Source organism: Pogoniulus pusillus, chromosome 40 (genome assembly GCF_015220805.1).
Source record: "Pogoniulus pusillus isolate bPogPus1 chromosome 40, bPogPus1.pri, whole genome shotgun sequence".
In the NCBI taxonomy this organism is placed as follows: domain Eukaryota; kingdom Metazoa; phylum Chordata; class Aves; order Piciformes; family Lybiidae; genus Pogoniulus; species Pogoniulus pusillus.
This window is the reverse complement of record NC_087303.1, coordinates 7,395,208-7,511,823: the sequence shown is the minus strand read 5'-3', so window position 1 is coordinate 7,511,823 and position 116,616 is coordinate 7,395,208. Positions and strand designations below refer to the sequence as shown.

Below are 116,616 nucleotides of genomic sequence, written 5' to 3'. Positions count from 1 at the left end.
CTTCTCCTGAGGTGTGTTCCACAGAGGAATGGGGCATCTGCTTCCTGTTCTGGAGCTCCTGTTACAAGAGGGCTACGATGTGCTGGAAGATGTCCACAGAAGGGTCACGAGGATGATCAGAGGGCTGGAGCAGCTCTCCTAGGAGGGAGTCTGAGGGAGATGGGGCTGTTCAGTCTGGAGAGGAGGAAGCCCATCCTAAGTGACCTTATTTAAGGGGGCTACGAGAAAGCTGGGGAGGACTTTTTAGGCTGTCAGGTAGTGATGGGGACTGGGAGGAATGGAACAAAGCTGGAATGGGGAGATTCAGGACTGGATGTTAGGAAGAAGTTCTTCAGCATGAGGGTGGTGAGAGCCTGGAATGGGTTGCCCAGGGAGTTGGTGGGAGCCTCATCCCTGGAGGTGTTTAAGGCCACACCGGATGAGGCTCTGCACAGCCTGATCTGGTGCGAAGTGTCCCTGCCCATGGCAGGGGCTTTGGAATTTAGATGATCCTTGTGGTCCCTTCCAATCCTGACTGATTCCACGATTCCACGACTCTGTCTCAACCCTAAACCACATTGCACTGTTGCTGCTGCCGAGGTCAGCCGAGCCCATTCCCCCACCCCCGCCCGTCTTTTTCTGTTTTTGTTTCCTTACCGCTGCTGCGGAGAGAAGTGTTCTGTTCTTAAAGAGACAGGACTGGGGTTTGGGGAGAGCTATTCCATGAACTGAAATCCTGATAATGGTTCCAGTTTTGATTGTAACAGGTCCTTAGAGTTAAGAGTTTACTGGATAAGAAGTTAATTGTAATAAGATAAGTTTTGGAATTCCCATTTTGGGCAGAGTAATTGTGATAAGACTTATGTAATTAAAATAAAGTAAGCAATTAAAATAGAGTACATTAAGGTACTTGATAGCTGAGCATGCTCAATAGTTAATATAATGGAATATTATGGGTAAGAGTAGTCTGTAAGTGTGTAAGTTGTGATTTAATTTTTTTTTTTTTTTTTTTTTTTTTTTTTTTTTTGGATATCAGAGTATTTTCCAAGGAGCTCCATGGATGTAGATATTTCTTGATTTTCTTTGGTTTTCCTCAGTAATAATTTCAATGGTTTCACTTCACAGTAATCACAGTATCAGAGGCATCACACAAGTATCACCAAGGTTGGAAGAGACTCACAGATCATCAAGTCCAACCCTTTACCACAGAGCTCAAGGCCAGACCATGGCACCAAGTGCCACGTCCAATCCTGCCTTGAACTGCCCCAAGGGACGGCGACTCCACCACCTCCCCGGCAGCCCATTCCAGTGTCCAATGGGGGGAACTCGCTCAGGGAAGAACTTTCTCCTCACCTCAAGCCTAAATCTCCCCTGGCACAGCCGAGGCTGTGTCCTCTCGTTTCTGGTGCTGGCCACCTGAGAGAGAGAGCAACCTCCCCCTGGCCACAACCACCTTTCAGGTAGTTGTAGACAGCAATAAGGTCACCCCTGAGCCTCCCTCTTCTCCAGGCTTAACCAATCCCAGCTCCCTCAGCCCTCGCCTCGTAGGGGGGCTGTGCTCAAGACCTCGCACCAGCCTCATCGCCCTTCACTGGGCACGCTCAAACATCTCAATGTTAAGTTGATAGATAATATAGTCAAGGCTAAGGGTTTGGTAATATGACAATTGTAGGATTTTAGATATTAGGGATATTGGTAGGATATTTTTTCTTGGGTTTTTCTGTATATTGAGATAGCACTAGATCATGTAAAAAAAAACAAAACAAAAAGGGGGGAAAAGAGAAGGGGCAGACAGGAAAGAAGAAGAGAAGAGAAACGAATTGACATTTCCTGTAGTCACATCCATACAGACAAGGTCAATGGAAGTGTCCTGAGGTCCTGCTTCCCAGCAGGGGCTGCACATCACCTGCTAAGGAGCGGCAGAGAAGAAATCTTCTCAAATTCCACTCTGATAGAGTCTTGTGTTGGGCTCCCAGGTCACCAGGCAAGGCAAAGACTTGCCCAGACTCAGCTTGACAACAGGCTGACAGAGCCAGAGGGTTTGCCCTGGACTTGAGGCTCTGCGTGCTGTTGGGAGCTGTGGAGTGACAGGAGAAGAGAAGATTCCCTCCCTGTTCCCTTCTGGGTCTGCTGTTGAACAGGCTCCCGAGGTTCTTGGTCTCCCCTGAATGAACAGTTCACTGCTGTAAATCAACATTCTTGGGCTGTTAGGAGTTTGTGGAATCCAGAGTCGTGCTGGGTCTGGGGCAAGAGTGAAAGATGCCCTGAGGTGTGCAGTCCCTGGGTGGCTGCTTCCAGCATGGTCCTGGGGCTTGCGCTGTGTCTCTGGAGCCACATTTCAGTACTGGCAGAGGATCTGTTTAAAACAGGGAGCCCTAAACCACCCTCTGAATGCCAGGATTGATCCAGGGATCCGGCCAGGACTGGAGAACGTGTAGTTGAGGCAGAGGCCCAAACCCGTCAGAAGGCACCACGGGTCAGCTGGGCACCCAAACACCACCTGCAGGAATGGGCCCCATAGTGAAAAGGAAGTGAGGGACAAGAGGCAAGAGGCAGCTCTGACTCAGCTTGCAGGGCACAGGGCTGATGGCAGCATCTGAAAACCTGCTGTAGCCACCAAACCTTCCCAAAGCAGCAAAACCACAGCCAAAGAGTGGAGGCAAAATGTCCAGAGAGAGAGAGGGTGTCCCAGCCCTCACTTGGAGCTGGCAGCGTCAGAGCTCCTGGCAAGAGGCTGCTCTGGCTCAGCATATCTGGGGGCAAGGGTGTGTCCTGGATACCCCAAATTCCTCTCACTCCATGGTTTGAACAGGAAAGTGCAAAAAACCTGTTTCCTGCCCCTCGCCCTGCAGGCTTGAAGGGCAGGGAGCAGAGGGTCCTTCCGGCACAGGGGGTGACCCGTGCAGACGCCCGTGCTGAAATCGGGCTGGTGGTTGGCTGTGTTTTTGCACCTGGGAAAGGGTAAATTGACACTTTGTCCAGAGGAGGTATAAATATAGGGGGGGGCTTCCCGCCTTGGGGGGCTTCCCGCCTTGATAGCTCCGGCAGAGAGAGTCCCCTGGCACTGCAAAGGACAAGCTCCTGCCGTGACTGGACAGTCCCTGCTTTGGCCAGCTCCCCCACTTATCACTCTTTTGTGCAAGCTTAACAGGCGTAACAGCCTCGGATATCCTTTTGAAAGAGAGAGAGCCGGCAGCACCTGGGCCGCCTCTCTCAGAACCCTATTCAGTCACTAATTGCTGACCACCTGCCGACGGGGGGACCCAAGAAATTTTGGCTCTCCCCTACCATTGTGAGAGGCAGCCTCATCCCGTGACCATCCCCCTCGGGAAGAGTGCTTGAGACACTCTCAGTTTGGGCAGCTCTGTGAGTCGTCTTGACTTCTGTGGCACTGATCTCTGTGATGGATGTCACCGGTAGCGTCACAGGCTGCTGCTGCAGAGAGAATCCAGCCTAGGTCACAGCCATGAGTAAGCTTTTCTTTTAATCTTCTGCTCAGCTGATTGATAGTGGGGGGAAAGCTGTGTTTATGGCTTAGGCTTTTCCATTTCCTGACTTCCTAAATAGCCAAATTTGTCTGTTAGGAACCTTTGTAAGATGTTCTCAATCAAGCTCAATCTGCCAATTAAACTAAATTAATTTCTGTATTAAGTTTTGGGGGCAGGGTTTCAGGAAAATAAAACAATCCTATTTTTATGTATTTCCTGACTTGGGCCACATTAATTCCCTGCCTCCACAACAGGGTGACAGTGGCCAGAAGCCTCATACAAGAGCAGCACCCCGAGAGGGGCAGTGAATGGGAAAGAAGGTGTGGTACATAGAAAGGTGTGGCAGGTAGAAGGTGTGGCAGATTGAAGGGCAAGGATGTGGCAGCTGGTGCTCCAGAAGGCCATTTGGACTTCCAGGTTTGCACCACAGGTGTCTGGGCTAGCATCTTTGCTCCTGGACACTGAGACCTTCAAGGTTCCTGAGTCACACTGTGTTGGAGAATTTCTTGCTAGCAGAGGATATGAAATGATAAACATGAGCAACCCATGATGGAAAGGGTCCTTGGGCCCATCTTAGGAGTTAAGCTACCAGGTGCTGGGTAGCACCCCCCACTGTAGCTGGGCAGGGGGGGGGGGTGGAGTGCCAGCGGCATGTGGGCAGAGCTAGCCAGCCCCAGAGACTGACCCTAAGATTGTTATGGTATATTACCCTATCCATGCTCACATGTTACCCTGTGGCCTCTCTCTGTACCAGTCTTAGTTGTGCACGCTCTTGCAAGAAAGCATCTAAGTCTCTGTAACACCGGAAATAAACGGACTATGACCATCTAACCACATTGGTGGACAAAGAGTCAATTTACCCAGGTGCTCCACCGGCAACACTGCTAAGGTTGCTCCTCATGCAGGACAAGGGATTTGGGGTACAGGGCCAAGCCTGCAGCAGGGGCACAGAGCAGCAGGGGCAGGCTGGATCGCGTATTCCACACCACACTGAGCCAATGCTTACTGCATGTACAGGAAAGAGGTGCCCAAGGTTTGTGGGACTTGTAATGCACTCCAGAGTTTCAAAGTTTCCTGTTCCAGGTTCTTTTCTGTTTCTTTCCCCAGTTCTGGCTGGAGTGGGTTCCTTGCTTCCAGTTTTGATTTCTGGGTTCACAGTTTTGAGGGTGGGATTCTATCATGCAAGTTCCTCTTTTTCTTTCGTGTCTTCTTTGATATCCCTGCAATAGAGTTAGGAAACTGTCTTTATCTCAGCAGACAACTCTTCCGCCTTGCCCCTTTCCTACCCCATCCATGAGGGCAGAGAGCTATCCATGGGGGTGTGAGAGCAGTCTGTGTCAACCCGCGCAGGATGGCAACTCTTTGACATCCGCTTTTGGGACATCGGGAAGAAAATCTCTCTCTGGCCTTGTCCCCACAGCCCAGCTCCTCAGCTGTAGGGACGCACCCCATGCAGCCAGCCCCCTTCTGCTCTGGTAGGAAGACCCAGGAGCATCCTGCATGGCCCTTTCTGGCTCTTCTTTCTGACCATGAGAAGCAGGATGGGGAGCTGCAACATGAACTCGGAAGCTGTGTAGGTGAACGGAGTGAGGACGGCAGCCGCTGAGGAGGGGCTGAGCAAGATGGTTTTGGCTGCATTGTGTGGGGCAAGCAAGCAGGAGGATGCTTGAGGAGGGCAAGGAGGAATTGCAGTTTGTGTGAAAGTGATTAGACATAAATGAAACAAGGTCAAAGGACCTGCCCAGGAGATGCATTTTTCTGAAAGCAAAATGACAGAGAGGGACATTGTCAGATCCTGACTCACACCCCTGAGTAAGGTAGGTCTCTTGCAGGTCTTGGAGAGCATCTCCAGCTGAAAGGATGAGGACAGAAATACGGGATGGGATGCAGCAGAACTTTAATGAGTCAAATGCTAGAAGTAGGCTGGATAAGGGCGGAGGTCACAAAGCAGGAGCAGGGAAGGACTCTGTGTTCCATGGCTGTGGTGGACATGCCAGCAGGAGTCCATGTGCCTGATCCATGGAGGGAGCAGGGTCAGCAGGTCCTCCCTAGGCTGGCTTGGTGGTGCTGCCAGGCCTCGGGAGCAGGAGAGAAGGAGGCCACGGGAGGGCCATCAGAGAGAGGCAGAGGGCAGAGGCAGGCATGGGCTGTGCTGTGCCAGAGCCCAGGCTGGCCCTGTCCTTTGGCAAGGGGCGCTGGGGGTGCTCAGCCCCTCTGAAAGTAGCAAGCGGACGCTGCGTGCCCAGGGCAGAAGCATCTGGTGGGTGCCTGGGGGCCTTGCCCAGGGCCAGGGCCAGCAGCTCTAGCAGGGGAAGCAGCTCCTGCCGCAGGAGCCACGGCCCAAGCTGGAGAGGCCAGAGAGGCCAAAGCCCCCGGAGCTGATGGGCACCCCCTGGTTGCTGAGGATGCTGCCAACGGCAGCAGAGGTGGCGTTGCCCACGGCGGTGTTCTGTGGGAAGGAGCTGAGGATGGGTCCGGGCAGGGTCACCACCACAGCAGAGGGCTGGATGGCAACGACGGAGTCCTGGCACCTCACACAGCAGGGCTCAGTGCAGCTGTTGGCCAGCGGGGTTGGGCCGCAGGGCTGGCAGGGCTGGCACGGGCTGTAGCAGGACATGGTTGGCGATGGAGCTGAGCCTGGCAGAGGCACAAGGAGAAAATAGAACAGAAGGAGGAGGTGAGCAGCAATTTCCCCCTCACCATGATGCAGACGAGTCAGGAGATGTAGACAAGAGTTGAGGGAATTGGAAGGAGGCCCTTGAATTACTCCCTCCCCTCAGCCCAAAACAGCCCTGCCAGGAATGCCCAATTCCAGCACCTTCCCACCTAGCCCTTGGCTCACCTCAGCCAATCCTCTGCCTCTCTGTGACACAGCTTCTGCACCATTCCCTCACCCACAGGTACAGCCCCACAAGCCAGCCTAGTACTGGATCTGTGCATCGAAACCCAGGAGGACAAGGAGGAGGGCAAAGGGTTCCAGACTCACCTTGCTGCAAGGAGACGCAGGCAGAGGAGTGGATGAGAGAGGGAGCAGAAGGAGTCCCTTTTCTCTGCTCCTGCACCGCCCGGCCCACAGGCACTGCACGTGGGCAGTAATTGCCCTGCAGACTCAGCCCAAAGGCCAAGCATCTGAGCCCATGGCACAGGCTGGCCCTTGGCTTCCTCCACGCTGCCATTTCACTTCTCATTTCCCAGATGGCTGCTCGGCTGCAGAGGTCAAGGGATTGGCGGTGCCAATGGTTTCAGGTCTGCCTCTCCTTGCTCTGGGGCAGAACTCTGCCAGGCTGTCTGAGTGTGCAGGGGCTGGGATTAGGGAAAGGCAGAGCCAACCTGGTCTTTGTCTCTGCTTACATGGATGAGAAGAAGCTCTTCTTCCTTGCAGGCTGACAGCAAAAGCAAGGCTTGGGCAAAGGGCTGTATGGGGGAGAGGTGTGGGAAAGGGTGGAGATACTCAAGGGGTTTGTCTGTACTGGCTCTATGTGATGTCAGGAGATCAGACTCCTGACATTGTCTGTGAACTTTAGAGTAGGGAAGTCTGAGGAGGGTTTAGCACTTTGTAGGTTTTCTGTGCTGGTTGTGTGGTTGTGAATAGTACCTCCATTGACATTGCTAGTTCTTTCCAATCCTGTGTGGAGCATTTGCTCTTAGCCTTTTGGGAGGCATGAAAGAGCAAGATCTCTGCTCCCTGAACTATCACACCACTTTCAACTGCTTTGGAAGTTATCACAGTCAGGGAATGCATAGCAGAAGTGCTGCAGCTCTCGATCAGCCTTGTTGCCCTTCTCCGAACACACGCTCCAGTATTTCCACTTCCCTCTTGTAATAAGGGCACCAGAGCTGGATTCAGTCCTCCAGGTCGGGTCTCAGCAGAGCAGAGCAGAGCAGAGAGGGAGAGTCACCTCCCTTGGACCTGCTGGCCACACTTCTCCTGATGCAGCCCAGCTCTGCTTGGCTTCCTGGGCTGCAAGTGCACACTGCTGGCTCCTGTTGAGCTTTTCTTCCAGCAACACCCCAGGTCCCTCTCCTCAGGGCTGCTCTCCAGCCACTCACTGCCCAGCCTGCAATTGTGGCTTGGGATTGCCTCAACCCAGATTGCAGGACCTTGCCCTTGGTCTTGTGGAACCTCTGAGCTTGGCTTGTGCCCACCTCTGCAGTGCCTGTCTGGGTCCCTCTGGCTGGCATCCCTGCCCTCCACCATGGTCTGCTGCACCACACAGCTTGGTGTGGTCAGCAAACTTGCTGAGGCTGCACTCAGTGCCTCTGTCCATGGCACCCACAAAGATGTTGAACAAGACGGGTCTCAGGACTGATCTCTGAGGGACTCCACTTGTCACTGGCCTCCACTTGGCCATGGAGCCATTGACAGCCACTCTTTGGGTGCAGCCATCAAGCCAGTTCTGTATCTACCCAGTGATCCACCCTCAAACCCACGTGTCACCAGCTTGGGAGATACTCCAGGATGTGGTTCAGGACAGTGTCAAAGGCCTTGAAATAGATTACAGAACATGTACAGTGCACAGGGCAGTAGCAATCTTTTCATACTATTTATCAAAACTAGCAAAACACAAATAGTAAGGCTTTGGCAAGAGACTTTTGCACTGCAATATGCGGCTTGCCCTCTGGCGGGGAGGGGGATCGAGAGATGCCTTCCTGCCAAAGCAGAAGGTACAGTTATAGTCACAGGGAAACAGAACCAAAGCAAAGAGCTTGAGTTACGCAGAGGCTTTCTAGGCTATCTACTCACAAATCAGTATCTGCATTTCCAGGGCTGCATTACAGTACCCAAAACGCTTAGAGGGAGCTGCCAGTGGTGTGGTACCTGTTGGAAGCTTTTGCAGTTTGCCCAGGACATGTGGACTGTCTGGGAGTCACACAGGGCCCTCTAACCGGGTCTTGACATGAAGGCTGGTAGGTGTGCAGGCAAGGACGGTGCGCGGCAGCTCGGCAGCAATCTGCTCACTCTCAGCACGCTGCGGCGGTGAGGCCTCTGTGTCAGGGGCTCAGGCTGGGAGCAACTTACTCACTTTCGGTAGCTGCAGCTGCTGCTGGCAGTGATGCAGCATGCTCACAGCACTCGGCCCTCCTGGTCTTACTCTTCTGCAGGGCCTAGGCTGTCACTCCCTGCTGGCAGGGTTGTTCAGGATAAGGCTTGACTGTGGATTTTGGGCAGGCTTTTGGCAATGTCTAAGGGCACTAAGCATCTCCCTGGTGAACTGAGGCATGGCAAAACTTCTAGGTAGAGAAGCATGAGGCATCAAAGCTGTTGTTAAGCAGCAAAGCTGGTTGAATCAAGAAGGCTTCCGGTCCCAAGGCCAAAAGGCCAAGGCTTGGCTAGGCAAAGTAAGGTGAGGCAGAGCATGGCAAAGCAAGGTGAGGCACAGCATGGCATAGCAAGGCACGCATGGCAGAGCAAACTGAGGCAAGGGAAGTTGCTTACAACTTCCGGCCATATTATCAGTTGTCTGAGACCTGATTGCTCCATTGGGCTACAGAGATTAACGAACCAGAATGGCACTTTGCCAAAACTAACTGTGTTGAGGTGAAGCCAGGGGCGTGCTTCACCCCAAGCTGGGAAAACACAGACCTATGCATGAGACAAGGCCAAGCCAAGTGTATGCATTCTGTTTACCAAGGGATGTAAAAAGGAGCAAAACAAGTCTGGGCAAGCCAGGGGCCTTAGACTCAGTGGCTCCAGGTGCCTTGGTCCCTTTCCCTGCATCTCTCCCCACTCCAGAATGGGGGAACATGCCTGGAGAGGCCAGCAAACACGTATTAGGAATATTGTCTGGCTTACCACAGGGGATACTGGAAGGGCAGAGCTGCAGAGGGCTCTTCTTCCTAGCCCGAGGGAGCAGGCTGTGCTGAGCAGCTCTCCTGCATGCTCCACGGAGAGACAGGGAAAGGCTGCAAAATCATTGGCTGGGACTCCTCCTGGGCCTCCTGCGGGAGGCATCCTGCTGCCATTAGGGCTCCATCAGGCCTCCTTTTGCAGGCCACAAAGCCCTGCTCAGCCTGCGGGCACAGAGCAGGAAGCAGTGGGGAAGCAAGGAACTGCCCAGGGGAGTGAGAGAGGTCAGGATCTTGGAGTTCCACAGGCCTGGGGACGCTGAGGGAGGAGACATGCTCAGGAGCGCCCTTGGCACAAGAAGAAGCTCAGGGCACACCAAGGTGGTGATGCACTGCCCTGCCCTGCAGACATGCAGGCACCTGGGACAGTCCCAGCAGGCCAGAGGGAAAGCCTTTGGCAGCCAAGCTTCAGGGACAGCCTCTCCCTGCCCACTCCCACTCCCCACTCCCACTCCCACTCCCACTCCCAGCTTGGCCTGGCCGTGTGGCAGCCTTTTGGCTGAGCGTGCCAGCCAGCAGACCCTGTCTGCAGGCTCCTGTGCCATGCAGGGCTGGGATCCCCTGTGGTCAGGGTCCATCTGCATCCCAGCCTGAGGAGAAGGAGCCCTGAGCTCGGGGCTGTGCCTGGAGCAAGAGCTGCAGGGAGCCCAACAGCCTCTGTCTGCAGCCAGCAGCTCCTTGTCACCCCTCCAGCTGCTGCAGGGGCATTCAGCTCAGGCAGCGTGTGTTGGAAAAGTGTCTGCGTGCTGCTCAGGGGCCAAAAGTGTCTGCTGCTGTGTCCAGTCTACATGGTGGCTTGAGAAGTATGGGAGGAGCAAGTTAAGATTCCAAAGCCCTCCATAAGCCCTCCGGGAAGCAGAGGCCAGTTGAACCCCCCCCCCCAGGAGCTACTGAGGAACCCCAGGGTCTGGAGGGCAGCATTCTGCCATGAGGCTGCTAGGGGCATTGTTTGGGAGCCACCAGACACAGCCAAAGAAATTGAAGAGGCAGGATGGACAGGGTTGGTGGGGGAGGATGTGAGCAGCCTTCTGCAGAAGGGGTGGAAAACAACCTCCCCACATTTCCCCACTCCCATGTCCCCTGCCTGCAGAGAGCCCTCTGGCCCTTGGAGTGGATCCTGCCTGTAGTGATGTGTTCCTGCATGGGAAATCCCAGGCCCTTTCATGTTCACACTTGAAAGGATCTTTGTGGCCCAGTGGTCAGCTCAGCAATGAGGAAGTGAAATGGCAGCGTGGAGGAAGCCAAGGGCCAGCCTATGCCATGGGCTGAGATGCTTGGCTTTGGGGCTGAGTCTGCAGGGTAATTACTGCCCATGTGCAGTGCCTGTGGGCCTGGGGGCGGTGGCAGGAGCAGGATTAATAGGGACTCCTTCTGCTCCCCCTCTCTCATCCACTGCTCTGCCAGCATCTCCCTGCACCGAGGTGAGTCTCGTGCGTTCACTTCACCCCTCATCTCCCTTCTCTTCCTCCACTGGGATTTCCCAGCCCAAACCTCCTCCCTTGTTCCTGTGAATTTTGGTAGTCGCTTTGCATGGGAGGGGCAAAGGTGGTAAAATTTGTGCCATGGGCTGGGTCATGGTGACATCTGCAGAGTTAAAGGCTGGGCGCCATCTCCCTTGGTTGGTCACTCTTGGCAGGGGTCCTTCAGGGAGAGGGAGTTAGGCCGGTGGGACTCCCTAGACAGCCTCCAGCACTTTTCTCCCCGCTTTTGACTTCCATGCCTTGGTCAGCATACAGGGATGCTCAGCAAGGCCTCATTCTCTGCTTCCCCTGTCCTCTGCCAGGCTCAGTCCCATCGCCAGCCATGTCCTGCTACAGCCCGTGCCAGCCCTGCCAGCCCTGCGGCCCAACCCCGCGGGCCAACAGCTGCCTGACCCTGCTGTGTGAGGTGCCAGGACTCCGTCGTTGCCATCCAGCCCTCTGCTGTGGTGGTGACCCTGCCGGACCCATCCCTCAGCTCCTTCCCACAGAACACCGGCCGTGGGCAATGCCACCTCTGCTCGCCGTTGGCAGCATCCGCAGCAACCAGGGGGTGCCATCAGCTCCGGGGGCTTTGGCCTCTCTGGCCTTCTCCAGCTTGGGCCGTGGCTCCTGTGGCAGGAGCTGCTTCGCCCTGCTAGAGCTGCTGGCCCTGGCCTGGGCAAGGCCCCCAGGCACCCACCAGATGCTTCTGCCCTGGGCCACACAGCAGCTGCTTGCTGCTTTCAGAGGGGCTGAGCGCTCCCAGCTCCCCTTGCCAAAGGACAGGGCGCAGCCTGGGCTCTGGCACAGCACAGGCCCTTGCCTGCCTCTGCCCTCTGCCACTCTCTGATGGCCCTGCTCCCTCCATGGATCAGGCACATGGACTCCTGCTGGCATCTCCACCACAGGCCATGGAACACAGAGTCCTTCCTGCTCCTGCTTTGTGACCCCTCCCTTATCCAGCCTACTTCCAGTGTTGGACTCATTAAAGTTCTGCTGCATCCCATCCCATATTTCTGTCTCATCCTTTCGTCTGAGATGCTCTCCAAGACCTGCAGGAGAACCTACCTACTCTTGGGGGTTTCTGGAATAAGTTCTACAGCAGAGTTGGCAGTGACCAAGGGCTGCACTGGAGTATTTGGAGTCATGCCGCAGTTCCCCTGCCCTGCCTTTGTCGTGGCAAAGCCTCTCCATGCTCCCACTCACTCCCAGCTTCTCCAGGGAAACATCCTCCTCTCTGTTGCTGTGCTGTGTCTGCAGAGGGCAGGCCAATGCAGGGGTGGTTTATGGTGGGTGTAGCACCGTCCTGCTGCCACAGGGCTGAGGGACAGGCCTTGTTACCTTATTGATCACGTTCCAGAGGCATCTCACAGTGTCCTCTCTCTCTGGTCTTTTTGCCTCCAAGAAATACATCTCCGGTGCAAGAGCTTTGACCTTGCTCCATTTCTGTCCAATTCACCGTTCAGAAGAACTGGAATTATTCTGTTGCCCTCCTCAAACACCTCTCCTGATGGTTTGTCAGCGAGGTTGTGGCAACTCCGCTGAGAATGTCCCTCCTCTGCATTATGCTAGTAATGCTGCCTTCCCCTTCCGTTCACTTCCACAGGCTTCCAGGTTCAAGGCAGGCTCACAATTGCACTTCCCACGGTCAGAGGGAATGACCAGAGAGGGCCATGGAGGATGATCCTGCATCTTACTTTCTTTCTGACTGTAATGGAAAGGTAATTAATTAATGCAAGATTATTTTTCCCAACATTAATATTGTTTATTAATGTTGCTGTTCAGAACTCTCACCGCCCCACCACCGATTGTAATAATAATCAGCTCTTCTCACGGTCATGGAAACATTGCACAAAGGAATAATCAGACCCAGAAACAACTTGCAAAAGTATACAAACCTCAGCTGAACTAAAGAGAAGCTTCCTGTGGTCAGTACACTGCTTGCCCATTAGATGGACTCAAAGAGCCTCTTTCTGCCTATGGCAAAAGGCAATGATGAATGAGAAGGGGCTTTAAGTGCGCACAAAATGTTACCTCCCGACTTGCAGGGCTGGCTACAGCTTCAGACAGTACCCAAACACTTTCAGGGAATTCTGTTGTTCTTGTCAGCCACTGAGGCCTCTGATTCTTCAGGCTTCACAAAGTGCTGGGGAAAGGAGACAGACAATCTCTGGCCTTCTCTGGATGATCTCTGTATCTCCAGGACCCCTCGTCTTGTCAGGTGCATGCTGGCTATGCAGGCTGATGGCGTGCAGGCATTTGGAACCTGTTCCTGGTAAACTCAGGGCAGGCAGTTTCCAGGCAATTCAGCAGAGCTAGCTTATAGCTTAGCATAATGCTGCAGAAGGCAATGGCAGAATCACCGCCAGAGGCAAAGAGCAGTTGCAGCAGGCAAGAGCAGGCAGCAAGCAAGCACGAATACAATGGCAGAGCACACTGTGTTACCTGCTCATCTCTTTTTATCAGTACAGCCTGAGACTAATGGGCCTTTGGACACAGAATAATCAATCAGAATGGCACTTAGCCAAACTTGAACATATTAGCTGAAGCCATAGGCTTGCTTTACCCAAATTTAGGAAAAACAGAGGCCTTGCACAAGGCAGGCACAAGCTGAGCATGCGTATCCTGTTTACCACAGTGTGTAAACAAGTCTGGGCAGGCCAGAGTCCTTAGAATCTGTAGCTCCAGGTTCCTTGTCCTCTTTCCCACAGCTGCTTGTCCCAATAGCAGAAGGAGGGAGAGCAGAAAAGCATGCTGGGCAAGCCAGGACATGTGTAAGCCTGTTTTGGCCTATACAGGCCTACCATGACACTGACCGCTGCAGGATGGGAGTGGCTCCATGGGGTGCTCCCCACAGCTAAGCAGCTGAGCTGTTGGACAAGGACAGAGAGAGATTTTCTTCCAAGCGTCTGAAAGAGGAGGCTGTTCTCTGCACTGCTGCTGTGCCAAGAGCTGCTGCCAAGCTGTTAGACCCTGACACTGATGCGTTTGGGGCAGCCTCTTTTACAGGCCCTGTGCACACAGGGCACTGTCTAGACCTCTGAAGGCTCATTGTCATCGAGGTCAGTCTTCTCCTCATCTGCCATTGCCAGTTCTCCACTCTTGCTCATCAACTGTACATTTTCTTTACCTTCCCTTTGCTGTCAACACAGCTCTAGAGCCCTTCTTGGTATTCTTCACGTCTCTTGCCAAGTTCATCTCCAGCTCCAGCCACAGACAGGCCTTTCATCACCCTGGCCCTATGCAGTCCTGCAGCATCCCTGTGCTCTTCCCACCATTCCTGCCCCTGCTTGAGCTGTCTGTGCAGTTCCTTCTTGGCTTTTTGGCTTGACCAATGCCCCTGGGCCCTGGGGACTTTCTGATGAGTGCTGCCATTTCTGTCTTGCACAGGGCAGAGCCTTGCTCCACAACTCTACCTCTTGCTGTGTCTGCTGGCTTCTAGGACTATTGACAGGCACAGGCCCTGCCTGCAGCCCAAGAGCTGGGCAGCTGTGTGCTTGTGTGGGAGCTCCGGCTGGGCTCCCACATTCCTTCTGGAGGTGTGCCTTGAACAAGTGGAAACCACAGCTGGGTCCTCTTCTGGGAGGATGATGCTCACTGGTAGAGCAGCCTGCCCTGCACATCCTGCCCTGCGCATCCTGCCTGCCCCAACAGCCACACCTGCCACACTGAAGGGACGGGGCAACGACTTGATGCAAGCCAAAATTCCACTTTATTAGAAAAACAGGCAGGTATATATTGTCTCAGAAAGGCTGGCATGTTCATCACTGATTGGCTAGAATTACAGTAAGAAAGTTAGTATCTACTACACGATTGGCTAACACTCTGCTCAGGCGAAAGACGCTAGTTCTACTTTCTTCGTTACTTTCTCTGCTCCTTGATATATGTTGCTATGCAACTATCTGAGCAGTCCTGACCGCAGGATCCTACTTATCTTTCTCTTCTGAGGTCTGTCTGTCCCACACATTGCATGCCCAAGGTCTATGCTGTATTTGCTTTGTCTCGGGCAACTGTTCCTTGCTAGCAAGCCATTCCCCTATTCCTGCACACACCTGCCCCTGTCCAGTGTCTGGAGAGGCTTTGCTATGATCTCCAGAGTGAGACTAAGACACAAGAGAGGTGGAATTTTAGGTGGCTTCATTGCCACAAGTGAAAAGAGAAAGTAGGAGCAACAGGACAGCACGGGCTAAAAAGGCGAAAATGCAGCAAGCAGTCAGCAGAGTTGCACAGGTCACCACCAGCAACCCTTGGCTACCCAAAGCACCCTGGCCCTGCGGCTGTCTGCAGCGTCCCTGTCCTAGTCTCCAGCTCTGCCGCTCTGGAGGCGTTCAGGTGCTGGCAGCGGCTGTTGTGTCACTGGAGACCTGCAGCTGCGTGAGACCTCCTCCTGTTCTTCAGGCGTCTGTGGCCATCACTCACTGCCTCAGCAGACCACACATTGCCCTGTTCTCTCCCCTCCTGCACCCTTCAGGGGCTGGCACACGAAGATGCGCAGCATGCAGCACTGTGTGGACACTCATTTGTGGGGAGGGACCTCTCAGCTTCTGCTGCTTGGCAGTGGGGGGAGTTCCTCCTCCACTGTTGCTGGTGCTGGGGAGAGAGCTCTGTGGACAGGATTCTTCTCCTTTTCAGCTCCCAATGGAACCAGTTTTAAACTGTCTGAGGCCCAAAATGTCCTCCCAGTTCCATGTGCACGGTGGGAGTGGTGCCAGGTGTTGGTTGGCACAGTCCAGTTTGGCAGAGGCTCAGTGTGTCCAGGGGGCCTTTTTGGGAGTCACATCACACAGACACCCCCCCCCCCCCCGAAGGTCAATGATCTTGCACCCTTACACCTCTTCAGAAGGCCTGAATGCCACAGGGCCTGTCTTAGCCAGACCCTTGGTCGCAAGGCATCGCTCAGCAGCGCTCTGGGATGATCTCTACAGCAAAGCAGGAAGCCTCCCCAGCACTCTTTGGCACATAGGTCCTTTTGTAGCTGGATCACCTTCTCTGTGTCCAGAGCAAAGTAAATGGACAGAGAGGAAGGCAGGAAAGAATGCTTGGAGAGCTGCCTGGGTGAGTAAGGAGCTCCTTACAGTGGCACACAAAAGGAAACTCTTCAGAGACACGAAGGAAGGACAGCTGCAATAGTGCATGTAAGGGAGTTGCCCTCCTCAAGGTCCCTTTGTAGCTGGTTGCCCACATGTCTGATGCAAAATTGGAAGTCCAAATGGCCTTCCAAAGCACCAGCTGCCATGTCCTCCCCTTCTATCTGCCACACCCTTTTATGTGTCACACCCATCTGTATGCCACCCCCGTCTGTGTGCCACACCCAGGTTCTCCCTTGGTGCTGCTCTTCTACCCACCACTGTGTGTCTCCACACACCACTGAGCCAGAGCAGCCTTTTGCCAGGAGCTCAGACACTGCCTTCTGAGGGAGGGCTGGGGACACCCTCTCTCTCCTGGGACTTTGCCTTCACTCTTTTGGCTGTGGCTCTGATGCTTTTGGAGGGTTTCTCCAATGCAGTGCTCCATGCCATAGCCCTTTCCCTTGGTGACATCACTGAAATGGTCTCTACGGCAGGTCTTCATCTGCTGCCTTCTTCCCTCTGCCCTGCAGGCTGAGTCAGAGCTGCCTCTTATCCCTTGTTTCTTTTCCACTGCTGGGCGGTTCCTGTAGGTTGTGTTTGGGTGCCCAACTGAACGATGGTGCTCTCAGATGCCTTTGGGGACACAGACCTCAGGGTATCTTCTAGTCTTGCCCCACCCAGCAGTCCTCTCTTCTCAGCCAGCATGACTCTGGATTCCACAAACCTCCTAGCAGCCCAAGAATGTTCGTTAACAGCAGTGAACAGCTCATGCAAGGGAGTGCAAGGACCTTGGGAGGCTGCTCAACGGAACCACTCACAGCAGGCCCAGAAGGGAACAGGGAGGAGTCTTCCCTCCTCCTCTCCTCTCTGCAGCTCCCCCAGTACAAGAGAGCCTTGGTGGAGAGCCCTGTACAGAAAATGCCTTGGTGAACCTGGGCCAACTCTAACTGCTATCTTCTCTCCCAGCCTTCTGGGCTTTTGGAGATGGAGTTGGAGGGACAGCCTGGCTACTCCACAAGCACTGCCCATCCAAATCCACAACTTTCCTTTGTTCTCAAAGCCATTATAGACACAAAGACAAAGAAGCAGGAGCTCAGCTCCATCCCAGGAGGAGCCTGCAGAGAGTTTTTTTTAGTCATTGCAAATCCCACCTCTGGAACACTCCCCCACAATCTGCTCTGAGCAAAATGTTTCTGCCCAATTATCTTGGAAGAGGATCTCCATGGAAAAAGATCGCGGAGTGGTTGGGAATGGGTTGCAGCAAAATTTTATTGAGTTGAAAAAGAGAGAGTAGGTCACTTTGAGAGGAAAAACAGAGCAGGAAGCACAAAAAAAAACAGGCAATAAATTGAGCTCCATGTCTGTGGTGGAGATGCCAGCAGGTGTCCATGTGCCTGACCCACAGAAGTCCCCTGGAGCCTAAATGGGTGGTGCTACCAGGCCTCGGGAGCAGGAGAGAAGGAGGCCACGGGAGGGCCAGCAGAGAGTGGCAGAGGGCAGAGGGCAGCCTGGGCTGTGCTGTGCCAGAGCCCAGGCTGGCCCTGTCCTTTGGCAAGGGGCGCTGGGGGTGTTCAGCCCCTCTGAAAGCAGAAAGCGGACGCTGCGTGCCCAGGGCAGAAGCATCTGGTGGGTGCCTGGGGGCCTTGCCCAGGGCCAGGGCCAGCAGCTCTAGCAGGGGAAGCAGCTCCTGCCGCAGGAGCCACGGCCCAAGCTGGAGAGGCCAGAGAGGCCAAAGCCCCCGGAGCTGATGGGCACCCCCTGGTTGCTGAGGATGCTGCCAACGGCAGCAGAGGTGGCGTTGCCCACGGCGGTGTTCTGTGGGAAGGAGCTGAGGATGGGTCCGGGCAGGGTCACCACCACAGCAGAGGGCTGGATGGCAACGACGGAGTCCTGGCACCTCACACAGCAGGGCTCAGTGCAGCTGTTGGCCAGCGGGGTTGGGCCGCAGGGCTGGCAGGGCTGGCACGGGCTGTAGCAGGACATGGTTGGCGATGGAGCTGAGCCTGGCAGAGGCACAAGGAGAAAATAGAACAGAAGGAGGAGGTGAGCAGCAATTTCCCCCTCACCATGATGCAGACGAGTCAGGAGATGTAGACAAGAGTTGAGGGAATTGGAAGGAGGCCCTTGAATTACTCCCTCCCCTCAGCCCAAAACAGCCCTGCCAGGAATGCCCAATTCCAGCACCTTCCCACCTAGCCCTTGGCTCACCTCAGCCAATCCTCTGCCTCTCTGTGACACAGCTTCTGCACCATTCCCTCACCCACAGGTACAGCCCCACAAGCCAGCCTAGTACTGGATCTGTGCATCGAAACCCAGGAGGACAAGGAGGAGGGCAAAGGGTTCCAGACTCACCTTGCTGCAAGGAGACGCAGGCAGAGGAGTGGATGAGAGAGGGAGCAGAAGGAGTCCCTTTTATCCTGCTCCTGCACCGCCCCAGGCCCACAGGCACTGCACGTGGGCAGTAATTGCCCTGCAGACTCAGCCCCAAAGCCAAGCATCTCAGCCCATGGCACAGGCTGGCCCTTGGCTTCCTCCACGCTGCCATTTCACTTCCTCATTGCTGAGCTGACCACTGGGCCACAGAGGATCCTTTGAAGTACCAGGATGAGGCGTCCAAGGATTTACACTGCAGGAATGCACCACTGCAGGCAGAAGGTGCTGCAAGTGCTGGAGGGCTGAGTGCAGGCAGGGCACATGGCCGTGGGGAAGTGTGGGGAGGTTGTTTTCCATCACTGTTGAGGTCGCAGCTGTGGCCTGTCACCGCGCAGCGCCCTGGGCACACAAATGCTCCCGTGCCCAATGGCACCATGCGTCCTTCCCCCTTTGTCCTTTCCTGCTTGATTGGACAAAGTCACCCCCACTCGTGGCAGTCCTGGGGGTCTGCAACGGATGCCTTCAGGAGGCTTGAGAAAGGAGAACATCTCAGGTACTCAACCAGCCGGGGAGCATCAAATCCCTCCCTCCTGCAGGAGAGCTGTGCTGGGGCTCGGGTCACCTCCTCACACCCCCATGCACTTTGGCCACACACTTTGGCCCCTGACCAGCAGCAGAGACTTTTCCCACACAGGAGATCCCTCCTGCACGGCCACTGTGCTGTGTGGACACTTGCGTGGAGGTCAGGCCAAGGGCAAAGGCCTCGAGTGGTGCTCTCGGGTACAGCCCAGTGCTTGGACCAGTTTTCCTGGATGGTGGATGCAGCTGCCCTGGCCACAGGGGATCCAGCCCTGCATGGCACAGGAGCCTGCAGACAGGGCCCTGCTGGCTGCACCAAAAGGCTGCCACATGGCCAGGCCAAGCTGGGAGTGGGAGTGGGAGTGGGAGTGGGAGTGGGAGTGGGAGTGGGCAGGGAGAGGCTGTCCCTGAAGCTTGGCTGCCAAAGGCTTTCCCTTGGCCTGCATGTCTGCAGGGCAGGTGCCTGCATGTCTGCAGGGCAGGGCAGTGCATCACCTCCTTGGTGTGCCCTGAGCTTCTTCTTGTGCCAAGGGCGCTCCTGAGCATGTCTCCTCCCTCAGCGTCCCCAGGCCTGTGGAACTCCAAGATCCTGACCTCTCTCACTCCCTGGGCAGTTCCTTGCTTCCCCACTGCTTCTGCTCTGTGCCGCAGGCTGAGCAGGGCTTTGTGGCCTGCAAAAGGAGGCCTGATGGAGCCCTAATGGCAGCAGGATGCCTCCTGCAGGAGGCCCAGGGAGGAGTCCCAGCCAATGATTTTGCAGCCTTTCCTGTCTCTCCGTGGAGCATGCAGGAGAGCTGCTCAGCACAGCCTGCTCCCTCGGGCTAGGAAGAAGAGCCCTCTGCAGCTCTGCCCTTCCAGTATCCCCTGTGGTATGCCAGAAATAGTCCTAATACGTGTGCTGGCCTCTCCAGGCATGTTCCCCCATTCTGGAGTGGGGAGAGATGCAGGGAAAGGGACCAAGGCGCTGGAGCCACTGAGTCTAAGGCCCCTGGCTTGCCCAGACTTGTTTTGCTCCTTTTTACATCCCTTGGTAAACAGAATGCATACACTTGGCTTGGCCTTGTCTCATGCATAGGTCTGTGTTTTCCCAGCTTGGGGTGAAGCACGCCCCTGGCTTCACCTAACACAGTTAGTTTTGGCAAAGTGCCATTCTGGTTCGTTAATCTCTGTAGCCCAATGGAGCAATCAGGTCTCAGACAACTGATAAATATGGCCGGAAGTTGTAAGCAACTTCCCTTGCCTCAGTTTGCTCTGCCATGCTGCCTTGCTATGCCATGCTGTGCCTCACCTTGCTTTCCCATGCTCCGCCTCACCTTACTTTGCCTAGCCAAGCCTTGGCCTTTTGGCCTTGGGGACCAGGAAGCCTTCTTGATTCAAACCAGCTTTGCTGCTTAACAACAAGCTTTGATGCCTCATGCTTCTCTACCTAGAAGTTTTGCCATGCCTCAGTTCACCAGGGAGATGCTTAAGTGCCCTTAGTCATTGCCAAAAGCTGCCCAAAATCCACAGTCAGCCTTATCATGAACAACCCTGCCAGCAGGGAGTGACAGCCTAGGCCATGCAGAAGAGGTAAGACCAGGAGGGCCGAGTGCTGTGAGCATGCTGCATCACTGCCAGCAGCAGCTGCAGCTACCGAAAGTGAGTAAGTTGCTCCCAGCCTGAGCCCCTGACACAGAGGCCTCACCGCCGCAGCGTGCTGAGAGTGAGCAGATTGCTGCCGAGCTGCCGCGCACCGTCCTTGCCTGCACACCTACCAGCCTTCATGTCAAGACCCGGTTAGAGGGCCCTGTGTGACTCCCAGACAGTCCACATGTCCTGGGCAAACTGCAAAAGCTTCCAACAGGTACCACACCACTGGCAGCTCCCTCTAAGCGTTTTGGGTACTGTAATGCAGCCCTGGAAATGCAGATACTGATTTGTGAGTAGATAGCCTAGAAAGCCTCTGCGTAACTCAAGCTCTTTGCTTTGGTTCTGTTTCCCTGTGACTATAACTGTACCTTCTGCTTTGGCAGGAAGGCATCTCTCGATCCCCCTCCCCGCCAGAGGGCAAGCCGCATATTGCAGTGCAAAAGTCTCTTGCCAAAGCCTTACTATTTGTGTTTTGCTAGTTTTGATAAATTGTATGAAATGATTTGCTACTGCCCTGTGCACTGTACATGTTCTGTAATCTATTTCAAGGCCTTTGACACTGTCCTGTACCACATCCTGGAGTATCTCCAAGCTGGTGACACGTGGGTTTGAGGGGTGGATCACTGGGTAGATACAGAACTGGCTTGATGGCTGCACCCAAAGAGTGGCTGTCAATGGCTCCATGGCCAAGTGGAGGCCAGTGACAAGTGGAGTCCCTCAGAGATCAGTCCTGAGACCAGTCTTGTTCAACATCTTTGTGGGTGCCATGGACAGAGGCACTGAGTGCAGCCTCAGCAAGTTTGCTGACCACACCAAGCTGTGTGGTGCAGCAGACATGGTGGAGGGCAGGGATGCCAGCCAGAGGGACCCAGACAGGCTGCAGAGGTGGGCACAAGCCAAGCTCAGGAGGTTCAACAAGACCAAGGGCAAGGTCCTGCATCTGGGTTGAGGCAATCCCAAGCACAAATGCAGGCTGGGCAGTGAGTGGCTGGAGAGCAGCCCTGAGGAGAGGGACCTGGGGGTGTTGCTGGAAGAAAAGCTCAACAGGAGCCAGCAGTGTGCACTTGCAGCCCAGGAAGCCAAGCAGAGCCTGGGCTGCATCAGGAGAAGTGTGGCCAGCAGGTCAAGGGAGGTGACTCTCCCTCTCTGCTCTGCTCTGCTCTGCTGAGACCCGACCTGGAGGACTGAATCCAGCTCTGGTGCCCTTATTACAAGAGGGATGTGGAAATACTGGAGCGTGTTCGGAGAAGGGCAACAAGGATGATCAGAGAGCTGCAGCACTTCTGCTATGCATTCCCTGACTGTGATAACTTCCAAAGGCAGTTGAAAGTGGTGTGATAGTTCAGGGAGCAGAGATCTGCTCTTTCATGCCTCCCAAAAGGGCTAAGAGCAAATGCTCCACACAGGATTGGAAAGAACTAGCAATGTCAATGGAGGTACTATTCACAACCACACAAACCAGCACAGAAACCTACAAAGTGCTAAAACCCCTCCTCAGACTTCCCTACTCTAAAGTTCACAGACAATGTCAGGAGTCTGATCTCCTGACATCACATTGAGCCAGTACAGACAAACCCCTTGGAGTATCTCCACCTTTCCCACACCCTCTCCCCAGTACAGCCTTTGCCCAAGCCTTGCTTTTGCTGTCAGCCTGCAAGGAAGAAGAGCTTCTTCTCATCCATGTAAGCAGAGCAAAGACCAGGTTGGCTCTGCCTTTCCTAATCCCAGCCCTGCACACTCAGACAGCCTGGCAGAGGTTCTGCCCAGAGCAAGGGAGGGACAGACCTGAAACCATTGGCACAGCCAATCCCTTGACCTCTGCAGCCGAGCAGGCATCTGGGAAATGAGGAAGTGAAATGGCAGCGTGGAGGAAGCCAAGGGCCAGCCTGTGCCATGGGCTCAGATGCTTGGCTTTGGGGCTGAGTCTGCAGGGCAATTACTGCCCACGTGCAGTGCCTGTGGGCCTGGGGCGGTGCAGGAGCAGGATAAAAGGGACTCCTTCTGCTCCCTCTCTCATCCACTCCTCTGCCTGCGTCTCCTTGCAGCAAGGTGAGTCTGGAACCCTTTGCCCTCCTCCTTGTCCTCCTGGGTTTCGATGCACAGATCCAGTACTAGGCTGGCTTGTGGGGCTGTACCTGTGGGTGAGGGAATGGTGCAGAAGCTGTGTCACAGAGAGGCAGAGGATTGGCTGAGGTGAGCCAAGGGCTAGGTGGGAAGGTGCTGGAATTGGGCATTCCTGGCAGGGCTGTTTTGGGCTGAGGGGAGGGAGTAATTCAAGGGCCTCCTTCCAATTCCCTCAACTCTTGTCTACATCTCCTGACTCGTCTGCATCATGGTGAGGGGGAAATTGCTGCTCACCTCCTCCTTCTGTTCTATTTTCTCCTTGTGCCTCTGCCAGGCTCAGCTCCATCGCCAACCATGTCCTGCTACAGCCCGTGCCAGCCCTGCCAGCCCTGCGGCCCAACCCCGCTGGCCAACAGCTGCACTGAGCCCTGCTGTGTGAGGTGCCAGGACTCCGTCGTTGCCATCCAGCCCTCTGCTGTGGTGGTGACCCTGCCCGGACCCATCCTCAGCTCCTTCCCACAGAACACCGCCGTGGGCAACGCCACCTCTGCTGCCGTTGGCAGCATCCTCAGCAACCAGGGGGTGCCCATCAGCTCCGGGGGCTTTGGCCTCTCTGGCCTCTCCAGCTTGGGCCGTGGCTCCTGCGGCAGGAGCTGCTTCCCCTGCTAGAGCTGCTGGCCCTGGCCCTGGGCAAGGCCCCCAGGCACCCACCAGATGCTTCTGCCCTGGGCACGCAGCGTCCGCTTGCTACTTTCAGAGGGGCTGAGCACCCCCAGCACCCCTTGCCAAAGGACAGGGCCAGCCTGGGCTCTGGCACAGCACAGCCCATGCCTGCCTCTGCCCTCTGCCTCTCTCTGATGGCCCTCCCGTGGCCTCCTTCTCTCCTGCTCCCGAGGCCTGGCAGCACCACCAAGCCAGCCTAGGGAGGACCTGCTGACCCTGCTCCCTCCATGGATCAGGCACATGGACTCCTGCTGGCATGTCCACCACAGCCATGGAACACAGAGTCCTTCCTGCTCCTGCTTTGTGACCTCCGCCCTTATCCAGCCTACTTCTAGCATTTGACTCATTAAAGTTCTGCTGCATCCCATCCCGTATTTCTGTCTCATCCTTTCAGCTGGAGATGCTCTCCAAGACCTGCAAGAGAACCTACCTTACTCAGGGGTGTGAGTCAGGATCTGACAATGTCCTCTCTGTCATTTTGCTTCCAGAAAAATGCATCTCCTGGGCAGGTCCTTTGACCTTGTTTCATTTATGTCTAATCCACCTTTCACACAAACTGCAATTCCTCTTGCCCTCCTCAAGCACTCCTCCTGCTTGCTTGCCCCACACAATGCAGCCAAAACCATCTTGCTCAGCCCCTCCTCAGCGGCTGCCGTCCTCACTCCGTTCACCTACACAGCTTCCGAGTTCATGTTGAGCTCCCCATCCTGCTTCTCATGGTCAGAAAGAAGAGCCAGAAAGGGCCATGCAGGATGCTCCTGGGTCTTCCTACCAGAGCAGAAGGGGGCTGGCTGCATGGGGTGCTCCCTACAGCTGAGGAGCTGGGCTGTGGGGACAAGGCCAGAGAGAGATTTTCTTCCAGATGTCCCAAAGAGGATGTCAAAGAGTTGCCATCTGCGCTGGGTTGACACAGACTGCTCTCACACCCCATGGATAGCTCTCTGCCCTCATGGATGGGGTAGGAAAGGGGCAAGGAGGAAGAGTTGTCTGCTGAGATAAAGACAGTTTCCTACTCTATTGCAGGGATATCAAAGAAGACAGAAGAAAAAGAGGAACTTGCATGATAGAATCCCACCCTCAAAACTGTGAACCCCAGAAATCAAAACTGGAAGCCAAGGAACCAACTCCAGCCCAGAACTGGGGAAGAAACAGAAAAGAACCTGGAACAGGAAACTTTGAAACTCTGGAGTGCATTACAAGTCCCACAAACCTTGGGCAACCTCTTTCCTGTCATGCAGTAAGCATGGCTCAGTGTGGTGTGGAATACGCGATCCAGCCTGCCCTGCTGCTCTGTGCCCCTGCTGCAGGCTTGGCCCTGTACCCCACATCCCTTGTCCTGCATGAGGAGCAACCTTAGCAGTGTTGCCGGTGGAGCACCTGGGTAAATTGACTCTTTGTCCACCAATGTGGTTAGATGGTCATAGTCCGTTTATTTCCGGTGTTACAGAGACTTAGATGCTTTCTTGCAAGAGGCGTGCACAACTAAGACTGGTTACAGAGAGAGGCCACAGGGTAACATGTGAGGCATGGATAGGGTAATATACCATAACAATCTTAGGGTCAGTCTCTGGGGCTGGCTAGCTCTGCCCACATGCAGCTGGCACTCCACCCCCTGCAGCTACACGTGGGGGGTGCTACCCAGCACCTGGTAGCTTAACTCCTAAGATGGGCCCAAGGACACTTTCCATCATGGGTTGCTCATGTTTATCATTTCATATCCTCTGCTAGCAAGAAATTCTCCAACACAGTGTGACTCAGGAACCTTGAAGGTTCTCTGTGTCCAGGAGCAAAGATGCTAGCCCAGACACCTGTGGTGCAAACCTGGAAGTCCAAATGGCCTTCTGGAGCACCAGCTGCCACATCCTGCCCTTCAATCTGCCACACCCTTCTACCTGCCACACCTTTCTATGTACCACACCTTCTTTCCCATTCACTGCCCTCTCGGGGTGCTGCTCTTGTATGAGAGGCTTCTGGCCACTGTCACCCTGTTGTGGAGGCAGGGAATTAATGTGGCCAAGTCAGGAAATACATAAAAATAGGATTGTTTTATTTTCCTGAAACCCTGCCCCCAAAACTACATACAGAAATTAATTTAGTTTAATTGGCAGATTGAGCTTGATTGAGAACATCTTACAAAGGTTACTACAGACAAATTTGGCTATTTAGGAAGTCAGGAAATGGAAAAGCCTAAGCCATAAACACAGCTTTCCCCCACTATCAATCAGGCTGAGCAGAAGATTAAAAGAAAAGCTTACTCATGGCTGTGACCTAGGCTGGATTCTCTCTGCAGCAGCAGCCTGTGACGCTACCGGTGACATCCAATCACAGAGATCAGTGCCACAGAAGTCCAAGACGACTCACAGAGCTGCCAAACTGAGAAGTGTCTCAAGCACTTCTTCCCGAGGGGGATGGTCACGGGATGAGGCTGCTCTCACAATGGTAGGGGGAGAGCCAAAATTTCTTGGGTCCCCCCGTCCGGCAGGTGGTCAGCAATTAGTGACTGAATAGGGTCTGAGAGAGGCGGCCCAGGTGCTGCCGGCTCTCTCTCTTTCAAAAGGATATCCGAGGCTGTTAAGCCTGTTAAGCTTGCACAAAAGAGTGATAAGTGGGGGAGCTGGCCAAAGCAGGGACTGTCCAGTCACGGCAGGAGCTTGTCCTTTGCAGTGCCAGGGGACTCTCTCTGCCGGAGCTATCAAGGCGGGAAGCCCCCCAAGGCAGGAAGCCCCCCCCTATATTTATACCTCCTCTGGACAAAGTGTCAATTTACCCTTTCCCAGGTGCAAAAACACAGCCAACCACCAGCCCGATTTCAGCACGGGCGTCTGCACGGGTCACCCCCTGTGCCGGAAGGACCCTCTGCTCCCTGCCCTTCAAGCCTGCAGGGCGAGGGGCAGGAAACAGGTTTTTTGCACTTTCCTGTTCAAACCATGGAGTGAGAGGAATTTGGGGTATCCAGGACACACCCTTGCCCCCAGATATGCTGAGCCAGAGCAGCCTCTTGCCAGGAGCTCTGACGCTGCCAGCTCCAAGTGAGGGCTGGGACACCCTCTCTCTCTCTGGACATTTTGCCTCCACTCTTTGGCTGTGGTTTTGCTGCTTTGGGAAGGTTTGGTGGCTACAGCAGGTTTTCAGATGCTGCCATCAGCCCTGTGCCCTGCAAGCTGAGTCAGAGCTGCCTCTTGCCTCTTGTCCCTCACTTCCTTTTCACTATGGGGCCATTCCTGCAGGTGGTGTTTGGGTGCCCAGCTGAACCGTGGTGCTTTCTGACGGGTTTGGGCCTCTGCCTCAACTACCACGTTCTCCAGTCCTGGCCGGATCCCTGGATCAATCCTGGCATTCAGAGTGGTGGTTTAGGTCCCTGTTTTAAACAGATTCCTCTGCCAGTACTGAAATGTGGCTCCAGAGACACAGCGCAAGCCCCAGGACCATGCTGGAAGCAGCCACCCAGGGACTGCACACCTCAGGGCATCTTTCACTCTTGCCCCAGCCAGCACGACTCTGGATTCCACAAACCTCCTAACAGCCCAAGAATGTTGATTTACAGCAGTGAACTGTTCATTCAGGGGAGACCAAGAACCTCGGGAGCCTGTTCAACAGCAGACCCAGAAGGGAACAGGGAGGAATCTTCTCTTCTCCTGTCACTCCACAGCTCCCACAGCACAGCAGAGCCTCAAGTCCAGGGCAAAGCCTCTGGCTCTGTCAGCCTGTTGTCAAGCTGAGTCTGGAGCAAGTCTTTGCCTTGCCTGGTGACCTGGAGCCCAACACAAGACTCTATCAGAGTGGAATTTGAGAAGATTTCTTCTCTGCCGCTCCTTAGCAGGTGATGTGCAGCCCCTGCTGGGAAGCAGGACCTCAGGACACTTCCATTGACCTTGTCTGTATGATGTGACTACAGAAATGTCAATTCGTTTCTTCTTCTCTTCTTCTTTCCTGTCTGCCCCTTCTCTTTTCCCCCCTTTTTTTTGTTTTGTTTTTACATGATCCTAGTGCTATCTCAATATACAGAAAAACCCAAGAAAAAATATCCTACAATATCCCTATATCCTAAAATCCTACAATTGTCATATTACAAACCCTTAGCCTTGACTATATTATCTATCAACTTAACATTGAGATGTTTGAGCGTGCCCAGTGAAGGGCGATGAGGCTGGTGAGAGGTCTTGAGCACAGCCCTACGAGGAGAGGCTGAGGGAGCTGGGATTGGTTAGCCTGGAGAAGAGGAGGCTCAGGGGTGACCTTATTGCTGTCTACAACTACCTGAAAGGTGGTTGTGGCCAGGGGGAGGTTGCTCTCTTCTCTCAGGTGGCCAGCACCAGAACGAGAGGACACAGCCTCAGGCTGTGCCAGGGGAGATTTAGGCTTGAGGTGAGGAGAAAGTTCTTCCCTGAGAGAGTCATTGGACACTGGAATGGGCTGCCCGGGGAGGTGGTGGAGTCGCCGTCCTTGGGGCAGTTCAAGGCAGGATTGGACGTGGCACTTGGTGCCATGGTCTGGCCTTGAGCTCTGTGGTAAAGGGTTGGACTTGATGATCTGTGAGGTCTCTTCCAACCTTGGTGATACTGTGTGATGCTCTGATACTGTGATACTGTGAAGTGAAACCATTAAATTATTACTGAGGAAAACCAAAGAAAATCAAGAAAATATCACATCCATGGAGCTCCTTGGAAAATACTCTGATATCCAAAAAAAAAAAAAAAAAAAAAAAAAAAAAAAAAATTAAATCACAACTTACACACTTACAGACTACTCTTACCATAATATTCCATTATATTAACTATTGAGCATGCTCAGCTATCAAGTACTTAATGTACTCTATTTTAATTGCTTACTTTATTTTAATTACATAAGTCTTATCACAATTACTCTGCCAAAATGGGAATTCCAAAACTTATCTTATTACAATTAACTTCTTATCCAGTAAACTCTTAAACTCTAAGACCTGTTACAATCAAAACTGGAACCATTATCAGGATTTCAGTTCATGGAATAGCTCTCCCAAACCCAGTCTGTCTCTTTAAGAACAGAACACTTCTCTCCGCAGCAGCGGTAAGGAAAAAAACAGAAAAAAGACGGGCGGGGGTGGGGGGAATGGGCTCGGCTGACCTCCGGCAGCAGCAACAGTGCAATGTGGTTTAGGGTTGAGACAGAGTCGTGGAATCGTGGAATCAGTCAGGATTGGAAGGGACCACAAGGATCATCTAATTCCAAAGCCCCTGCCATGGGCAGGGACACTTCGCACCAGATCAGGCTGTGCAGAGCCTCATCCGGTGTGGCCTTAAACACCTCCAGGGATGAGGCTTCCACCAACTCCCTGGGCAACCCATTCCAGGCTCTCACCACCCTCATGCTGAAGAACTTCTTCCTAACATCCAGTCTGAATCTCCCCATTTCCAGCTTTGTTCCATTCCTCCCAGTCCCATCACTACCTGACAGCCTAAAAAGTCCCTCCCCAGCTTTCTCGTAGCCCCCTTAAATAAGGTCACTTTGGAGGCTTCTCCTCTCCAGACTGAACAGCCCCATCTCCCTCAGACTCCTCCTAGGAGAGCTGCTCCAGCCCTCTGATCATCCTCGTGACCCTTCTGTGGACATCTTCCAGCACATTCGTAGCCCTCTTGTAACAGGAGCTCCAGAACAGGAAGCAGATGCCCATTCCTCTGTGACAAACCATCAGGAGAAGTATTTGAGGAGGGCAACAGAATAATTCCAGTTCTTCTGAACGGTGAATTGGACAGAAATGGAGCAAGGTCAAAGCTCTTGCACCGGAGATGTATTTCTTGGAGGCAAAAAGACAGAGAGAGAGGACACTGTCAGATGCCTCTGGAAGTGATCAATAAGGTAACAAGGACTGTCCTCAGCCCTGTGTGTCCTGGAGTCCTGTACCCCTAAATTCCTCTCCTGCCCAGACTTTGGAGGGAAAGGGGAAAAGCCGCCTGGTTTCCCCCCACCTCGCCTGCCCTGCAGCCGTGAAGGGGGGGAGGACTGCCCCATGAGTTCCCGTGCTGGAGCCAGGCTGGGATTGGCCGTGCGCTTTCGCGCCTAAGGTGTGGTAACTCTGCCCTTTGTCTAGCGAAGGTTATAAATATTGGGGGTCTTCCCACCTTTGGGGTTCCCACTTTGGAGTTTGCCTGTGCCTAGACGTATGTGTCTGCCTGAGCTCACACACTCCCCTGTGCCTGGACTGCAGAGAGACCAAGCATTCGCCTTCCTATTAACACCTTTGTGTGCCTACCGACCCTTAATGACCGTTAACGATTCCTGCAGCCGCTGGAGGAGGAAGGCAGACCGCACGAGCCAGCCTGAGTGAGTTATTTGGCTTAGCTTAATTTAGTAAGAAACAGCTACAAATTAATAGCTAATGCCTTTTCCAACTTCTGACTTCCAAAAATAGTCAGATTATTGATGGTATCCTTGTAGGTTAATTCTCATGCAACTGAATCTGCTTATTAAACTAAATTAATCTTTGTATATATAGTTGTGGGGGCGGGTTTTTGGGAAAATAAAAATAACTATTTTTGATAAATTCCCAACTCGGCCACGTATTAATTCCTGCTCTCTGCAACACTGTGGCAGCAGGACGGTGCTAACCCACCATAAACCACCCCTGCATTGGCCTGCCCTCTGCAGACACAGCAGCAGCAACAGAGAGGAGGATGTTGCCCTGGAGAAGCTGGGAGTGAGTGGGAGCCACGGAGAGGCTTCACCACGGACAAAGGCAGGGCAGGGAGAACTGCAGCATGACTCCAAATACTCAGTGCAGCCTTGGTCACTGCACAGCTCTGCTGAAGAACTTAGAAACATAGAATCATAGAATGAGTCAGGGTTGGAAGGGACCATAAGGATCATCTATTTCCAACCCACCTGCCATGGACAGGGACACCCTACCCTAGATCAGGCTGGCCAGAGACCCCTCCAGCCTGGCTTTAAACATCACCACAGATGGGGCCTCTACCACCCCCCTGGGTAACCCATTCCAGGGTCTCACCATTCACATGATTAAGAACTTCCTCCTCACTTATTACAGAAACCGCCCTGAGTAAGGTAGGTTCTCTTGCAGGTCTTGGAGAGCATCTCCAGCCGAAAGGATGAGACAGAAATATGGGATGGGATGCAGCAGAACTTTAATGAGTCAAACGCTGGAAGTAGGCTGGATAAGGGTGGAGGTCACAAAGCAGGAGCAGGAAGGACTCTGTGTTCCATGGCTGTGGTGGAGATGCCAGCAGGAGTCCATGTGCCTGATCCATGGAGGGAGCAGGGCCATCAGAGAGTGGCAGAGGGCAGAGGCAGGCATGGGCTGTGCTGTGCCAGAGCCCAGGCTGGCCCTGTCCTTTGGCAAGGGGTGCTGGGGGTGCTCAGCCCCTCTGAAAGCAGCAAGCAGCTGCTGTGTGCCCAGGGCAGAAGCATCTGGTGGGTACCTGGGGGCCTTGCCCAGGGCCAGGGCCAGCAGCTCTAGCAGGGGAAGCAGCTCCTGCCGCAGGAGCCACGGCCCAAGCTGGAGAGGCCAGAGAGGCCAAAGCCCCCAGAGCTGATGGGCACCCCCTGGTTGCTGAGGATGCTGCCAACAGCAGCGGAGGTGGCGTTGCCCACGGCGGTGTTCTGTGGGAAGGAGCTGAGGATGGGTCCGGGCAGGGTCACCACCACAGCAGAGGGCTGGATGGCAACGACGGAGTCCTGGCACCTCACACAGCAGGGCTCATTGCAGCTGTTGGCCAGTGGGGTTGGGCCGCAGGGCTGGCAGGGCTGGCACGGGCTGTAGCAGGACATGGCTGGCGATGGAGCTGAGCCTGGCAGAGGACAGGGGAAGCAGAGTGAGGAGTGGTTGAGGAGAACCCTGAATGCTCAGCAAAGCACAGAGAAGTCAGAAGCTGGGGCACAGTGCTGCAGGCTGTGCAGGCAGCCCCACCAGTCTCACCTTCTCCCAGCCCTGTGGGAGCCCTGCCCAGAGCGACCAAGCACAGGAAGCAGACCCAGCCCTGTGGGAGCTTCACCACCGTTCCCCTGGCACACAAAGTGGCTACAAGAACTCGCAGGAGGCAGAGGGGCAGGCATGGGCAGGGAAATCCCCAAGGAGGTAGAGAAGAGGGAGCAGATGGAGAAAGGTCTTGAGACTCACCTTGTTGCAAGGAGACGCAGGCAGAGGAGTGGATGAGAGAGGGAGCAGAAGGAGTCCCTTTTATCCTGCTCCTGCACCGCCCCAGGCCCACAGGCATTGCACGTGGGCAGTAATTGCCCTGCAGACTCAGCCCCAAAGCCAAGCATCTCAGCCCATGGCACAGGCTGGCCCTTGGCTTCCTCCACGCTGCCATTTCACTTCCTCATTTCCCAGATGCCTGCTCGGCTGCAGAGGTCAAGGGATTGGCTGTGCCAATGGTTTCAGGTCTGTCCCTCCCTTGCTCTGGGCAGAACCTCTGCCAGGCTGTCTGAGTGTGCAGGGCTGGGATTAGGAAAGGCAGAGCCAACCTGGTCTTTGCTCTGCTTACATGGATGAGAAGAAGCTCTTCTTCCTTGCAGGCTGACAGCAAAAGCAAGGCTTGGGCAAAGGCTGCACTGGGGAGAGGGTGTGGGAAAGGTGGAGATACTCCAGGATGTGGTACAGGACAGTGTCAAAGGCCTTGAAATAGATTACAGAACATGTACAGTGCACAGGGCAGTAGCAAATCATTTCATACAATTTATCAAAACTAGCAAAACACAAATAGTAAGGCTTTGGCAAGAGACTTTTGCACTGCAATATGCGGCTTGCCCTCTGGCGGGGAGGGGGATCGAGAGATGCCTTCCTGCCAAAGCAGAAGGTACAGTTATAGTCACAGGGAAACAGAACCAAAGCAAAGAGCTTGAGTTACGCAGAGGCTTTCTAGGCTATCTACTCACAAATCAGTATCTGCATTTCCAGGGCTGCATTACAGTACCCAAAACGCTTAGAGGGAGCTGCCAGTGGTGTGGTACCTGTTGGAAGCTTTTGCAGTTTGCCCAGGACATGTGGACTGTCTGGGAGTCACACAGGGCCCTCTAACCGGGTCTTGACATGAAGGCTGGTAGGTGTGCAGGCAAAGACGGTGCGCGGCAGCTCGGCAGCAATCTGCTCACTCTCAGCACGCTGCGGCGGTGAGGCCTCTGTGTCAGGGGCTCAGGCTGGGAGCAACTTACTCACTTTCGGTAGCTGCAGCTGCTGCTGGCAGTGATGCAGCATGCTCACAGCACTCGGCCCTCCTGGTCTTACCTCTTCTGCATGGCCTAGGCTGTCACTCCCTGCTGGCAGGGTTGTTCATGATAAGGCTGACTGTGGATTTTGGGCAGCTTTTGGCAATGACTAAGGGCACTTAAGCATCTCCCTGGTGAACTGAGGCATGGCAAAACTTCTAGGTAGAGAAGCATGAGGCATCAAAGCTTGTTGTTAAGCAGCAAAGCTGGTTTGAATCAAGAAGGCTTCCTGGTCCCCAAGGCCAAAAGGCCAAGGCTTGGCTAGGCAAAGTAAGGTGAGGCGGAGCATGGCAAAGCAAGGTGAGGCACAGCATGGCATAGCAAGGCAGCATGGCAGAGCAAACTGAGGCAAGGGAAGTTGCTTACAACTTCCGGCCATATTTATCAGTTGTCTGAGACCTGATTGCTCCATTGGGCTACAGAGATTAACGAACCAGAATGGCACTTTGCCAAAACTAACTGTGTTAGGTGAAGCCAGGGGCGTGCTTCACCCCAAGCTGGGAAAACACAGACCTATGCATGAGACAAGGCCAAGCCAAGTGTATGCATTCTGTTTACCAAGGGATGTAAAAAGGAGCAAAACAAGTCTGGGCAAGCCAGGGGCCTTAGACTCAGTGGCTCCAGCGCCTTGGTCCCTTTCCCTGCATCTCTCCCCACTCCAGAATGGGGGAACATGCCTGGAGAGGCCAGCACACGTATTAGGACTATTTCTGGCATACCACAGGGGATACTGGAAGGGCAGAGCTGCAGAGGGCTCTTCTTCCTAGCCCGAGGGAGCAGGCTGTGCTGAGCAGCTCTCCTGCATGCTCCACGGAGAGACAGGAAAGGCTGCAAAATCATTGGCTGGGACTCCTCCCTGGGCCTCCTGCGGGAGGCATCCTGCTGCCATTAGGGCTCCATCAGGCCTCCTTTTGCAGGCCACAAAGCCCTGCTCAGCCTGCGGCACAGAGCAGAAGCAGTGGGGAAGCAAGGAACTGCCCAGGGAGTGAGAGAGGTCAGGATCTTGGAGTTCCACAGGCCTGGGGACGCTGAGGGAGGAGACATGCTCAGGAGCGCCCTTGGCACAAGAAGAAGCTCAGGGCACACCAAGGAGGTGATGCACTGCCCTGCCCTGCAGACATGCAGGCACCTGCCCTGCAGACATGCAGGCCAAGGGAAAGCCTTTGGCAGCCAAGCTTCAGGGACAGCCTCTCCCTGCCCACTCCCACTCCCACTCCCACTCCCACTCCCACTCCCACTCCCACTCCCAGCTTGGCCTGGCCATGTGGCAGCCTTTTGGTGCAGCCAGCAGGGCCCTGTCTGCAGGCTCCTGTGCCATGCAGGGCTGGATCCCCTGTGGCCAGGGCAGCTGCATCCACCATCCAGGAAAACTGGTCCAAGCACTGGGCTGTACCCGAGAGCACCACTCGAGGCCTTTGCCCTTGGCCTGACCTCCACGCAAGTGTCCACACAGCACAGTGGCCGTGCAGGAGGGATCTCCTGTGTGGGAAAAGTCTCTGCTGCTGGTCAGGGGCCAAAGTGTGTGGCCAAAGTGCATGGGGGTGTGAGGAGGTGACCCGAGCCCCAGCACAGCTCTCCTGCAGGAGGGAGGGATTTGATGCTCCCCGGCTGGTTGAGTACCTGAGATGTTCTCCTTTCTCAAGCCTCCTGAAGGCATCCGTTGCAGACCCCCAGGACTGCCACGAGTGGGGGTGACTTTGTCCAATCAAGCAGGAAAGGACAAAGGGGGAAGGACGCATGGTGCCATTGGGCACGGGAGCATTTGTGTGCCCAGGGCGCTGCGCGGTGACAGGCCACAGCTGCGACCTCAACAGTGATGGAAAACAACCTCCCCACACTTCCCCACGGCCATGTGCCCTGCCTGCACTCAGCCCTCCAGCACTTGCAGCACCTTCTGCCTGCAGTGGTGCATTCCTGCAGTGTAAATCCTTGGACGCCTCATCCTGGTACTTCAAAGGATCCTCTGTGGCCCAGTGGTCAGCTCAGCAATGAGGAAGTGAAATGGCAGCGTGGAGGAAGCCAAGGGCCAGCCTGTGCCATGGGCTGAGATGCTTGGCTTTGGGGCTGAGTCTGCAGGGCAATTACTGCCCACGTGCAGTGCCTGTGGGCCTGGGGCGGTGCAGGAGCAGGATAAAAGGGACTCCTTCTGCTCCCTCTCTCATCCACTCCTCTGCCTGCGTCTCCTTGCAGCAAGGTGAGTCTGGAACCCTTTGCCCTCCTCCTTGTCCTCCTGGGTTTCGATGCACAGATCCAGTACTAGGCTGGCTTGTGGGGCTGTACCTGTGGGTGAGGGAATGGTGCAGAAGCTGTGTCACAGAGAGGCAGAGGATTGGCTGAGGTGAGCCAAGGGCTAGGTGGGAAGGTGCTGGAATTGGGCATTCCTGGCAGGGCTGTTTTGGGCTGAGGGGAGGGAGTAATTCAAGGGCCTCCTTCCAATTCCCTCAACTCTTGTCTACATCTCCTGACTCGTCTGCATCATGGTGAGGGGGAAATTGCTGCTCACCTCCTCCTTCTGTTCTATTTTCTCCTTGTGCCTCTGCCAGGCTCAGCTCCATCGCCAACCATGTCCTGCTACAGCCCGTGCCAGCCCTGCCAGCCCTGCGGCCCAACCCCGCTGGCCAACAGCTGCACTGAGCCCTGCTGTGTGAGGTGCCAGGACTCCGTCGTTGCCATCCAGCCCTCTGCTGTGGTGGTGACCCTGCCCGGACCCATCCTCAGCTCCTTCCCACAGAACACCGCCGTGGGCAACGCCACCTCTGCTGCCGTTGGCAGCATCCTCAGCAACCAGGGGGTGCCCATCAGCTCCGGGGGCTTTGGCCTCTCTGGCCTCTCCAGCTTGGGCCGTGGCTCCTGCGGCAGGAGCTGCTTCCCCTGCTAGAGCTGCTGGCCCTGGCCCTGGGCAAGGCCCCCAGGCACCCACCAGATGCTTCTGCCCTGGGCACGCAGCGTCCGCTTTCTGCTTTCAGAGGGGCTGAACACCCCCAGCGCCCCTTGCCAAAGGACAGGGCCAGCCTGGGCTCTGGCACAGCACAGCCCAGGCTGCCCTCTGCCCTCTGCCACTCTCTGCTGGCCCTCCCGTGGCCTCCTTCTCTCCTGCTCCCGAGGCCTGGTAGCACCACCCATTTAGGCTCCAGGGGACTTCTGTGGGTCAGGCACATGGACACCTGCTGGCATCTCCACCACAGACATGGAGCTCAATTTATTGCCTGTTTTTTTTTGTGCTTCCTGCTCTGTTTTTCCTCTCAAAGTGACCTACTCTCTCTTTTTCAACTCAATAAAATTTTGCTGCAACCCATTCCCAACCACTCCGCGATCTTTTTCCATGGAGATCCTCTTCCAAGATAATTGGGCAGAAACATTTTGCTCAGAGCAGATTGTGGGGGAGTGTTCCAGAGGTGGGATTTGCAATGACTAAAAAAAACTCTCTGCAGGCTCCTCCTGGGATGGAGCTGAGCTCCTGCTTCTTTGTCTTTGTGTCTATAATGGCTTTGAGAACAAAGGAAAGTTGTGGATTTGGATGGGCAGTGCTTGTGGAGTAGCCAGGCTGTCCCTCCAACTCCATCTCCAAAAGCCCAGAAGGCTGGGAGAGAAGATAGCAGTTAGAGTTGGCCCAGGTTCACCAAGGCATTTTCTGTACAGGGCTCTCCACCAAGGCTCTCTTGTACTGGGGGAGCTGCAGAGAGGAGAGGAGGAGGGAAGACTCCTCCCTGTTCCCTTCTGGGCCTGCTGTGAGTGGTTCCGTTGAGCAGCCTCCCAAGGTCCTTGCACTCCCTTGCATGAGCTGTTCACTGCTGTTAACGAACATTCTTGGGCTGCTAGGAGGTTTGTGGAATCCAGAGTCATGCTGGCTGAGAAGAGAGGACTGCTGGGTGGGGCAAGACTAGAAGATACCCTGAGGTCTGTGTCCCCAAAGGCATCTGAGAGCACCATCGTTCAGTTGGGCACCCAAACACAACCTACAGGAACCGCCCAGCAGTGGAAAAGAAACAAGGGATAAGAGGCAGCTCTGACTCAGCCTGCAGGGCAGAGGGAAGAAGGCAGCAGATGAAGACCTGCCGTAGAGACCATTTCAGTGATGTCACCAAGGGAAAGGGCTATGGCATGGAGCACTGCATTGGAGAAACCCTCCAAAAGCATCAGAGCCACAGCCAAAAGAGTGAAGGCAAAGTCCCAGGAGAGAGAGGGTGTCCCCAGCCCTCCCTCAGAAGGCAGTGTCTGAGCTCCTGGCAAAAGGCTGCTCTGGCTCAGTGGTGTGTGGAGACACACAGTGGTGGGTAGAAGAGCAGCACCAAGGGAGAACCTGGGTGTGGCACACAGACGGGGGTGGCATACAGATGGGTGTGACACATAAAAGGGTGTGGCAGATAGAAGGGGAGGACATGGCAGCTGGTGCTTTGGAAGGCCATTTGGACTTCCAATTTTGCATCAGACATGTGGGCAACCAGCTACAAAGGGACCTTGAGGAGGGCAACTCCCTTACATGCACTATTGCAGCTGTCCTTCCTTCGTGTCTCTGAAGAGTTTCCTTTTGTGTGCCACTGTAAGGAGCTCCTTACTCACCCAGGCAGCTCTCCAAGCATTCTTTCCTGCCTTCCTCTCTGTCCATTTACTTTGCTCTGGACACAGAGAAGGTGATCCAGCTACAAAAGGACCTATGTGCCAAAGAGTGCTGGGGAGGCTTCCTGCTTTGCTGTAGAGATCATCCCAGAGCGCTGCTGAGCGATGCCTTGCGACCAAGGGTCTGGCTAAGACAGGCCCTGTGGCATTCAGGCCTTCTGAAGAGGTGTAAGGGTGCAAGATCATTGACCTTCGGGGGGGGGGGGGGGTGTCTGTGTGATGTGACTCCCAAAAAGGCCCCCTGGACACACTGAGCCTCTGCCAAACTGGACTGTGCCAACCAACACCTGGCACCACTCCCACCGTGCACATGGAACTGGGAGGACATTTTGGGCCTCAGACAGTTTAAAACTGGTTCCATTGGGAGCTGAAAAGGAGAAGAATCCTGTCCACAGAGCTCTCTCCCCAGCACCAGCAACAGTGGAGGAGGAACTCCCCCCACTGCCAAGCAGCAGAAGCTGAGAGGTCCCTCCCCACAAATGAGTGTCCACACAGTGCTGCATGCTGCGCATCTTCGTGTGCCAGCCCCTGAAGGGTGCAGGAGGGGAGAGAACAGGGCAATGTGTGGTCTGCTGAGGCAGTGAGTGATGGCCACAGACGCCTGAAGAACAGGAGGAGGTCTCACGCAGCTGCAGGTCTCCAGTGACACAACAGCCGCTGCCAGCACCTGAACGCCTCCAGAGCGGCAGAGCTGGAGACTAGGACAGGGACGCTGCAGACAGCCGCAGGGCCAGGGTGCTTTGGGTAGCCAAGGGTTGCTGGTGGTGACCTGTGCAACTCTGCTGACTGCTTGCTGCATTTTCGCCTTTTTAGCCCGTGCTGTCCTGTTGCTCCTACTTTCTCTTTTCACTTGTGGCAATGAAGCCACCTAAAATTCCACCTCTCTTGTGTCTTAGTCTCACTCTGGAGATCATAGCAAAGCCTCTCCAGACACTGGACAGGGGCAGGTGTGTGCAGGAATAGGGGAATGGCTTGCTAGCAAGGAACAGTTGCCCGAGACAAAGCAAATACAGCATAGACCTTGGGCATGCAATGTGTGGGACAGACAGACCTCAGAAGAGAAAGATAAGTAGGATCCTGCGGTCAGGACTGCTCAGATAGTTGCATAGCAACATATATCAAGGAGCAGAGAAAGTAACGAAGAAAGTAGAACTAGCGTCTTTCGCCTGAGCAGAGTGTTAGCCAATCGTGTAGTAGATACTAACTTTCTTACTGTAATTCTAGCCAATCAGTGATGAACATGCCAGCCTTTCTGAGACAATATATACCTGCCTGTTTTTCTAATAAAGTGGAATTTTGGCTTGCATCAAGTCGTTGCCCCGTCCCTTCAGTGTGGCAGGTGTGGCTGTTGGGGCAGGCAGGATGCGCAGGGCAGGATGTGCAGGGCAGGCTGCTCTACCAGTGAGCATCATCCTCCCAGAAGAGGACCCAGCTGTGGTTTCCACTTGTTCAAGGCACACCTCCAGAAGGAATGTGGGAGCCCAGCCGGAGCTCCCACACAAGCACACAGCTGCCCAGCTCTTGGGCTGCAGGCAGGGCCTGTGCCTGTCAATAGTCCTAGAAGCCAGCAGACACAGCAAGAGGTAGAGTTGTGGAGCAAGGCTCTGCCCTGTGCAAGACAGAAATGGCAGCACTCATCAGAAAGTCCCCAGGGCCCAGGGGCATTGGTCAAGCCAAAAAGCCAAGAAGGAACTGCACAGACAGCTCAAGCAGGGGCAGGAATGGTGGGAAGAGCACAGGGATGCTGCAGGACTGCATAGGGCCAGGGTGATGAAAGGCCTGTCTGTGGCTGGAGCTGGAGATGAACTTGGCAAGAGACGTGAAGAATACCAAGAAGGGCTCTAGAGCTGTGTTGACAGCAAAGGGAAGGTAAAGAAAATGTACAGTTGATGAGCAAGAGTGGAGAACTGGCAATGGCAGATGAGGAGAAGACTGACCTCGATGACAATGAGCCTTCAGAGGTCTAGACAGTGCCCTGTGTGCACAGGGCCTGTAAAAGAGGCTGCCCCAAACGCATCAGTGTCAGGGTCTAACAGCTTGGCAGCAGCTCTTGGCACAGCAGCAGTGCAGAGAACAGCCTCCTCTTTCAGACGCTTGGAAGAAAATCTCTCTCTGTCCTTGTCCAACAGCTCAGCTGCTTAGCTGTGGGGAGCACCCCATGGAGCCACTCCCATCCTGCAGCGGTCAGTGTCATGGTAGGCCTGTATAGGCCAAAACAGGCTTACACATGTCCTGGCTTGCCCAGCATGCTTTTCTGCTCTCCCTCCTTCTGCTATTGGGACAAGCAGCTGTGGGAAAGAGGACAAGGAACCTGGAGCTACAGATTCTAAGGACTCTGGCCTGCCCAGACTTGTTTACACACTGTGGTAAACAGGATACGCATGCTCAGCTTGTGCCTGCCTTGTGCAAGGCCTCTGTTTTTCCTAAATTTGGGTAAAGCAAGCCTATGGCTTCAGCTAATATGTTCAAGTTTGGCTAAGTGCCATTCTGATTGATTATTCTGTGTCCAAAGGCCATTAGTCTCAGGCTGTACTGATAAAAAGAGATGAGCAGGTAACACAGTGTGCTCTGCCATTGTATTCGTGCTTGCTTGCTGCCTGCTCTTGCCTGCTGCAACTGCTCTTTGCCTCTGGCGGTGATATCTGCCATTGCCCTTCCTGCAGCATTATGCTAAGCTATAAGCTAGCTCTGCTGAATTGCCTGGAAAACTGCCTGCCCTGAGTTTCTACCAGGAACAGGTTCCAAATGCCTGCACGCCATCAGCCTGCATAGCCAGCATGCACCTGACAAGACGAGGGGTCCTGGAGATACAGAGATCATCCAGAGAAGGCCAGAGATTGTCTGTCTCCTTTTCCCAGCACTTTGTGAAGCCTGAAGAATCAGAGGCCTCAGTGGCTGACAAGAACAAACAGAATTCCCTGAAAGTGTTTGGGTTACTGTCCTGAAGCTGTAGGCCAGCCCCTGCAAGTCGGGAAGGTAACATTTTGTGCGCACTTAAAGCCCCTTCTCATTCTTCATTGCCTTTTGCCATAGGCAGAAAGAGGCTCTTTTGAGTCCATCTAATGGGCAAGCAGTGTACTGACCACAGGAAGCTTCTCTTTAGTTCAGCTGAGGTTTGTATACTTTTGCAAGTTGTTTCTGGGTCTGATTATTCCTTTGATGCAATGTTTCCATGACCGTGAGAAGAGCTGATTATTATTACAATCGGTGGTGGGGCGGTGAGAGTCCTGAACAGCAACATTAATAAACAATATTAATGTTGGGAAAAATAATCTTGCATTAATTAATTACCTTTCATACAGTCAGAAAGAAAGTAAGATGCAGGATCATCCTCCATGGCCCTCTCTGGTCATTCCCTCTGACGTGGGAAGTGCAATTGTGAGCCTGCCTTGAAACCTGGAAGCCTGTGGAAGTGAACGGAAGGGGAAGGCAGCATTACTAGCATAATGCAGAGGAGGGACATTCTCAGCGGAGTTGCCAAAACCTCGCTGGACAAAACCATCTCAGGAGAGGTGTTGAGGAGGGCAACAGATAAATTCCAGTTCTTCTGAACGGTGAATTGGACAGCAAATGGAGCAAGGTCAAAGCTCTTGCACCGGAGATGTATTTCTTGGAGGCAAAAAGACAGAGAGAGAGGACACTGTGAGATGCCTCTGGAAGTGATCAATTAAGGTAACAAGGACTGTCCTCAGCCCTGTGGCAGCAGGACGGTGCTAACCCACCATAAAACCACCCCTGCATTGGCCTGCCCTCTGCAGACACAGCAGCAGCAACAGAGAGGAGGATGTTGCCCTGAGAAGCTGGGAGTGAGTGGGAGCCATGGAGAGGCTTTGCACGGACAAAGGCAGGGGCAGGAGAACTGCGGCATGACTCCAAATACTCAGTGCAGCCTTGGTCACTGCACAACTCTGCTGAAGAACTTATTCCAGAATCCCCCCAAGAGTAAGGTAGGTTCTCTTGCAGGTTCCTGGGAAGAGCATTCAGACGAAAGGATGAGACAGAAATATGGGATGGGATGCAGCAGAACCTTTAATGAGTCAAACGCTGGAAGTAGGCTGGATAAGGGTGGAGGGTCACCAAAGCAGGAGCAGGAAGGACTCTGTGTTCCATGGTAGTGGTGGAGATGCCAGCAGGAGTCCATGTGCCCTGATCCATGGAGGGAGCAGGGTCATCAGAGAAGTGGCAGAGGGCAGAGGCAGGCATGGGCTGTGCTGTGCCCAGAGCCCAGGCTGGCCCTGTCCTTTGGCAAGGGGTGTACTGCGGGTGCTCAGCCCCTGTGAAGCAGCAAGCAGCTGCTGTGTGCCCAGGGCCGAAGGCATCTGGTGGGTACCTGGGGGCCTTGCCCAGGGCCAGGGCAGCAGCTCTTGAGGGGAAGCAGCTACCTGCCGCAGGAGCCACGGCCCAGCTGGAGAGGCCAGAGAGGCCCAAAGCCCCCGGAGCTGATGGGCACCCCCCTGGTTGCTGAGGATGCTGCCAACAGCAGCAGAGGTGGAGTGCCCACGGCGGTGTTCTGTGGGAAGGAGCTGAGGATGGGTCCGGGCAGGGTCACCACCACAGCAGAGGGCTGGATGGGCAAACGACGGAGTCACTGGCACCTCACACAGCAGGGCTCAGTGCAGCTGTTGGCCAGCGGGGTTGGGCCGCAGGGCTGGCAGGGCTGGCACGGGCTGTTGCAGGACATGGCTGGCGATGGAGCTGAGCCTGGCAGAGGACAGGGGAAGCAGAGAATGAGGCCTTGCTGAGCATCCTGTATGCTGACCCAAGGCATGGAAGTCAAAAGCGGGAGAAAAGTGCTGGAGGCTGTCTAGGGAGTCCCACAGGCCCCTAACTCCTCTCCCTGAAGGCCCCCCTGCCAAGAGTGACCAAACCAAGGGAGATGGCAGCCCAGCCTTTAACCTCTGCAGATTGTCAACAAGACCAGCCATGGCCACAACTTTTACACCTTTGCCCCTCCCATGCAAAGCGACTACAAATTCTCAGGGAACAAGGGAGGAGGTTTGGGCTGGGAAATCCCAAGTGGAGAAGAGAAGGGAGATGAGGGTGAAGTGAAGAACGAGACTCACCTTGTTGCAGGGAGATGCTGGCAGAGCAGTGGATGAGAGAGGGAGCAGAAGGAGTCCCTTTTATCCTGCTCCTGCACCGCCCCCAGGCCCCACAGGCACTAGCACATGGGCAGTACTTACCCTGCAGACTCAGCCCCAAGCCAGCATCTCAGCCCATGGCATAGGCTGGCCCTTGGCTCTCCTCCAACGCTGCCATTTCACTTCCTCATTGCTGAGCTGAACACTGGGCACAAAAAGATCCTTTCAAGTGTGACACTGAAAGGGCCTGGGATTTCCCATGCAGGAAACCATCACTACAGGCAGGGATCCACTCCAAGGCTCTCTGCAGGCAGGGGGAATGGGAGAGGGGGAAATGTGGGGAGGTTGTGTTCCACCCCTTCTGCAGACGGCTGCTCACATCCTCCCACCAACACTGTCCTTTCCTTCCTCTTCAATTTCTTTGGCTGTGTCTGGTTGCTCCCAAACATGCCCCCTAGCAGCCTCATGGCAGAATGCTGCCCTCCAAAACCATGGGTTCTTCAGTAGCTCTTGGGGGGGTCAAACTGCCTCTGCTTCCCGGAGGGCTATGGAGGGCTTGGAATCTTAACATGCTCCTCCCACACTTTCTCAAGCCCACCATGTAGAATGGAACAGCAGCAGACACTTTTGGCCCCCTGAGCAGCAGCAGACACTTTTTCCAACACACGCTGCCTGAGCTGATTGCCCTGCAGCAGCTGGAGGGGTGACAAGGAGCTTGCTGGCCTGCAGACAGAGGACTGTTGGGCTCCCTGCAGCTCTTGCTCAGGCACAGCCCCGAGCTCAGGGCTCCTTCTCCTCAGGCTGGAATGCAGTTGCCCTGGCCACAGGGGATCCAGCCTGCGTGGCACAGGAGCCTGCAGACAGAGGCCCTGCTGGCTGCAGCTCAGCCAAAAGGCTAGCCACACGGCCAGGCAAGCTGGGAGTGGGAGTGGGAGTGGGAGTGGGAGTGGGAGTGGGAGTGGGCAGGGAGAGGCTGTCCCCTGAAGCTTGGCCTGCACGAAAGCTTTCCCTTGGCCCTGCTGGGACCTGTCCCAGGTGCCTGCACGTCTGCAGGGCAGGGCAGTGCATCACCTCCTTGGTGTGCCCTGAGCTTCTTCTTGTGCCAAGGGCGCTCCTGAGCATTGTCTCCCTCCCTCAGCGTCCCCAGGCCTGTGGAACTCCTAGATCCTGACCTCTCTCACTCCCTGGGCAGTTCCTTGCTTCCCTACTGCTTCGCTCTTGTGCTGCAGGCTGAGCAGGGCTTTGTGGCCTGTATGGAGGACGGAGACCGGTGCGGCAGCGTGAGATCGGGGCACTGAGAGTCGACTCTGTGGCTTCTGCGCAGCAGTGCAATTTAATTAGGGCGATGCAGCGACCTTTATAGCCCCCAAAGGGGGTGTAGACAAAGACTTAGTTCAAGATTGGTACAAGTGGAGGGTACAGATTGGCTCCCAGGTTAAGTGTAAGGCAGAGATAGGTAAACTCTACAGTAAACACCTTAAGGATCCCACCCCTGGGGGGGTGGCCAGAGTCAGGCCCCCTGGGCCGTGCCCACCCCAGAGGGGGAGATTCCACCCCCTGACAGCTGTGCGTGGGTTGCTCACTTGTCTACAGGCTCAGGCCCCTGGGAGCCTCAAGGCTCCAAGGACACTTCTCATCACAGGGTTCTGATGTTTACCTTTCTTGCTCCGCTGCAGGAGGAAGCTTCCCACAGTGGCCTGCAAAAGGAGGCCTGATGGAGCCCTAATGGCAGCAGGACTGCCTCCTGCAGGAGGCCCAGGGAGGGTCCCAGCCAATGATTTTGCAGCCTTTCCTGTCTCTCCGTGGAGCATGCAGGAGAGCTGCTCAGCACAGCCTGCTCCCTCGGGCTAGGAAGAAGAGCCTCTGCAGCTCTGCCCTTCCAGTATCCCCTGTGGTATGCCAGAAAATAGTCCTAATAGTGTGCTGGCCTCTCAGGATGTTCCCATTCTGGAGTGGGGAGAGAATGCAGGGAAAGGGACCCAAGGCGCTGGAGCCACTGAGTCTAAGGCCCCTGGCTTGCCCAGACTTGTTTTGCTCCTTTTTACATCCCTTGGTAAACAGAATGCATACACTTGGCTTGGCCTTGTCTCATGCATAGGTCTGTGTTTTCCCAGCTTGGGGTGAAGCACGCCCCTGGCTTCACCTAACACAGTTAGTTTTGGCAAAGTGCCATTCTGGTTCGTTAATCTCTGTAGCCCAATGGAGCAATCAGGTCTCAGACAACTGATAAATATGGCCGGAAGTTGTAAGCAACTTCCCTTGCCTCAGTTTGCTCTGCCATGCTGCCTTGCTATGCCATGCTGTGCCTCACCTTGCTTTGCCATGCTCCGCCTCACCTTACTTTGCCTAGCCAAGCCTTGGCCTTTTGGCCTTGGGGACCAGGAAGCCTTCTTGATTCAAACCAGCTTTGCTGCTTAACAACAAGCTTTGATGCCTCATGCTTCTCTACCTAGAAGTTTTGCCATGCCTCAGTTCACCAGGGAGATGCTTAAGTGCCCTTAGTCATTGCCAAAAGCTGCCCCAAAATCCACAGTCAGCCTTATCATGAACAAACCCTGCCAGCAGGGAGTGACAGCCTAGGCCCATGCAGAAGAGGTAAGACCAGGAGGGCCCGAGTGCTGTGAGCATGCTGCATCACTGCCAGCAGCAGCTGCAGCTACCGAAAGTGAGTAAGTTGCTCCAGCCTGAGCCCTGACACAGAGGCCTCACCGCCGCAGGTGCTGAGAGTGAGCAGATTGCTGCCGAGCTGCCGCGCCACCGTCCTTGCCTGCACACCTACAGCCTTCATGTCAAGACCCGGTTAGAGGGCCCTGTGTGACTCCCAGACAGTCAACATGTCCTGGGCAAACTGCAAAAGCTTCCCAACAGGTACCACACCACTGGCAGCTCCCTCTAAGCGTTTTGGGTACACTGTAATGCAGCCCTGGAAATGCAGATACTGATTTGTGAGTAGATAGCATAGAAAGCCTCTGCGTAACTCAAGCTCTTTGCTTTGGTTCTGTTTTCCCTGTGACTATAAACTGTACCTTCTGCTTTGGCAGGAAGGCATCTCTCGATCCCCCTCCCCGCCAGAGGGCAAGCCCGACTATTGCAGTGCAAAAGTCTCTTGCCCAAAGCCTTACTATTTGTGTTTTGCTGATTTGCTAAATTGTATGAAATGATTTGCTACTGCCCTGTGCACTGTACATGTTCTGTAATCTATTTCAAGGCCTTTGACCACTGTCCTGTACCACATCCTGGGAGTATCTCCAAGCTGGTGACACGTGGGTTTGAGGGGTTGGATCACTGGGTAGATACAGAAACTGGCTTGATGGCTGCACCCAAAGAGTGGCTGGTCAATGGCTCCATGGCCAAGTGGAGGCCAGTGACAAGTGGAGTCCCTCAGGATCAGTCCTGAGACCAGTCTTGTTCAACATCTTTGTGGGTCGCCATGGACAGAGGCACTGAGTGCAGCCTCAGCAAGTTTGCCTGACCACACCAAGCTGTGTGGTGCAGCAGACATGGTGGAGGGCAGGGATGCCAGCCAGAGGGACCCAGACAGGCTGCAGAGGTGGGCACAAGCCAAGCTCAGGAGGTTCAACAAGACCAAGGGCAAGGTCCTGCATCTGGGTTGAGGCAATCCCAAGCACAAATGCAGGCTGGGCAGTGAGTGGCTGGAGAGCAGCCCTGAGGAGAGGGACCTGGGGATGTTGCTGGAAGAAAAAGCTCAACAGGAGCCAGCCAGTGTGCACTTGCAGCCCAGAAAGCCAAGCAGAGCCTGGGCTGCATCGGAGAAGTGTGGCCAGCAGGTCAAGGGAGGTGACTCTCCCTCTCTGCTCTGCTCTGCTCTGCTGAGACACCGACCTGGCGGACTGAATCCAGCTCTGGTGCCCTTATTACAAGAGGGATGTGGAAATACTGGAGCGTGTTCGGAGATAGGGCAACAAGGATGATCAGGAGAGCTGCAGCCTTCTGCTATGCATTCCCTGACTGTGATACTTCCAAAGGCAGTTGAAAGTGGTGTGATAGTTCAGGGAGCAGAGATATGCTCTTTCATGCCTCCCAAAAAGGGCTAAGAGCAAATGCCTCCACACAGGATTGGAAAGAACTAGCAAATGTCAATGGAGGTACTATTCAACAACCACACAAACCAGCACAGAAACCTACAAAGTGCTAAAACCCCTCCTCAGACTTCCTACTCTAAAGTTCACAGACAATGTCAGGAGTCTGATCTCCCTGATCATCACATTGAGCCAGTACAGACAAACCCCTTGGAGTATCTCCACCTTTCCCACACCCTCTCCCCAGTACAGACTTTGCCCAAGCCTTGCTTTTGCTGTCAGCCTGCAAGGAAGAAGAGCTTCTTCTCATCCATGTAAGCAGAGCAAAGACCAGGTTGGCTCTGCCTTTCCTAATCCAAGCCCTGCACACTCAGACAGCCTGGCAAAGGTTCTGCCCAGAGCAAGGGAGGGACAGACCTGAAACCAATTGGCACAGCCAATCCCTTGACCTCTGCAGCCGAGCAGGCATCTGGGAAATGAGAGAAGTGAAATGGCAGCGTGGAGGAAGCCAAGGGCCAGCCTGTGCCATGGGCTGAGATGCTTGGCTTTGGGGCTGAGTCTGCAGGGCAATTACTGCCCACGTGCAATGCCTGTGGGCCTGGGGCGGTGCAGGAGCAGGATAAAAGGGACTCCTTCTGCTCCCTCTCTCATCCATCCTCTGCCTGGTCTCCTTGCAACAAGGTGAGTCTCAAGACCTTTCTCCATCTGCTCCCTCTTCTCTACCTCCTTGGGGATTTCCCTGCCCATGCCTGCCCCTCTGCCTCTGCGAGTTCTTGTAGCCACTTTGCTGTGCCAGGGGGAAGGTGGTGAAGCTCCACAGGGCTGGGTCTGCTTCCTGTGCTTGGTCGCTCTGGGCAGGGCTCCCACAGGGCTGGGAGAAGATGAGACTGGTGGGGCTGCCTGCACAGCCTGCCAGCACTGAGCCCCAGCTTCTGACTTCTCTGTGCTTTGCTGAGCATTCAGGGTTCTCCTCAACCACTCCTCACACTCTGCTTCCCCTGTGCCTCTGCCAGGCTCAGCTCCATCGCCAGCCATGTCCTGCTACAGCCCATGCCAGCCCTGCCAGCCCTGCGGCCCAACCCCGCTGGCCAACAGCTGCAATGAGCCCTGCTGTGTGAGGTGCCAGGACTCCATCGTTGCCATCCAGCCCTCCCCCGTGGTGGTGACCCTGCCCGGACCCCATCCTCAGCTCCTTCCCACAGAACCACGCACGTGGGCAATGCCACCTCCGATGCTGTTGGCAGGCATCCTCAGCAACCAGGGGGTGCCCATCAGCTCTGGGGGCTTTGGCCTCTCTGGCCTCTCCAGCTTGGGCCGTGGCTCCTGCGGCAGGAGCTGCTTCCCCTGCTAGAGCTGCTGGCCCTGGCCCTGGGCAAGGCCCCCAGGCACCCACCAGATGCTTCTGCCCTGGGCACACAGCAGCCACTTGCTACTTTCACAGGGGCTGAGCACCCCCCAGCACCCCCTTGCCAAAGGACAGGGCCAGACTGGGCTCTGGCCTCAGCACCAGCCCATGCCTGCCTCTGCCCTCTGCCTCTCTCTGATGGCCCTCCGTGGCCTCCTTCTCTCCTGCTCCCGAGGCCTGGCAGCACCACCAAGCCAAGCCTAGGGAGGACCTGCTGACCCTGCTCCCTCCATGGATCAGGCACATGGACTCCTGCTGGCATGTCCACCACAGCCATGGAACACAGAGTCCTTCCTGCTCCTGCTTTGTGACCTCCGCCCTTATCCAGCCTACTTCTAGCATTTGACTCATTAAAGTTCTGCTGCATCCCATCCCGTATTTCTGTCTCATCCTTTCAGCTGGAGATGCTCTCCAAGACCTGCAAGAGGAACCTACCTTACTCAGGGCGGTTTCTGTAATAAGTGAGGAGGAAGTTCTTTATCATGTGAATGGTGAGACCCTGAATGGGTTACCCAGGGGGGTGGTAGAGGCCCCATCTGTGGTGATGTTTAAAGCCAGGCTGGAGGAGTCTCTGGCCAGCCTGATCTACGGGTTAGGATGTCCCTGTCCATGGCAGGCGGGTTGGAAATAGATGATCCTTATGGTCCCCTTCCAACCCTGACTCATTCTATGATTCTATGTTTCTAAGTTCTTCAGCAGAGTTGTGCAGTGACCAAGGCTGCACTGAGTATTTGGAGTCATGCCACAGTTCTCCCTGCCCTGCCTTTGTCCGTGGCAAAGCCTCTCCATGGCTCCCACTCACTCCCAGCTTCTCCAAGGCAACATCCTCTCTCTGTTGCTGCTGCTGTGTCTGCCAGAGCGGTAGGCCAATGCAGGGGTGGTTTATGGTGGCGGTTAGCACCGTCCCTGCTGCCACAGGGCTGAGGACAGTCCTTGTTACCTTATTGATCACTTCCAGAGGCATCTGACAGTGTCCTCTCTCTCTGTCTTTTTGCCTCCAAGAAATACATCTCCGGTGCAAGAGCTTTGACCTTGCTCCATTTCTGTCCAATTCACCGTTCAAGAACGAACTGGAATTATTCTGTTGCCCTCCTCAAATACTTCTCCTGATGGTTTGTCACAGAGGAATGGGCATCTGCTTCCTGTTCTGGAGCTCCTGTTACAAGAGGGCTACGAATGTGCTGGAAGATGTCCACAGAAGGGTCACGAGGATGATCAGAGGGCTGGAGCAGCTCTCCTAGGAGGAGTCTGAGGGAGATGGGGCTGTTCAGTCTGGAGAGGAGAAGCCTCCAAAGTGACCTTATTTAAGGGGGCTACGAGAAAGCTGGGGAGGGACTTTTTAGGCTGTCAGGTAGTGATGGGACTGGGAGGAATGGAACAAAGCTGGAAATGGGGAGATTCAGACTGGATGTTAGGAAGAAGTTCTTCAGCATGAGGGTGGTGAGAGCCTGGAATGGGTTGCCCAGGGAGTTGGTGGAAGCCTCATCCCTGGAGGTGTTTAAGGCCACACCGGATGAGGCTCTGCACAGCCTGATCTGGTGCGAAGTGTCCCTGCCCATGGCAGGGGCTTTGGAATTAGATGATCATTGTGGTCCCTTCCAATCCTGACTGATTCCACGATTCCACGACTCTGTCTCAACCCTAAACCACATTGCACTGTGCTGCTGCCGGAGGTCAGCCGAGCCCATTCCCCCCCACCCCCGCCCGTCTTTTTTCTGTTTTTTTCCTTACCGCTGGCGCGGAGAGAATGTGTTCTGTTCTTAAAGAGACAGGACTGGGTTTGGGAGAGCTATTCCATGAACTGAAATCCTGATAATGGTTCTAGTTGCAGACTGCTCCCCCACCTGACTAAATCACATGTGACTTGTGGTTGAACAATACCTGTTACCCAGCAGCAGCCAGGCAAGGGCATTTCAGAGGTGAGTGCTGACCTGGAGAAAAGGTAAATTATGACAAGAACTCACTCTCCATGCAGTTCACCAGTCTGGCCAGTTCGTAAGCCAGACTGAAGGTGGAGGCTTAACCATAGACTTCAGAAACTTAACAGCAGTACACTTCCTCTCACTGCTGCAGTTCCTAGTTTGACTTACCACTGTGACAGCCATTCAAGCAGCATCCCACAACCCTGGATGGGCGCCATGGCATGTGAAGGACATGTTCTTACTGCCTACCACTGAGTGAGGAGACCGAAGGCGCAGTTTGCCTTTCACCTGGCAAGGTATTCAGTACACCTTTAGTAGCCCTTCCACAAGGTGACAAACAAGCCCCACTAATTTGCACATAACACATTAGCTGCACTGCTAAATACAATCCAGGTCCCTAAAAGATGTTAACTCTTGACATTGTTAACATGTTAACATTAATGTTAACATTGATGACATCTTCGTGGGGAGCAATGACATGGAACAGGTGGGCTCGGTAGCCGGAGATAATTGGGAATTGTTGACCAGCCAAGGCTAATCATCCAACAAGCCAAGTGTCAGTGCCCAAGCCAAGAGGTCAAATTTCTGGGATCATAGCGGATAGCGGTGCAATGTCAGTGCCAGCAGATGGCTTAGACAGCCATTGAAAAGGGCCCAATACCTAACAACAAAAAGGAGCTTCAACAGCTACTTGGTACATTGAGTAACTGAAGGAAGCATATTCCAGGCTTCCCTGTAATTGCCTGTCCCCTTTATGACTAGCTTAAAAAGCAAGATCTGGAACTGGACCCCAAGACACACTGAGAGCTTAAAGATCCTAAAGGATGAGTTAAAAGCCTATCAAAAACTGGGAACTTTGCACCCACAAGATGCCTTAAGGGCTGAATGGGGCTTTTCAGAGCACACCTCATACTGTGGGAAATTCCAGAGGGGACCCAAAGTCCCTAATGGAGCTCTGCTATTTTCATCAATGGCATTTAAAGAGACTGAAACAAGGTACTCTGAATGGTAGAAGGGACTCCTCTCCCTAACTCGAGTTGTCAAAGGGGCAGAAAAGCTTCACACTACCGAAGATATTGTAGTGCAAGGCCCTTTCCCTCTGCTGAAAGTGATCCTTAAAGGATCTCCCCCACCAGAAGGGATTGCCCAGAAGGCCACTGTATGAAAATGGTATGCTATCTGGAAGGGATCACACCAGTTCACATACTGTTGAGAGAAGGGGCCCACAAAGCTGTCCAAGCTACAGCAGCCATAAACCAGACACCGCTCACTTTTTTATTACTATGCCAGCCCTCTACAAGCCAGCTCCTATTCAGGTAGCTACTGATTTGACCACAGATTCCGATATAACAGGAGTGTGGCTCACAGATGCATCCTCCCAAAGGGTAGGATCTAGTGGCATTATAAAGCCACAGCCCTGGAGATCAGCACAGCAAGACTGTCACTGAGGAGGGTGATGGCAGTGCATAAGTGGGGGGAACTGAGAGCCTCTTATGCTGGCAGTAGTGAATGGGCAGAAACCCTATTACACAGACCTCACATTCACATTCAAAGGTGCCACTGAATGGATTTGCCAGTGGGAAGCGAACCAATGGAGAGTTTCCAATACTGAAGTGTGGAGAGCTTCTGATTGGCAAAGGCTGTTAGAAATAAGCCACTCCAGACCCTTAAGGTGGGCTGGGTAAAAGCACATTCCAGAGGGCAAACACCTGCAGCAATCTGGAATGAAAAGGTAGATTGCCTGGCAAAGATCAATGTGGTTAATGAAGAAAGGGATGACTGGCAACGACTGGCTGAGTGGTTGCACATCAAAAGAGGCCACTCAGGAAAATCAGACCTGTATTATGAATGCAGGCCCAGGGGATGGCCAGTTTCTGCAACTGTTTGTGAGAGAATTTTCTCAGCCTGTCCGCAGTGCAGAACCACGCTTAGGGCTAATCATCCCAACTTAGCTCCGGCCCAGCATATCACAGAGGACAAAAGGCTGTGGAACACATGGCAAATTGATTATGTTGGTCCTCTCAAACCCTCACATGGGAAAAGATACATACTGGTGGGGGTGGAGGTGGTTTCAGGTTTAGTGATGGCCACAGCCACCAGTGCTGCTGATGGAGGTCAAACCACTGAAGCTCTGAAACAACAGTTTAGTATTCTACCCATGCCTGAGTGTATCCAGAGTGACAATGGATCACACTTCACTGCCACATCAGTACAAGACTGGGCCAGAGGTGAAGGAATTAAATGGATGTTTCATACTCTGTATTACCCCCAGGCTAATGGCATTGTGGAAAGGACAAACGGACTGATTAACAAACATGGCAACGTCTCAAAAGGTGACTGGGATAGACGTTTACTTCACTCAGTTTTCACTGTGAATAACAGGTGGGGAAACTATGGCAGTCCCAAAGTTGAGACGTTCTGTCCTACTCAGCCAGTGAGGGATATTAACCACATGCCACCTGGGCCAAAACAAAGATCTTTGCACTCGCTGACACAGCTGCAAGTAGACCAACCAGTCTTGCTAAATCTACCTTCCATAGGGATTGTGCCCACGACCCTAGCAAAACCAAGGGGATTGTATGCATGGGAGGCCACAGATGTAAGTGGGTGTTATGGAGGGAGGAATTCTCAGTACCTGCGCCAGTTTTGGCAGAGGGGAGAAATTAATTGGGGCGAGATATTTTTAATAAAAATATATATTTATTAATCTCAGTATTCTGAACTCTGCCACCCAAAACTACTGTATATTAATATTCGGTACAACAGCTATGAAAACAATCTGGACAAATTATGTACGAAACTTGTTATTTAACTAGCAAACATTCAAACTATAAACAGAGAGAGGATTTCTCCCACGCCTCAATGCCGTTTGGGGTCATATGCTATTTGCCCAGCAGAGAGGGATGGAACTGATTCTGCTCTATGGCAGCGGCTGCAGATATTTACAGAGGTATTAAAGCTTTTACTCACAACTCTTATTAATTGTTAATCACCCTCTGGGACACACAGAGGTCTGTTAATCAACCCTATAGGACACACAGCCTATATGAACGTCCAATTCTCCAGGGTCTCTGCCTGTGGACTCTGAGGCTGGAATCCTCCTGGCTTGAGGGAAAGGATAAATCTTCCCAGCTTCTGGGGAAATGGTGGTCTCTAACCTCATTCTCCTTGGCGAAGGATGTAATCTCTGCCTGGTGCTGCTCGCTTCCTCTGGATGTCCTGTCCAGGGATTCTCAGCTGATAGGATCTCAGGTATAGGAGAGAGAATATCGTGCTGTCTCTAGCACGGTTCTTCACGGTTAGCAGGCCATGTGTGTGCAGACAAACAGAGTCTGCTTCCTGGTTATCTCAGCGGCAGTGGCGCTTACCAGGCCATAATAGGCAGCAGGTTTGCAGGTGTGCACGGCTGCTGGGAGTCTGAGCTCTGTAGGTAAAGGCAATACAGAATCTGATCCTGATAACACGATGGCATGCAGATGTGCACAGCTGCTTAGGAGACTATAGGCTCCTCATATATATATATGTGTGCAGGCTTAAATGAGCTCTGCAAGAAGATACACAGGCAGGTGAGCTGCGAGTGCGGTCAGAGCAAGAGGTCTGGGCCTCTGAGCATCTGAGCTGTACAATGGCGTCCGAGCAGCCTGAGCGGCTGAGCTGCAAGTGAGGGTCAGAGCACTCTGTTTCCTGTGCACCCCTATTGTTGAATGTGGGCCGAGATTAATGGCCTCTTTGGCCACTAGAATGGACCAATCAGGTTGGCAGTCAGCCAAACCTTACCATAATAGGCAAAAGTGGCTTGCCTGGACTTTCCCAAATATAGTTTACCTCAGGGAGGCACGAGCTGGGTGTTTGGGGGCTTACACAACCTGTTTACAACCAGGGGTCCTGGCAGAAAAACATGTCCAAGGCAGGAGAGGCATAAGCAATCCTCTTTTCGGGCTTACAGGCCCTCCACAGCAGTGGGAAAACACACCGCATAAGTGCACGGTGGATAACCCCAGACTTGTGATTGTTCCAGGAAGCAATACTCCTCCTTCCATAAATGTAGCTCTGGTTTAATATAATAAAGGCCATCTTATAGTCAGGGGGTGGACACTGTCAGGTCTACTCTACCTCATCTTTTGTTTAGGATATGGTTATATATATCTATTGTTCATGCACAATTTGCATGTTCCTATGTTCATGATGGTTACACTGTATGGTTCTACGGTTTGTATGATGCATATGATTCACTGTACACATATATGTAACCCACTATGTTTATAAACCTAATCAATATATAATAATCACAGTGTCCTCAGATAATGGCCCATTGGCACGGGGGTGGTATTGTGGTGGAGAGTCCCAAGGGTCACAAAATGGGCTTGAGCGTATCCTGTCTTGTCCAGACATATTTACCTGCCTGTCAGCATTGCACCCAGAGGCAGGGAAAACAGGACAAAAGAAACCCAGACAGCTGGTCTGGTTTAATCCGGTCGCATGAGAGGGGTTTTATAAGGCCCACGCCCCTCTTGCGTGCAAAGGCGCATGTGCCCCCCATTTTGGACGAGAACGGCCTGTGGGTTCTTCATTTTTGGGTCTATTTGGGTGATTGCCAGAGGTGACTGGGTGATTGTGTGGCCAATGAGACCGTTAGCCTCGGCCATTGTCCTATACAAGGGGGTGACAGAGGTGAATAAGGAGCTTGTGTGCTTGTCTGTTCCTCGCTCACCTGCCGCTTGCCCACCACCTCAGACAGCAGCTGATTCACATCACAGCCCACGTGGAATTCCACACAGGACTTCTACTGATTATTTTCCTGCATATATTTTGGGCCACAGACATTAAGACTGAGGACTAGTGAGTATTCTGAATTCTTTGTTCAAGTTGCTAAAAGAATTTAATTAACCTCACCAGCGGTGAATGAAGCAGCCAGACTCTCTTTCAAAGACATTCCTAAACCTTTCAAAATTCCATTCTACAGAGACATTCTGTAAAATAGTTCTGCTAACAGCATCCAAGAACTTGTGTGGAGAGTTGTAAATAAGTTCCAGGGTAATTACCTTTGCATATATTAATAAATTATTTAATAACTTTTGAATTGGCCTCACTGCATTTCACCGCAGACTCAGATTTCAACTAGCCCCTCCATAACAGCTCCAAGTGAGGGCTGGGACACCCTCTCTCTCTCTGAACATTTTTGCCTCCACTCTTTGGCTGTGGTTTTGCTGCTTTGGGAAGGTTTGGTGGCCTACAGCAGGTTTTTCAGATGCTGCCATCAGCCTGTGCCCTGCAAGCTGAGTCAGAGCTGCCTCTTGCCTCTTGTCCCTCACTTCCTTTTCACTATGGGGCCATTCCTGCAGGTGGTGTTTGGGTGCCCAGCTGAACCGTGGTGCTTTCTGATGGGTTGGGCCTCTGCCTCAAATACCACGTTCTCAGTCCTGGCCGGATCCCTGGATCAATCCTGGCATCAGAGTGGTGGTTTAGGTCCCTGTTTAAACAGATTCCTCTGCCAGTACTGAAATGTGGCTCCGAGAGACACAGCGCAAGCCCCAGGACCATGCTGGAAGCAGCCACCCAGGGAGCTGCAACCTCAGGGCAATCTTTCACTCTTGCCCCAGCCAGCACGACTCTGGATTCCACAAACTCCTAACAGCCCAAGAACGTTCATGTTGGGGAAGGCTGTGGATGGAGTCTACCTGGACTTCAGCAAAGCCTTTGACACCGTCTGCCACAACAAGCTCCTAGCCAAGCTGGCAGCTCATGGCTTGGACAGATTCACTCTGTGCTGGGTCAGGAATTGGCTGAAAGCCTGGCCCAGAGAGTGGTGGTGAATGGTGCCACATGCAGTTGCAGCCAGTCACTAGTGGTGTTCCCCAAGGATCAGTGCTGAGCCCAGTCTGTTCAACATCTTTATTGATGATCTGGATGAGTGGATTGAGTCCCAGCATCAGTAAGTTTGCAGATGACACCAAGCTAGGAGCAGGTGTTGATCTGTTGGAAGGTAGGAGAGCCCTGCAGAGGGACCTGGACAGGCTGGATGAGGGGGCAGAGGCCAAGGGGATGAGACTGAACAAGGGCTCTGCACTTTGGCCACAACAAGCCCAAGCAGCACTACAGGCTGGGGACAGAGTGGCTGGAGAGCAGCCAGGCCAGGCAGGGAGCTGGGGGTACTGGTGGACAGTAGGCTGAAGATGAGCCAGCAGTGTGCCCAGGTGGCCAAGAGAGCCAATGGCACCGTGGCCTGTATCAAGAACAGTGTGGCCAGCAGGCTGACGGGAGGTTATTCTCCCCTGTACTCAACACTTGTCAGGCCACAACTTGAGTGCTGTGTCCAGTTCTGGGCCCCTCAATTCAAGAGAGATGTTGAGGTGCTGGAACATGTCCAGAGAAGGGTGATAAAGCTGGTGAGGGGCCTGGAACACAAAGCCTATGAGGGAGATATTGGCGCATAAACGGGTACAATGACTCTGTTCACCAGTGTGGTTAGATGGAATAATCCACTTTATTCCGTGATACAGTGACTTATATGCATTCTAGCAAGAGGCTGACTCCACCAAGATTGGTTACAATCAGAGGGTACAGGGTTACTTGTTAGGCATGGATAGGGCTGTATACCATAACAATCTGAGGGTCAGCCTCTGGGGCAGGCATAAACTCTGCCCACCTGCAGCTGCACTCCACTCCCTACATCTTCATGTTGGGGGAAGCCACCCTGTGCCTGGTATCTAACTCCCAGGATGGATTCAAGGTCTTCCCAGTACAGGTTGCTCATTGTGATGGTTGGGCATTAACCCGCCCCCCCCACACTTTTGGAATTGCCCCAGCTAACTCAGACGGCCTCTGGGAATATAAATGAAGCTATTTATTTTTCAGCAGCAAATATACAAGCAGCTATTTACAATATATATAGTTATATACAGAAATATACAAAGGATAAACATTACAAAAGCACAACTCCCCCTCCCAGAAACCTGAGTCCCAGGAGGGGCTCTCAAACCACCCCAACACCTCCCCTTGCCCTCTCAACCTTACCCCAGTTCTCAGGAAGAAGAGAGGTGCAGCCAAGAGGTTAGGGAGCAGGTTAGTGGGAGCAGGGTTAATGAGATGTGACCAGGTCTGAAGGCAAAGGCAGAATGAAAGACAAAATGAGAATGTATTTACTTATTCTTCCCAGAGTTCTCAGCGTGACTGGGAGAGAAGGAGACACAATTGTTTTTCATTCACGTGCCCGTTATCTAGTTCTTTTACCAAACATTCTAGCTTGCTTCAAACTAGCACACTCATGTTTGTCATTTCTGTGTCCTCAGCTAGCAAGAATTTCTCCAACACGTCCCTCTCTTTCTTTTGAGCAACCTGGGCTGATCTTTTGACTTATATAGCTTTTCAACACAGGGGTAATGATGCACCTACAAATCAACAGTGCTAAAACCAGAAAGCATTAGTAGCATTAGTCTGGCAAGCTAACAACCCAAGCTTAGCTAACAATCCCAAATCTATTCTGCAAGAGACAGTAAGTAATTTGTTCAAAAACCCAAAAGTCCAGATGAACATCACAGTCAGGAGAGTGCAGGTGTGCCATGTCTTTGTTGGCTCTGTGTGGCAGATGTAGATTCGCAGATGTATCAGCTGTCCATTATTTTCCTCAGACTCCCATAGTTCTGGATTCACTCTGTAGTTCTCAGAAATCTTGATGTTCTCATCACACTCCTTAGCTATGAGCTGCGTCTGACTATTGTGCTGAAGAACTACTAATTTCTAAATACTAATGCAAAGATATGCCCTAGATGTTGCTTTCTGGTTATTCTATTAGGCCTTTTCCCACAGTTCTTCATTTGCTTTTAGATTTTAGGGCAGTGTTTTTTATCTTTTGCAGGGCCCTTGCAAAGAGATAAAAGCCACATTGCCATCTTGTGCCAATTTGAGTGGGCTTTGTCCTTTACAAAAGCTGCTAAACTGAATGTATTCCATTAAACCACAATCACTGAAAACTCATGAAAGTACCCAAATTCTTTAGCCGTGATCCAAACCTTATGATCCATACACACACAATCATCATGTCAGTGCTCCTGTCAAGTCCTTTCCACAATTCTGCCATCTGAGCAAGGCTTCTGCTCACTTTAGAAAAAAACAGGTTAGTCATAATCAGGTTGGTCTTCATCAAGGCCTGTGAAGATAAATGATCAAACACAAGCAAATACAAGAACAAATGCAGACATATTCATTGCTCAGGCTAACAGATCCACTGGCCTGGTCTGTATAATGTGATTACAGAAATCTCGAAAAGGAAAAAAATTCTTCTGCTATCCTACTTTCCTCTAAACCCATTTTCCCCCTCTTTTTTTTTTCTTCAATGATACCCAGATATACCCAAGAAAAAACATCCCATAATCTCCTTATATCCTAAATTCCCCAAATTGTCATAATACAAACCCTTAGCCTTAACTTATCTTAAAAATCTATCAGCTGAAGGAAATTCAATAAAAGGCAAAGAAAATTCCAGAAGATAATAACACCATGGCATTCTTCAGAGAAAGAAAAATCAGAATTGTCGCAAAGCTCATTCCATTGCAATTAGCAGCTGCTCCAGTAAACTCCTAGGCTCCAAAATATGGTACCATCAAAAAAAAAGGCCTTCAAAAATAGTCCTGTCATTATCTGTTTGAACATATTTATCGGGGGAAGGAGCTGACTGGCGCTAGCTACCTTATCAGCTTTATCGTTCCTTGTCCTAGTCCAGAATCTGGTTAGTGACTTGTAATGTGGACTTCAGTGGTCATGCTCCTGCTGAGAGGGGCCATGCATCTGAGTTCTAGTAATAAGTGTGCTTGTCTGTTCTGGTTGGTGCTTTTAGTGTCTGTATGAATTTCCACTCATTGTCAGTGGGACTGGCATCTCTGCTATTTCCTAGCAATCTCACTTTCTTTCTTTGCCACTGAGCAATGGATGCAAAAGGTGTTGCTACCTAGTCTGTAGAAGGAATTAATCAGTAAGGCAACAGGTAAATACCCCAGTCAGGAATTATTTGCTATCGTCTTGAGTGCAAACTGTCATTATCTGGTGGCTAAGAAGACGCACCTGTGTGCATCCATGCCTGTAACAGGGGCCGAAATGGTCCTAAATCCTCATCAGTTATTCTCACTATCTGTTCTATAAACTTTTTGACATCTGGCATTGTTTTCAAGTCCATGTGTAAGTCAACCTCCTGAGGTCTGACTCTGGCCTCAGTAATTTTCCAGCTCAAAACAATTCCAAGGCTCTGCTGGTCCAGCAGAAAAAAAAAATCAAACCTGCAGAGATAAGGAAGAGACAGAGGAGGCGGGAGGGACCGGGGTCCCATGGGCCTCTCTGCAGGTGGAGGGTGGGGGGGGAAGGAGGAGGAGGGCCAGCCCCAGCGCCGCTGGTGTCCTCTGCTCTCCATCTTGCCCAGCCCCCAGCTGTTTCTTTCCTTCCTTCTCCCTCATACTCCTGTCCTTATTCCCTAATATGAAATTTAATCTGAAAACTTTTAATCCACTGATTTTCTCAGACTCTTCAAGACAGACAAACAGCGAGAGAATGAAGGCAAAGAGCCGACAGTCTCTGTTCTCGGCTGCGGGGCGCGGTCCGCTGAGCACGGGGTGGGCAGGCAGAGGCGCGGCGGGCTGCGACGGTGAAGGGGGGGGGCGGAACTGGAGTGCCACCAAGCCACGGGAAGTCGGGGGGGGGTCCCGAGCTCTCAGGCATGGGTGCCTCTGCCGTTTCTGTGTTCTCTCTGCTTTTCGTCCCTCTGTCCCCTCAGCAACGTCCTGTTACCGGTCAAAAGCGAAAGTCTCTGTTCTGCATTGCATGCTGTTGTTGGCGGAGACGCGGGCGTGTGGTGGGGGGGCTGCATTCCAGACACTAAATAGACCCAGCCGATCGTGGAAGGAAGGCGCCGCAGCAGCTGGCAGATTCACCACAGTGGTAGATTCATCACAGCAATCACGGCTGCAGGCAGCTGCCATTACGGGTGCTGGTCGGGGGCAGTTCCCAGTGACGCGCGGCCACCATCGCACCTGCCGGTGGGATTTTTGCCCACTAAGGCAATGATTTATGTCTCGCCAGGAGGATTTGAGCAATTTTAACGACTCCACAGTCAGCAGCAACTCAGTCCCAAGCACAACTCTCCCACGCCTCTCCCAGCACTCCGGCTAGACCGATATAAAGTCCTCTAGCCTCCTATGCACTCAGCCCACAGAGCTTAAGCAAGTCTGACGGAATGTCTCTGTCGGAGAGTAAACATGTCAGCAGGGACAGTGCCACAGCCTGGGTCTCCTGCGGTAGGCATCCTGCTGCCATTAGGGCTCCATCAGGCCTCTTTTTGCAGGCCACAAAGCCCTGCTCAGCCTGCGGCACAGAGCAGAAGCAGTAGGGAAGCAAGGAACTGCCCAGGGAGTGAGAGAGGTCAGGATCTTGGAGTTCCACAGGCCTAGGGATGCTGAGGGAGGAGACATGCTCAGGAGCGCCCTTGGCACAAGAAGAAGCTCAGGGCACACCAAGGAGGTGATGCACTGCCCTGCCCTGCAGACGTGCAGGCACCTGGGACAGTCCCAGCAGGCCAAGGGAAAGCCTTTGGCAGCCAAGCTTCAGGGACAGCCTCTCCCTGCCCACTCCCACTCCCACTCCCACTCCCACTCCCAGCTTGGCCTGGCCGTGTGGCAGCCTTTTGGCTGAGCTGCAGCCAGCAGGGCCCTGTCTGCAGGCTCCTGTGCCACGCAGGGCTGGATCCCCTGTGGCCAGGGCAACTGCATCCCAGCCTGAGGAGAAGGAGCCCTGAGCTCGGGGCTGTGCCTGAGCAAGAGCTGCAGGGAGCCCAACAGCCTCTGTCTGCAGCCAGCAGCTCCTTGTCACCCCTCCAGCTGCTGCAGGGCATTCAGCTCAGGCAGCGTGTGTTGGAAAAGTGTCTGCTGCTGCTCAGGGGCCAAAAGTGTCTGCTGCTGTGTCCATTCTACATGGTGGCTTGAGAAGTGTGGGAGGAGCAAGTTAAGATTCCAAAGCTCTCCATAGCCCTCCGGGAAGCAGAGGCAGTTGAACCCCCCCAGAGCTACTGAGGAACCCCAGGGTTTGGAGGGGAAGCATTCTGCCATGAGGCTGCTAGGGGCATTGTTTGGGAGCAACCAGACACAGCCGCAGGAAGGGACAGTGTTGGTGGGAGGATGTGAGCAGCCTTCTGCAGAAGGGGTGGAAAACAACCTCCCCACATTTCCCCACACCCATGTCCCCTGCCCTGCAGAGAGCCTTGGAGTGGATCCCTGCCTGTAGTGATGTGTTCCTGCATAAGAAATCCCAGGCCCTTTCATGTTCACACTTGAAAGGATCTTTTGTGGCCCAGTGGTCAGCTCAGCAATGAGGAAGTGAAATGGCAGCATGGAGGAAGCCAAGGGCCAGCCTATGCCATGGGCTGAGATGTTTGGTTTTGGGGCTGAGTCTGCAGGGTAATTACTGCCCATGTGCAGTGCCTGTGGGCCTGGGGCGGTGCAGGAGCAGGATAAAAGGGACTCCTTCTGCTCCCTCTCTCATCCACTGCTCTGCCAGCATCTCCCTGCAACAAGGTGAGTCTCGTTCTTCACCCTCATCTCCCTTCTCTTCCTCCACTGGGATTTCCCAGCCCAAACCTCCTCCCTTGTTCCCTGTGAATTTTGTAGTCGCTTTGCATGGGAGGGCAAAGGTGGTAAAAGTTGTGCCATGGCTGGGTCTTGGTTGACATCTGCAGAGTTAAAGGCTGGCTGCCATCTCCCTTGGTTTGGTCACTCTTGGCAGGGGTCCTTCAGGGAGAGGAGTTAGGCCTGTGGGACTCCCTAGACAGCCTCCAGCACTTTTCTCCCGCTTTTGACTTCCATGCCTTGGGTCAGCATACAGGATGCTCAGCAAGGCCTCATTCTCTGCTTCCCCTGTCCTCTGCCAGGCTCAGCTCCATCGCCAGCCATGTCCTGCTACAGCCCGTGCCAGCCCTGCCAGCCCTGCGGCCCAACCCCGCTGGCCAACAGCTGCACTGAGCCCTGCTGTGTGAGGGTGCCAGGACTCCATCGTTGCCATCCAGCCCTCCCCCGTGGGGGTGACCCTGCCCGGACCCATCCTCACCTCCTTCCCACAGAACACCGCCGTGGGCAACTCCACCTCTGCTGCTGTTGGCAGCATCCTCAGCAACCAGGGGGTGCCCATCAGCTCCGGGGGCTTTGGCCTCTCTGGCCTCTCCAGCTTGGGCCGTGGCTCCTGCGGCAGGAGCTGCTTCCCCTGCTAGAGCTGCTGGCCCTGGCCCTGGGCAAGGCCCCCCAGGCACCCACCAGATGTTTCTGCCCTGGGCACACAGCAGCTGCTTGCTGCTTTCAGAGGGGCTGAGCACCCCCAGCACCCCTTGCCAAAGGACAGGGCCAGCCTGGGCTCTGGCACAGCACAGCCCATGCCTGCCTCTGCCCTCTGCCACTCTCTGATGGCCCTGCTCCCTCCATGGATCAGGCACATGGACTCCTGCTGGCATCTCCACACAGCCATGGAACACAGAGTCCTTCCTGCTCCTGCTTTGTGACCTCCACCCTTATCCAGCCTACTTCCAGTGTTTGACTCATTAAAGTTCTGCTGCATCCCATCCCATATTTCTGTCTCATCCTTTCGTCTGGAGATGCTCTCCAAGACCTGCAGGAGAACCTACCTTACTCTTGGGGGTTTCTGGAATAAGTTCTTCAGCAGAGTTGTGCAGTGACCAAGGCTGCACTGAGTATTTGGAGTCATGCCGCAGTTCTCCCTGCCCTGCCTTTGTCCGTGGCAAAGCCTCTCCATGGCTCCCACTCACTCCCAGCTTCTCCAGGGCAACATCCTCCTCTCTGTTGCTGCTGCTGTGTCTGCAGAGGGCAGGCCAATGCAGGGGTGGTTTATGGTGGGTTAGCACCGTCCTGCTGCCACAGGGCTGAGGACAGTCCTTGTTACCTTATTGATCACTTCCAGAGGCATCTCACAGTGTCCTCTCTCTCTGTCTTTTTGCCTCCAAGAAATACATCTCCGGTGCAAGAGCTTTGACCTTGCTCCATTTCTGTCCAATTCACCGTTCAGAAGAACTGGAATTATTCTGTTGCCCTCCTCAAACACCTCTCCTGATGGTTTGTCAGCGAGGTTGTGGCAACTGCGCTGAGAATGTCCCTCCTCTGCATTATGCTAGTAATGCTGCCTTCCCCTTCCGTTCACTTCCACAGGCTTCCAGGTTCAAGGCAGGCTCACAATTGCACTTCCCACAGTCAGAGGGAATGACCAGAGAGGGCCATGGAGGATGATCCTGCATCTTACTTTCTTTCTGACTGTAATGGAAAGGTAATTAATTATGCAAGATTATTTTTCCCAACATTAATATTGTTTATTAATGTTGCTGTTCAGAACTCTCACCGCCCCACCACCGATTGTAATAATAATCAGCTCTTCTCACGGTCATGGAAACATTGCACAAAGGAATAATCAGACCCAGAAACAACTTGCAAAAGTATACAAACCTCAGCTGAACTAAAGAGAAGCTTCCTGTGGTCAGTACACTGCTTGCCCATTAGATGGACTCAAAGAGCCTCTTTCTGCCTATGGCAAAAGGCAATGATGAATGAGAAGGGGCTTTAAGTGCGCACAAAATGTTACCTCCCGACTTGCAGGGCTGGCTACAGCTTCAGACAGTACCCAAAACACTTTCAGGGAATTCTGTTGTTCTTGTCAGCCACTGAGGCCTCTGATTCTTCAGGCTTCACAAAGTGCTGGGGAAAGGAGACAGACAATCTCTGGCCTTCTCTGGATGATGCAGGCTGATTGCGTGCAGGCATTTGGAGCCTGTTCCTGGTAAACTCCCGATTGTTTATCAGCCAGAGTACAGACAAAGAGGGAATGTGCTCAACAGAACCACCCACAGCAGGTCCAGAAGGGAACAGGGAGGAGTCTTCCCTTCACTCCACAGCTCTCACAGCACAGCAGAGCCTCAAGGCCAGGGCAAAGCCTTTAGCTCTGTCAGCCTGTTTCCAAGCTCAGCTACATGCAGAGGTGAGCAGTGCAGCCAGCAGACTGTGAAATCTTCACCACAGCCTGCCAGCCAGGGACTGCTGCTGCAGCTGGGATGAAGAGGTCAGGCTGTCACTGGCTCCAGCCCCATCAAAGCATCAAAACAGCTGTGCAGGCTTTGCCCTTGTCTGGTGGCCAGGTGCTCACCACCACACTCTAGCTCTTCCTCCCCTCAGCTGGTCAGAGAAGAGAAAACAGTATGCAATTCTGGTGGATCAAGCAAAAGCAGGTTCAGGAAAAAAAGCAAAGAGAGGAGAGTTCTTCTCTTCATGCCACCATGAGGTGAGCTGCAGCCACTCCTGGGAAGCAGAGCTTCAGAACACTTAGTGGTTGCTTTGCCCTAACGAAGAATGTTCCTCAGCCTCTCATCACCTCTCCTTGCAGTATCTATTGCTGACCATGATTGCAGAGTCACAGAATGAAAGCAGATGGAAGAGATCTCTGGAGATCATTGAGTCCAACCCCACCACCAGCACAGATACACTCATATCAGCTGTAGTGGAACTCATCCAGGTGGGTTTTGAAAATCTTCAGATGAGATTCCACAGCATTTCTGTACAGCCTGGTCCACTGCCCTGGCACCCCAAAGGTCTCAAGTTCAAGTGATACCTCCTATGTGTAGTTTGTACCCACTGCCCCTTTTCACTGTGCACCACTGAAAGGTGTCCAGCCCCCATCCTCATGACCTTTGGCCCTTAGCTAGTCACATACATTTATAGAATCCTATCTCAGTCTTCTCTTTTCAAGTCCAAATGCCTCAGGGCTCAGCATTTTCTCATAAGATGATGTCCAATCCCCTCAGCATCATCTTGGCCCTCCTCCAGTCTCCCCGCAGCAGCTCCCTGTCACTCTTGAACTGGGGAACCCAGAACTGCACACAATACTCCAGATGTGTTCTCAGTGGGGCAGAATAAAGTGATAGGAGGACCTCTCTCAACCTGCTGCTCACACTCTTCTTAGTGCAGCCCAGGATATCTTAGGGCTTCCTGGCCACAGGGACACATTGCTGGCACAGGACGTCCTACCTGTGAGACCCTGAGTGCTTTGATTGTCTCACAGTCCCTCTGAGGAGCAAATGTGCACATGGCACTCTGCACAGCTCTGGGGGCACTGCCACTCCCTGCCCCTGCCATGCAGGATGTGAGGGGGAAATGGGGGCTTCCAGGGATGTACAGGGGAGCAGGGGGCCAGAGGAAGCCACACTGCTCTGCTCCCACCACCACTCTACTCACAACCAGCGCTCTGTTCCCACCACCGCTCTGCTCCTACCAGCACTCTGCTCCCACCTGTATAGGCTTAACATTCCAGGGGCAGTAACCCTGAACCTGACCCTAGGGGTCTTGACGCCTCCCCAGGGGTGGGTCTGAACACCACCAGGTGATGGTTAGCCTGCTCCCACCCTTCCTGTCCCATAAAAGCAGGGGACTTCCTGTTCCTCACTCTCTCTGCATTGCTCTCTGCATCTCTTTCTCTCCATCTTTCTCTCTCCATCTCTCTGCATCACTCTGCTCCCTGCATACCACATGGCCATCACCCAGGAGGCAAAGCCACCTCCACAAACTTGGGTTGTATTTATACAGTTTGTATTTTTGCTATTTTCCCTTCCCTATACCTTTTGTAAACTTCCCTACCTCAGATACCTTTTTAAGCTATTGTTAAACTATTCTTTTTAATTTCCAAATCGAGATTCATTTATTTGGGTGTGCTTACCTTGCCTCTCACTCTCCTTCTAATTCCTTTCCTTGGGAAAGGAGGGGGGAAAGGGGAGGGCGCTCTACAAATTGTTATTGGTTCTATCAAATTTATCTGAGTCTCTGGGAATTTAAATTAGAACTGAGACAATTTCACAGTATTTGGTGTCTCAACGTGGGGCAAGGTAGAAAGAATTATTTCAGACAAGATTTGAAAGTTAAAAATGGATGTCTTAAGAGTTTCAATAACCCAGGCATCTGGATGGCTGTTTTGGTCTTGGATCCTGAAGTTACATGTTACCATGTTTTCTGGATAGTGATTGATATGGTCTGGGAATATTCTCAGCACTTGCCTGTGCTGGTGCATGCCTATTTTCTGAACTCTGCTGGAAATCTAACTGGTTTTGGAAATTTGGCATGAGCAAACAGAGGACTTGTTTGGAGTTCACAGAAAGGACACTTGAGGAATATCCCTTACTTCATCACTGAAGACCACCAGAGGGACCACCAGATAAAAAGAGACATGCGTGGAAGAGACACCTCCCATTCTTGGAACTGATAAGCAAAACCCAACCTGTTCTTAGAATTAGTAATGAATCTGTAATAGAACAGGATATAAAAAGAGAACACTGAAAACAAAGGGAGTGCATTAGGGTAGAGCAGAGCCTCCCTGCGCACCCAGGCCTGTACATTGCTTGGTTCCTGCAGCTCTATTAAAGCCTTAACTTGCATGAACGCCAGTTTGTGCCTGTTATTTATGACACATGGAATCACTCTGAGTGTGTGCTGGGACACAGAAGCTCCAGATATCTTTGGGGAAAAACAGTACTGGATAGCAGTTACTTCACTGTGTTTAAATGTGGGTTTGGGAGGGTATGTTGCCAATTCTGAGCTGGAACACATGGAAACCGCCTGTAGCCGCGGCCCATTAAAATGCTTAGGGGGAGGGGTGTCCTGCGCTGCTGTAGCTGCAGCTGCGGGGTGGGGGCGACCAGTCAGAGTGGGCCCCGGTGGGACAGGCAGCCCCTGCCCACGAGCACAGCTCCGTCCCAGGATCTGGCCCAAACTCCGCCTCAGGTAGCACCCTGCCCCTGAGTGCAGCTCCCTGGACCCTGCCCCCACAGTCAAACCCTGTCGCTGTGCTCCATTGACCATGGGTGCTCCAAAACAGTAACCCCGAGCCCTTCCACAGACACAGACCCAGGGCAAGGAAGCTCCCTCAAGGAACCAGTACCCCCCAGCAACATGCACCAGCTGGCAATGGATCTGATAATGGACCTTGTAGTTATCAGCTCTATGTCCAGAAAGGAAATCAGGCAGACAGGCAGGAATATACTAGGGCAAATGGACAGTCCCTTTTAGCCTGGCTTCTGGCTGCTGAGATGGAGGACAGAACACTGTGGACTTAGATCAGAGGAGGCCTAAGCAGCTGGATCCTTGTTGGGGATGGGGGTGTAGATAAAGAGCTGGGGAGGCTGGATGGCACCCACACACTTTGGGCCAGACTCCTCACAAGCTGTGAGATACAGATACCCCTCCAAGGATGACATCATCTTCCATCCCCTTAAGTGGACAGATATGAACAGGGGATCAACATACCTGAGGCAAATGCTGTACAGGAGATAATCTATGGAGATGGCCAGACGCCCTTGGACCCTGATGATGTCCGCATGAAGCCAGCCCTCTTAAAGTAACTGACCAGTGTGCCCCTTCCACATATGCCCCCACACTGGGAGCACTGCTGCTGGGCAGAGACCCCCAACAACCCTTCCAACAACTATCAGGGAATTTGTTAATGACCTAAGGCAGTATGAAGACAGTGTGTCTAGGAAGGCCTTGATCTCAGCTGTGGAAACCCTCACCCAGGAGAGAATGAGCTGAAAGCCTCTGTCCTCTGAGCTGCAGAAGGCAGAGGATGACTGCTCTTCACCTTCTGAATGGGTACAGGTCTCAGCTGTTAGGAACACACTCTGCTGTACTCCTCCTCCTCCCCAATAGGAGACCAGCCCAAGCAGACAGGGGACACCCAGGGGTTCACTTTGGAAGACACTGTGTGAACATGGGGAAAAACATGGGGAACAAATGGCATGGCCAGCCCACCTCAGCTTATGGGCCAGGGTAAAGGAACTGCAGGGGGCAAAACACAGGGAGAGGAGTCCCAGTACCACTGGAACAGACTGCCTCAAGGGTGGAAGCACAGTCCCTGCAATCTGCCACAGCATCATCCAGACCTCACTGGAGAAGGGTGGAGCTCCTGAACACCCTGAAGTACATCGATGAATCATTGTATGGGGCTGAGACAGCAGAGGAGGTTCTTTGGAAGGGTGAGAAGATCATTAATATCCTGTTGGATGCTGGTTTTGCCACTCAGAGAAGCAAAATGAAAGGGCCTGCCAGAGAGATCCAGTTCCTGGGAGTTCGATGGCAGGATGGCTGATGCCACATCCCTATGGATGTGGTGGAATAGAAGTGGCCCACTATGGTGAAACCACTGACCAGAAGCAGACACAATCCTGCCTAGAGGTCTGTGGGCTTTTTGTAAGATGCACATTCCTGGTACAGACAAATTGTGAAACCCCTCTTCGACGTTACAAGAAAGAGAAATAACTTTGAGTGAGGACCTGAGCAGTAGGTGGCATTTGACCAGATCAAACGAGAGGTGCTCCATGCCATGGCCTTGGGACCAGTTTGAACCAGCCCAGAGATTAAGCTGCTCTACACAGCAGCTGGTGAGAATGGTCCTAGCTGGAGCTTATGGCAGAAACATGAGGCACCCACTCGGGTTCTGGAGCAAGGCGTACAAAGGCTCAGAGGCCAACTATACCCCCACAGAGAAGGAAATCCTAGCTGCCTATGAGGGAGTCAGAGCTGCCTCTGAGGTGATTGGGACGGAGTCACCACTCCTTTTAGCTCCAAGGCTTCCAGTCCTGACTTGGATGTTTAAAGGGAAGGGTTCAACTCTACACCATGCCACAGATGCCACTTGGAGTAAGTGGATGGCTCTGATAACTCAGAGAGCTCGGCATGGGGGACTCTCGAGGGCCCAGGCAATTGTGGAGGTCATCACCAACTGGCCAGACGGGCACTGACTTTGGAAATGCCGCTAGAGGAGAAAGGCAGTGACCCGTGCCGAGGAAGCCCCCCCATACAGTGACCTTCCTGAGGAGGAAAAGGCATCTGCTCTGTTCACAGACGGATCCTGCTGCCTGGTAGGCAGCAAGCAGAGATGGAAGCTGCCATCTGGAACCCCACACGCAGGGTTGCAGAGGCAAGGGACGGAGAAGGTGAATCCAGCCAGTATGCTGAGGTGAAAGCCATCCAGCTGGCCCTGGACATTGCAGAGCGAGAGCAGTGGCCAATGCTATACATCTACACTGACTCATGGATGGTAGCAAATGCCTTATGGGGTGCTGAAGGAGTGGAACCTGAAGCCATCTGGCTGGTGAATAGTAGGGGATCAGTCAACAGAGCTGGTCCTGCTCAGACTGCCCTACTGCCCATAGTTAAGGGAGATGGAGTTCCTGTAGTCTGTGAAAGTAATCTACTGGGAAAAACTGTGTGGGTTGCTCCTGCCTCTGGTGGGGGAAAACCTGTCAAAGGGATGGTATCTGCAGAGGGTCCTGGTCACACATACTGGGTAATGCTTGAAACTGTTACTATCGAGTGTGTCCCACAGAGAAACCTCACTTTGGCTGAAAAGGTTTAAATCTCAGAGTTGGTTCCATGTATTCCAGGTATTCCATGCTGTCTTGTATTATAGTTGTATAATATTTGTATCATAGTTGTGTAATACTTGTATTATAGTTCCATAAGGGTCATAAGTTGTATTTCTAGTTACACTCCTCACCACAACACATGCCAACAGAATCCACACCACCCAAGCAGCTATCCAGAGAAATTCTGCATCACACCACAACGAGGCATCCAACAGAACCACTGCATCCTGATTCTTCACTGATGCCCTGCAGTGAAAGACTGTTCCTGATTTACCCTCCAGAGGATGTCTACGACCATCTCATCTACAACCTGTTCCCCTGATGCCCCTACAGCGAGAGACTGTTCCTGATGTTTCCTTCAGAGAGAAAAGACTCTTTCCTCGAGTTTCCACAAGAACAGTTCCTGTTTCACTGACTCTTCTTCCATGTTCCTGTCCTGCTCACACCTCACCAACCTGCACTGCACCAGAGAAGCACATTGCCTTGGGATACAGCCAGGGACCAAGAAGGACTTTAAGAACTCTTAATCCATGGACACCTTTTTCTATCTTTGGAAAAGGAGATTGTTCGTAGGAAGGTGGAAAATGGTCTAACCAAGGGGTGGAAGGTATAGGGTTAACACTCCAGGGAGTGAGAAATGCAGGCTTCCAGCTCCCCAGCAGAAGTGCCTTATCTATGTTTGGATTCTTGTTCTTGTAATCTCAGCACTCCGATGCGGGAAGTAGACCTTGGTTTGTTTTTCCCTTTCACAGCCTGTAATCTAGTTTCTTCTCACCAACCACATTCTAGCTAGCTTCAAACTAGCACAGTCCACCCCTGTCTACTTCACTCAGAGTATTGCTGAGAATTATCTGAATCTAATCTAAACCAATACTTACATTAATGAATATTACAAGTTTGGTTTCATACTTCATTCTGGTTATCTCAGATGTAGATGATTCAAAAGCTCAGAGAACAGCAAACAGTTTGTCTCCTCACAGGTGAGACAAGAACAGGGACTACCCAGGTGATGTTGGGTTCGTGCTCATGTACTGTAGATTCTCTCATAGATTCTTTCATTGTTGGATGCCAATGGTACCTAGAACAGAAAACTCCTAACAGATTGTATTATACACTCTGAATTGAGACTCTCTCAGATAAGGTTAGATTTCTCTGTGGCCACCCACAGGATTTCACCATTCTCCTGCATTACCCAGTAGGTGTGGACCAGGACCTTCAGCAGACACACACCCCTCAGACGGCTTCCCTTTGCTCAAAGGAGAAAATACCCAGTTTTCCCCCTAACAGATTCTTTTCACGTACAACAGGAACTTTAATCACTGTCTACTGTTTGGACCAAGTTGATTGTGCAGGTCCTGCTCTGTTTACTGAACCTCTACTATTTACCAACCAGGTAGCTTGTGCTAAATGTTTGTCCCAGTTTTTCAGAGTTCCATCTCCATGGCTTTTAGGGTGGTTTTCCGCAAACCCGTTGTAGCGCTCAATCTTGCCTGCAGCTGGGAGCACGTCAGGGTATGTGATAGATCCACTCAATACTATGCTCTTTTGGCCCAGGTTGTCACAAGATTGTTCTTGAAATGAGATGCCATGTCTGACTCGATCTCTCTCTGAGTTCCATGTCTCCACAATGTTTTGTGTCTCCAAAGCCAAAAATGGTGTTAAGTGCAGTAGCATGTGGAAACTGGATAGGTTTCCAGCCATCCGGAGTTGGCCTCTACCATCGTTAGCACACACTGGTGCCAGAAGGAGATCGAGGTAAAGTGATGTAGTCAATCTGCCAGGCTTCACCATACTTGTACTTTGACCATCTCTCACCATACCATAAGGCTTGATTCGCTTAGCCTGCTTAATAGCAGCACAAATGTCACAGTCATAGATGACTTGGGTGATAACGTCCATGGACAAGTCAATTGACCTATCACAAGCCCATTGGTATGTTGCATCTCTGCCTTGGATGTTCCAGATGAGTCATGGGCCCACGGAGCTGAGAACAGTTCACCTCCGGTGTTTCCAATCAAGGTCAAGATCAGAGTTGGTATCAACTTGAGAAATCTTAGCAGCTTGGTCTGCCTGCTGGTTGTGTTGGTGATCCTCAGTGGCTCTGTTCTTAGGCATGTGTGCGTCTACTGTGCCGCACCTTCACTGGAGTTTCTCTCCAGCCTTGCATCAATGTCCTGCCACAGATCATCACACCAAATAGGCTTTCCTTTCTCTGCCAACCATTCTTTCTTCCAGTCCTTTAGCCAACCCCACTAGAGCATTGGCTACCATCCATGAGTCAGTGTAGAGGTAAAGGATAGGCAATTCTCACGTTCAGCCACATCAAGAGCAAGTTGAACAGCTTTTACCTCAGCGAGCTGACTGGATTCTCCTTCTCTCCATCTCTCGCTTCAGTAACTCTCCAGGTAGGACTCCAAACTGCTGACTTACTTCCATCTTTGCTTGTTCCCAACTAAGACGACAGGAACCATCTGTGAACAAGCATAGTTCTTTTCCTGATCAGAGAGATCACCATAGGAGGAGCTTCCTCAGCATGAGTTATTTTCTCCTCTGGAGGTTTGGTACAGTCTGTGCCTTGTGGCCAGTTGGTGATCACCTCCACCAGAGCAGGTCGATCAAGATTACCCATTCATGCTTGTTGAGTTATCAAAGCCATCCATTTAGAACAGGTTACATCTGTGTCATGGAGGGCCTGTAGGCCCAAAAAGAGGCTTATTTATGCCTATGCATGCCTGGACATGTTTTTCTGCCAGGACCCCTGGTTGTAAACAGGTTGTGTAAGCCCCCGCACACACCCAGCTTGTGTCTCCTGGGTTAAGCCCATGTGATCCCCTATATTGGGAAAGTCCAGGCAAGCCACTTTTGCCTATTATGGTAAGGTTTGGCTGACTGCCAACCTGATTGTCATTCTAGTGGCCAAACGAGGCCATTAATTCTCAGCCCACATTCAATAAATAGAGGGTGCAAAGGGAAACAAAGTGCTCAGACCCCGGGCTCAGATGCCATTGCTCAGCTCAGACCCCTGCACAGCTCAGACACGTGCTCTGACTCACCTGCTCCGCTCACACCCTCAGCTCAGACCCTGCATATCTCAGCCACTCAGATGCCTCAGAGGCCCAGACCTATGCTCTGACTCATTTGCAGCTCCCCTGCCTGTGTATCTTTCTCTTGTAGAGCTCATTTAAGCCTGTACATACATATATATGTGGAGCCCATAGTCTCCTATCCAGCTGTGCCACATCTGCATGCCATCGTGTTATCAGGACCAGATCCTGTATTGCCTTTACCTATGGAGCTCAGACTCCCAGCAGCCACGCACATCCTGCAAGCCTGCTGCCTATCACTGCCTGGTAAGAGCCACTGCCGCTGAGATAACCAGGAAGCAGACTCTGGATTGTCTGCACACACACGGCCTGCTAGCCGTGAAGAACCGTGCCAGAGATGGCAGGATATTCTCCTCAGATCCTGCCAGCTGAGAATTCCTGGACGCAGCATCCAGAAGAAGCCAGCAGCACCAAAGGCAGAGATTGCCTCTTCGCCAGGAGAAAAAGGTCAGAAACCTATTTCCCCAGAAGCTGGGAAGATTTATCCTTTCCCCTCAAGCCGGGAGGATTCCAGCCTCAGAGTCCACAGGCAGAGATCCCCTGAAGTCTGGACATTAGACATAGGTTATGACACAGCCCTGGAGGGTGATTAACAATTAATAAGAGTTGTGAGTAAAAGCTTTAATACCTCTGTAAATATCTGTTACCTCTGCCATAGAGCAGAATCAGTTTCAGCCCTCTCTGCTGGGCAAATAAAGACCCCAAGCAGCATTAAGCCTTGGGGAAAACTCCTCTCTCTGTTTATAGTTTGAATGTTTGCTAGTTAATTAGCAAATTCCTGTACATATTTTATCCTAGATTGTTTTCATAACCGTGTATCAAAATTTTATATTAATATTACAGTGGTAGGGCGGTGGCAGAGTCAGAATATTGAGATTAATAAATATATATTTTTATATAAAATTATCTCTCTCCAATTAATTCCTCCCCTCCATCAAAATAGGCATATAGGCTGAGAATCCCCCTCTGTAACAATCTGTGACATGATGCGGTACTGAACTTTTGCCTTTGAACATCCAGTTTAGAACTGGCAGTCTAGGAGCTAGAAGCCAATGTGACTCAGTTCCAAATCACTTCAGAAGCTGCTTTCACTCCTTCTTAGGCTGCTAGTATCTCTTCTCTCTGTTGCGGTGTAATTTTGTCTCTGAACCTCTGTAACAACATCCCCAGAAACCAAAGAGGACGACCACGTGTCCTCGTTTGGAGCTCTCTGCCAAAGGCTCCAAGTTGGACCATTGCTACTGGCAGCTGCGTACAGAATGTTCTTAATGTCTGGACCACATCACACAGGGCTCAAGCCCACTGCATGGACTACTTCGCGCTTGATCTGATCAAAGGCTGCTTGGTGTTCAGGTCCCCACTCAAAATTGTTTCTCTTACAAGTCACAACATGCAGAGGTTTGACATTTTGACTGAATCCAGGAATGTGTAGTCCCCAAAATCCCACTGCACCCAAGAAAGAGAGAGTGTCCTTCTCATTTTTGGGACCTGCCATGGTGGAAGGCTTTGTTGATCACATCTGAGGAAGTGTGATGGCAACCATCCTGCACCGCACTCCCAGAAACTGAATCTCTCTGGCAGGTCCTTTGACCTTGTCTCTCTTAATGGCAAAACCTGCTTGCAACAGAATGTCAATGATTTTGTTACCTTTCTTGAAGACTTCCTCAGCTGTTTGCCCCCCCACAATGACGTCATGGATGAACTGTAAGTGCTCTGGAGCTTTACCTTTCTCCAGTGCATTGTGGATGACTGAGTGACAGATTGTTGAGCTGTGTTTGCACCCCTGAGGCAAACGGCTGAACTGGTACTGGATTCCTCTCCAGGTGAATGCAAACTGAGGCCTGCACTCCTTTGCTATGGGAATAGAGAAGAAAGCATTAGCAATGTCTATGGTTGCATACCATTTAGCCTCCTTCGATTCCAGCTCGGTACTGGAGTTCCAGCATGTCCGGCACACCAGCTGCGCTCATGGGTGGCGTCACCCTCGTTGAGGGCACGAAAATCCACTGTCAGCTGCCAGTCTCCATTAGGCTTTCACACAGGCCAGATGGGACTGTTGAAAGGTGAATGAGCTTTCTCAGTGACAGCCTGACTCTCCAGTTGACAAATCAGCTGATGAATGGGGCAACAAAGAGTCACGGTTAGTTCTGTACTGCCTGTGAGTGCACAGTTTGAGTAGCAACTGCGACCTGCAGAATCCCTCTATGCTCATGATGTCCCACAACTGCAGATTCCTCTGAAAGTTTCAGGTCTAATGGACAATTTCAATTTACCATCCTCTATCTCTACAGATGCTAATTCCAAAAGCCCATTTGTGACACTTAGGATCTTTGAACAACTTTGTCCCCAAAAAGTCAATTCCCAGAACGCAAGGCACATCAGGACCAGTTACAATAGTATGTGTCTTCACTCTTTACCAGTTAAACTGATCTCAGCCTGCAATTTAGCTCTTGAGATCCACCAGTGATTCCAGAAATAGTTTTAGACTGTGTCCCTTTGCAATTGGATGTCAATAAAGTACACTGAGCACCTGTGTCAACTAAAGCCCTGTATTTCTGAACTTTTGAACTGCCAGGCCACCTAATGTATACATTCCAATAGATCTGGTTTCTCTACTATCCCTTTCCTCCTCCTGGCTGGAGGCAGGGCACCCCTAATCCTGGACATGGCTGTGGGGGGTGCACAATGATTGGTGTGTTAGGGTCAGAGAAACTGCAATTGTTGGAATAATTGCAGTTGCTCCTGGGGAGCCGAAGTAAGTGACAGCTACTTCCTGGCATTGGGCAGCAATGCCTCTGTTTCTGCCACTCTGCAGTTCCCTGACTCTCTTTTGAAAGAGCAGAAGTAGGTTGACCATCCCACTTGTTCATATTCTCACCGTATTGGTCACACAAAGTCATCCACAGTGATGAATGTGATTGCTGATGTCTAGGTGGAATTTGTCTTCCTGGGCTGGAACTGCCTTGCAGGAGGTGGGTGTCTGTCCCCTGATGGCAGAAACATGCACCCATTCAGAAGATGCAGGGATGGTATCCTTTACCAGGTTGGAAATGGAGGTTTTAAGATCCTCCAGATTGGAGATGGAGTTGGAGAGACAGCCTGGCTGCTGTGCATGCACAGCCCAGCAACACTCAGAACGTTCCTCCGTTCTCAAAGCCATTCTAGCTACAAAGGGAAAGAAGGAGTAAAAAGTTATGATGGTGAAGCAGAGCTCAACGTCAGGAAGACCCTGCCCAATGCTGTTGTAAATCATTTCAAATTCAAGCCCAGCAACTGCCTCACAGAATCTCCTCTGAGCAAAATCTTTCTCCCCAGTCATCTTGGGAAGGATTTGCATGGAAAAGAAAGACATAGAGGCATGGTTTCAGATGCAGAGAAACTTTAATGAGTCCAAAAAAAAAGATGCTGAGTCAACCTCACTGTGGATGACAGTGCAGGGAGCACAAAAGGTAGACAATAAGTTGAGCTCCATGGGTGCATCTGAGGTGCCAGCAGGTGTCCATGTGCCTGCCCCACAGAGGGTGCAGGGTCAGCAGGTCCTCCCTAGGCTGGCTTGGTGGTGCTTGCCAGGCCATGGGAGCAGGAGAGAAGGAGGCCACGGGAGGGCCATCAGAGAGTGGCAGAGGGCAGAGGCAGGCATGGGCTGTGCTGTGCAGAGCCCAGGCTGGCCCTGTCCTTTGGCAAGGGGTGCTGGGGGTGCTCAGCCCCTCTGAAAGCAGCAAGCGGATGCTGTGTGCCCAGGGCAGAAGCCATCTGGTGGGTACCTGGGGGCCTTGCCCAGGGCCAGGGCCAGCAGCTCTAGCAGGGGAAGCAGCTCCTGCCGCAGGAGCCACGGCCCAAGCTGGAGAGGCCAGAGAGGCCAAAGCCCCCGGAGCTGATGGGCACCCCCTGGTTGCTGAGGATGCTGCCAACAGCAGCAGAGGTGGAGTTGCCCACGGCGGTGTTCTGTGGGAAGGAGGGTGAGGATGGGTCCGGGCAGGGGTCACCACCACGGGGGAGGGCTGGATGGCAACGGTGGAGTCCTGGCACCTCACACAGCAGGGCTCAGTGCAGCTGTTGGCCAGCGGGGTTGGGCCGCAGGGCTGGCAGGGCTGGCATGGGCTGTAGCAGGACATGGCTGGCGATGGAGCTGAGCCTGGCAGAGAGGACAGGAGGAAGAGGAAGGTGAGTGGTGGGTAAGGACCAACCTCTCACTGCTTTGTGAGGAAGGCAAAACAGAGCCAGAGCCAGAAACCAGAAGCTGGAGATAGTACAGGAAGGCACTGGAGCTGCTACTTCACTCAGAAGAGTCCTACAGTGAGTGACCAAGCCTGGGGAGATCCTGATCCAGAGCCCAGCAAGGGAGCCAGCACTTTCTGCCACCTTCCCTCTCCATGAGAAGCAACTCAAAGAACCTGCATGAGACAGTGGAACAGATGTGGGCTTAGAAAGCTGAAGGAGGAAGAAGAGAAGAAGGAGCAGGTGGAGAAAGGATTTCAGACTCACCTTGTTGCAAGGAGATGGAGGCAGAGCAGTGGATGAGAGAGGGCAGCAGAAGGAGTCCCTTTTATCCTGCTCCTGCACCGCCCCAGGCCCACAGGCACTGCACGTGGGCAGTAATTGCCCTGCAGACTCAGCCCCAAAGCCAAGCATCTCAGCCTATGGCACAGGCTGGCCCTTGGCTTTCCTCCACGCTGCCATTTCACTTCCTCATATCCCAGATACCTGCTCAGCTATGCTGACTCCTTTCATGTGCTGGGGTGAGAGGCCAAAGAAGATTGCCCATGCTGTGAGTTGTGTTGGTGTGGCCTATTTTGAGGGCCATGCCACATGCCTCTGTCTCATCCCTGCCTCTCAGGTCACTTCAACAGTCCCTGGCCCTTGCACCCCTGGGCAGTGAGACTGAGGAAAGGAGACAGAGGAAGGGTGAGGTGTACTGTTGTTCTGGCTGTGGTCTTCACTGGCAGGATTTGGGGCTGGAAGAGCTGACACCTATTGGATGCTGCAGGGAAGTGTAGAGCAGTGCAGAGCAGTGTGAGCCTTTAACCTCAGGGACAGACATGGCACCTGAGAACGGACACCAGCCCCAGGCAGTTGCTTGGAGTTAACACAAGGCTGCTCTCTACTCCCTTTGAAAACCACCCACAGACATGGAATGCATCTGAGGTCTGGAGGAGACCCAGTGGGTGCCCCGACCTCATGAATGATGCAAAAGAGAGGGTGGGAAAGGAGAGACCTCTGAGCCTCACATCGATCCCTGCAATCCTGATGGTGGAAATCATCCTGGATACCACTTCCCAGCAGGGCTGGGGGCAGTCAAAGCCTTCTCTCTCTGTCTGTGTCTTTGTTTTTTGAACAAGTTCTGCCAGGCTGCTGTGCCCTTTGCAGAGCTGACATAAGGAGGGGGACACTGCCCAGCAGTGAGTGGGCTTAAACCAGGCACTACCTGGGACAAGTTGACTTATGCAGGCAATTGATGCACTGTCAGGAAAAATGGTGACCAGGGTAGAGCAAGGCTGATTCCAGAAATGTGCTCAATGAAGGCCTATGGAATGTGTAGAAGTGGCCAATCCTGCACCAGCAAGGGAAGAAGCTCTGGCAGCAGCACCAGACCGGGGGCAGAAGGATCTTACAGTTTTAGAAGTCTCAGACCCTGAGGGTGCCCAGGCCAGGCAGGGGCTCAGAAGGTCCTTGGGCACAAGAAGAAGCTCAGGGCACACCAAGGAGGTGATGCACTGCCCTGCCCTGCAGACATGCAGGCACCTGGGACAGTCCAGCAGGCCAAGGGAAAGCTTTCGGCAGCCAAGCTTCAGGGACAGCCTCTCCCTCCCACTCCACTCCCACTCCCACTCCAGCTTGGCCTGGCCGTGTGGCAGCCTTTTGGCTGAGCTGCAGCCAGCAGGGCCCTGTCTGCAGGCTCCTGTGCCATGCAGGGCTGGATCCCCTGTGGCCAGGGCAGCTGCATCCCAGCCTGAGGAGAAGGAGCCCTAAGCTCGGGGCTGTGCCTGAGCAAGAGCTGCAGGGAGCCCAACAGCCTCTGTCTGCAGCCAGCAGCTCCTTATCACCCCTCCAGCTGCAGGCAGGGCAGCCAAGAAGGTCAATGCCATCCTGGGGTGTATTAGAAAGGCTGTGGTTAGTATGCTGAGGAAGGATCTTCTCCTCCTCTACTCTACCCTGGTGAGACATATTGTGGAATTTGGAATACTGTGTCCAGTTCTGGGCCCCTGAGTTCAAGAAGTACCCCAGGGAATTCCTTGAGAGAGCCCAGAGTGGAAGATTTTCCTTACGAGGAAAGGCTGCGGAGATGGAGCTCTGCAGCTTGGAGAGAAGAGCCTGAGGGGTGACCTCCTTCATGTTGGTAAAGGTGAGTGCCCAGAGGCTGGAGGCAGACTCTGCTTGGTGATGCCCAATGACAGGACCAGGGCAATGGTGGAAGTTGAGGCACAGGAAGTTCCATGGAAACATGAGGGAAAATGTCTTCACAGTCAGGGTGACAGAATCCTGGAGCAGGCTGCCCAGGGAGGTTGAGGAGTCTCCTCCCCTGGAGATATTCCAGACCTGACTGGATGCAATCTAGTGTGGTCCTGCTATAGGTGATCCTGCTCTGAAGGAGGGTGGGACTGGATGAGTTTTCAAGGCCCTTCCAGCTCCTGACAGTCTGTGACTCTGTGAAGCACGAGAGGGAGTTGACCCCCCAGGGCTGTGAGGAACCCCAGGGTTTAGGAGGGACATAGTTGGGTAGCAACCAGAAACAGCCAAAGAAAGTGAAGAGGCAGGAAGGGACAGTGTTGGTGGGAGGATGTGAGCAGCCTTCTGCAGAAGGGGTGGAAAACAAACCTCCCCACATTTCCCCACTCCCATGTCCCCTGCCTGCAGAGAGCCCTCTGGCCCTTGGAGTGGATCCCTGCCTGTAGTGATGTGTTCCTGCATGGGAAATCCCAGGCCCTTTCATGTTCACTCTTGAAAGGACCTTCTGTGGCCCAGTGGTCAGCTCAGCAATGAGGAAGTGAAATGGCAGCGTGGAGGAAGCCAAGGGCCAGCCTGTGCCATGGGCTCAGATGCTTGGCTTTGGGGCTGGAGTCTGCAGGGTTAATTACTGCCCATGTGCAGTGCCTGTGGCCTGGGGCGGTGCAGGAGCAGGATAAAAGGGACTCCTTCTGCTCCCTCTCTCATCCACTGCTCTGCCAGCATCTCCCTGCAACAAGGTGAGATGAATCCCTTCCTCTTACGGCTCCTCCTCCTCGTGGTGAGCGCATATAGGTTTCTGACCAAGCCTGATGCTCTGCTTCTCCCTGTCCTCTCTCCTAGGTGCTCTTCCATCACCAGCCATGTCCTGCTACAGCCTGTGCCAGCCCTGCCAGCCCTGCGGGCCCAACCCCGCTGGCCAACAGCTGCACTGAGCCCTGCTGTGTGAGGTGCCAGGACTCCACCGTTGCCATCCAGCCTCCCCCGTGGTGGTGACCCTGCCCGGACCCATCCTCACCTCCTTCCCACAGAACACCGCCGTGGGGCAACTCCACCTCTGCTGCTGTTGGCAGCATCCTCAGCAACCAGGGGGTGCCCATCAGCTCCGGGGCTTTGGCCTCTCTGGCCTCTCCAGCTTGGGCAGGAGCTGCCTCCCCTGCTAGAGCTGCTCCCTGCACCGACAGCTCCACCTGCATCCCCTCATGTCTCTCCTTTCTCTCATTAAAGTTTGCTGTATCCAGGCCCCTTCCTCTGGGTCGTCCTTTCCCCTGCAGATGCTCTCCAGATGCTCCAGGCACAGAGCTCTTGCCCAGGGCTGCTGCTGCTGGGAGGGGGCTGCTGGCTGCTGCTGGGCTGCTGCTGGGCTGCTGCTGGGCACAGGGCCAGCGCTGAGCACACTCAGGCCCCGGCAAGGGCAGGCTCCACTGCTGAGCTTCTCTGCCTCCCTTGGCTCTGGCTGCAGTGGCCCCAGGTGCTTCGCTGAGGACCATCGCCCTGGTGCTGCACTCCTTGTCCTTATCCTGGCTGAGCTCAGCGCTGGCATGCAAGGAGGCAGGAGGAAGGTGGCACTGCCAAGGGAGAGGGCACCAGCTGCCCAGGAGAGGCCAGGAGAGCCCACCCTGCCCACAGCATTCTCCAAGGCAAGGCCACAGTGCTCTGGGCTGCCTCCTCAGAGAACCACATCCTCCTGGACTCCTGGAGTGGCTTTGGTCAGAGGAGACCTTTGAAGATCTCTGTGCCCAAGCCTCCTGCCAAGGGCAGGGATCTTTGTCACTTGCATCCCATCAAAGCTGGCCTCAACCTGGTCAGTGTTTGGGCATCCCAACATTCCCTGGCAGCCTTCCCCAGTGTCTCACCACCCTCCTCCTAATCCAAGCCCAATATGCAGACCTGACCCCTTCCAAAGGGAGGTCTGCTGTCTACCAGGGGCCCAGGTTGAGGATGTGATAAGAAGGCTTCCCTCCCTGGCACAGCCCACGGATTACTAACCCATTGCTGACCTTCCAGGTGGGCTACAGTGACCCCGGGAGAAAAAAATTAAAGGCTATAAAGAGAGACTCCAGGGCCTTGGGGCAAGTGGTCAAGGGAGTGGGAGCCCAGGCAATGTTCTCTTCTATCCTCCCCGCTAAAGGGACCAACCCAGAGAGAGAGAGGGAGGACTCACATGCTCATCCCTTGGCTTTGAGGCTGGTGCCTTCAGCAGGGTTTTGGCTTCTTTGAGCATGGGTTCCCCCACATGACACCAGGGCTGCTGGCAGCAGATGAGGTGCAGCTCTCTCCAAGTGGAAGCAGGTTTATATCCCAAGGGCTGGCTGGAATCATTAATCATGCTTTAAGCTAGGTTGGAAGGGGGGGAGGGTGGAAGCCAGGCCTGAGACAAGCAAGCCTGAGACAACTGTGGGGCCATGTGTCAGCTCCACTGGTGGCTCGGGGGGAGATAGGTAACAATGAGTTGTGTGCTGGAGAAGAGGCAAGAGATGGCATATCAGGGAGGGAGGCTAACAGGAGCCTTCAGCCTGTTACCCTGCAGCACCCTGGGGACACACAAGAGCTCTTTAAATCTTGCAGAGATGGACCACGGGGATCAGGCAATGAGGAATCAGCACATGCAGAGCTTACTGCTAGGCTGGGGGCCATGGAAGGGGCTGGGCATGGCAGGACAGCAGGAGTGGAAGCTGATGGACTGACTCCCTCCTGAAATGCTTACACACCAATGCAGGGAGCATGGGGAGTGAGCAGGAGGAGCTGGAGATCTGTGTCAGGCTGAATGACTGTGATATTCTTGCCACCCCTGAGACATGGTGGGACAGCTCCCACGGCTGGAATGTTGCCATGGATGGCTCTGGCCTGCTCAGCAAGGGCAGAGCAGCCAGATGAGGTGGGGGAGTTGCCCTCTGTGTGCGAGAGCAACTGAAATGTGCTGAGCTCTGCCCAAGGCAGGGGCCAGAACAGGCTGCAAGCTTCTGGGTAAGAGTTAGGGGCTGTGGAAAGGAGATGAAATTGTTGTAGGGGGTCTACTGTAGACCACCAGACCAAGAGGAAGATGTTGATGAGGCCTTCTGCAGACAGCTGGAGGTAGCCTCTAGAGCTAACTCCTTGGTGCTCATGGGAGGCTTCAACCACCCTGCTGTTTGCTGGGCAGATCACACAGCCAGGCACAGGCAGCCCCAAAGGCTCTTGCAGTGTATCAGTGAGAGCTTCTTGATGCAGGCAGTGGAGGAGCCAACAAGGAGAGCTGCACTGCTGGACCTTGTATTAACTAATAAAGAGGCACTGCTTGAGGACATTAAGGTGGGGAACAGCCTTGGGGACAGTGACCATGACATGGTGGAGTTTAGTGTTCTACAGGGCAGCATCAGAGCAAACAAGTGAAATTGCAGCCCTGGGCTTCTGCAGAGCTGACTGTGTGCTCCTCAGGGCCATGCTGGCAGCAATCCCATGGCTAAGGCTCTGGAGGGAAAGGAGCCCAGGAAAGTTGGCTGATTTTAAAGACCACTTCCTCCACGCCCAAGCCAGCTGGGTGCCCCTGAGGGAAACATCAGGTAGCTGTGCCAGGAGACCTGCATGGCTGAGCAAGGAGCTCCTGCAGGAACTCTCAGGGACGAAGGAATCTTACAATCCACGGAAGAAGGGATTGGTCACTTGGGAGAACTACAGAGAAGCAGTCAGGGCTTGTAGGAAGGCAACAAGGAAGGGCAAAGCCCTCTTGGAACTGAAGCTGGCAAAGGAAGCAAAACAGAACAAGAAAGGCTGCTTCAAATGCATCAGCAGAAAAAAGAAGCCCAGGGAAGGTGTGGGGCAGTGCTGAGCCAGGAGGCAGCCTGAGAGCTGAGAGTGCAGAGAAGGCAGAGTTGCTGAATGCCTTCTTTGCCTCAGTCTTTACACCTAGGCTGAACTCCAGACCCTGGATGAAGGAGAGGAAGCCTGGAGGAGGGAGTGCTCCCCACTGGTCAGTGCAGACCGAGTTAGGGATCAGTTACATAAACATTCACAAGTCCATGGGCCCTGATGAGATGCAGCCCTGTGGAGAGGGCCCTGGGGGTGCTGGTGGCTAACAAGTTGCCCATGGCACAGCAATGAGCCCTTGTGGCCAGGAAGGCCAATGGGATCCTGGGGTGTATTAGGAGCAGTGTGTCCAGCAGATCAAGGGAGGTTCTCCTCCCCCTCTACTCTGCCCTGCTCAGACCTCATCTTGAACACTGTGCTCAGTTTTGGGCTCCCCAGTTGCAGAGGGACAGGGATCTGCTGGAGAGGGTCCAGCAGAGAGCTACGAGGATGATGAGGGGACAGGAGGGCATGGCTGAGGAGGAGAGGCTGAGGGACCTGGGGCTGCTTAGTCTGGAGAAGAGAAGACTGAGAGGGGATTGGATGAATGTTTATACTATCTGAGGGCTGCCAGGAGGGGGGGACAGGCCCTGGGGGGCCAGGAGGGGAGGGACAGGCTCTGCTCACTGCTCCCTGGCATAGGACAAGCAGCAGTGGATGGAAGCTGCAGCACAGGAGGTTCCAGCTCAGCACAAGGGAAACTTCTTGCCTGGAAGGGTCCCAGAGCCCTGGCACAGGCTCCCCAGGGTAGGTCATGGAGTCTCCTTCTCTGGAGCCTTTCCAGGCCTGTCTGGATGTGCTCCTGTGTGCCCTGTGTTAGATAGGATGGTCCTGCTCTGGCAGGGGGGCTGGACTGGATGATCTCCTTGGGTCCCTTCCAACCCCTAATATCCTGTGAGCCTGTGACTGCCTATGTCCAGCCTGCAGCTCCTGCTCCCTGTCCTGTCTCTGCAGGCCTGCTCAGATGTCTCTCTCTGACTCCCTTCTCAGTCCCTTGGATAACTGAGGCTGTACTAAGGTCCCCCCAGAGCCTTCTCTTCTCCCAGCTCAGCAATCAAGCCACAGATGGGCCTGGGGGAGCTGTGCCATGGCCAGGAGGGACAAGCAGGCACCTTGCACTGGAAGTCCATCAGGGTTCCCAGGCTCATCCCACTTAGCCACAGCAGTGCCAGCAGCTGAGTGCAGGCCAGCACAGGCCAGCAGTATGAGCAGGGGGAGCAAAGTCTTCACTGGCACTGCCAGGACCCAGCTGCAAGAAGACAGGGCCCACTGCCACCAGGGCCACAGCCAGCAGGGTGCCCACCGCGCTCACACTGCCCTGGTGCCCTTGGCCCTGGCACTGATGTCACAGAGTCACTGGTTCTGGGTGCTGCCTGCCTGGTGAACTTGGAGTCACAGCACCAGCAGCTGCCGGCACCTACCTGGGTCTCTGTAAGGCACTTGGCACTGCCCATGACATCCTGGCCACCAAGCTGGGGGCAGCAGGGACTTGAGGGGTGGCCACTGGCTGGAGCAGGGATTGTCTGGATGGTTGCACTCAGAGAGCTGAGATCAACACTTTGGTGTCCAAATGAGCACCAGTGCAGGTGGAGTCCCTCAGGGGCCAGGACTGGCACCAGTGCAGTTGAACATCTCTGTCCGTGACATGGACAGAGGAGCTGAGCACCCTCAGAAGACTGCAGGTGACTCCAGGCTGTGTGGCCTGGGTGACACTCTGGAGGGAAGGATCCATCCAGAGGGGTCTGAACAGGCTGCAGAGGTGAGCCCAAGCCAGCCTCATGAAGTGCAACAAGGCCAAGGTCAAGGCCCTGCAGCTGGGTCAGGGCAATGCAAGTGCAAATGCAGCCTGGGCAAGCAGCAGCTGAGAGCAGCCTGGTGAGAAGGCCTTGGGGCTGCCAGCTGGTGCCAAGGTGCCCAGGAGCCAGCACTGGTCGCTGGCAGCCCAGAGCCAGCTGTGTGCTGGCTGCAGCCAGAGCAGGAGAGCAGCAGCACAGGGAGGGGATGCTGCCTGTGCAGAGGGGTTGGAACCAGATGGTCTTTAAGGTCCCTTGAACCCCAAACCACAAGATGAAGATCCCTCAGGACAGCAAACTCTTCCCTGAAGCATTGCAGCTGTACCCCTCAGGTTGATGTCAGCCAGAACCTTGGTCTTGACCCTCCAGGCTTTGGTGGTATTTTGGCCTCCCTACAAAGACCTCCAAGAACCCTTGAGCAACATCTCTGCCTTTGGGCATCTCGGCACAGTGTCTATAGGGGAAGGGATGGCACAGAGCAGGCAGGACCAGGCAGAGACAGGTAACAGTGCACAGCCACCCCCCCTCCAGAGCCAGCCCCACAGAGCATCTGCAGGAGAAAGGATGGCACAGAGCCATGGGCTGGGATGCAGCAGAGTTTAATGAGTCAAACCCGGGAAACGAAGCAGTTCTTTGTGGAGGTCCTGGTGCAGGGAGCAGCAGGAGCAGGAAGGAATCTGCACCCCATGGCTGTGGTGGACATGCCAGCAGGTGTCCATGTGCCTGCCCCAGCGAGGGAGCAGGGTCAGCAGGTCCTCCCTAGGCTGGCTTGGTGGTGCTGCCAGGCCACGGGAGCAGGAGAGAAGGAGGCCACGGGAGGGCCATCAGAGAGTGGCAGAGGGCAGAGGCAGGCATGGGCTGTGCTGTGCCAGAGCCCAGGCTGGCCCTGTCCTTTGGCAAGGGGTGCTGGGGGTGCTCAGCCCCTCTGAAAGCAGCAAGCGGATGCTGTGTGCCCGGGCCAGGGCCAGCAGCTCTAGCAGGGGAGGCAGCTCCTGCCCAAGCTGGAGAGGCCAGAGAGGCCAAAGCCCCCGGAGCTGATGGGCACCCCCTGGTTGCTGAGGATGCTGCCAACAGCAGCAGAGGTGGAGTTGCCCACGGCGGTGTTCTGTGGGAAGGAGGTGAGGATGGGTCCGGGCAGGGTCACCACCACGGGGGAGGGCTGGATGGCAACGGTGGAGTCCTGGCACCTCACACAGCAGGGCTCAGTGCAGCTGTTGGCCAGCGGGGTTGGGCCGCAGGGCTGGCAGGGCTGGCACGGGCTGTAGCAGGACATGGCTGGTGATGGAGCTGAGCCTGGCAGAGAGCAAGAGGGAAGCAGAACACAAGGGGCAGGTGAGCAGCAATTTCCACCTCACCATGATGGACATGAGTCAGGAGATGCAGACACGACTGAGACACTGAAGTCAGACCCAGGGTTTGTTCTTCCCCCACCTGTGACCTCCCAGCACAGAGTTCCTCGCCCAGCTCACAGCACAGAATCCAGAGGAGGACAAGAAGGAGCAGGTGGAGAAAGGTCTTGAGACTCACCTTGCTGCAAGGAGACGCAGGCAGAGCAGTGGATGAGAGAGGGAGCAGAAGGAGTCCCTTTTATCCTGCTCCTGCACCGCCCCAGGCCCACAGGCACTGCACGTGGGCAGTAATTGCCCTGCAGACTCAGCCCCAAACCAAACATCTCAGCCCATGGCACAGCTGCCTTTGCTTCCATCCAGGCTGCCATTACCTTGCCTCATTTCTCTGATGCCCACTGGGTCAGGGAGGGTGCTTTGAAGTGCCAGGATGGGTTGCTCAAAGCTCTCCAGCACATGAAAGGTGACTACAGGTAAAAGCCCAGGCCCTGTTGAAGCTCTGTGGTTTGGACACTTGCTTCCTGCTGGAGGAATGTGCTCATGGACCAGACAACATCTGGTTCCTCCTGCTGCCCTCCTTCCACCAGGCCTGGGCCACACAATTTGGTTTCAAATGAGCAGAGCACAGCCACAGGCAAGGCTGCTCCTCAGCCACACTGCCAGTACGAGCTGGAATCGAAGGAGGCTAAATGGTATGGAGCCACAGCCATTGCTAATGCTTTCTTCTCTGTTCCCAGAGCAAAGGAGTGCAGGCCTCAGTCTGCATTCACCTGGAGAGGAATCCAGTACCAGTTCAGCTGTTTGCCTCAGGGGTGGAAACACAGCTCAACCATCTGTCACTCAGTCATCCACAATGCACTGGAGAAATTTCATTCACTTTCCAGAGCCAGCTGAGCCCAGTCTGGGTGATTTCCAAAGCGTGGGGGTGGGTAACCCCCACACCATCACCCATAAGCAGGTGTTAAGTATTAGGTATGCTACAATATTGCAGGGAATGCTGCTCTTGTAAAATGATTGCATATTGTGTGCTGTCTATGCAGGTCTGTTGCCTGCTTCTGTTTCTCCCTGCACTTTCATGATTGTGAATGAACTCAGCATACAACTGCAGAGGTGTGATGGTAGCTTTTAACAGCTGCAGTGGCCTGTAGCAAGCCACCTTTGGAAGTGTGACCTCTTTTTATGTATTTGCTATAGAAAGCTGGTACCTGATCTGTCATGCTGCAAGGGAAAAGTGACTCCAGTAATCTTTGCCATGTTAACTTTGCAGTGTATTGCAACAAAACTGTTCCCTTTTTGGTTGTTTTGTTTTAATCTCGACACGATTCCTATCCTAAAGTACTACCACTGATATAAAGAAGAAACCCAAAGCACATTCTGTGATATCCCTGTTCTGAACTCTTGACCTTAACTATACTAATGATAGAAATCTATTAACTAAAAGATGCTGTGAAACCATTGAATCAATACTGAGAAAAAAAAACAAAATCCAGAAGGATGTCATCATCCATAGTGCTTTGAACTGCAGTGGCATACAGAGGAAGGCCTTAAATCAGGCAACCTAGAAGAGAATTATTAATCTGTAAACTTACAAACAACTTATTCTATTAAAATTACTCCAAACTTATTCCCATTACAAGATTCCGTTAGAATTACTAACCACTTATCAGTTACCAACTACATAACATACTCTAATTACTTAAGCCTTATTATAATTACCCATTATTTACTATTTATTACTCCCATTGTTCCTATGCCCCCATTATTATCACCTATTACTGCTGTGTGGTGGTTTAGGTGTTCCCCGCCCCCCCCCACTTTAGAAGTTACCCAAACTAGACTCAGCCGGTTCTGGGAATATAAATGAAGCTATTTATTTACAGCAGCACAATATACAAGCAGCTACTTACAGTATATACAGTTATAGACAGAAATATACAAAGTAAAAGTAATACAGAAGCACACCTCCCCTCCCAGAAACCTGAGTCCCCAGGAGGGGCTCTCAACCACCCCTGCACCTTCCCCCTGCCCCTCTCAACCCCAGTCCTAAGGAAGAATGGAGGTTCAGCTAAGAGGTTAAGAAGCAAAGGTGAGTGGCAGGAGATGTTAGGGAGATGCAGCTCAGTCAAAGCCCAGCCAGAAAGTGAAAAAAAAAATGGTGAAAGTGTTATCTAATGTTTTCCCTTCTTGTTCCCATACCTCTCAGCGAGACTGTGAGGGGAGTTGACATCACCATTGTTTTCCTTTTCACAGCCAATTATCTACTTTTTCTCACCAAAACCTTCTACCCTGCTTCAAACTAGCACACTGCTGGTATTACTGGTATTGGGTATTTGCCTTTACCTTCCCCATATTTTCTCTTGTGAGTCTTACACATATCAAAACCTTCTTAGCCATTAACTTCTAAACTCTAAGATCCATTACAATCAAAAGCTAAAGACTTTATCAGGATTTTCGCTTGCAAAATACCTAAACCATTCTTTACCACCAAAACACAAATGCACCACAGACTGAGAGAGAAGGCAGCTCCTGCAGAAAGTAGACTGCAAAAGGGGAGGTGTCACGGAGGGGTATTCTGCCACTAAGCCTGATTTCGGCAGAGGGGAGAAATTAATTGGGGCAAGATAATATTATATAAAAATATTTATTTATTAAACTCAATATTCTGGTCTCTGCCACCCCCAGCCACTGCATATTAATATTAATATTCAGTACATGGTTATGAAAACATTCTAGGATAAATTATGTGCAGGAACTTATTAATTAGCTATCAATCATTCAAACTATAAACAGAGAGAGGAGTTTTCCCCAGGGCTTAGTGCCGTTTGGGGTCTGTCCACTGTTTGTCCAGCCGAGAGGGCTGAAACTGATTCTGCTCTATGGCAGTGGTAACAGACATTTACAGAGGTATTAAAGCTTTTACTCACTATTCTATTAATCAATGATCACCCTCCGGGGCTATGTCACAGCCTACTCTAAGTGTCCAGACTTCAGGGGGTCTCTGCCTGTGGACTCTGAGGCTGGAATCCTCCTGGCTTGAGGGGAAAGGATGAATCTTCCCAGTTTGTGGGGGAATGGTGGTCTCTGATCTGGTTCTCCTGGCGGAGATGCAATCTCTGCCTTGGTGCTGCTGGCTCCTTCTGGATGCTCTGTCCAGGGATTCTCAGCTGGCAGGATCTCAGGTATAGGAGGAGAACATTGTGCTGTCTCTGGCATGGTTCTCATGGCTAGCAGGCCCTGTGTGTGCAGACAATCCAGAGTCTGCTTCCTAGTTACCTCAGCGGCAGTGGCTCTTACCAGGCAGTGATAGGCAGCAGCATGCAGGATGTGTGCAGCTGCTGGGAGCCTGAGCTACGCAGGTAAAGGCAATGCAGGATCTGGTCCTGATAACACAATGGCATGCAGATGTGCACAGCTGGCTGGGAGACTATGGGCTCCACATATACATATATATATATAGGCAGGCTTAAGTGAGCTCTGCAAGTAAGGTACACAGACAGGTGAGCTGCGAGTGAGGCTCCGAGAGTGAGCAATGGCATCCAAGCAAGGGTGTGAGCATTTTGTTTCCCTGTGCACCCCTATTTATTGAGTGTGGCCTCTTGGCCACTAGAATGACCAATCAGGTTGGCAGTCAGCCAAACCTTACCGTAATAGGCAAATGCCACTTGCCTGGACTTTCCCAAATATGGGATCACATGGGCTTACCCCAGGGAGGCACGAGCTGGGTGTGTGGGGCTTACACAACCTGTTTACACCCAGGGGTCCTGGCAGAAAAACATGTCCAGGCAGGGCAAGGCATAAACAAGCCTCTTTTTGGGCCTACAGGCCCTCCACAACAGGAGGCCAAGATGCGCCGGGCTGTGCCATGGAGAACAGCAGCCAGGGAGGGGGGGGGGAAGCCAAGCTGCGCAGGGCTGAAACTTACAAAGAAACTAAACAGAGATTCAGTTTCTTCAGCATGTGAACGGAGGAAACAGGCAGGTACAGTCACCTGATTTTGCAAAACTTTTAAGTCTTTATCAGTGAATTCTGTGATGCAATCTGAGACAGAGGGGGGGCCACAGGCAGATGGCACCGCGATGGATGTTTCTTTCCTTGCTGGTGTGAAGCAGCACTTGCTGCAGGATCAACTTATCATAGAATCAACCAGGTTGGAAGAGAGCTCCAAGCTCACCCACTCCAACCTAGCACCCACCCCTACCCAACCAACCAGACCATGGCACTAAGTGCCCCAGCCAGGCTTTTCTTGAACACCTCCAGGGACAGCGACTCCACCACCACCCTGGGCAGCCCATCCCAATGCCAATCACTCTATCTGCCAACAACTTCCTCCTCACATCCAGCCTAGACCTCCCCTGGCACAGCTTGAGACTATGTGACCTTGTTCTGTTGCTGCTTGCCTGACAGCAGAGCCCAACCCCACCTGGCTACAGCCTCCCTGCAGGTAGGGAGAGAACAATGAGTTCTGCCCTGAGCCTCCTCTGCTGCAGGCTGCACCCCCCCAGCTCCCTCAGCCTCTCCTCAACAGGGCTGTGCTCCAGGCCCCTCCCCAGCCTTGCTGCCCTCTTCTGGGCACCTTCCAGCACCTCAGCATCTCTCTGCAATGGAGGAGCCCAGAACTGGACGCAGCACTCCAGGGGTGGCCTGAGCAGTGCTGAGCACAGGGGCACAAGAACCTCCCTTGTCCTGCTGCCCACACTGCTCCTGAGCCAGCCCAGGATGCCATTGGCTCTGCTGCCCACCTGGGCACTGCTGCCTCCTCTGCAGCTCCTCTCTTCCAGCACCCCCAGCTCCCTCTCTGCCTGGCTGCTCTCAGCCACTCTGGCCCCAGCCTGCAGTGCTGCTTGGGGTTGTTGTGGCCAAAGTGCAGAACCCTGCCCTTGGCCTTGTTCAATCTCCTCCCCTTGGCCTCTGCCTACCCACCCAGCCTGGCCAGGTCCCTCTGCAGGGCTCTGCTACCTTGCAACAGATCAATATCTGCTTCTGCAGGTCAGCCCATGACCGTCCCGGGTGATGCCGTACAATCTGGCAGATCTGCTCCTTCCATTTGTCCAAATTTTCCATTCCCTTTTGCAAGCAAAGAAATTTCACTGGGCAGGTGAGAGTGAGCTATAGCTGTGGGTGCCTCAGGGGATAATTGACTGTTTAGCACCTCATGGTGCCTTCTTTTGTAACTCAATCGCTCCTTGATTGGTTTAAAGAATCTAACACAAGCCTCCAGATTATTGAGCAGGAGGTCTCTATCGGATCACCTCCCATGACTGCTTCAAAAAGTGCACTTCCCATTTCGTTCCCAGTCCTCTCCTTAAAGGCAGATTGTGCATTTGTCTCAGTACTGTTGCTTTCACACCGAATTAGCAAAGTCCTTAGAGCTCCTGTTCTGCACCTTACGCCTCTTTTTTCCAGTATCTTCATCGACAAGGTCAGCACAGATTTTTATTCATGAGACATCTGGGTACCCATCAGCTGGTGGTAGTCTGCCTTCTGATGCAGCTGCGTGACCGGGTCCTGCTGGCACGCTGTCCCCAGAATCTCTCTCTCAGTAATTGAGCTCCTTTGGCTATTTCAACGGTTTGTGCTCATATCTCATGTGTGATCCGAGATTCCTGCTCAGTATCTGGAGCCTTTTCTGGCTAATCTGGCCAGTTTATGCACACAAAATATCAGTTCATCGAGTATCTTGATCTGAATCCACAGCATAGCTCTGCTGTTTTGTTACCCCCATTGGTGCCTTCTTGTCTGCCACATCAGAAAGTTCCTCACACAGTCAAACCAGCCCAAGCCAAATATGCACGGTCAGTCCTCCCATGGTCAGTCCTCCCGCGGTCAGTCCTCACACGGTCAATCCTCGCACGGTCAGTCCTCCCGCGGTCAGTCCTCCCATGGTCAGTCCTCCCATGGTCAGTCCTCCCACGGTCAGTCCTCCCACGGTCAGTCCTCCCATGGTCAGTCCTCCCACGGTCAGTCCTCCCACGGTCAATCCTCGCACGGTCAATCCTCCCATGGTCAGTCCTCCCACGGTCAGTCCTCCCACGGTCAGTCCTCCCACGGTCAGTCCTCCCATGGTCAGTCCTCCCATGGTCAGTCCTTCCATGGTCAGTCCTCCCGCGGTCAGTCCTCACATGGTCAGTCCTCCCACGGTCAGTCCTCCCGCGGTCAGTCCTCACATGGTCAGTTCTCCCACGGTCAGTCCTCCCGCGGTCAGTCCTCCCATGGTCAGTCCTCCCGCGGTCAGTCCTCCCATTGTCAGTCCTCCCACGGTCAGTCCTTCCGCGGTCAGTCCTCCCATGGTCAGTCCTCCCATGGTCAGTCCTCCCATGGTCAGTCCTCCCGCGGTCAGTCCTCCCATGGTCAGTCCTCCCGCGGTCAGTCCTCTCACGGTCAGTCCTCCCGTGGTCAGTCCTTCCGCGGTCAGTCCTCACATGGTCAGTCCTCCCGCGGTCAGTCCTCCCGCGGTCAGTCCTCACATGGTCAGTCCTCCCGCGGTCAGTCCTCACATGGTCAGTCCTCGCATGGTCAGTCCTTCCGCGGTCAGTCCTCACATGGTCAGTCCTCCCGCGGTCAGTCCTCCCGCGGTCAGTCCTCACATGGTCAGTCCTCCCGCGGTCAGTCCTCACATGGTCAGTCCTCGCATGGTCAGTCCTCACACGATTGGCACCAGTTGTCACTGAGGTCGTTGCTGCTCCATTTTCTCATTGCCTGCATTCTCCACCACTTGCTATTGCCAGGAATCTGACAGCTGCACCAACACACTTTGGATTGAAGCAGCTGCTCTGTATTGCAGGCTAGTAAAAGCGTAACACTCGTGCAGGATAGAGGACCAAAAGCATGAGACCAAAAGGCCTGGAAGAAGGCCTCAAAGGTGTCCCGAGGATGGGCCCATCACCCACGTGGTGACTCCTTTTATCCCATCATACAAACAATGCATCAGCACAATCTGGGTGAGTACAGCCCAGACTTTAACATACACCATGTCTTGTTTTTCCCCTGGGTCAGATGTCCCACTATCTTCTCCCCCGCCATGAGAGGCATCCTGAAGCTGTGAGAATGAAGGCTAAGTGCTCACACACTGCTCATTATTTCGCTTCCTTACACTGCATTCTCAAGGCCACCTAGGGTCAGGTTTAAGGTTACTCCTCCTGGAGGGTTAACCCTATACACAGGGTTAAGTGCTAGAGCCAGGAGGACTCAGTTCTACATCAGGACAAGAGGACCCCAAGGTCTTCTGCAACCTCAGTGAATTGATGGTTCCATGATTCTGTTGAAGGCTTTGAGCAAGGGAAACAAGGTCAGCAGAGTGCATCCAGGTGAGGGGTCTGGAGCCATTGTTCACTGAGGAGTCTGAGGGCATGGGGCTGGCTGAGTGTGGAGTACAGAGTGCTTTGATGGGAGACCTCACTCATGTGTGGACAAGCCTGGGCACTGACCTGCCCTAGGAGATCCTGCTTTGGCAGGGGGGCTGCTCTTGGGGTCTGCTGAGGTCCCTCCCAACCGTTCCGTGATTCTGTGAACTGTGGTCGTGAATTCTGTCTACCCCAGATGGACAGAGAGCTTCAGAGGGCAGAAAGGGACCCAAGCAGGGCTGAGAGCTCTGAGAGAGGAACCTGAGGAAGGTGCCACAGAACAACAGAATCACAGAATGGTTGGGTTGGAAGGGACAAAAATCATTCAGCTTCAACCCCCTGCCACAGGCAGGGACACCTCACACCAGATCAGGTTGCTCACAGCCACATCCAGCCTGGCCTTAACCACCTCCAGGCAGGAGGCTTCCACCACCTCCCTGGGCAACCTGTGCCAGGCTCTCACCACCCTCATGCTGAAGAACTTCTACCTAACATCCAGTCTGAGTCTCCTCAGGTCCTATCACTACCTGACAGCCTAAAACATCCCTCCCCAGCTTTCTTGTAACCCTCTGCAGATACTGGAAGGCCAAAATAAGGTCTCCTCAGAGCCTTCTCCGCTCCAGGCTTAGCAACCCCAACTCTCCCATCCTGTCCCCATAGCAGAGCAGCTCCAGCACAGAGCATCCTTGTGGCCCTTCTCTGAACACCTTCCAGCTCCTCCAGATCTTTCCTGTCACAGGGGCTCCAGAACTGGACAGTGCTCCAGGTGGGGTCACAGCAGAGTGCAGTGGAGGGGCAAAATCCCCTGCCTTGCTGCCCACACTGCTCCGGATGTTAGCCCAGAGTCAGAGAAGAAGCATCCCCAGCAACCTGCTGCCAAATGTTGGCCAGTTGGTGCCTCCCTGGGAGCTTTGGGAGAGCATCTGCAGGGGAAAGGATGACACAGAGCCGTGGGCTGGGATGCAGCAGAGTTTAATGAGTCAAATGACAGAAACAATGACTGGGAGTAGATGTCCCAGAGCACAGAGTAGGAGGGGCCAAAAGAGAGTCTGCACCCCATGGCTGTGGTGGAGATGCCAGCAAGTGCCCATGTGCCTGCCCCACAGAGGGAGCAGGGCCAGCAGGTCCTCCCTAGGCTGGCTTGGTGGTGCTGCCAGGCCACAGGAGCAGGAGAGAAGGAGGCCACGGGAGGGCCATCAGAGAGTGGCAGAGGGCAGAGGCAGGCATGGGCTGTGCTGTGCCAGAGCCCAGGCTGGCCCTGTCCTTTGGCAAGGGGTGCTGGGGGTGCTCAGCCCCTCTGAAAGCAGCAAGCGGATGCTGTGTGCCCAGGGCAGGAGCATCTGGTGGGTGCCTGGGGGCCTTGCCCAGGGCCAGGGCCAGCAGCTCTAGCAGGGGAGGCAGCTCCTGCCCAAGCTGGAGAGGCCAGAGAGGCCAAAGCCCCCGGAGCTGATGGGCACCCCCTGGTTGCTGAGGATGCTGCCAACAGCAGCAGAGGTGGAGTTGCCCACGGCGGTGTTCTGTGGGAAGGAGGTGAGGATGGGTCCGGGCAGGGTCACCACCACGGGGGAGGGCTGGATGGCAACGGTGGAGTCCTGGCACCTCACACAGCAGGGCTCAGTGCAGCTGTTGGCCAGCGGGGTTGGGCCGCAGGGCTGGCAGGGCTGGCACGGGCTGTAGCAGGACATGGCTGGTGATGGAGCTGAGCCTGGCAGAGAGCAAGAGGGAAGCAGAACACAAGGGGCAGGTGAGCAGCAATTTCCACCTCACCATGATGGACATGAGTCAGGAGATGCAGACACAACTGAGACACTGAAGTCAGACCCAGGGTTTGTTCTTCCCCCACCTGTGACCTCCCAGCACAGAGTTCCTCGCCCAGCTCACAGCACAGAATCCAGAGGAGGACAAGAAGGAGCAGGTGGAGAAAGGATTTCAGACTCACCTTGCTGCAAGGAGACGCAGGCAGAGCAGTGGATGAGAGAGGGAGCAGAAGGAGTCCCTTTTATCCTGCTCCTGCACCGCCCCAGGCCCACAGGCACTGCACGTGGGCAGTAATTGCCCTGCAGACTCAGCCCCAAACCAAACATCTCAGCCCATGGCACAGCTGCCTTTGCTTCCATCCAGGCTGCCATTACCTTGCCTCGTCTCTCTGATGCCCACTGGGTCAGGGAGGGTGCTTTGAAGTGCCAGGATGAGAAGGCCAAGGCTGCCTGAGCTCTGTCGGGTTGTGGTTAGGAAAGCCAAAGCTTTCCTGGCCTTCCAGAGGTCTCCTGCTCTGCTTCCTCATTCTTAGCCCTCTGGTGGCCTCTCAGTGCTTGAAGGGTGCAATGATTTGAGGCACATCATTTACATCCCTGCCGTGCTCTGAGCAGTGCTGCCTGCAGGGAAGCTGTGGCAGTCAGGGGGTGGGGGTCAGCTCACTCTGGTTCTGGTGTCATTCCATGTGGTGCAGTTGTGCTGCACAGACCTCAGCTGGGTGTTTTCCTTTTTGTTTTTACTGTTCTTTCTGTTTTGGTGTAATCTGACAGCTCTGCAGCAGAGCAGTGAATCATTCTGTGCAACTCAGCTGAAGCTCTCCTCTTGCCAAATTTGACTTCTCTGCCAGTGGGAGCACAGGTAAGAGGGGGAGGGGGTGAAAAGGGAGGGGGAAATAGTAGGGTAAACGCCTGGCAAAGAGGGGGATCAGAAAGCTGGGGACAGAGTTTTGGGCAGGGCCTGTTGGGACAGGCCAAGGGGGGATGGTTGGAAACTGAGGAAAGGAACTTGAGAGTGGAGAGAAGGGAGAAATGTTTGACTGAGGGTAGGGAGAGCCTGTGCCAGGCTGCCCAGAGAGCTGGGAGCTGCCCATGGCTGGCAGCAGTGCAGGGGAGGCTGTGTGGGGCTGAGCAGCCTGCTCTGGTTGGAGAAGTTCCTGCTGGCTGCAGGGGTGGCACTGGATGAGCTTTAAAGGTCCCTTCCCACTCAAGCCCCTCTCACATTCCATGATTCTGTCATTTTCTTGTAACCCAACTCGAGAAGCCACCAATTCCAGCACCAGTGACTCTATGACATTAGTGTCAGGGCCAAGGGCACCAGGGCAATGTGAGTCCTGTGGGCACTCTGCTGACTGTGGCTCTGGTGGCAATGGGCCCTGGCTTCTTGCAGCTGACCCCTGGCAGTGCCAATAGACTCCTCTCCCTGTGTTGCTGCTCTCCAGCTCTGGCTGCAGCCAGCACACAGCTGGCTCTGGGCTGCCAGCAGGCAGTGCTGGGCCTGGGCAGTTTGGTACTGACATTCCCAAGGCCTTCTCCACCAGGCTGCTCTCAGCCACTCCTCACCCAGGCTTGGCATTGCCCTGACCCAGCTGCAGGACCTTGACCTTGGCCTTGTTGCACTTCATGTCCTTGGCCATCCCTGAGCAGATCCTGGCTGTGTCCTGCTGACACTGCCCTGCACATCTTTAGCACAGCACTGAGGGCAGCCCTCAGGCTCCTCTGCTCCCAGCTCCCAGCCATAGGCACGAGACTGGCAAGCAGGCATTGATCTCCTGCCTCTTCCTGATTATTCCATCACAGCCCCAGCCCACAGCTGGGAGGGCAGAACACCACTGGTGCTCCTGATCCCTTACTGGGTCACCCCAAGGCCATGAAGTCTCTCTTCACTGGCCCTGCTGCAGTGCAGGGACCCAGAGTGGGCTCAGTGCTGTTTAACCTGTTTAACTGAGCTGCAGGGTTGGGAGGGTTGAACTCTCAGCAAGTTTGCCAAGGACAAACGAGTGGGGAGGAGGCTGCTGATGGAGCAGAGCTGTCCTGCTGCTCAGGGGCACGTGGAGAGTGTGGAGACAAAGGCAGAAAATCATTTCAGTAGTTTCAGACAGGGAAATGCAGAAAGCTCCTCATGCAAAGTCCTGCAGAGGGGAAGGTGAAGCTCCTGCACCACTACAGGCTGCGCTCAGTGGGTGACGAAAGAGCTTTGGAGCTCAGGATGTGGTCCTGGTGGACAGCATGAGGCCATCCCAAGCCCTTGTAGCAACAGCATCTGATAGCATCCTGGGCTGCAGGAGGAAGAGGCTGCTCTCAGGTGGCAGGAGGTGATCCTTTTCCTCTGCTCAGCACTGCTGGCACCACAGTGGGCATGAAATGGTTTGGCTCTTTTGCAGGAGAGGCAACATCCCACCAGAGTCTAGAAAGGGGCACATGGATGAGCACAGGTTAATAAACTAAAGCTCAGCTGGGCTTGAGTCTTGCACAGGACATCCAGAGAAAGAGGCAAAAGGCAGCAGGAGCAAGACTGAACTCAACAATTGTGAGCAGCTGAAGACTGATGGAGGAGAACATCCTCCAGGACAGAGCTGCAGTACAAGCAGAGCTTGACTGGCTTGAAGAGTAGACCCAGAGGAGCCTCATGGCATTCAAGAAGGTGACAAAAGGCAAGTCCTGAACTGGTAAGGGAGAACCTCTTACAGTGGTGTGGACTGGGGGCTGAGCTATGCTGTGCTCTTAGCTCCCACAAAGCCCCCTGCATAGATCAGCCCCGGGGGAGGGTCTTGGCAAATGAGATCAGATTGTGCTGAGGACCTCTGGTAAGTACCCACTGAGGAAAGAGAGGGCTCCAGAAGATGTCTTCCCACTGGCTGGAACACATCCTGGGGTCTCATGTGGCAGATCTTATCCTGGCATTAGGACATCAGCACTCATCCACATCCCATGTCCCAAAGGCCTCCTCAGCCTGGAGAAGAAACCAACCCCATGGGGACACAAAAGAAGCTCTCCAGCTCCCCAGGGACTGAAGGCTGGCAGGACCCTGCAGTGCCACGTGCCTAAGGGTGCCCAGGCCAGGCAGGGGCTCAGAAGGTCCTTGGGCACAAGAAGAAGCTCAGGGCACACCAAGGAGGTGATGCACTGCCCTGCCCTGCAGACGTGCAGGCACCTGGGACAGTCCCAGCAGGCCAAGGGAAAGCTTTCGGCAGCCAAGCTTCAGGGACAGCCTCTCCCTGCCCACTCCCACTCCCACTCCCACTCCCAGCTTGGCCTGGCCGTGTGGCAGCCTTTTGGCTGAGCTGCAGCCAGCAGGGCCCTGTCTGCAGGCTCCTGTGCCACGCAGGGCTGGATCCCCTGTGGCCAGGGCAGCTGCATCCCAGCCTGAGGAGAAGGAGCCCTGAGCTCGGGGCTGTGCCTGAGCAAGAGCTGCAGGGAGCCCAACAGCCTCTGTCTGCAGCCAGCAGCTCCTTGTCAGCACTGCCAGGGGGCTGCAGGCAGTGTGGCTGAGGAGCAGCCTTGCCTGTGGCTGTGCTCTGCTCATTTGAAACCAAATTGTGTGGCCCAGGCCTGGTGGAAGGAGGGCAGCAGGAGGAACCAGATGTTGTCTGGTCCATGAGCACATTCCTCCAGCAGGAAGCAAGTGTCCAAACCACAGAGCTTCAACAGGGCCTGGGCTTTTACCTGTAGTCACCTTTCATGTGCTGGAGAGCTTTGAGCAACCCATCCTGGCACTTCAAAGCACCCTCCCTGACCCAGTGGGCATCAGAGAAATGAGGCAAGGTAATGGCAGCCTGGATGGAAGCAAAGGCAGCTGTGCCATGGGCTGAGATGTTTGGTTTGGGGCTGAGTCTGCAGGGCAATTACTGCCCACGTGCAGTGCCTGTGGGCCTGGGGCGGTGCAGGAGCAGGATAAAAGGGACTCCTTCTGCTCCTTCTCTCATCCACTGCTCTGCCTGCGTCTCCTTGCAGCAAGGTGAGTCTGAAATCCTTTCTCCACCTGCTCCTTCTTGTCCTCCTCTGGATTCTGTGCTGTGAGCTGGGCGAGGAACTCTGTGCTGGGAGGTCACAGGTGGGGGAAGAACAAACCCTGGGTCTGACTTCAGTGTCTCAGTCGTGTCTGCATCTCCTGACTCATGTCCATCATGGTGAGGTGGAAATTGCTGCTCACCTGCCCCTTGTGTTCTGCTTCCCTCTTGCTCTCTGCCAGGCTCAGCTCCATCACCAGCCATGTCCTGCTACAGCCCGTGCCAGCCCAGCCAGCCCTGCGGCCCAACCCCGCTGGCCAACAGCTGCAATGAGCCCTGCTGTGTGAGGTGCCAGGACTCCACCGTTGCCATCCAGCCCTCCCCCGTGGTGGTGACCCTGCCCGGACCCATCCTCACCTCCTTCCCACAGAACACCGCCGTGGGCAACTCCACCTCTGCTGCTGTTGGCAGCATCCTCAGCAACCAGGGGGTGCCCATCAGCTCCGGGGGCTTTGGCCTCTCTGGCCTCTCCAGCTTGGGCAGGAGCTGCCTCCCCTGCTAGAGCTGCTGGCCCTGGCCCTGGGCAAGGCCCCCAGGCACCCACCAGATGCTCCTGCCCTGGGCACACAGCATCCGCTTGCTGCTTTCAGAGGGGCTGAGCACCCCCAGCACCCCTTGCCAAAGGACAGGGCCAGCCTGGGCTCTGGCACAGCACAGCCCATGCCTGCCTCTGCCCTCTGCCACTCTCTGATGGCCCTCCCGTGGCCTCCTTCTCTCCTGCTCCCGTGGCCTGGCAGCACCACCAAGCCAGCCTAGGGAGGACCTGCTGGCCCTGCTCCCTCGCTGGGGCAGGCACATGGGCACCTGCTGGCATGTCCACCACAGCCATGGGGTGCAGATTCCTTCCTGCTCCTGCTGCTCCCTGCACCAGGACCTCCACAAAGAACTGCTTCGTTTCCCGGGTTTGACTCATTAAACTCTGCTGCATCCCAGCCCATGGCTCTGTGCCATCCTTTCTCCTGCAGATGCTCTGTGGGGCTGGCTCTGGAGGGGGGGTGGCTGTGCACTGTTACCTGTCTCTGCCTGGTCCTGCCTGCTCTGTGCCATCCCTTCCCCTATAGACACTGTGCCGAGATGCCCAAAGGCAGAGATGTTGCTCAAGGGTTCTTGGAGGTCTTTGTAGGGAGGCCAAAATACCACCAAAGCCTGGAGGGTCAAGACCAAGGTTCTGGCTGACATCAACCTGAGGGGTACAGCTGCAATGCTTCAGGGAAGAGTTTGCTGTCCTGAGGGATCTTCATCTTGTGGTTTGGGGTTCAAGGGACCTTAAAGACCATCTGGTTCCAACCCCTCTGCACAGGCAGCATCCCCTCCCTGTGCTGCTGCTCTCCTGCTCTGGCTGCAGCCAGCACACAGCTGGCTCTGGGCTGCCAGCGACCAGTGCTGGCTCCTGGGCACCTTGGCACCAGCTGGCAGCCCCAAGGCCTTCTCCACCAGGCTGCTCTCAGCTGCTGCTTGCCCAGGCTGCATTTGCACTTGCATTGCCCTGACCCAGCTGCAGGGCCTTGACCTTGGCCTTGTTGCACTTCATGAGGCTGGCTTGGGCTCACCTCTGCAGCCTGTTCAGACCCCTCTGGATGGATCCTTCCCTCCAGAGTGTCACCCAGGCCACACAGCCTGGAGTCACCTGCAGTCTTCTGAGGGTGCTCAGCTCCTCTGTCCATGTCACGGACAGAGATGTTCAACTGCACTGGTGCCAGTCCTGGCCCCTGAGGGACTCCACCTGCCACTGGTGCTCATTTGGACACCAAAGTGTTGATCTCAGCTCTCTGAGTGCAACCATCCAGACAATCCCTGCTCCAGCCAGTGGCCACCCCTCAAGTCCCTGCTGCCCCAGCTTGGTGGCCAGGATGTCATGGGCAGTGCCAAGTGCCTTACAGAGACCCAGGTAGGTGCCGGCAGCTGCTGGTGCTGTGACTCCAAGTTCACCAGGCAGGCAGCACCCAGAACCAGTGACTCTGTGACATCAGTGCCAGGGCCAAGGGCACCAGGGCAGTGTGAGCGCGGTGGGCACCCTGCTGGCTGTGGCCCTGGTGGCAGTGGGCCCTGTCTTCTTGCAGCTGGGTCCTGGCAGTGCCAGTGAAGACTTTGCTCCCCCTGCTCATACTGCTGGCCTGTGCTGGCCTGCACTCAGCTGCTGGCACTGCTGTGGCTAAGTGGGATGAGCCTGGGAACCCTGATGGACTTCAGTGCAAGGTGCCTGCTTGTCCCTCCTGGCCATGGCACAGCTCCCCCAGGCCCATCTGTGGCTTGATTGCTGAGCTGGGAGAAGAGAAGGCTCTGGGGGGACCTTAGTACAGCCTCAGTTATCCAAGGGACTGAGAAGGGAGTCAGAGAGAGACATCTGAGCAGGCCTGCAGAGACAGGACAGGGAGCAGGAGCTGCAGGCTGGACATAGGCAGTCACAGGCTCACAGGATATTAGGGGTTGGAAGGGACCCAAGGAGATCATCCAGTCCAGCCCCCCTGCCAGAGCAGGACCATCCTATCTAACACAGGGCACACAGGAGCACATCCAGACAGGCCTGGAAAGGCTCCAGAGAAGGAGACTCCATGACCTACCTGGGGAGCCTGTGCCAGGGCTCTGGGACCCTTCCAGGCAAGAAGTTTCCCTTGTGCTGAGCTGGAACCTCCTGTGCTGCAGCTTCCATCCACTGCTGCTTGTCCTATGCCAGGGAGCAGTGAGCAGAGCCTGTCCCTCCCCTCCTGGCCCCCAGGGCCTGTCCCCCCCTCCTGGCAGCCCTCAGATAGTTATAAACATTCATCCAATCCCCTCTCAGTCTTCTCTTCTCCAGACTAAGCAGCCCCAGGTCCCTCAGCCTCTCCTCCTCAGCCATGCCCTCCTGTCCCCTCATCATCCTCGTAGCTCTCTGCTGGACCCTCTCCAGCAGATCCCTGTCCCTCTGCAACTGGGGAGCCCAAAACTGAGCACAGTGTTCAAGATGAGGTCTGAGCAGGGCAGAGTAGAGGGGGAGGAGAACCTCCCTTGATCTGCTGGACACACTGCTCCTAATACACCCCAGGATCCCATTGGCCTTCCTGGCCACAAGGGCTCATTGCTGTGCCATGGGCAACTTGTTAGCCACCAGCACCCCCAGGGCCCTCTCCACAGGGCTGCATCTCATCAGGGCCCATGGACTTGTGAATGTTTATGTAACTGATCCCTAACTCGGTCTGCACTGACCAGTGGGGAGCACTCCCTCCTCCAGGCTTCCTCTCCTTCATCCAGGGTCTGGAGTTCAGCCTTAGGTGTAAAGACTGAGGCAAAGAAGGCATTCAGCAACTCTGCCTTCTCTGCACCCTCAGCTCTCAGGCTGCCTCCTGGCTCAGCACTGCCCCACACCTTCCCTGGGCTTCTTTTTTCTGCTGATGCATTTGAAGCAGCCTTTCTTGTTCTGTTTTGCTTCCTTTGCCAGCTTCAGTTCCAAGAGGGCTTTGCCCTTCCTTGTTGCCTTCCTACAAGCCCTGACTGCTTCTCTGTAGTTCTCCCAAGTGACCAATCCCTTCTTCCGTGGATTGTAAGATTCCTTCTTCCCTGAGAGTTCCTGCAGGAGCTCCTTGCTCAGCCATGCAGGTCTCCTGGCACAGCTACCTGATGTTTCCCTCAGGGGCACCCAGCTGGCTTGGGCGTGGAGGAAGTGGTCTTTAAAATCAGCCAACTTTCCTGGGCTCCTTTCCCTCCAGAGCCTTAGCCCATGGGATTGCTGCCAGCATGGCCCTGAGGAGCACACAGTCAGCTCTGCAGAAGCCCAGGGCTGCAATTTCACTTGTTGCTCTGATGCTGCCCTGTAGAACACTAAACTCCACCATGTCATGGTCACTGTCCCCAAGGCTGTTCCCCACCTTAATGTCCTCAAGCAGTGCCTCTTTATTAGTTAATACAAGGTCCAGCAGTGCAGCTCTCCTTGTTGGCTCCTCCACTGCCTGCATCAAGAAGCTCTCACTGATACACTGCAAGAGCCTTTGGGGCTGCCTGTGCCTGGCTGTGTGATCTGCCCAGCAAACAGCAGGGTGGTTGAAGCCTCCCATGAGCACCAAGGAGTTAGCTCTAGAGGCTACCTCCAGCTGTCTGCAGAAGGCCTCATCAACATCTTCCTCTTGGTCTGGTGGTCTACAGTAGACCCCTACAACAATTTCATCTCCTTTTCCACAGCCCCTAACTCTTACCCAGAAGCTTGCAGCCTGTTCTGCCCCCTGCCTTGGGCAGAGCTCAGCACATTTCAGTTGCTCTCGCACACAGAGGGCAACTCCCCCACCTCATCTGGCTGCTCTGCCCTTGCTGAGCAGGCCAGAGCCATCCATGGCAACATTCCAGCCGTGGGAGCTGTCCCACCATGTCTCAGGGGTGGCAAGAATATCACAGTCATTCAGCCTGACACAGATCTCCAGCTCCTCCTGCTCACTCCCCATGCTCCCTGCATTGGTGTGTAAGCATTTCAGGAGGGAGTCAGTCCATCAGCTTCCACTCCTGCTGTCCTGCCATGCCCAGCCCCTTCCATGGCCCCCAGCCTAGCAGTAAGCTCTGCATGTGCTGATTCCTCATTGCCTGATCCCCGTGGTCCATCTCTGCAAGATTTAAAGAGCTCTTGTGTGTCCCCAGGGTGCTGCAGGGTAACAGGCTGAAGGCTCCTGTTAGCCTCCCTCCCTGATATGCCATCTCTTGCCTCTTCTCCAGCACACAACTCATTGTTACCTATCTCCCCCCGAGCCACCAGTGGAGCTGACACATGGCCCCACAGTTGTCTCAGGCTTGCTTGTCTCAGGCCTGGCTTCCACCCTCCCCCCCTTCCAACCTAGCTTAAAGCATGATTAATGATTCCAGCCAGCCCTTGGGATATAAACCTGCTTCCACTTGGAGAGAGCTGCACCTCATCTGCTGCCAGCAGCCCTGGTGTCATGTGGGGGAACCCATGCTCAAAGAAGCCAAAACCCTGCTGAAGGCACCAGCCTCAAAGCCAAGGGATGAGCATGTGAGTCCTCCTCTCTCTCTCTGGGTTGGTCCCTTTAGCGGGGAGGATAGAAGAGAACATTGCCTGGGCTCCCACTCCCTTGACCACTTGCCCCAAGGCCCTGGAGTCTCTCTTTATAGCCTTTAATTTTTTTCTCCCGGGGTCACTGTAGCCCACCTGGAAGGTCAGCAATGGGTAGTAATCCGTGGGCTGTGCCAGGGAGGGAAGCCTTCTTATCACATCCTCAACCTGGGCCCCTGGTAGACAGCAGACCTCCCTTTGGAAGGGGTCAGGTCTGCATATTGGGCTTGGATTAGGAGGAGGGTGGTGAGACACTGGGGAAGGCTGCCCAGGGAATGTTGGGATGCCCAAACACTGACCAGGTTGAGGCCAGCTTTGATGGGATGCAGTGACAAAGATCCCTGCCCTTGGCAGGAGGCTTGGGCACAGAGATCTTCAAAGGTCTCCTCTGACCAAAGCCACTCCAGGAGTCCAGGAGGATGTGGTTCTCTGAGGAGGCAGCCCAGAGCACTGTGGCCTTGCCTTGGAGAATGCTGTGGGCAGGGTGGGCTCTCCTGGCCTCTCCTGGGCAGCTGGTGCCTCTCCCTTGGCAGTGCCACCTTCCCTCCTGCCTCCTTGCATGCCAGCGCTGAGCTCAGCCAGGATAAGGACAAGGAGTGCAGCACCAGGGCGATGGTCCTCAGCGAAGCACCTGGGGCCACTGCAGCCAGAGCCAAGGAGGCAGAGAAGCTCAGCAGCTGGAGCCTGCCCTGCCGGGGCCTGAGTGTGCTCAGCGCTGGCCTGTGCCCAGCAGCAGCCCAGCAGCAGCCCAGCAGCAGCCCAGCAGCCCCCTCCCAGCAGCAGCAGCCCTGGGCAAGAGCTCTGTGCCTGGAGCATCCTGGAGAGCATCTGCAGGGGAAAGGACGACCCAGAGGAAGGGGCCTGGATACAGCAAACTTTAATGAGAGAAAGGAGAGACATGAGGGGATGCAGGTGGAGCTGTCGGTGCAGGGAGCAGCTCTAGCAGGGGAGGCAGCTCCTGCCCAAGCTGGAGAGGCCAGAGAGGCCAAAGCCCCCGGAGCTGATGGGCACCCCCTGGTTGCTGAGGATGCTGCCAACAGCAGCAGAGGTGGAGTTGCCCACGGCGGTGTTCTGTGGGAAGGAGGTGAGGATGGGTCCAGGCAGGGTCACCACCACGGGGGAGGGCTGGATGGCAACGGTGGAGTCCTGGCACCTCACACAGCAGGGCTCAGTGCAGCTGTTGGCCAGCGGGGTTGGGCCGCAGGGCTGGCAGGGCTGGCACAGGCTGTAGCAGGACATGGCTGGCGATGGAGGAGCACCTAGGAGAGAGGACAGGGAGAAGCAGAGCAGGAGTGGGCCGTGAAGAGCATCCTGTCACCCCAGCACAGGAGGCTAAACACAATGCTGCACGCAGGTGGAGTTTCTGTACAGAGACCTATGAGCTTCTGCTCAGCCCAAATGTGTCCAGCCATGAGCAGCCAGAGCGAGGGAGATCCCCAGGCACAGCTCAGCAGTCACCGCAGCCAGCACCCAGCCTGGCTCCATGCTTGCACCTCCTTCTGCCCACTTCTGTAACAGGGATCTTCTACTCCTGCCATGCCATGGAGGAGCAGGTATTGGCTGAGGTGTCAGTTGGTGCCAGCTCTCAGCCTGGCAAAGGCTGAGAAGCAGAAGAGGCTGCAGACTCACCTGGTTCCCAAGGAGAGCAAGGCAAGAGGCTGGATGGCAGAGGGAGGCTTTGGGTTTCCTTTTATAGTGTCCTGGCAGGGCTCCATGCCCTGAGGCCAGCCCCTGCAGGCAGTGACTGGCAGCAGACTCATCCTGAGTGCAGGAGACTCTTCCTGAGCACACAGCTTGGAATTTGGTTTCTCTCACTGCCTCCTTTTCATTTTCTCGTTTCTGAAGCACCCCTTCTGCCAGGCTCCATCCTCTCTCCCTCTGTCCCAGCTCACTCTGACAGCCCATGGCAGTCCCTCCTCAGGCTGCTGTGCTGTGCTTCTGGTTCCAGCTTCTCTTTCTCCTTAGACTGCTTGGTTCAAGGAGAAATTTCCTCACCTGTCTTGGCCTCCTCTGCTCTGGCACCTCTCTGGGTGTGGAGTCCAGCCTGGGACACTGGCCAGGATTCCACTGCCATATCTCAGGGACTGCAGAAAACACCTTTGGAATGGAATCAGCAGAATGAGGTCCTGCTTCTTGGAGGCTCTCCACAGCCCCAAGCCAAGAGACTTACCTGGGGGTGTGGGCAGAGAAGCGCCCAGGGTTGTTCAGGGGTCATGGAGGAATGGGGCAAGAGGGGACTCAGCCCTGGGTGGATCATTTGTGCAGTCATTAGAGACGTGGAATGAGCTCACTCAGAACAGCCCAAGGTGAATGCAGAGAAGTCTCTTGCAGGAGCAGCAGGCACAGCCTTGCCCTCTGCCCTGCAGTGCCCTTGCTCTCACTGCCAGCAGTCTCCGAGCTCAAGCCTTCTGCTGACCCTCCTCAGCAGACAGCAGAAGTGCCTGGGGAGCGTGGCCATGACTCAGGATCCTTCCCTTCTCCCAGTTCCCAGCAGAATAGGATTTCAGCACTGGACATAAAACAGATATAGGAGTGAGAGAAGAGACACAGGAGTGAGAACAGGCACAGGAGTGAGAGAACAGACAAAGGAGTGAGAACAGGCACAGGAGTGAGAGAAGAGACCCAGCAGTGAGAGAAGAGACCCAGGAGTTAGACACATACATAGGAGTCAAACACAGAGTTCACAGGGAAGGACCCCAACACACTGCAGGCACTGGTTGGAGACCCCAGGGGATGGTGCTCAGGGGAGAGGTGGCAGAACTGGAGAGTCCAGCAGAGAGCCAAGAGGATGTTTGGGGGAGTTGAACATCTCCATGTGGAGATAGGCTGAGAGCCCTGGGGGTGTATAGTCTGGAGAAGAGCAGGCTGAAAGGGGATCTGATCGATGGGTACAGATGTCTGAGGGGTGTGGGGCAGTGGCTGGGCCAAGCTCTTTTGGGTGCTCAGCAGCAATAAGGCAGAATCACAGAACTTTAGAGGTGAGAAGGGACCTCCAGAGCTCATCCAGTCCAACCCCAGAGTGGTGGGTGCCAGGCTGAAGGTGCCAGGCTCTGCTTGGTGGTGCCCAGTGACAGAACAAAGCGCAACAGGTATGAGCTGAACGCAGGAGGTTCCACCTCAGCATGAGGAGAAACTTCCTTGGTGTGAGGCTGCTGGAGCCTGGAGCAGGCTGCCCAGAGAGGCTGTGGAGTCTCCTCTGCAGAATTTCCAACCCCCCCCCAATGCATTCCTGTGTGCCCTGCCTTGGGACTGGGTGAGCTCTGGAGGTCCCTTCCAACCCCTGACATGCTGTGACGCTGCGAATACAGACTGGCAGCTGTGTCCCACAGCACCAGGAGCAGGGGACTCAAACTAGACAGTGCAGCTCACTCGCTGGAAAGCAGAGCAGTGCCAGCGGAGCCTGCTGCAGCCCTGGCGTTGAGCAGGGTGACTGATCCCACAGGAAGATCCCAGGCCATCCTCCAGCGGACATCTGCACAGCAACGGGGTCAGAATGATGCACTCCTGTCCTGACAACCCTTGGCTCTCTCATCTCAGCACTTGAAAGGAGCCTCAAAGGGTCATGGCATAAATCACAGCATGGAAGCATCGAAAGGTGGAAAACCAAAAGTGCCTCTGCGTGGGCTGGGCTGCCTTCAATTAGAGACTCTGCTGCAAAATTACCTCTAATTAAGCTGCCTCTATCTGCATGACTGCAGCCCTGGGGCAGAGTGAGCAGTACAAAAGCCAGGGCAAAGCCCTGCTCTTCATCCACTTCTCTCACTTCATTCTTCTTGAGGACGAGGTGAGTCTCAAGCCCTCTCTCTCCCTTCCCTCCTCTGAGCACCACTCAGCTCCCCACCCAGCAAGTGCTTTAACTGCCTTGCAGTGGGGGGACCAGGCTGTCCCTCACCCATTCTGCTTCCCTCTTGCTCTCTGCCAGGCTCAGCTCCATCGCCAGCCATGTCCTGCTACAGCCCGTGCCAGCCCTGCCAGCCCTGCGGCCCAACCCCGCTGGCCAACAGCTGCACTGAGCCCTGCTGTGTGAGGTGCCAGGACTCCACCGTTGCCATCCAGCCCTCCCCCGTGGTGGTGACCCTGCCCGGACCCATCCTCACCTCCTTCCCACAGAACACCGCCGTGGGCAACTCCACCTCTGCTGCCGTTGGCAGCATCCTCAGCAACCAGGGGGTGCCCATCAGCTCCGGGGGCTTTGGCCTCTCTGGCCTCTCCAGCTTGGGCAGGAGCTGCCTCCCCTGCTAGAGCTGCTGGCCCTGGCCCTGGGCAAGGCCCCCAGGCACCCACCAGATGCTCCTGCCCTGGGCACACAGCATCCGCTTGCTGCTTTCAGAGGGGCTGAGCACCCCCAGCACCCCTTGCCAAAGGACAGGGCCAGCCTGGGCTCTGGCACAGCACAGCCCATGCCTGCCTCTGCCCTTTGCCACTCTCTGATGGCCCTCCCGTGGCCTCCTTCTCTCCTGCTCCCGTGGCCTGGCAGCACCACCAAGCCAGCCTAGGGAGGACCTGCTGGCCCTGCTCCCTCTGTGGGGCAGGCACATGGGCACCTGCTGGCATCTCCACCACAGCCATGGGGTGCAGATTCCTTCCTGCTCCTGCTGCTCCCTGCACCAGGACCTCCACAAAGAACTGCTTCGTTTCCCGGGTTTGACTCATTAAACTCTGCTGCATCCCAGCCCATGGCTCTGTGCCATCCTTTCTCCTGCAGATGCTCTGTGGGGCTGGCTCTGGAGGGGGGGTGGCTGTGCACTGTTACCTGTCTCTGCCTGGTCCTGCCGTCTGTGCTCACTGCAGACACAGGCAGGGCAAAGGGCATTTCTCCGGGGAAGTGAGGGGCACGCAGGACTCACAGGGAAGCCTTCTCCACTCCCACAGGAGGAGAGGGTGGGACACAGTGCAGTTGGCTCCCACCCAGCACCCGCAACTGCAGGTGAGAAAGGCTCCTGCAGAGCCCCAGGCCATCAGCCCCAGCTTTGCTGAGCCCTCGCCTGGGTGTGCCCTCTTGTGCAGGAAAGGCTGCAGAGAGGGTTGGAGCCGAGGAAGAGTCGCTGCGGAACTGCTTCCAGACACTGCTGAGTGTGAGGATGGCAGAGCCTGGCAGCGGCCCGGCAGGGCTGGCAGCAGCCTCTCGTCAGCAAAACCTGAAATGTGTTGTGCTGCCTCTTCAGAACACTTCTCGCAAACTTTGAGATTGGATACGAGAAAATCAACTTGATTTAGGCAAAAGCAGCAGAAGCAGCAGGGGGAGGCCGGGGAGCCTCCTGCCCGCCCACGGCGCGCAACAGGTCTGAGCTTTCCAGCCCCTTTATAGACGCAGCTGCCACGGGGCAGTGACTTTGCATCGCCTTACACGTGTCTGAAGGGAGTCGAGGGCTGTTGCCAGGCAGAGATTGTAACAGGTCTATGCACCAAGATCCAAACTTTTCACCAGAGTAACAGGAACAAAGAACTTTCCAGTTAGAACAGCATGGCCTGCTGCTCCCTGCTGATCCCTTCCCCAGCCATCTCAAACCGGGGTACCACTGCAGAGGTGGCCTCGAGAGCAATGTCTGCTTGTGCCATAGGATCTAACTCTCGTTTCTGGCACAGTAATGTATTAAATGATCCCAATTTACTTGTCACAATCCCCCCTCTTTCTTTTGACCATTCATTTACAAAGTACTCTTTCTCGAATCGTTGCTGAGTCTCTCCCCACTCCGCTGTGATTGCATAACCCCAGCACTCCTCTCCCAGGGAAGCACATCCTATTCTTCAGTACTACTTAGGACAATGAAGCTAAGGACTACAGATCCATTTGGTTCCGTTGGTGGCTATAGCCCAACTTGAGTGGAGCTGTTGCTCCTTCTTACTTCCACAAAAGGTTTTCATATTTATTGGAATCATACCTAAACCTCTCCCTTGTCCCCTTGCTGGTTGTATGGTCATTCCTTTCTTTTCACCTGTATTCCAACTGCACTGGCTTGGGTTGCTTTTATTATTTTCCTCATAAGTCCCATTTACACCTATGGCTTCATGGAAGGGAGGTTTTTACATCACAACATAACCAACACTATTCAATCTGGTCAGCTTTAGTACTGCTCATGGCCAAGTACAAGGCTTGTATCATAGTTATTGGCCAGTGTGATACTAAGCAGTGGACCAATTAACAGGATGATGCTTCCAGAGCACATTTTCAGTAAAGGGGATCCCACAAGTATGCACCTCTCTGCCTTCCCCACGCCTGTGCTTCAGCCAGGAGCAGCAGGGGATGGTATTTCTTCTTGGCAGCAGTAGGTACTCTTCAGGGATCAGACACCTGTCCTCGGAAGATTGTCAAGAGATCTTCTGGCCTCTGCCCACTCCTTGTCACTCACCTCCCCATCTGATAATCAATTTACTACAGCACTTTCCTGTAACACCAAACTTTGAAGCCCTCTTGTGTGCAGCACAGCTGTTCCAGATCCCATGCCTGTTGCATCAAATACTGACTTTTCCCGATTTTACTACCTCATAGCTCCAGTGCTCCAGGACTATCCTGCTCCTTAGCCCAAAGCACTTGGAATACTGCCCTTGCATACAATCAACCAGGTTGGAAGAGACCTCCAAGATCATCCAGCCCAACCTAACACCCAGCCCAATCCAGTCAACTAGACCATGGCACTAAGTGCCTCAGCCAGGCTTTTCTTGAACACCTCCAGGGATGGTGCCTCCACCACCCCCCCCGGGCAGCCCATCCCAATGCCAATCACTCTCTCTGCCAACAACTTCCTCCTAACATCCAGCCTAGACTTCCCCTGGCACAACTTGAGACTGTGTCCCCTTGTTCTATTGCTGGTTGCCTGGGAGAAGAGGCCACCCCTCCCCCCAGCTACAACCTCCCTTCAGGTAGTTGCAGACAGCAATGAGCTCTGCCCTGAGCCTCCTCTTCTCTAGGCTGCACACCCCCAGCTCCCTCAGCCTCTCCTCATAGGGTTTGTGTTCCAGGCCCCTCACCAGCTTTGTCACCCATCTCTGGACACCTTCCAGCACCTCAACATCTCTCTTGAATTGAGGGGCCCAGAACTGGACACAGCACTCAAGGTGTGGCCTGAGCAGTGCTGAGTACAGGGGCAGAAGAACCTCCCTTGTCCTGCTGCCCACACTGCTCCTGAGCCAGCCCAGGATGCCATTGGCTCTCTTGGTCACCTGGGCACACTGCTGGTTCATCTTCAGCCTACTACCCACCAGTACCCCCAGCTCCCTCTCTGCCTGGCTGCTCTCAGCCACTCTGTTCCCAGCCTGTAGTGCTGCTTGGGGTTGTTATGGCCAAAGTGCAGAACCCTGCCCTTGGCCTTGTTCAATCTCATCCTTTCTAAAGTTTCAAATTGGTCTTAACAGTGCAAACAGATGCCCTTCAAGATTAAAGTCTCCCTATTAATCCCCAATATTAATCCACATTATCACAATAATATTTTGCCCAGTAATTACATTCTCTTTTGCCACAAATATACCTCCTTTTAATTCTCTCCACGCCTCTATTAATTAAGAACTTATTTCTATCCTGAGACTCTCAAGAGACTCTTGTAGCAGCAGCTTCCTGTCTGCAAGAGGTAGGAGTCCTGAGGCAGCAGCTTCCTGTCTGCAAGAGGTAGGAGTCCACTCAGATTCAGGAGGAGCTCTTAGTCATAGGATCTTCTCCAGCAACAGTCCATTCCTCCGCATGCAGAGGTCCCTTTACTCTACTAATAAGCCTCCATCCCTTTTCAGCTGTAGGGATGGCAGAATCTGTAGTAAGGAAAACAAGGAAAGGGCCTTCCCACCTGGGAGTCATTGTGGACTCCTTCCAAACCTTAATTAGAACTTTATCACTAGGTTGATTTTTGTGAGTCACCAAATCCAAGGGCAGCCTTTGTGCTACCATCCCCTTTTTCCTTAGCTCCTGCCTTCTATGCATTAAACTCACTCTATATTCCTGCAGAATCCTATCTCTCATTTTTGGATGTTCGACAGGGACCTCAAAATCACATGGCACACCTTACAACATCTCGAACAGGGATGCTCCTGTCTCCTCTAGGCTGCGTCCTTATATACATTGGGGCCAAAGAAGACACTTAACCCAACTCAGTTTAGTTTCCATAATCAGCTTAGTGAGGTGTTTATTTCCCCATTCATGTGTTCTACTCTTCCTGAACTCTGTGCATGCCAGGGGGTATGATATTCCCACTTTATTCCCAATGTCTCCATTGCATCCTTGATTATTTTGGAAGTAAAGTGGGAACCCTGTCTGAGTCTATAGCTATTACCAATCCATATCGTGGTATAATTTCTTCTAGCACTATTCTGACTACCATTCCAGCATTTACTCTGATGACTGGGAAGGCTTCCACAAAGTGGGTCAAGTGTCCTACCAATACTGATAGATGTTGCTATCTTCCTACCTTGGGCAGATCAGTAAAATCCATCTGTATTCTCTCAAAGGGTCTCTTAGCTAATTCTCTTCCTCCTAACACTCATTCTCTCATCTGCCTTTCATTAAGTCGTTGGCAGGTTAGACAGCCTCTGTCATTTTCTTGCTGTCCCATACATCCCCACACAGCATAATTTGATTCAAATTGCTCTACCAGTGCCTGTATCCCCCAATGAGTTTGATTGTGTCATTTTTCTACAATTCCTCTAGCAATTCCTCTTGATATCACTTCCCTTTCATCAGGTAGGGTCCATTTGCCCCCCTTTTCTATAGCCCCCATTTGCTGAAGTTTTTCTCTCTGTGTGAAACTTACTGTCGTGTTAACACCTGATGTCTGCTCTGCATTTATATTCAATAGGGCTGCTCTTTTTGCTTCCTCATCAGCTAAATTGTTTCCTTTGTTTTACCTACCCCTTTTTGATGTCCTTTTTCCTTTCACTACTCATGAGGAGCCATCTATGAACAGTTTCTCTCCCCCTGATAATTCCTCATCCTCTAGATCTTCCCTTATTTTAGCCTGTTTTGCTATCAGCTGGACACAGTCATGGCTCAAACTCAATTCTGGTTCACCATATAAAAATTGAGCAGGGTTTAAAGCTCCTGTTGTTTGCAGAGTTAGTTTAGGGGAATGTATTAGAATCTTCCTGTATTTTAAAAGTCTGCTGTCAGTCAGCCACTGCTCTGCCTTTTGATTTAATATCCCACTTAGGTCATGGGGGGTAAATACTCTCAATTCACCCCCTAAAGTAATTTTCTTGGCTTCCTCTATCAATAGAGCAGTTGATACCATTGCTTGCAGGCAGGTGAGCCATCCTCTGCTAACAGGATCTAGTAATTCTGAATAATACCCTAGAGGTTTTTTACATCCTGCCCAATTTTGAGTTAAACCCCCAGATGCAGTCCCTTCTTCTGTATTCACGTACAAAAAGAAGGGTTTTCTTGTGCCAGGTAAGCTTTACACTGGAGCCTCAATTAAATCAGATTTTAATAGCCTCAAATTCTGATCATCCTCCTGACTCCATTTTAACAACCCATTCTTGGTTAATTGCTCATACAACAATTTTACCTTCTCCCTACAGTTTTCAATCCATTGCCAACAATATCCTAGTAACCCCAAAAGCTGCCCAACTTGCCTCTCAGTTTTTGGGGTGGCAAGTCCAATGTTCCCTTAACCTGCTGGAGTTCTAACAATTTTTCCCTTTCTCCAGCCAATGTCCTAAATATTTCACTTTTCTTCAGCAAACTGCAATTTCCATTTTGACACTTTTAATCCTTTTGACTCAAGAAAATTCAACAATTTAATCCTTTCTCTTGTTCTTTCCCTGCTAACAGTAAATCATCTACACATTGCAAGAGGGTTACCTCAGGATCATCTTCAAAATCTTGCAGTATCAGTTCCTAGGCTTGCCCAAAAAGATTTGGTGACTCTGTGAATCCTTGAGGCAACACTGTCCACCCCCACTGCTGAGTTCTGCGGGTTTCTGCATTTTCCCATTCAAAGGCAAAGCAGTCTCTACTCTCTTCCTTAAGAGGGCAAGCCCAAAAGGCATCTTTCAAGTCTATTACACTGTACCAGCTATGCTCAGGTGACAATTTACTTAGTAAGGTGTATGAATTCGCCACCACAGGGAACCGAGTAAGGGTTCATTGGTTCACTGCCCTTAAATTTTGTACTGATCTATACATCCCATCTGGTTTCTTAGCAGGTAAAATTGGTGCATTATGAGGGGACATACATGGTTCTAGTATTCCCTGTTCCAACAGCCTATCAGTTGTGGGTTGTAATCCCCTTCTTCCCTCGGGGGATATAGGATACTGTTTTACCCTTATAGGCTCTGATGGATCTTTAATTTTAACCTCTAAAGGTTTGATATCCAATTTTCCTGCTGAGTCTGGAGTGTACCAAACCTCAGGGGTTATCTCTTTTTAATCTTCTGCAGTGAGGACACATCATCTTACTTTTATTTCCTGCCTACTGATCTCTAAATTGATTCCTAACTCTACCATCAAGCCCCATCCTAGTAGATTATATTCTGCTTCTGGGACTAATAAAAAGTTTCCAATCATGAATTTAGTAGATGATTCAATCTCCACCTCTTTAATGAGAGGCACTTTGGAAGGTTCTCCCTTTGCTCCAGTCACCTGCATTCTCTCTGAAGATTCCCTACATCCTAGAGGAACAGTTTGTATAGTAGATCTTTCTGCTCTGGAATCCACTAAATTGTGAATTCCTGGTGCTGGATTCTGGTGATAACCTCTCCAGCAGGACCCTGCTGATGCCTGTGTTCCCAATTTCTCATTCCAGCTCTTCTCATCATTTCCTGCTCCTCTACTGTAAATAAAATCCTTAGAATTGATGCAATTCATCCCAGGTGTAAATGGAGGCTCCTAAAAATGGATTAAATTTCTCAGCAACCCCCAGGGGATCTTCTAAAAGATTCCCCATTTCTTTCTTAATTTCTCTCCCATCACCTGAATTCGGAGGTGCAGACACAAAACTGCTGCTGCCCGGGGTCCGCCCATAGCTCTCTCTCACAGGCCAAGGCTCGGCCCCTCTCCGGGGGGAGCCCACCCCAGGGCGCCCGGCCCTACACAGAGGAGAGGGAACTCTCCCCGGGGCTCCCGGCGGCTTCTCCGGGGTCCGTTGCGGCGCCGCCGCTCCGGAACACTGCAGCCTCAGTTAACTCAGGCTCCTGTCTTTGGGTCCCAGCAGGGACGCTCACGCTGCAGCTCCCCGGCCGGGGCTGCGCCCGGGGCTGCTCGCTCGCCGCGCCCCGGAACCCACCTCGGCCGCCCCTCTGCTGGCGGCTCTCCGTGGCTAGCCCCGGCACCGGGCAGGGATCAGGGGCGGCTCTCCGTGGCTAGACCCGGCACCGGGCAGGGATCAGGGACAGCTCTCCGTGCCTAGCCCTGGCACCGGGCAGGGATCAGGGACAGCTCTCCGTGCCTAGCCCTGGCACCGGGCAGGGATCAGGGGCGGCTCTCCGTGGCTAGCCCTGGCACCGGGCAGGGATCAGGGGCGGCTCTCCGTGCCTAGCCCTGGCACCGGGCAGGGATCAGGGGCGGCTCTCCGTGCCTAGCCCCGGCACCGGGCAGGGATCAGGGGCAGCTCTCCGTGCCTAGCCCCGGCACCGGGCAGGGATCAGGGGCAGCTCTCCGTGGCTATCCCCGGCACCGGGCAGGGATCAGGGGCAGCTCTCCGTGGCTAGCCCCGGCACCGGGCAGGGATCAGGGACAGCTCTCCGTGCCTAGCCCTGGCACCGGGCAGGGATCAGGGGCAGCCCTCCGTGGCTAGCCCTGGCAGGAATCTGTATAATATTCCCCCCCTCATTTCCCTGCCTCCCCAGACCTCAGGCGGGATGTCAGGTAACCTAATCCTCTCCTGCTGTGATTGCAGCTTTGGATCCCATGTCTTCTGGAGTGCCTTCGTTTGCACTTCCAGGAACCGCTTCTGGAGTGGCTTCTCTCTCTCTCACACACACACACACACATTCGCTTCCCCTTGTTCGTGACCCAGTCCCTGGCGGGATATGGGAACTGCACCACTGAAGGGTCCGCACTCGCTTCGTCCGCGATTGAGCCTCTCACTCGTTTGCACTGCCAGGAACCCAAATTCCCCGACAAAGCAGAACCCGCGGAAAACCGCTTCTCGCCTGCTCCTTAGGGACAGGAGGAGTTGTTTTCCTTTTGCTTATTCTACCTGGGTTCGGGTATCCGAGTGGTCTGAGCCGAGAGGTTTCAGCCTCGGAACCGTCTGAGACGGAGGTGCCTTTTCCGCAGCCTTAGTCCCAGCTCAGAGCAACGAGGATCCGAGCCACGGCACCAAATTCGTTATAAACACTTCTCGCAGACTTTGAGATTGGATACGAGAAAATCAACTTGATTTAGGCAAAAGCAGCAGAAGCAGCAGGGGGAGGCCGGGGAGCCTCCTGCCCGCCCACGGCGTGCAACAGGTCTGAGCTTTCCAGCCCCTTTATAGACGCAGCTGCCACGGGGCAGTGACTTTGCATCGCCTTACACGTGTCTGAAGGGAGTCGAGGGCTGTTGCCAGGCAGAGATTGTAACAGGTCTATGCACCAAGATCCAAACTTTTCACCAGAGTTAACAGGAACAAAGAACTTTCCAGTTAGAACAGCATGGCCTGCTGCTCCCTGCTGATCCCTTCCCCAGCCATCTCAAACCAGGGTACCACTGCAGAGGTGGCCTCGAGAGCAATGTCTGCTTGTGCCATAGGATCTAACTCTCGTTTCTGGCACAGTAATGTATTAAATGATCCCAATTTACTTGTCACACTGGGGAACTGCATCAGCTGCAGCAGGCACCGCAGAGAAACCTTCCCACCAGCGCCAGTCCAGGGCAGGCACAGTGCACACTGCAGTGTCCCTCCCAGAGAGGCCAATCGTGGTCATGGGACCCACTGCACACATCCTGAAACCGAGTCCCTCACCGGCTGCACGGCTGCAGGACAGCAGAGGGCTGGAGCACAGCACCCTGCTGGAGGACTGCGCACAGTGCTCAGGGCCTGCCTGAGCAGACTGTCACGAGCGAGGAGTTGCTCTCCCCTCTGCCTGCAGAGCTGCAGAGCTGGAAGGGACCTGAGAGCTCATCCAGCACAACCCCTGCCAGAGCAGGGTGCTCAGGGCAGT

General features: G+C 53.8%; 11 protein-coding genes and 1 pseudogene across 14 annotated transcripts; 6 read left to right on the top strand and 6 right to left on the bottom strand.

Moving 5' to 3' along the window:
* Positions 1 to 5,714: 5,714 nt before the first annotated feature.
* On the bottom strand, positions 5,715 to 6,470 carry LOC135191687 (feather keratin 1-like). The gene is made up of 2 exons (XM_064174213.1): positions 6,454 to 6,470; positions 5,715 to 6,104 (listed from the first exon to the last, which is right to left on the bottom strand). Exon 2 carries the CDS (start codon positions 6,082 to 6,084, stop codon positions 5,770 to 5,772), a length of 315 nt encoding a protein of 104 aa, XP_064030283.1. The 5' UTR covers positions 6,085 to 6,104; positions 6,454 to 6,470; the 3' UTR covers positions 5,715 to 5,769.
* Positions 6,471 to 17,101: 10,631 nt separating this feature from the next.
* LOC135191675 (feather keratin 1-like) lies at positions 17,102 to 18,259 on the bottom strand. Its single transcript, XM_064174197.1, has 2 exons — positions 18,196 to 18,259; positions 17,102 to 17,846 (listed from the first exon to the last, which is right to left on the bottom strand). Exon 2 carries the CDS (start codon positions 17,824 to 17,826, stop codon positions 17,512 to 17,514), a length of 315 nt encoding a protein of 104 aa, XP_064030267.1. The 5' UTR covers positions 17,827 to 17,846; positions 18,196 to 18,259; the 3' UTR covers positions 17,102 to 17,511.
* Positions 18,260 to 22,409: 4,150 nt separating this feature from the next.
* On the top strand, positions 22,410 to 23,531 carry LOC135191672 (feather keratin 1-like). Its single transcript, XM_064174188.1, has 2 exons — positions 22,410 to 22,473; positions 22,823 to 23,531. Exon 2 carries the CDS (start codon positions 22,843 to 22,845, stop codon positions 23,155 to 23,157), a length of 315 nt encoding a protein of 104 aa, XP_064030258.1. The 5' UTR covers positions 22,410 to 22,473; positions 22,823 to 22,842; the 3' UTR covers positions 23,158 to 23,531.
* Positions 23,532 to 30,306: 6,775 nt separating this feature from the next.
* On the bottom strand, positions 30,307 to 31,330 carry LOC135191593 (feather keratin 1-like). Its single transcript, XM_064174022.1, has 2 exons — positions 31,322 to 31,330; positions 30,307 to 30,992 (listed from the first exon to the last, which is right to left on the bottom strand). Exon 2 carries the CDS (start codon positions 30,970 to 30,972, stop codon positions 30,658 to 30,660), a length of 315 nt encoding a protein of 104 aa, XP_064030092.1. The 5' UTR covers positions 30,973 to 30,992; positions 31,322 to 31,330; the 3' UTR covers positions 30,307 to 30,657.
* Positions 31,331 to 34,539: 3,209 nt separating this feature from the next.
* LOC135191660 (feather keratin 1-like) lies at positions 34,540 to 35,697 on the top strand. Its single transcript, XM_064174160.1, has 2 exons — positions 34,540 to 34,603; positions 34,953 to 35,697. Exon 2 carries the CDS (start codon positions 34,973 to 34,975, stop codon positions 35,285 to 35,287), a length of 315 nt encoding a protein of 104 aa, XP_064030230.1. The 5' UTR covers positions 34,540 to 34,603; positions 34,953 to 34,972; the 3' UTR covers positions 35,288 to 35,697.
* Positions 35,698 to 58,984: 23,287 nt separating this feature from the next.
* LOC135191686 (feather keratin 1-like) lies at positions 58,985 to 99,525 on the top strand. 2 transcript variants are annotated; one of them, XM_064174211.1, is made up of 2 exons: positions 58,985 to 59,073; positions 98,702 to 99,525. In XM_064174211.1, the coding sequence occupies exon 2, from the start codon at positions 98,722 to 98,724 to the stop codon at positions 99,019 to 99,021; it is 300 nt and encodes a 99-aa protein (XP_064030281.1). In that variant the 5' UTR covers positions 58,985 to 59,073; positions 98,702 to 98,721; the 3' UTR covers positions 99,022 to 99,525. The 2 variants fall into 2 exon arrangements, with proteins under 2 accessions (XP_064030281.1, XP_064030282.1); XM_064174212.1 differs by lacking the exon at positions 58,985 to 59,073 and adding an exon at positions 79,179 to 79,194.
* LOC135191858 (feather keratin 1-like) lies at positions 61,010 to 61,730 on the top strand (annotated as a pseudogene).
* On the bottom strand, positions 85,036 to 85,682 carry LOC135191591 (feather keratin 1-like). Its single transcript, XM_064174019.1, has 2 exons — positions 85,600 to 85,682; positions 85,036 to 85,365 (listed from the first exon to the last, which is right to left on the bottom strand). Exon 2 carries the CDS (start codon positions 85,343 to 85,345, stop codon positions 85,046 to 85,048), a length of 300 nt encoding a protein of 99 aa, XP_064030089.1. The 5' UTR covers positions 85,346 to 85,365; positions 85,600 to 85,682; the 3' UTR covers positions 85,036 to 85,045.
* Positions 91,223 to 92,086, top strand: LOC135191810 (uncharacterized). The gene has a single exon (XM_064174409.1). The coding sequence runs from the start codon at positions 91,223 to 91,225 to the stop codon at positions 92,084 to 92,086; it is 864 nt and encodes a 287-aa protein (XP_064030479.1).
* LOC135191684 (feather keratin 1-like) lies at positions 94,064 to 94,780 on the bottom strand. Its single transcript, XM_064174210.1, has 2 exons — positions 94,698 to 94,780; positions 94,064 to 94,463 (listed from the first exon to the last, which is right to left on the bottom strand). The coding sequence occupies exon 2, from the start codon at positions 94,441 to 94,443 to the stop codon at positions 94,144 to 94,146; it is 300 nt and encodes a 99-aa protein (XP_064030280.1). The 5' UTR covers positions 94,444 to 94,463; positions 94,698 to 94,780; the 3' UTR covers positions 94,064 to 94,143.
* A 4,932-nt stretch (positions 99,526 to 104,457) lies between the features above and the next one.
* LOC135191697 (feather keratin 1-like) lies at positions 104,458 to 115,746 on the bottom strand. 3 transcript variants are annotated; one of them, XM_064174220.1, is made up of 3 exons: positions 108,302 to 108,360; positions 105,544 to 105,645; positions 104,458 to 104,807 (listed from the first exon to the last, which is right to left on the bottom strand). In XM_064174220.1, exons 2-3 carry the CDS (start codon positions 105,620 to 105,622, stop codon positions 104,488 to 104,490), a joined length of 399 nt encoding a protein of 132 aa, XP_064030290.1. In that variant the 5' UTR covers positions 105,623 to 105,645; positions 108,302 to 108,360; the 3' UTR covers positions 104,458 to 104,487. The 3 variants fall into 3 exon arrangements, with proteins under 3 accessions (XP_064030290.1, XP_064030293.1, XP_064030291.1); XM_064174223.1 differs by lacking the exons at positions 105,544 to 105,645; positions 108,302 to 108,360 and adding an exon at positions 115,671 to 115,746; XM_064174221.1 differs by lacking the exon at positions 105,544 to 105,645 and having other exon boundaries at positions 108,302 to 108,355.
* On the top strand, positions 107,274 to 107,889 carry LOC135191698 (feather keratin 1-like). Its single transcript, XM_064174224.1, has 2 exons — positions 107,274 to 107,332; positions 107,471 to 107,889. The coding sequence occupies exon 2, from the start codon at positions 107,491 to 107,493 to the stop codon at positions 107,788 to 107,790; it is 300 nt and encodes a 99-aa protein (XP_064030294.1). The 5' UTR covers positions 107,274 to 107,332; positions 107,471 to 107,490; the 3' UTR covers positions 107,791 to 107,889.
* Positions 115,747 to 116,616: the final 870 nt, after the last annotated feature.

Coding starts and splice junctions, on each gene's coding strand:
- LOC135191698 (XM_064174224.1), top strand. CDS start 107,491: ATGTCCTGCTACAGCCCGTGCCAGCCCTGCCAGCCCTGCGGCCCAACC.
- LOC135191697 (XM_064174220.1), bottom strand. CDS start 105,622: ATGGCAGTGGAATCCTGGCCAGTGTCCCAGGCTGGACTCCACACCCAG. Junction 104,808..105,543: donor AGCAGAGGAGGCCAAGACAG/GTGAGGAAATTT, acceptor CCTCTCTCCTAG/GTGCTCCTCCATCGCCAGCC.
- LOC135191675 (XM_064174197.1), bottom strand. CDS start 17,826: ATGTCCTGCTACAGCCCGTGCCAGCCCTGCCAGCCCTGCGGCCCAACC.
- LOC135191687 (XM_064174213.1), bottom strand. CDS start 6,084: ATGTCCTGCTACAGCCCGTGCCAGCCCTGCCAGCCCTGCGGCCCAACC.
- LOC135191593 (XM_064174022.1), bottom strand. CDS start 30,972: ATGTCCTGCTACAGCCCGTGCCAGCCCTGCCAGCCCTGCGGCCCAACC.
- LOC135191684 (XM_064174210.1), bottom strand. CDS start 94,443: ATGTCCTGCTACAGCCCGTGCCAGCCCTGCCAGCCCTGCGGCCCAACC.
- LOC135191810 (XM_064174409.1), top strand. CDS start 91,223: ATGGTCAGTCCTCCCGCGGTCAGTCCTCACACGGTCAATCCTCGCACG.
- LOC135191686 (XM_064174211.1), top strand. CDS start 98,722: ATGTCCTGCTACAGCCCGTGCCAGCCCAGCCAGCCCTGCGGCCCAACC.
- LOC135191591 (XM_064174019.1), bottom strand. CDS start 85,345: ATGTCCTGCTACAGCCCGTGCCAGCCCTGCCAGCCCTGCGGCCCAACC.
- LOC135191660 (XM_064174160.1), top strand. CDS start 34,973: ATGTCCTGCTACAGCCCGTGCCAGCCCTGCCAGCCCTGCGGCCCAACC.
- LOC135191672 (XM_064174188.1), top strand. CDS start 22,843: ATGTCCTGCTACAGCCCGTGCCAGCCCTGCCAGCCCTGCGGCCCAACC.